This window comes from Neolamprologus multifasciatus, chromosome 20 (assembly GCF_963576455.1).
Source record: "Neolamprologus multifasciatus chromosome 20, fNeoMul1.2, whole genome shotgun sequence".
In the NCBI taxonomy this organism is placed as follows: Eukaryota; Metazoa; Chordata; class Actinopteri; order Cichliformes; family Cichlidae; genus Neolamprologus; species Neolamprologus multifasciatus.
The window spans coordinates 27,449,092-27,570,801 of NC_140458.1; the positions used below are offsets into that span (position 1 = coordinate 27,449,092).

General features: G+C 40.9%; 4 protein-coding genes and 1 non-coding gene across 11 annotated transcripts in view; 4 read left to right on the forward strand and 1 right to left on the reverse strand.

Annotated features, from left to right (window-relative positions):
• The window catches only part of LOC146495086 (helicase ARIP4-like), a 78,167-nt gene extending 52,561 nt beyond the window's left edge, over positions 1-25,606 (forward strand). For all 5 annotated transcript variants that reach the window (XM_085147257.1, XM_085147256.1, XM_085147258.1 and 2 more), the window contains 21 exons: positions 6,898-7,141; positions 9,955-10,088; positions 10,307-10,480; positions 13,535-13,752; positions 13,925-14,107; positions 14,640-14,773; positions 15,531-15,727; positions 15,887-16,090; positions 16,179-16,317; positions 16,400-16,577; positions 16,688-16,900; positions 17,122-17,240; positions 17,380-17,504; positions 18,156-18,255; positions 18,350-18,555; positions 19,164-19,339; positions 19,908-20,104; positions 20,280-20,479; positions 20,592-20,681; positions 20,910-21,005; positions 21,187-25,606. In XM_085147257.1, coding sequence (XP_085003383.1) covers positions 6,898-7,141; positions 9,955-10,088; positions 10,307-10,480; positions 13,535-13,752; positions 13,925-14,107; positions 14,640-14,773; positions 15,531-15,727; positions 15,887-16,090; positions 16,179-16,317; positions 16,400-16,577; positions 16,688-16,900; positions 17,122-17,240; positions 17,380-17,504; positions 18,156-18,255; positions 18,350-18,555; positions 19,164-19,339; positions 19,908-20,104; positions 20,280-20,479; positions 20,592-20,681; positions 20,910-21,005; positions 21,187-22,268 — 4,409 coding nt within the window. In that variant the 3' untranslated portion in view covers positions 22,269-25,606. The remainder of the gene's footprint in view (positions 1-6,897; positions 7,142-9,954; positions 10,089-10,306; positions 10,481-13,534; positions 13,753-13,924; positions 14,108-14,639; positions 14,774-15,530; positions 15,728-15,886; positions 16,091-16,178; positions 16,318-16,399; positions 16,578-16,687; positions 16,901-17,121; positions 17,241-17,379; positions 17,505-18,155; positions 18,256-18,349; positions 18,556-19,163; positions 19,340-19,907; positions 20,105-20,279; positions 20,480-20,591; positions 20,682-20,909; positions 21,006-21,186) is intronic.
• Positions 25,607-33,140: 7,534 nt separating this feature from the next.
• tmem115 (transmembrane protein 115) lies at positions 33,141-43,019 on the forward strand. Of its 2 annotated transcripts, none has more exons than XM_085147263.1 (4): positions 33,141-33,256; positions 34,010-34,698; positions 36,453-36,817; positions 38,672-43,019. In XM_085147263.1, the coding sequence occupies exons 2-4, from the start codon at positions 34,207-34,209 to the stop codon at positions 38,973-38,975; spliced, it is 1,161 nt and encodes a 386-aa protein (XP_085003389.1). In that variant the 5' UTR covers positions 33,141-33,256; positions 34,010-34,206; the 3' UTR covers positions 38,976-43,019. The 2 variants fall into 2 exon arrangements, with proteins under 2 accessions (XP_085003389.1, XP_085003390.1); XM_085147264.1 differs by lacking the exon at positions 33,141-33,256 and adding an exon at positions 33,266-33,556.
• A 1,270-nt stretch (positions 43,020-44,289) lies between these two features.
• rhoab (ras homolog gene family, member Ab) lies at positions 44,290-58,700 on the forward strand. Its single transcript, XM_085147265.1, has 5 exons — positions 44,290-44,423; positions 51,646-51,803; positions 53,243-53,363; positions 54,284-54,414; positions 54,631-58,700. The coding sequence occupies exons 2-5, from the start codon at positions 51,648-51,650 to the stop codon at positions 54,802-54,804; spliced, it is 582 nt and encodes a 193-aa protein (XP_085003391.1). The 5' UTR covers positions 44,290-44,423; positions 51,646-51,647; the 3' UTR covers positions 54,805-58,700.
• Positions 58,701-67,061: 8,361 nt separating this feature from the next.
• sema3h (sema domain, immunoglobulin domain (Ig), short basic domain, secreted, (semaphorin) 3H) lies at positions 67,062-119,270 on the forward strand. 2 transcript variants are annotated; one of them, XM_085147261.1, is made up of 18 exons: positions 67,062-67,553; positions 87,182-87,336; positions 91,540-91,602; positions 92,216-92,335; positions 94,140-94,233; positions 94,552-94,671; positions 95,169-95,314; positions 96,471-96,585; positions 107,519-107,588; positions 110,443-110,587; positions 110,822-110,911; positions 111,191-111,320; positions 111,426-111,514; positions 112,477-112,518; positions 113,061-113,218; positions 113,847-113,908; positions 114,089-114,231; positions 114,346-119,270. In XM_085147261.1, exons 1-18 carry the CDS (start codon positions 67,442-67,444, stop codon positions 114,796-114,798), a joined length of 2,307 nt encoding a protein of 768 aa, XP_085003387.1. In that variant the 5' UTR covers positions 67,062-67,441; the 3' UTR covers positions 114,799-119,270. The 2 variants fall into 2 exon arrangements, with proteins under 2 accessions (XP_085003387.1, XP_085003388.1); XM_085147262.1 differs by having other exon boundaries at positions 67,063-67,553; positions 113,064-113,218.
• On the reverse strand, positions 70,861-70,933 carry trnar-ccu (transfer RNA arginine (anticodon CCU)). Its single transcript has one exon. It is a non-coding gene; the product is annotated as a tRNA-Arg (tRNA).
• Positions 119,271-121,710: the final 2,440 nt, after the last annotated feature.

Sequence of the window (121,710 nt, forward strand, 5' to 3'; positions counted from 1 at the left end):
TCCACTTCAGCCTTTCTTTCTTTCTTTCTTTCTTTCTTTTTACGAGGCAAGAAAAAGATTGAAAGCTTTTGTTAATGTTTTAATCTTCAAAGGACATTAGACCCTAAAAACATCCTCAGGTCTCACCATTCCTTGGATGTCTGACTTGATGGAAGTTGGTATGTAGGTCAGAACCTCATATTTCCTGTGTGAGGCTGTGTTTGTCTGCATCTCTCTAAGCTCACCCTCAGATGTCTCAGGTCATGATTTATAGATGCAGGTGTCGGATCTCAAACTAAATTGGGGTCATCGTCAGTTCATTGTTAATAGAGAAGCTCGGGAAAATGGTACTCGACGACTTCGGAGAGTACCAATCTTTACTCCCAGTTTTAGTTCAAGGTTCAGACGTCTATCCATCTTTTTTTTTGCCAGAGAAGTTTTTTTTTTGAGAAGCAAAGACAGATTACAGAAGAATCTGCAGTCCGCCATCTGTTTTTCTCACTTATGGGCAAAACCTTGGCATCGCTAACTTGTCAGTTTTTTCAGGGCCAAGAAAACAGCCTGTACCACTAATGGCTCTAGAGAAAAACAAGACTTTATGAGGGGACTGATGCGTTATACTGCTGTTAGTACATATATGTAGGTAATTCTCTTTGGTTACTCTTTTTAACCCTGTAGTTTTAACCTTTCCTGTTCTTCTGCCTCCTCACTTTAAGAAATTGACACTTTAGGAGTTGCCACTTACTTCACATACACACACACACACATACACACACACACACAGAGTTCTTTGGCACACTTACGTTTGTATGTTCAGCAGCATAGTGCGAAGAGTTATATAAACACTTATATGCATTGATGTGGTTATATAAACTTGGTAAGCAGAAGATGTTTCTTCTCTGTAACCCCACTCAGACACGTATGAGTGTCTGAGTGGGGTCACACCAACCATGAATCTGTTGCCGGTGGCCTTGCATTCTGTCGAGGCTCGTATCTCTCAAGAACATGTTGTGTTGTCTTTTGTGAGGAGCGCTGGGTCTCGAGCCCACAGGGAGTGTACAACTGAACGAATTAATGGCTTAGAAAATGTGCTGCGGGTGCTGCTCACTCTGTGACGCTCGCTGATCCCAGTGAGTCAGCATTTCATCAAGACACTTAATTACTTTCTTTCCCCGCTCTGTCGTGACAGAGGTTGGGCTTTCACCACATTTCACACTTTGCTTTGACTAATTTTACCCACATATTGTCACAGTTGTTTTCTGCTCCTCGTGGCTTCGCAGCAAACTGATGGTTTAAATCAGTCACCTAGCAACAGTCAGCTCTCCAACTCTGATTCTCACCTTGAGATAACGCCTCAGCTGGCCTTCTGCACAAGGGAGGTTTTTTTTTAATTAGGTGGGCCGGTCTTGGACGCTGAATTTAGATCAGAACTGAAACTGTGTAGTTACTGCATTTGAAGTGTGTGTGTGTGTGGGGGGGTTGCTATAACTCATGTTGTGAAGTAAAAGAGTTTTCAGATTCTCATGAACCAAGCAATCATTTAATTAAAACATACTGATAATAGAAGCTGGTGTGACGCTTGGGGTTACGCTCTCAGTGTGTGACAAACTCTGTCGTTATTGCGTTAGATATGCAAGTCTACCACATCTCATGGACCTCCAAAACTCTTACAGCTATAACCACATGTTTATGCTCTTTTGAGTGAGCATATTTGGTCTGCTATGTGTATAGATATGCTGGTATGACTATATGTGTTCTCCAATATGTGCCGATTTTAAATCTTGCCAAAATAATGCAGAAAAGGGTTTGTTTGACATGGTGCGATCTCCTAGTTTGCCCATCTAAACCCTTCAAACCCCACTTTTTATAATTACAGTGCATGCCATGTAAACCTCTGTCTTCAAGTGAAGTCAATAGGTTGCGAAATAAACTGTACATCTAGAATATCATCCACTATTTAGATATCAATATGTTATATTTAATACCAATTGGCCTTTTTTCTACTCATGGCAATGCTAATCTTTAGTGTTGAGATTTATTTATGTTCATTTCATCAGAAATCATAAATAAAATCTTGAGTGTGCTGAAGTGGAAAGTAGCATGGAAATAATAAGCCACCAAATGGTAATATGCTACTCAAACTGGACTTCCTGCTTCCTTGTAACTGACAGGTTATTGGTTTTTAGACGTAATGGAGAATAGACCTGAGAAATTGGATCTGTGAGCAGTTTGGCAGGAGCTGCTGATACTGGAGGGAATCAGGTGATGAGGCACGAAGCAAAGGCCGTTTGATGCAATTGCGATCCATATTGCATTATGTAATATGTTTGTGTCTGACTTCCTGCAGCCGATGACATTTATCTTCGCCGGCTATTTTGACTGGAGTGCTTCCAAACTCGTCCTCACAGAGTTATGTGCACAGCACTCAAGACGCATGTGTACGTTAGCAAAGAATGATTCAGGAGAGGCTTTTGCTTTCTCGGGCCCTCGGCAGAGAGTATTGAACAGTTTATCTGTTATATAAGTTATTTTTGCACATTTATGCGAGCGTGTTGTATAACCTGTCGGGCCGTAATGCGGCGAGATTCTCCCCCCCATGTGTGCGTTCGCAAGTCTGTGTATGGGTTTGTACATCTTCCTGTATATGTGAGAGGCACTTCATCGTGACAGCTTCCAGATTGCTCTCTGCAACACGCTGTTACAGCTGCACCGTGCTCTGTTTTCTGTTCATGTTAAAGTCCCAGCTCGGCTTTCACCATGACATCTCTAATTTGTGAAAGTTGAGTTTAAACCCACAAAAAACAGTTAATATTCTAGTGACATGATGAGAGGATATAGAGAATGGATAAATATTCTGTAGATGTGCAATCTTTTTCCCTTCCCTTAGAAACGAGTGACATGGCTGAATAGCAGCTTGTGTTCAAAGCTGCTACTGTTAAAATTCCTTCAGTTATTACTTAATAAATCACAGTATCTCTGCAGTAAAGTTTATTTTTGTAATCTTTTAGACAAACGTACTTTATTCTTTGACACTGCACTAAAAAACAGTAAATGGGAGAATTTAATTTTTTTGCCATTTCGAACCCTCAAGATTATAAACACATTATCAGATGGCAAACAGCAAAGCACCATGAGCCGGATGCTGTTTGCGTCTCCTTTTGTCTTCCAGCTGCTCTCAAAGCCAACCGGAGGTCCTTTTCCCATAAAAACAAGATGACTTTCTCCAGTAAAACCATTAAAGGGCCGTTAAATGTTTGGACTCAGTAACTGTAGCCAATATGCTAATGGCCCTTTCCAGTGAATTCTCATCCTCCCTTTAAGTTTTACTGGAAATGGCAATTATGTACCACATTTTTATTCCTTAAGAGAAAACAGGTGTGCTATGCCAGAGTGTTGTTATTTTATTTATTTTATTTTTGGGGGTTTTATTTGCAATAATTTTATTAGTTTGTGCTGCATGATATGTACTAAAACACACACACACACTGGAAAACATTGGAACTGTTCATTTCATTTGACTTCACTTTGCTGTCACTGTACAGACAGAGCTAGTACAATGGATTTCACAGCATCAGTGAGGGCAGAACAAACACAGCAGTGCATATCAGTCCTTGGCCTTATATGCCCTCAGAGCTTTGTGCACGCTTGCTCATTCATTCACTGTTATGGAAAGCAAACTTTATACTTGAAATAGATCTCAGATAAACACAGTCACCTCAAGATCGGGTAGTGCGCAAATCGAGTGTGACGCCATGTGTGGAGGCGGGTGTGTCTATCAACTAATAAAATCATATTTGTCTTTGTGGCAAACGGTTACTGAACGTCCTGTCCTCTTGACCCTGAAGAAAAGAAAACAACCCTGCTTCCCAGAGTGTGTGTGTGTATGTGTGTGTGTGCGTGCGTGCGTGTGCGTGTGCACCAAACACCACCGTGTTTTGTTTTTTTAACATGTCCGTGATTGTCTTTCCCGTCTCGCACTGAAGTGCATCTCTCTTTCCCTTTCAGTCGTGACCTCACTTTCATCTCTGTCCCCCTTCCTATTTCCCTTGCTATTCCCACCCCCTCAGTGTGTGTGTTTGTGGTGATGTTGAGGCTCTGTGCGTTTCAGGATCTGTTATATAACTGTTGTGTAAGGTTGAAGGGAGGGAAATTCAGGGTAGACAGGGTAATCGAGTGAATTGAGGGGGAAAAAAAGCATGTGGTGAGCAATTAAAGCCAAACAATAGAATGATGTCGGTCACAAACGACTGAACAGACGTCATAGTGGGTGTCTGATTCCTTGGCTTTTGTATGGTGCCTGTAGAAAGAACGTAGTCAAAACTTTGGATTAAAAAGCCAAAAACTGACATGACTGGGTTGAAGACAACACAGATGTGATTGGTTTCATTTTCTACTGTAGCTCTTCAAGTCAAGAACTTTTCATTTAGTTCCTTTTATTATAGTGTGCTTTGTTATCTTCATTTAAGCCTTTCTCAAAGTTTACTGTCTGCGCTGTGCAGTCTGCAGGCTTTTGAATTAGGCTTTATAATGCCGAGATAATGATTAACATGCTTTGGGAACATAATGCTTTGGGAATGAGTTTACCAGTATTTGGTCATAAATTCAAGTATTGACTGACTTTGATTTGAAAAAATATATAAATAAAGTCCATTATGGAGCCGGTGGAGTGTTTATAGATAACTGTGTGTCAGCATATTTTAAAGATGTGATTGATGATTTCTATTGGATGAGGGCAGACTTTGACCTAGTGCCGACACACGAGAATTCACGGACATGTGAATTAATAGTTGTGTGGAAATTCCTCATGAAACCCTCATGACAATAGCGGGGGGGGGGGGGGGGGGGGGGATTTCTATTCATATTGGACCTGTATTGGGTTTTTTAAATCTGTAATCTGGCTGTAGCCTGTATCTTCAAATCTCAAAAAGGTTGTGAACCCTTGAAGGCTGTGATTGTATTGAGTTTTTTTCCACTCTTAACTTGATTTCACTGTTAGCGGTAACATGAGACACACAAGCGTCCGACACTCACACAGACACGCTAAGGGCTGAGATGAGCTGGTGTCATTAGCAGCCAGATCGAGAAGTTTGTTATCGCACTGATGGACTGAAGGGGCGTTTTATGTAAGTTGTTTTTCAATTCGCAGTGAGCTCATAGCAGCCTCCATTTTCCATTATGTTAAGGATGTGTGTCTGTCTGCCCGTGCGCATGCGTGTCCACGTTCTGATGCTGCCAGGTATCATGCACTGAACATGCTTTCTTTGTGCGTGTGTGTGTGTGTGTGTGTGTGTGTGTGTGTGTGTGTGTGTGTGTTGGCAGCATTTCCTTGTTTGTCCTGGCAGATTCTTAGCTGGAATGCCATCTACATTTCCATGTGTGCATTGGATATTTATGTATTGATTCATATTCTTATGTGAACAGTTGTCCTCTAAAATGTGTGTGTGTGTGTGTGTGTGTGTGTCCTGTCTTGTGTTTCATAAGCCATCCATATTTATGATCCAGCTCTTACATAAGCCCCAGATCTGGTTCAGTGTGTTTCTGGCAGAACAACTGAGAGGGAGAGGAGGAGGAGAGAAGAAGAAGAAAGGTGAAAGTGAAATCCAGACAGATTGAGAGAAGAAGAAACAGAAGTGGAACTTAAGACAAGTTTGCAAAAAACACTGATGAATTGAAATTGAGTAAGCGGAGCGCAGTTTGTGATTTTTTTTGGATTGAAAACTGTTTCGACTCTTGCGCTTTAAGAGGAACTTTGTTCGTTGTATTTGAAAACTTAAGTCCTGACAGGCTGCCATCCACCGGTCAAAGTTTCCATTTTAAACACAGCCATGATTGGAAAGAAGCTCAAAAGCAATAACTACAAAATCGAATAATTGCTAACAAAACTTGTGACCAACATTATATTTACCCATTTAAATAAAGTTTAATTATTTGTGGCAGCTAGGAGCTGCTAGCTGAGCAGAGAGACCAGGTCATCTGCTATTTGGAAGGTTAGTTCTTCAATTTCTGGTTGCTCCAGTCTGTTTTGTCTGTACATGGACAAATGTGTTTACCAGCACAAAAGAGAAAAGGTGAACAAAACAACCGAATGGGAGGATCAGCACGCTCAACTTGAGATTGCTGCAATCACCTAATAGTTTAACGATTTATGACACCAGCAGTTATAATTAATAGGTGTGCAGCTCAGTGTAGGCTCATTTCTGAGAACAGAGAGGAAGTGGCTCCACATGGCTAAAAGAAACCGCTTAATGATAATGAGTGCCGTGAATATGGAAGTTTCTAATGTATTAGGTTATTTTAGTTATTTGAGATACAAAGCTGTTTCACACCATTTCCCCGGAGTCATCAAAGTATTATAAAACACTCTGTTATACAAGCCTTTCAGCTGTTGTGACTTTGCAGACATTGGATTTTTCCAAAATCCTCTGCAGCTCTGACCTTCATTAGCGCTGCATGCTTCTCGTTTGTGAAAGTAGCGCCTGAAACAGTTTGATTTTTGATTTTGTGTTTTCCCCCATATATGACGAGGGAAGTAGCAGGTAGCCACAACATTAAAATCAATAACAGGTTAAGTAAATAACCCTTCAATCTTCTGACCTGCACAAAATTAAGATGGTGGCGTTATAGCTGTGGTTTGTCAGTCTCTTACGTGCAACAGTTTGACATCACCATTAAATTCAGACTGCAAAGCAGGTGAAGATCTGTGGGAACTCCATTCAGGATCTATTTTATATTATATGAGTTTTAAAACTTTTTTTTACTCATCGCACTGGATGCTACATCTTCATTTTCTTCTTGCATTGTTTATATAGCAAAAACATTTTCTTAGCAATCTTATTATGAAAGACTGATTTATAAACTGCTAATAATCCAGATTTTGTTGCTAAACCTGAATTGACAGTTCTTGTCCTCCCCTTGCAGACAAGTCCCACAGCGCCTCCTTCAGCTCCGAGAATGAGGCTCAGGGCGGCAACCCTGCTGTGTGGCAGTGCACCCCTCCCCCATCTACCTCACCTACGGCGGAGACGCCGGCTCACCCTCCCTCCTCTCAGCCCGGGTCAAGACCCCACTCCAGGCCGGCAAGCCAAAGCCCCACCCCTCCCTCGGCCCTGACAGGAACCAAGAAGAGGAGCTCCAAACCTGCGCACATGAGACGCAACATCAGGTACAGAAGACAGGGAGTTAACTCTGGTCTCAGTCACAGTTCAAACAGAGTCAACTAAAAGAAACCAATTTCTATCATGTCCTATTTAAGTTACGATCAGCTTTGTCACAAAAGGCAGAATCCATTTTGCAGCTTAGGTACTAATTGAATGTTGAATTGAAGATTAAGTGATGCAAACACACACATCAAAGAAACACACTTCAGTATCCATTTTCTACTGGTGATTCAGCGTGGATGGGTACATCCAGCCTCATGCAACATCCCACTGTTTTCAGCAGTATTTTCTTCTTCTTTTAAGAAGCAGCTATGAAAACAGATGTTCAGATATCAGACGGGTTCTGGGATTGCTTACTTTAGACTCATTTTAAACCAGATCTTTAAAAATGAGCCTTGAGTTATTGCTTGCCAAACAGTAACCAGTCAACCTTGAGATAAAAGCGATTGCTGCGCAATCCCTCGAGTAAGTTGCTGCTGAAGGGCAGAGCAAACCAACATTCACTCTGCTTATGCAACTCGTACTGTATTAGTTTTAACACCCACTGCTGGCTGGATAATAAGATTTGTCCTACTGTACATATATATCCTTTATTTTTCTCCCTCTACTCTTCCCTCATCTTAAATTTCATTTTGAAACTATGTTCCAGTTACTATTGAAATCTATCACTGATGATACATATGCTCAGTCTGCAGCTGTATTACTCCAGGCTGCAAATAAACATGGTATAGCTCAACCCCAAATATGCTGGTGCCTTTACATAACAGCCAGTTTAATATAATATCAAACATGTGTCATGGATAGAAGTTCTGGGTTTATTCCCTGCCTTTACATACATATGACATATTTAACTATTTGTGTAAGAGGTGTAGGACTTTTTGTTTTATTTGCCAGTTCAAAGTAGTACTTTTTTTTTCAACTATGATTTGTTTGTTCAATATTTCTTTTTTGAATAATTAAATTATTCAGCTTTACAATTTAGTTAGTGTAAACATAGTGTAAATAACTTTATAATGCTTATTATTAATAAAAAGCGTAGCATTATTGAGGCACTGCAAATTATTTAATCCCAACATTAGTTGGAGGCTATAGCAAAACTGAAACCCGTTTGTGTAAATGTGAACACTGCACTGAGTTCTCTAAATATCTTCAATTCTTTTGACATCTTAGAAAAGAATTAGCCCGCAGACACAATGTTCATTTCATCGTCCCATATTCCAGTAAGCTTTTTACCCACTGTGGAAATATAGGATCCAGAAACAACATCAGCAAACACTTAATGCATTTAGTGTGCTAGCAGTACAGCAGAAGTCGGGTATCTACCTAATAGCCTAATCAGTCAGAGTTGTGGTGAAAATTTTCTCTCTTCCAGAGAGAGGTTTTGTGGTCAGATCGGACAAAAAAGGACCGGTTTGGCCAAAATGACAAGAGTAAAAGTCAAACCTGAGAACTCTGTCCCAGCTGTCATGCATGGTGGCGGTACCATCATGCTCTGGAGCTGTTTTACTGCCAGTGGTACTGGCACGTTGCACATAGTGGAAGCAGATCAACAGCTAAATGGTTGAAACTTGGATACAATTGGGTTTTTACAACTTGACAATGATCCCAAACACAAATCAAGCCTGGTTTTGGTCTGTTTAATGACTGACTGTAATGTAATCAGTCATTACATTAGAATGGCATTCCCAAAATCCTGACCTCAACCCTATTGAAAATTTGTGGACCACACATAAAAGCTGGGTCTGTTCCAGGAAACCAATTTAAATTAACGCATTTTAAATCTACCAAGAGTGATCAAATATTCAGCCAGAAGTATGACAAGAATACTTGCTGAAAGCAACCAAAAGGGTCTGGTCGAGTACGGAAGCGTAGAGCTGCCACCCAGGCTAAAGAAAAATACAAGTGTATCACGTTATAACGTGAAAAGTTTATTATTCTAACAAGATACTTTTCCTGTTTGTACAATATACTATCATGTTTGTACAATATACTATCATGTTTGTACAATATACCTTTCACGTTTGAACAACATAATATCACGTTATTACAATATACATAATTATCACGTTCGTACAATATAATTATCACGTTCGTACAATATAATTATCACGTTCGTACAATATAAATATCACGTTCGTACAATATAAATATTATATTGTAATAACGTGATATTATGTTGTTCAAACGTGAAAAGTATATTGTACAAACATGATAGTATATTGTACAAACAGGAAAAGTATCTTGTTAGAACAATAAACTTTTCACGTTATAACGTGATACACTTGTATTTTTCTTTTGCCTGGGTGGCAGCTCTACGCTTCCGTAGGTCGAGGGACATTTAACTAATTTTTAAGTTATGTATGCTGTCCAATCATTCCATCCTAGAAAAAGAACAGACTGAAGAAATCAAGCTAACTTTCCCATGTTGTTCTAGCAGGTAGTGTAAATCGGGTTGTCCTTCAACATGAGGACACAAAACAAGTGGGGTTCTTCAAATGAGCCTAGCAGTAATGGCAGTAATTCTTCCTCCAAAGCAAATCAAAGCATTTAAAAAGTCTTTGATAATTCTTTGTGGCTTTTTCGCTGAGTCACATATTTCACAGTGCGCAGCTCTCTTGGTTCCAATTTATTATTAAACGCTGACTAATGTAGCTTTAAAGAAAGCAATGATGTGACTATCATAATTAAGCCCCTGCGAGTGTGAGAAGAATGATTCATCAGCAATTGAACACGTGCACAGTGCAAACTGTATGGTTACAGTTTGTGAAATTCTAAAACTAGAATAAAAGCAAACCGATTTGTTGCTGTGTTTGCGCAGGAAGTTACTGAAGGAGCATCAGTTGGAGGCAGTGACCAAAGCGGCCCAGCAGGAGGAGCTGGAGAGAAGGCGCCGTCTGGAGCAGCAAGGACAACAGGATTTCCCTGTACCGCTGCTGCCAGAATACACAACTGGTGAGAGTGTGTACACAAACATGCAAACTCATCAGACAGTAGCTGCCTAAACTGTACAACAAACCGCAATTTCAAGTTTGTATCCAGGTTCTGAAAAACCGACTCTCGATTTTGCTTTCTTTTTGTTCATCTCACAGCTGTTTTTTTCTATTTTCATCCCTCATTTGTCCCCAAATCTTCTTCCAATACTAACGTCACCTACGTAACCTTTTCTCCAGGCGATGTGACAACGCGTGCGTCGTCATCGGCAACGTCAGCAGCATCGCAGCAAGAAGTGAACTCGAGCAGACGGGAGGTGATCTGTGTGAACTCAGGCAGCACAGGCATCGGTGAAGACGACAGCAAGGCTAACATACCCGCCTCTGTTAGCCCACAACACACACACAAAACAGGTAAGAGACACAGACAGAGGAAGGAAAAAAAAAGTAATGCCAAGTGTTTTAGACCAACTTAAACCAGCAGCTCAGTTCAGTTTGAACAAAAGCTTTTATTCTTATTGTCAAAGGACATCACTTGAAATCAGATGTTTCTCAAAACAAACAGAAAAAAACTAACAGAAACAAGATGTTTGTCTGGGTCCAACGTCCCTTTTTTGTGCGTTTTATGACTGAAGAGTCGTTACTTAGCTGTGTTATTGCACGCTGTTGTTGTTTTACATTTCAAGTGAATACTTGAGGTTTCTTTCAGCCAGCATATTTCCTTTTCAGTCTTTAGAAGAAGTATTCAAAAATGCTTGTGTTAAAAAAAAATATGAGGTATATTTAAAAAAAAAAAAACACTAAAAAGGAAAAAAAACGTGGATTGGAAACCAAAACATTAAAGCTGACTAAACACAGTTTGCATTTTGTGGACAAAGACTTGGAGTACTGACCCTTTTCTTGTAATCCCAGGGTGTATTTTACATGTATCATGGAATAATCGTAGAGGGGACGGTCGCCTAACTGGACAAAACCTTTAAAAAGCAGAATCCTTATTGTTACAAAGCCCAAACACCACAGTGTGCAGCAACTTTTAGTTTTTCGGGACATTCAGGATTTTAGTGTATTTCTTTTCCCATTCATTCCTCATCACGTTTAACAGAGGTTTGAGGGCAGATTCAACTTGCAGAAACTTGGATTTTAAGTTTAAGCCATCTGGTTATAAGCTCAAAACCATGTTAGGTCTTTAAAACTTCCAGGATCAATCTCACTTTAAGGACTGGCAGCTTCTCCAGGCTCTCAGTTTCAGCTGTGGCAGGCTGCAGACTTCCTCTTTGGGTTATTTAATTGGTTTGCCTTATTAGTGCAGAATGAAGTATTGTCCGTTTATGCTATCAGGCGTTGCACAATTGCTGTCATGACTTATGTAAAAGTGACTCATCTGTTCTACTCAAACATGTAGCTGTTACATCACAGTGTCTGTCCTACTATTGGATTTCTTGGTACTGAAGGTACTGAAGGCTGCACTTCTCACACAACATAATGTTAAAGTTCAAGCTTGACCCTAAAGAGGGGTGTGTGTGTGTGTGGGGGGGGTGTCGGTGACATCAGTCTTTAAAACTTTTCGCACACTGACCCATCAAAGGGAAATATCTCGCAACTGTAGCAGTTTGACGTTGTCTGGTGGAAACCTCACATCTCATCAGCCTTTTAAAGATTAAGCAAACCAGCCTCAATAGCCTCATGACAGGCATGGGTTTATTAAATTACACACTCTGCTTCAAAATGCTTTCTGAGCCCAGGGGTCTGGAAAGCTGACGCAGTAAAAGACCCGACAGATTGAATTTCCAGAAGAAAAAAAAAAGGAAGATTTGAAAGACAGCCTGAACTTGAATATCGAATGAGGTTTTTACTCCAAAAACCGCAAGTCAGCACATATTTAGGTGTCCATTCATCTGCAGAGATGAACAGAAATTAGCATTTATGTTCAACATCACGTCTGTAAACTACAGGAAGTCGTACGGGTTCTGTTTTGTGACTGCAGCTCTAGTTTCGCTCTCGCAGCTGCCTCAGTAGAGCCGCTGGAAAGGAAGCGTCCCATTATTTCAAATGAAAACTTGCTGATTACTTTACTTGTGATTAAAAAGGAGAAAAAAGAAAAGAATCCTTCTAGGGAGGATTTTGTAAAAACATTTAAACTTAATTACTAAAAGTCTTACAGCACCAATTTAAACTGAGGTCAAAATACTCCCTGCTTCCTGTAAAGGTTGTGTGTCTGTGTGTGCGTGTGTGAGTTATAAATTGCAGGGTGTTTTCGTAGATTAGCTGCCATGTGCATCAGAATATTTAGAACCTTCAGAGAGTACATCATGTACTGTTCCCTTATTGCCCGAGTGCGCACTCTCTCACACCCTCACACAGTCACAAACATTCAGAAAGCCACTCAAGGATAAACACACACGCGCACAGTTTGGTATAAACACATATATTTCAGTGTTGGGGCCAGAAGATGAAGGCAAACCGCAGACACGCATACCTGCAACACAAACAAATGAGGATGAGAGGGCGAGAGAGATGGCCGTGATAAACAGAGACGGGTAATATGTAGATGTGAAAGCTGAGAAAGACAAAAGCAAAGGAAAGAGGAAAAAAGGCAAATGAAAGGGGGAGAGGGGAAAGGAGATGAAAGGGGAGAGTGTGGGTCTGTGTGTGTGTTGGGGGGGGGCAGATCAGAGTGGGTCTGTGGAGCAATAAAGCGGGCTAATCCTGGTTATGAGCCAGAACACACTCACATAACAAACACACACACACTTTCACCACAGTGGCACAGTGACATTTCTAGTTTGGGTTGCATAACCAGTCTCCCCCTCCACTCTAATCCTACTTGTATAACCAGCCATTCACTGCAGTTATATAAGCTCTCTCTCCCTCTCTCTCTCTCTCGCGCGCACGCGCACACACTAACATACTGACACACACCACCTCTTCCCGTTGTGCCCTCACAGGCTGCCAGCTTGTGTAACTTTAATCACTTGATACCGCTGACGTTGAATTCCTTTTTTTATCAGATATGGATTTCGGTCGTTCCACTTCCAAACGCGCACGCACGATAACCTTCACGTTTGAAGCAGCGTCGCACAAGATGCGACCAGTGACCCCTGTTACTTGACATGAATGTATGAAGGCCATCAAAAAGAAGGAGGGCTTGTTTTCATTGGAATAGCTGCTGCAAGATTTCTCAATCACTTGGCACTTGGGCCGCTGGGCCTGTTCATTCACAGTCTCTCATTCTGTGTGTCTCGAAAGCGAAACAGCCCTGCTCACCACGAAAACAGCATGAAATGCACCATTACTTAAAGTGTTTATCATTTAACCTAGTAGAATTACCAATTTTACATAATTAATAACTTCTCCAGTTTGCAATTTCTCCTCCACCTCCAAAAAATATATATTTATATCTAGTTTTTATTGTCTCTAGATTTAAATTTTTATATGCAAGTGTTTGTGTACTCTCTCCGGCCTGCGCAGACGTCATAGATCTGAGCTCTGGCGAGGACGACTCCATCGTCCACGTTAGCGAGTCTACAGCTGAGGAAGAAGAAAGCGAGCCGAGCGACGCCCACATCAACGATGCCCTCAACCAGCCGGACGCCCAGGGGAGGGTGCTGGTCAACCTGAACCATCCGACTACAGAGGAAGACATCTTCCTGTCGCCTCAGCTGGCCAGAGCAGTGAAACCTCATCAGGTACTAATGTAGCAGCACCTAGTGTAACTTTTTGAAAATGCCAAAAACAAAGAAGAATGTATTCATTGTGTTTAAAAAGTCCTTTGATGTCGATTTTGTAAAGCCCCATAAATCCTGACCCCGGAGTTTCACTCCCTCTGCTTTTCTTATGCTGCCTCTTCCTCCTTCTCAGATTGGGGGAATCCGTTTCCTGTACGATAACCTGGTGGAGTCGGTGGAGCGATTCAGCAGCAGCAGTGGATTCGGCTGTATCCTGGCCCACAGCATGGGCCTGGGCAAAACGCTGCAGGTCATCTCCTTCATCGACGTCCTCTTCAGACGCACCCAGGCTCACACCGTGCTCGCCATCGTACCTGTAAGAACCTGCAGGTTTGATCTTGGTGTAGTAGAACGGGGAAAAGGATTCAATAAATGCTCAGATATATGGAAGAAGAGAAAAATCTAAGTGGATTAAATCAAAAGATATAAGTGAATAGATGAATAATAGAATAAGTGCAGGGACACGCTTTGCCTGCGAGCTTTCGATCGATAGAAAGAAAGTGTGTGTTAAAGTTGATGTGAAGAGTAACTCAGAGAAAAGGGCGTGTTAATAAATAATGGTAAGATGTTCTGCAGCTCACGCTTGCATGAATTATTGATCGTATTTATCCTTGAGTTCTATTATCTTAAAATGATTTTGCATCAAAAGGGAAAATGAAACACAAAAAACAGAACACATTTGCTGGACTTGTGAAGCTGGAAGGCAACACGTTTGTTGCCTTTGTTTGGAGTGAGGTTTCTGAGCTGTCACTCTTATGACGGGAACAAAATTCTTATAGAAATTAGAGGATAAGCTATAAGAGGGTTTGGTGATTTTTTAAAAATGTATATATTTTTTGTTGTTCCAGGTGAACACGCTGCAGAACTGGCTGTCAGAGTTCAACACCTGGGTCCCGCCCCCTGAGGCTTTACCTCCAGATCCTGATCCTGCAGTGGTGACACCACGTACCTTTAAGGTTCACATTCTCAACGATGAACACAAGTGAGTAACAAACACTTTTTTTTTCTTTTTTTTTCTTTTTTTTTAACCTAATCCTTTTTAAGATTGGGCATTTAAAAACAACCACATCTTTGTTGTTTTGCTCTATCACACTAGACAGAATTCAAATTGATTAAATGTTATGTAATCATCAAAAACAAGAACCAAAGAAGAACCAAAAACAATAAAAATCCTGCAGGTTCTCTCCTCCTCACACAGACAGCAGGGTCAAAGCAGTCAGGAAGTGTTTCATTTATCTGTCTTTAAAAAAACCAAAAAGACTAAGCTGACCCTCTGGTCGGCCTCTGAGCTTAATCCCCGTCTGGCCCGTCCTTTCTCCCGTCTCTCTAGTATCTTCCCTCCCAACAGCTGCTGGATTTCTGCTGGAAAAGATTTTCCGATTCTCACGCGTTTGTGAATGTCTGAAAATATTTATTTAATATAAAATAATCTGATATTATTACAGGATTTCCTCCCTTCTTTGACTCATTTTCTTTGCCTTTAGTCATACATCTCACACTTTTTCATAGGTTTCACTTAAAGGTGCTTCGAATCACATTTAAGCTCATCACTCAAAGGAAAACATGCCTCCAGCTTTCTTTCCCTTTTTTTCCTTTTTTTTATTGAACTGTAATGAATGTTATCTTTTTAGGAAAACACTTTTACTTTGTGGATTGCTGCCAGGCAAAAATATATTTCATTGTCTTACCTTTAAGAAACACAAGCAGTAACCAACCTGATATCTTCTGGTGATATCCAGGAATACTACAGCCAGGGCCAAGGTGGTGGAGGACTGGGCTCGGGACGGGGGCGTGCTGCTGATGGGCTACGAGATGTATCGCCTTTTGTCACTGAAGAAGAGCTTCGTGGCTGGAAGGAAAAAGAAGAGCAAGAAAGCAGCGGGACCTGTCGTCATCGACTTGGATGAAGAGGACAGGCAGCAGGAGCTACTTAAAGGTTGGAGAGACTGGGGATGATGATAGAAGTTGCAGGACAGGAAGGACAGGACGTGAAGTAAAAATGGGAGAAATGCAAAGACTAGCAGTTTCAGATTACAGTGCAAGAACAGTCAGAATAGCAAATGAAATTAAAAATATCCTCACTTGTTCTCTGTAGGTATCGAGAAAGCTTTGGCTCGGCCCGGTCCAGACGTGGTAATCTGCGACGAAGGACATCGCATCAAGAACTGCCACGCCAGCACGTCGCAGGCTCTAAAGAACATCCGAACCAGACGCCGTGTGGTCCTCACCGGTTACCCGCTCCAGAACAACCTGGTTGAATACTGGTGCATGGTCGACTTTGTCCGGCCCGATTTTCTAGGTACGGAGCAACCTGTGCCCCGTTTCAGCAGACGAGCATTAGCAGTTAATGTCAACACTGCAGCTTTTACACCCTGTGCACATTTCAGGTACGCGGCAGGAGTTCAGCAACATGTTCGAGCGTCCCATTCTGAACGGCCAGTGTGTGGACAGCACGCCTCAGGACATCCAGCTGATGAGGTACAGGAGCCACGTCCTGCACAGCCTGCTGGAGGGCTTTGTACAGAGGTAAGGGTCACTGTCATTGTCCATAAAAGAAAAGCTCAGTGAGGTTTTTGCGAATATTGATTGTGATTTGTCTTTAATCCAGACGAGGCCACGATGTCCTGAAGGACCAGCTGCCTTCTAAGGAGGAGCATGTGATTCTGGTGCGTCTGTCTCCCCTGCAGAGGGCCCTCTACACAGAGTTCATGAACCGCTTCAGAGAGGCAGGAAACACGGGCTGGCTCAGCCTCAACCCGCTCAAAGCGTTTTGCGTCTGCTGCAAGGTGAGGAGTGCGAGCGTGTGTCTGGATCTCTTCAGAAACTTTGTTTCACTGGTGACGATAATGACATTTATATATAGTTTTTCTAAATATAAATTTGCGTTCTTCTTCAGATTTGGAACCATCCAGATGTCCTGTACGAGGCTCTGCAGAAGGAAAACCTGGCAAGCGACCAGGATTTGGACCTTGATGACATCACCTCTACAGGACGATGTCCAGCACCAACCAATCAAAAGCCCAAGAACCTGGACAACCCTAACCCCGTCGGTGGCCTGAGCCTTAACCAGCTGCAGGAGAAAGCCAATCAGGTCATCACATATGAATGGGTACGTTGGAAGACTATTAGAAAAGTGCGAGCCAATCAAAGTTAACAAATGTTTTTACTGAAATTTTAAATAGTCCGTGCTGTGTTCAGATGTGAGAAAACTGGCCCATAGTTCCCATCTGTAACCTCACTTTTTTAAAATCAGCGAAACTGCTTATATAGGAAAAACCTCTGAAGCTGATCTGCAAGCAGATTTTATAGTCTGTCTTCTCACACGGACAGGCAAAGGACATCATGACTGACTACAAGCCCGGCATCCTGGAGAACTCTGCAAAGATGGTTCTGCTGTTCCACCTGATAGAGGAGAGTGTCAGGAAGGGAGACAAACTCCTCGTCTTCAGGTAAAAGATGTAAAAAGTGCTAGGATGCAGAAAAGTAATAAAAATCTTTACTTTTCAACAACTTTGCATTCCATTACTTACACTCGTGCACCTCATGGGTCAGATTTCTTATCCCCCCCGTCTGTCTGCCTTCTTGCAGTCAGAGTTTGTCCACGCTGACCGTGATCGAGGATTTTTTGGCTAAGAGACCAGTGCCTCCATCACCCAATGTGCCCAGCAGAGACAGACCCAATCAAAACTGGGTCCGCAACCTCAACTACTATCGTAAGTAATCATGAGGTTTCGGAGGTGCGAAACAGCGCTCTCTGTAATATGCTAAACCGAGCCGCTAACTATGCTGAACTGATGAGTCTGTTCTCTTTGGGGGAACTGACTGCAGTGCTTTGGGTGCCGCCGCTCTCATTGACTTGCCATGAGTGCTGCCACCTGCTGGTGTTTTTATTTCTTTAAATAATACCTATATGTTGATTTATCATTTTTCTGCAAGCCAGTGTTTTCATTTACAGCTGTTCTATTTGTGGGGTTCATGCGTCGTAATTGATTTTTAAAAATATTATATTCATGCTATATTCTTTATGTTTTACTAGAAGCTTGAATTTTAAAGATCCACAGATATTTATAAAGATCTGTCACATTAAATTACAGTTAATGTTTTATTTTAACTGGTTAGTTGAGCTCTAATAATATGAATCCTCAGCTGTAACTTGTCTCTATATACATGGTACTTTATCTGTACAGTCCATATAATAGCATATGGGGATTCAAATATTGAAGGATAAAGTTTCACTGTACTGTGGAACAAGCAAGCAAGCGGTATAAATTCGGAGAAAAACAGGAAGAGAAGAGATACAAGAATATAAAACTTAAAGAACATGAGAACCTCTTAGATATGAGTTGCCATGTGATATTTTGAAGGACTGGATGGAAGCACAACTGCCTCAGAGAGAGAGCGACTGATAAACCAGTTCAATGACCCCTCCAACACCTCCGCATGGGTTTTTCTGCTGTCAACCAGGTAACACGCTCTCCACACTAATTATATCATTATTATAGGTCATAAATCTTAAAAGGAGTAATCAGCTTACTGCTGTCCCGTCTGTTCCTGTCAGGGCTGGTTGTCTAGGTGTGAACCTGATCGGGGCAAACCGCGTGGTGGTTTTTGACGCCTCCTGGAATCCGTGCCACGACGCCCAGGCCGTGTGCCGTGTCTACCGCTATGGGCAGAGGAAGCCGTGCCACATCTACAGGCTGGTGTGCGACTTTACGCTGGAGAAGAAGATCTACGACCGCCAGATCTCCAAACAGGGCATGTCTGGTGAGTCGGAAACATGTGAAAAAGCGCTGCAGAGAGTTCCAACTTAGCTGCAGTCAAAACCTCTCATAAAATATGTGCGTGGTAACGTTTTAGTTACTTAAAAATGCATTGCATACAGGAGCATTTGTCACAGACATTTTCCTGTATTTTTAACCAGAAATAACTCAAATTTTTTAAAAAAAAGGAGGAGGAAAGGGAAAAAATAAGGAAAAATGATAAGACATGGAGATTGTATTCAACCTCCATCATCCTCACTTCATGGAAATTTCACTCCCTTCAGATGACAGCTCTTTCAAACATCTGTCAGTGTTGAAATTCACTGAAAACCCCAAGTGTAGGTTCCTCTGTGTGAGCAGAACCCCTAAAACTAAATAATAAGCTCTTAGGTAAGGTCAGAGCTCTTCTGCCAAGAGGCTCTCATCTGACACTGAAGTGTCTCAAGTGTTTGCTGTAAGCTTTGTCTGGTGAGGCGAATACATCGAGGCCATTCGAATTTAGCCATTTCTGTCTACATTTTTTCCCCCACGTATCCTTAGATGAATCTTTTTCCAAACAATTTTACCTCAATATCTTAGTTCTTCTGCTTTTTTTCCCTTTCTGTCAATCAGACCGCGTTGTGGATGACCTGAACCCCGTGCTGACCTTCACCAGGAGAGAAGTTGAGTCTCTTCTTCATTTTGTGGAGGAGGAACCAGACTCATCTAGCATCCATCTGCAGCCCAACGACAGAACGGAGAGCATCCTCAGGAAGGCCCTGCACCTATATCCCCGCCTGATTACAAAGGTATGAGGAAACATATTGTCCCCATACGCCCTCTAGAGGCGATTACAAATAGAGCATAGATGCTCCTGCACTCCATTGTGTATTTTTTCCATTGTTAACTACGACTTGATGAAGATAAAAACTCATTTTCTACAGACAGAAGTCTCCTTAAGTACGCTTGTTTATGTTTTAGAGTTCTCTGCTAATTGAATAAGCCCCTAGCTGTCATTACAGCAGGATGACATGTCCAAGTGTGTCCATAGTTGCCAACTAAAATCCATTTTTGGAACTATGGGAAGTATGCCAAGGAGTTACAGTGAAGCTTTGTTTTACATTTGTAACACTATTTTAAACAGCTTGTGAGGTTCTGGAGATTAAGAGGTGATGAGTCATCACATAATTACACCCTTTTTTGTGGCTCGCTTTAAAAAGCAGAGAATCTTCCAGTTGGCGTTCTCGTGAATTTTATTCAATTGAATTGGTATAAGCTGGCAAAAATATAAATGTATAGGATGAGGTCATCATAAGTGAGGTAATCGTGCAAACTTGGAGCAAAACACTGATCAGCTTTCAACCTCCTCCTTTCTAGCAACCATTCCCCCACGAGTCCTTGCTGATAGACCGCAGGGAGCTGAAGCTGAGCAACGCAGAGAAGAAAGCAGCAAAGAAGGGCTACGAGGATGAAAAGAGGGCCTCGGTGCCATACACCCGCCCTTCCTACGCTCACTATTACCCTGCCAGTGATCAGAGCCTTACCAACATCCCTGCCTTTAGCCAGAGAAACTGGTTAGTAATCTACAATCCCAGTATGTATGCTAACAAGCTACCGTAAATCCAGTTCTTATCACTTGTCTCATAATCTTTTTAAAAGGTTGAGCATTTATCAAGTAAACCCTCCTTCAAAAAAATAAAGACAAGTCATAAATCAAGAGTAAAAAACAGAAAATCTCTGTCTATTCAGGCGTCCTCCCACTAGCACTGAAGAGAAACCAGTGGCCAGTGTCAGGCCAGTCCAGTCAACTCCAGTCTCTATGATGCCCCGCCAGGCATCTGCAAGCTCTGCCCCAGGCAATGACTCTTCTAAATGCAGCCTCGGAGGCTTCCCTGTCAACTGCCTGCAGAAAGCTGGCGTGTTTGTACAGAAAATTGTCACCACCACTGGTAAGCAGATTCTCCATGCACTCCATTTTATCTCTATTCTTTCTGTCAGTACTAAAGATTACTATTTCTTTATGGCCTTAAACTCTGATTGTCTTTCTTTATCTCTTTATAGACATAGTGATTCCAGGCACCAACAACTCCACAGATGTCCAGGCCAGGATCACCGCTGGAGAGAGTATCCATGTCATCAGGGGCACTAAAGGTACAATACCGCTTTGCTATACATGTCAGTTCTTTTGTGCGTTGGTCACAAAATGCAGGTAATTGTGTGAGCGTGTCCTTGTTCCAGCTGTTTTTTGTTATTATTGAAGAGATTATTTAAAAAAAAAAAACGTTTGGTATTTGTCGAGTTAGTCGGGTAAAAAGATGTAATAATGAAATGTTTTCATTTAATTCTAATAACGGTTTTGTTTACCTGTGGCTTTCATAGGGACTTACATCAGGACATCTGATGGCCGAATCTTTGCCATCAGAGCAGCTAATAAGGCCAAGTCGGTGGAGGAGAGTTCAACAGCACCACCCAAAGGTAGGATGATTCCCTTACAATAACTCCTCTGAAAGCATGTAACCCTAGTTACTGTATTTACGTACCATGTCAGAGATGTAGCACACTGATATTAATGACTTTATTGTATTCTTTCAGTAAACTGAGGCCGTGTTGATGCTTGAATTCTTGTAAAGCTTAAATCCAATTCTTTTCTCCTCAGATTTGCAAGCACCCCCTCCAGAGGTTCCCACCCATGTCAGTAACGGTTGCCTGTCACCCAAGACTGTGCCCCGCCCTCTTTCCCCCGACAGCCCGGAGATCATTAATGAGTTGCAGCGCTATACGGGCGGCGCAGGAGCTGGTGGGTCAGCAGGCTCTGCTGTTCATCCGCCAGAGAGCAGCGTGAGCAGCCTGCCCTCAACCAAACTGGTTCAGACCAATGGCAGCGGTGGGAGCGAGTTATTAAGTGGAAATCTGAGCCACCATGATGCCTCTGTGACTAATGTCATTCAGCCCAACATGGATGCCACTGCTGCCCAAGATCTGAGAACGGGCTCCAAGCGCAAAGCCTCCACCCCATCCTTGGATGAGCGGGCCAGTAAGCAGCCTTCTGCCGGCAAGCACTCCTCAGCCCCTGTGGCCTCGCAGGGCTTCCCCTTCACTGGGGGCTATGGGCTCCCCCCTATGGGTCTAAACTCTGCCATGCTGGGTGGTTCACTGGGGCATCCGCTCTTCATGGGGGCAGGCTCGCATTACTTCCAGCCCCCCCACGCTCAGCTGAGCGACGCCAGTTACATGTACCCAGATCGGCATGGGTGGAACATGGGTGGAGATGGCACTGTTCCCACTTCCTCTCCTTCCTCATCACTGACGACAACCACCGCTCCCACCGTCTCATCTTCCTCCTCAACATCATCATCCTCTCCATCAGTCAAAGCTGCCAGTTCACTTTCAGGAGCCTTGCCACCATTCATGCTGAGCTCCAACATGCCAGGCATGGCTGGGATGCTCCCACCAGGCTTCCCTCTGTCGTATAGTCCATCTCTGGCGAGCCTCTACACTAGCTCAATGCTCCCAGGAGGGGTGTCGGGCCCAGCTGCTACTCCCGGCCCAGCTGGAGCCAGTTTCTTGTCCCAATACCCTCCTACTGCTGCATCCAGCTCCTCCTCATCTTCCCCTTCTTCCTTCTCCCCCTCAGCTCGGTCCGAGGGCCAGCGAGGCCCGGTGCTGGTGAACAGCGGGAATGTCAGCAGCATCAGCAGCTCAGATGAAGATGATGTAATTGAGGTGAGGGGACAGTGACAAAAGAATGATGTCCTTTTGTGAGAATGCTTTCAGAAATTGTAATAGTCACCATAAAAGAATGGTAGCCCATTTGCCAGGATGCAGGTTTCCAAGAGGCCAAGATGAAATTAAATTAAATTAAATGAGGAAAAAATGACAGACATTTAAGGTGTTGAGATCTGAGGCCCTGCTGAAGTGTTTCTCCTGAACATCTCTACTTGCCTTGAAGAAATGGTCTGAATGGGGATTTAACAGTGACTGGACAGAGAGAGATAATCGTGATGCTGAATATCACAAGAGGAATCCTGATAAAGGCTTAAAAACCCTCCAAAGGGATGGAGAAAATAAAAGTTTGAGGATTTTGAGCTTCCAAAAAAAATGTTCTTTTTTTTTCTTCTTTTTTTTGTCCAATGCCGGCATTAAGATGCTTATCACTGGACTGAGTACTGCTGAGTATGGGCCTATAGTGACCACAAGCGGCCACTAGTTATACTGTTGACTTTTAGAGATACTAGTTCTGCAGCTTTGCTAAGTGTCAAGACTTTTGCTTTCAGCTAATTAAAAAGAGGAGCTGGAGTTGCTTGTGAAACAGGTTTTGCTATTACATTAGCTGGTAGCACAGTTTAATTCATAACTGAAATGGTATTGTCCATCACTTGTTGCTACTGAACCCTTCTTAAAACGGCAAACGCAACGGTTACAAGATCACACAGAAGTTTTAGAGAGCGTTTTTGACTGAACGTAATAATAACTCACTGCCAGGACAGGTGTATTGTAGGATTTTGTTCTTGAAAGAACACACAACAGATGTGGGATCATATTGAAATACTGAAGAAACAGTTGTGCTTTGAGGATGAGGTTAAAGATATTCACTGAAACTTTAAAAACTAATGAAAGAATGTACGCTTAATCAAATGCCTTTACACCGGGCCTTGAAAAGACTCCTTCTCTTTAGGCATCAGATGTGGGAAGATTTGTTTTTCTTCTTTTTGTGCGTGTTTTTTCTATTTATGTAATCTCTGATTGCCTAAAAAAAAAACGACAGTCAGGTGAAAATGAGGAAAAAAATAAACTGTGTCCCAGTGAGGTGTCCTCCTTGTAGCGGAGAAACAACCAACAGAAAATGCCTTTTTGCCTCCATCTTTCTGAATGTTAACTGTGAGAGAGGCGAGGTAAAGAGAGACAGACAGTCGCCGTGGCTCTCTGAATCTCACCCACAGTCTTACTGTAGCCTAGTGAAAAACGATGCAAAACACTCACTCAAGCCTATATATGTATTTGTACAACCCCAGAGGAACGCTCGTGTTATTACTGTGTTTGTAACTGCTTGTTGTGTTTTTAAGGGTTGCAAAAGGAATCATTAAAAAAGAAAAGAAAAAATTTAGATTCATGTTACTCGGTTTGGTAACGTGTTCTGAGAGAGATTTCACCTCTGCTCTGCTGTTTTTCCTTTTTCTTTCTCTGTTTCATCTCGTTTCGTGAACAGAGGTCAATGTGAAACCAAACCTTTTTTTTAGGGAGAGATGATGTAGCTTTGCCAAAAGGAAAAAGAAGGAAACAGCACATCTGAAACCTCCATCAAAGAGGATTGTGTCTTAAGAGACCAAATAATGCAGAGCAGATAAAAAATAAAAACAATCCATTGCAGAAACACACTCTCTCTACAGCGTCCTACATATCCATTTTTACACTGTAAAAAGATACAAATCTGTGTTTGACTGGGTGAAAGCTAGAAAATCTTCATAGTGTGACCAATTTCCCCTTTAAATTTGCTATAAATGGAGGCCGACCTATATATTGTGTATATCAGCCGATATAAATTTTTTGCCAATATTTCAGTTTTGGCATTTATAATGGATGATGAATGGAAAATTCAAATAAGAGATTTTGGGGTGGGGGTTGCATAGTTTGTCCACCAGAGGACAGTCTGCACTCACAGGTAACACGTGTTTGGAACTACTAGCAGATCAGATGATTGTTGGGTAGAGCAAAAAAGAGCAATCCTCTACTTGTGACAATAAAACAATATTATTTTTAAACTGCAGGGTTGGATGTTGGTCAAGACATAAATAGCTATAAATAAAAAATCTTAGGGAAATCTGTTCGTTTTCTGTGCGTGAAAGGAAAAAAATATCGGCTGATATATGAGATTTTTAAATCCTCAAATCCGATGTATCAGTAAACAATATCGGTACCAATATCGGCATCGGTCAGGTTCTAGATGTAAACCACCAATCTGCTGTTCCAGCTGACCCCCCTCGGCCTAAACCGCTGCAGGAAGAGCTTTAAAAACCACTAGCTCTTTTGTGATGAAACAACGTCAAGTTAAGACTCAGCATTACCTGTCTTTTTTTCCCTCTTCCATGTGTTTGTTCTCCATACTGAAACTGTAAGTTTACTTGTGTTTCATTTTTGCTCTCTACAATGTTTGAATTTACCAAATTAATTTATTTATGACGGTGTATATTTATTCATTTGTATTTTTATTTTTTTACAATGTCTTTTTGGTTTCATTTGTTTCATCACTATCTTGCTTGTAAGATTTTTACAGTCATATTAGTATTGTTACTACAGTTTTTGTTTTTTAAGAACTAATGATAAGCCAGTCTGACCCAACACATGTGAAACTGTGCAGAACTTTGATGTGGACCAACCAATGTGTTATTAAGCACATTAATATCCAGGATAGCATAGAGTTAAAATCATATCTAATAACTGATCAGCCGTTTAATATGGAAAAACCAAAAAACTGTCACCAGGGATATTCAACGACTGCACAGTGTTGAAATCATTTCCTATTTATGTGCGCTCAGATAATATAGATGCAAATTTTAGTATTGAATCTGAGCTAAATGAGCCATTTATGTGCATGCTAGCTCAATCACAAGTAAGGGGTCAGAAACCGAGGCAGCCCAACCCACTTATCATCTGGAAAAACAAAGCAAAACAACAACAATAAAAAAACAATATTATGTGCTTCTCCCCTTTTCTGTGTTGTATTACCATATCACCAGAATTGTCCAGGCGTGTCATCACCCCTGTGATGGCAAAACAGCAAGTTTTCCTCAGTGTTGAACTGTTTGGTTGTCAGCTCAGCATTTGCTGCGCAGACTGACTGCTCTTTAGTTTCACAGCTTTCTACTTGAATTTACATATTTATTTATACAAATCGAGGTGGTCGGGCAAGCAGAGCCGACTGTCTGAATTCCCTTTTAGCCGAGGTGAAGATTAAATCTGCTGTCTTTGAGGATTGGCTCCAGTCAAAGCTTGTTGTGTGGACAATGTGTATGACTTTGGATTACATCATTTTTTTGTTTTTTGAAATTTGTAAATAAAAAGAAACATGTTCTAAATCATACTCTTCCTACTTTGTTTATATCAGCGCTGGCCGATGCAGTGCTTGCCCTCTTTATTTGTTCTTCACACGCAGAGACTCACACATACACACAGGCAACTGAGGGCATCTAAATCTTACAACAGATTTGAAGAAGACACACTTGGAAGAGGTGCTGCAGTATATTTGTCTCGAAGTAACTCAGTTTTGCATGTTAATCTTCAATTTTATGCATGTGTAATCTAAAGTGAGACTTGAAGTTAGGGATAGAAGTATTCTAAGTGAGATTTAATTGCATTAAAATGCCTGAAGCACTTCAAATAGTAGATTTCTCTTAAGTTAGATAGACCCTTAAGTCATTTAGGTCTATTGTTCTTTAAAATTGAGATACATATTCACTCTAAATATAAAATAGTCAGGTTTTACTGTTGCCTCTGTCATGAAGAGTAAGTTACACTAATTTAACTGTAGATAATAATAATAATAATAATAATAATAATAATAATAATAATAATAATAATAATAATAATAATAATAATAATAATAATAATAATAATAACCAGGAGGTTCAAATAAATAAGCTCATAGTAGCAAAACAGAAAAAACGGTGCAGTTTAAGAAAGCAAAAAAGCTCAAGTGAATTTGATAGTTTTACTCTATTGATTTCTTTCACCTCATACATGCTAGTGACTAGTTTCTGATCTGATTATTCCGTTTTGGTGACACTGACTCGATGTAACACGGAGGGTCAAATCAGGCTTCAGTTTGTTTAGGTCAGCTTTGCATGTTCTACTTCATACTACTTGTGTGTGGGAGAAACTTTCAAAACAAGCAGACGTTTACCCCTCAGGTGTAAAAGGCAGTGTAGACGCCCAAGCGTCCAAGAGGTGAAGTTCTGAAAATTCTGTGAACAAGGTTACTCAAGAATGAAGCGACGTAGGAAAAGAAATCTAGGCCAGAAACAAGCTTCCACAAATATGATCGCTGAACTTTTCCACCGAAGCCGCAAGAGAGATGTAAACTTCAGCTTTGGGCTGGTTTTCTGTGTCATTTACTTTATTGCTGTCATCAAAAGAAGAAACAGTGGATAATGTAAAGAATACATCAAGCTTTATTTCTAGTGTTCTGTGGTGTCTAAGAAATGGTAGTTTATTGTTTCATTTCAGCAATATATACAGGTATACATGGATAACTGGCATAATTATTGCACTGCAGGAACAAATGGCCCCTCTGACAAAATGCAGTCACCCCCACCATCATTGCACTGTAGCTGTATTATTTCAAAGTTGTGCCACTGAATTAGAGTATTTGGAGTCAAAGCCCGAAATAAATTAACATGCGATTAGTGGTAAAAATCAAAGCTGTATGGATTTCCACTTCAAATCTGCAATGGAGTGAAATGGAAAATTGAGTAAGTGTGGTAGTACTTATTTTTTGGATGACCCTAAAACACAATAACTATCACTGCATATATCTCTGGTTGTTTTTATTTGTTATTCAGTCATAATTCAGGTATTTAACGCTCCTTCACAGCAAAAATGCCACTGTTGATTTTCCAGTGTTAGTTGAATTCAACAGAGTTCCGAGTTAGTTCAACACTTAATCGAGTTAAAATAACACATCGGGAGTCGATTTCTGAAAAGTGTTAGTGTGGAATTTAGTCGTTGCTGCATTTTAACACTCTGAGTGTTAAATTAGACCACACCCTCATTTACGGCATTTCAGAATCTTCGGTCGCCATCTTTACTTGCTGCTGCGGTAAGTTTATTCGGTTAAATATTACGTTTTAGACCGATATTAGTACAAGTAACATGATAACTATTAAAACAAGTGGCATTTGTATCAAAATATTTTGTTAAACTGGGCACTGCTAGCTAGAACTCTGCAAAGTAGCAGTTACTTTTGAAATATTAATTTAGCATAATCTGGCTTTTGGGAGAATATGATGAATATATGTCACAGTTTTTATTAAACGCCTTTTATTTGTTCTCGAATTAAACTGCCAAAGCCTTAGGTCAGGGGTCTCAAACTTGAGGCCCGGAGGCCATGTGCGGCCCACGTCACCCCTTCTTGAGGTGAAGAAATAAAATGCAATTTGGCCCTTTAAGTGACTTTTTTTTTTGTCATTAGCCAAAAATGATTTTAACCCGCTGGGTTTCTTCAAAATCACTACCCTTTCAGCTTGTTCATGGCCAAAAGTGTCCACCAACAGATTAGGTCTGTCATTTTTATCATTTTTATGGTTTTGTGCAATTTCTTCTGCATAAGACTTTTAACTAACACCAGTTCTTTCCATAAATATAAAATAGTCATTACTTTTTACATTTTTAACTCTTTAAACAACAGTTTGTTTGTACAAGACAAACTCAAATCTCACAATTTTATATATTTGCAGTGCTGCTGGATTTTTTTGTATTTTAAATAGTAGAGTCTGGGACGTAATTGATTCACATCAACACTGATGTAAAATATTTTCCTACTACTAAAATATTTTCTCTCCTACTAAATGCTTATTACCTTGTTGTGTTCTAAATAAGATAAAATCAATAATGTAAAGAAAACCACAAGATCAGTTTGAACCAGAAAAACATTTTAGAAAGATGAACGTGAACATTTATGTTGTTGGGGATGGGGAAAAGGCATGAGAGAGAGTATGTGTCTGGGGCTACGTCCACACGTACACGGGTATTTTTGAAAACGGAGATTTTTCGTTTTCGTTTTAAAAAATAATCCCGTCCACACGTAAACGGAGAAATGAAGGAAAACATTGCTAGGAACATGCCAAAGCAACAGGTGGCGATAGGAAATAGTAAACAAGGATGGGGCATAGAAGCAGAACCGAGTCGTATGTGTGGAGGGACAGTAACTGTGTGTGTATATGTAAGCATTTAAACAATGCAGAGAGTACAATTAACAGTAACAGTATTGTAGAAATTCATTTCACCGAAACAATAACGTGGCGCACAGTGTGACGTCAAAAAAGGCGCACACCTTTGACGCTGAGTTTTCTGCGTTTTCTCCGTTTTTCTTGTCTACACGTAAATGCAAAAACGGAGTTTTCAAAAATATCCACCCTGGCCGGAGTTTTTAAAAATCTCAGTTTTCAGTGACCGAAAACGCCGTTTACGTGTGGACGAAAGGTGCAAACGCATAGAAAAATCTGCGTTTTCAAAAATACCCGGGTACGTGTGGACGTAGCACTAGGTGTGAGAGTCCTGCTTAGGTGGAACAGAGGCTGCAAATGGACAGACTGTGGTCCTTGCATGTAAACTTCCTACATTTGCAGCAGATGCTGCCAATTCTTCTCTTTCTGTCTGTAAAAAGGAGGGGCCTGCAGCAGCACCCTGCACCATTTGTGTTCATCCTTCCTATAGTCATAAGGAAAAACAAATTCACACTTTATAGTCATCTTCACTCTCACTATCAGCCTCTCTTCATCTGATTCTCCACCCTTTGTTCAAAAGAATGACAGTTATAATATAAAAGAAAACAAACATATAAGATCACATACAGAAATGAAACAGCATTAGTTGTTCATCTGTAAAAGAAAACTTCAACCTTAGTACGACCGAAGTGTAAGTGTAAGTTAGATTACTCGTTACTGAAAAAAGTAACACTTACTAATAATAAGTGAATAACTTATTATTAGTAAGTGTGTAAATAATAAGTGAATAACGGCGTTACAAGTAACGGCGTTACTTGTAACGCCGTTATTCCCATCACTGGTCATAAGAGTAATAAGGCATCCAGCACTACAGACACAAGTGTGCCATGTGCAGTTTATTTCCCCAGATCACTAAAAGCACTACTGTTGCCATGATTTGCCCAAATCAAGGATCATCCCATGTGTTTAATCAAAACTGCTGTAACCAGTGACTGTTCTTAAGTAATGTCACTTACTTGGTTTAACACTACAAGCTCAATAGCTTGAGATAAATAGTGATATGATAATGTTTTGTAATCACTGCACATCCTGCTTTATTGTCACTCATGTCTGTCTGTGTGATGCCAAATCCTCCACAAAGACCCTTATTGAGAGGGAAAAAAAACATTAGCAGTGGAGCGTCCAGTAGGTCAGGCCTGGATCAACAGATTCCAGAGGTGCTGCTGTAAATCATGTAGTCAACAATCTGCTGCTGTGAACGCTGGTTTCAACACAGTATATTTTCTTCATTGTATACACATTTTCCCACTGTAATGTTTAAAAATTTCCAACAATACAGTGTGATAGCATAACCAACAAGCAGCCAGTACAACCATAGTTTCCTTCACACAAAAATCAGTAACACAGAAAAGTGGCAGCTAAAGGGTTAAGTCTGCAGGGCCCACACACACTTATGTGAACCTCCTCTGGTCTCTGTCATCCTCTTGCTCCTGCAAAAACAAGCAAACCAAAAAACCCCAAAACAAAACACATACACCCACAACTTTGTCACTGTTTGGGGTGGATTAGGCATTAGAAGTGACTAATCCTAAAATAGTTACAGTCATCTCAATTTCAAGTCAGTCACACTTAGTACACATCATCAGTCCATCACAGTCCAGTCACATGCATTCATACCAATCATTGCTGATAGTGGAAACCTGCGCACCAGCTTAAGTATCCACTGAAAGCAATATGACATCATTACAAAAAAATAAAAACAATTCTCTATGATTTTGGAATGGATTAAATCGCTGCAATCCTTCTAGACACAGGACTTACCATCTAAAATGGCCAGTGTCTCAGGTAGGTGAATTTCTCCTGAGCCCACTGTAATTTGTAGAAGCTCGCCTTGTATTTACTTTCAATGCTTTATGTGAGTAGTGTGGGCCCGTGGGCCTCAGCAGCAGTAAAGCTAGCTGTTGCTAGTGACAGGGTGAGCTTGTGGGACCCTGGAAGTGCATCCTCGTGGTGTGGGGTTTTTTGTTCGGTTGTTGTGTTTTTTATTGTTGCAACTTTTTTTCTTTTTCTAGTGCTACCGGAAAAACACCGGTGCCGGCTCTTTATGTTAAGGTTCTCTATAATAAAAACTATTTTATTTACTAAACACCTGTCTGTTTTCCTTTTCATTCTGTTTCCGGACTCATTTGTTACTGGTCCCCTCACTCACATGCCTAGACCCCTTCGGGGGGGGGGGGGGGGGGGGGGGGGGGGGCGTAACAATGAATATTTCACACTTTAAAGCTGCCTGTTTATTTAAGGGAGGTGAACAATACATTATAATTGTGCATAATAATATCACAGATGATAGATTAAATAAATAGATTTTAGGTGCATTCTTAAAGTCGTATATATGCTGTGTCATCTGTTCAAAGCCTCTCATGGTCAGTGCTGTTCTCCATGCCTGTCTTACTGTACATGATGTTATTTGTCATGGTCCTGGGTCATTAGACCCAGTGTTTTGAGTTTTCCTGTATTTTTGCACTTTTGTACTATGATTTATGTATAACGTTCACTTTGTTAGTCTTTAGTTTATTCTATATAGTCTAGTTATTCTGTTTTGAGTTTCTTGTATTCCCTGTTTAGTTCCCTGATTATTTAGTAGTTTCCCCCTGTGTAGCTGCCCTCTGTGTCTCCCTCTTGCTTTGCGATGTTGTTTTTTGTCCAACAGGAGATGAATATCTCTTATCTAGGTCTCTGATCTATCAGACATGCCGGTCCACATGTACAAGACTTCAGCAAAATCAAAGCAATGGTGTTTTCCGATGTTTGGCTACATCCTCCATCTTTGCATCTCAAATGCCTGGCTTGTTCACAAGAGGGACTGTGCCCTACTAAATGAGAAACCACTCTCTCTCAAAAGGTTTCAACGTGCAGTTGCCCACAGTTTGATGCAGGTAGGTCAACAAGCTTCCATCAAAGTTTGGCTGACCATCATCTTCTTCTCCACCTCAAATGTTGCCTCAGCAGAAACGTTACACCCCAAGATCTTCACATCCACAACCAGATGTGCGCTATGACAACTTGGGACACCTGCCACTTGACTCTGACAACCAAGGCCGGTGTAACCTCTGTTCAAAGGAAGTGTCAAGGTGGAAATACGTCCAACTTTGTGGTGCTCTGGGTCCCTTTGCTAGCTCTTCCTGTGACTATGTCAGTAACTTGGGTGTATTGCTGGATAGCTCACTCAAACTTAATAAGCAAGTGTCTGCTAGTGAGATCTAGCTTCCACCAACTGCGCCTTATCTCTAAGGCTAGGCATTATGTTCCGCATGAGGACCTGGAGAAGCTTATTCACGCTTTTGTGACCTCCAAGTTGGATTATTGTAATTCCCCGTACTATGGTCTTCCCTCTTCTCTTCTCCTTAGACTGCAAACAGTCCAAAATGGGGCGGCCCGCCTCTTGACTGGTACCAGGAAATTCTGCTCTATTACTCCTGTTCTAGCTGGCTTGCACTGACTGCCCATAAAGTGCCATATTCAATTTAAAATATTACTCCTTACATTCAAAACTATTAATAAATTAGCGCCAAGTTATCTTAGTGAACTTCTCAGGCCACATACTCCTGATAGGACACTTAGATCTGCTACTCAACTACTTCTGACGCAACCTAGATCTCAGCTGAAGTCTCAGGGTGACCGTGCATTTGCTCTGGCTGCCCCGGTACTGTGGAATAACCTCCTTCTTGCTATCCGCACCTCTGATTCTATTGTACTGTTTAAATTACAACTAAAGACCCACTTATTCAATCTTGCCTTTCCTTCTAGTTAACATTTCACTTATGATTTTACATTATGCACTTTTATGCTCATTTAATTCCTTGTTTGTTCTGTATCTGCTGCTTCTATGTATCAGTGACAGTTATCTGCTTGCATACCTAGTGCTTGCTTTGGTCCCATTTCTATTTCTATTATCTTCCTCTTATTCTGTATGTTACTTGTTAAGCACCTTGGTATACCCTTGGTTTTAAGTGTGCTTTATAAATAAAGTTTATTATTATTATTATTATTATTATTATTATTATTATTATTATTATTATTATTATTATTATTATTAAGTGCAAAGTACTTCTGTGCCTGAATGCCCACCAGCAGTGCTTTGTTGCATATCACCAGAAATAAAGGAAATCTAAGGCCTCTATATTGCAGTTGCAGTTGGTCCTGTAGCACTACAACTCTCTTGTATCTGTTCAGTTACTCTGCTGCTAAGTTACAGAAGTTTATAACTGTTTTGTTAAGCTTTTAAAAATATTTTTTGTATTCAGTTTTACCATGAATGAAAATCTCAATCGTTTGGTTGAGGCCCAAGTTTAAAAAACTATGGAGTTGTTTGAAAAAAAAAAAAAAACAACTAAACTTTGTTACTGTTGTTCTAAATGAATAAAAAATGCAAAAAAAATAATTTTTAATTGCAATTTTCTTGGTGTGAACCTCAAAGGGTTAAAGTAAAAGTACAATAAAGGCAAGATAAAAAAAAAGTGAAATATTTAACTTAAAATATAGTGCAAATTAAATAGCGTATATAAGGAAATGTAAACTAAATGAAATAGTTTTCGCCGTAGGCAAACGAAAGTCATCATTTACAGACTCGTTTTACGGAAATGATTGTGTAAATACTCAGTATCCCAGAGTGCTATGCTGTCCGGAAGTTACGCGACGGCGTTTTTTCACCGATTGTTGATGACGGTGGCAGACAGCGCAGGTCAGTTTGCTGTGTGGTGTTTTCTGGGAGGAGAAGTGCCTGGAAAGGTAACATAATTTTGTCTGGCAACCTGCTTTGTAAGGAGAGAAGAACATTAAAATAAACCAATGAAGCTAGGGTCGTATGAGAAAGACTATGAACTATATGAGAGCTGATGCTGGTCCGGGAACGTCTTTAATATTGTTTTGAGGGCCTGTTGCTAGCGACGGGAAACCCTCAGGCTAGCCCGGGCCGAGAGGACTAAGAACTGGGGCTCGGTGGGCTTTTTCATCGACCAGGTTTTACTGGCCCTAGCTGTTCTGTTTTACACTCACACGAAACCTCTTCTGATCTTCAGTGGACATAAAGTAAAGTACTTGGATACACTGTCAGTTTGACAGCTAGCTAGCCTCAGCTATCAGTGTTTACAAGCTAGCTCAGCCAGACTGCTCTTAAGAAATTACTACTTGGCTATTTTTGCTTCTCTTATTGTTGGCATATTTGGCTCCTAGCACCTGTCTGGTAACTGGTGGTGATTTGTAAGCTTGCCCTACTTTTGTCTACACCGACTGAAAGTCGCCAGATTGATTAAAATGCCCCAGCTATGGTTATCTACTGAAGCCCAAAGTTTGTTACTTTGTTAAACTGTAAGAATCAGCGTTTTTGCTTGTTTTCCACTGTACTGTTCCTTTTGAAGGGTAGATGAGCTGTAACGCTTCAAACTCCCTTAATGAGTTTTAATACAATTGCTAACAAACGTTTGCAGGAAGAGTAGAAGCTAACTGTGTTGATTACTAAAGCTGCCTATGCCCACTTCACAGACATTATCCGGATGAAGGCTCACAGAGAAGTGTGGATTTTGATGCTGTCAGGACCCACGGGTGTCTCCTGTTCTGCTTGGCATCATTGACCTCTCTCCGTTATTCAAGAACTGCTACAACAACAGGCAACTAGTTCTGCTTTTTTAACTCTTTTGGGCCGAGTTGCTCAAAGAGGACCTTCTTCATAACTGACCACAATGAATCGTTACCTGCCCGTGGCACGACAGCACTTCCTGGCTGCCCTTGCCAGCACCAGTGTAGTAGTAAAAGCTATAAGTGCTCTAGTAGTACTGCTGTACCTGCTTTCATGGGCTGTCAACACTCCATACGCATTGGGGGTGACCCCGGGCTACCTTTTTCCACCCAACTTTTGGGTGTGGACGCTGGTAACCCATGGAGTGGTGGAGCAGCACGTCTGGGGTGTGGCAGCCAATGTGGGGACAGTAATGGCCTGTGGGCGCCTGCTGGAGCCTTTGTGGGGTGCTCTGGAGCTCCTGATCTTTTTCGCAGTGGTTAACGTGTCTGCAGGCCTGTTAGCAGGCTTCTCCTACCTCCTCACCTATGTGGCTACCTTTGACCTGGACTTCCTGTTTGCTGTGCGTGTCCATGGAGCAGCCGGATTCCTGGGAGGTGTCCTGGTGGCGCTGAAGCAGACCATGGGGGATACTACAGTGCTCAGAGTGCCACAGGTGAGCCTAATTAATAAGAGAGGGTGGGGTAAAATGGCGTAAAGATGAACTGAGTATGTACCCTAACCACTGCACAAATAACAACGGAAAGCTAACCACTAGTCTCTAGAATATGTGCATAAACTCTGTTTTTTGGACATGACAGATCAATATAACACCAGTCAATGTCGAATTATTATTATTATTATTATTATTATTAATTATTAATTATTATCTGGATTAATACAAGTTTAGGAGTATTACCTGCAGACTGCTTCCTTTGCCATTAGATGTGCAGGAGTGATTAATTATTAGTAGATATGTAAGATTTAGTGTCTCAAAATCACTTTCTTAGACTGGATGAAAGTTGGAATTTCTGGTTTTGATAGGAGTGCATATATTGAAGAATAAAACCAAATGTATATGGTGGAGTACAGTGTAAAATTGCTGGCTTTGTATGATATGTGTTATCATTTGTGGTTTTATAATGCAAAATTCAGGTGTTTCTTTCTCTTACCTTTCACTTTGCCAAAAGACATGGAACAGGATGTACTGTTGGCTAAAAAGTACTCAGCAACTTTTCACATTCTTAACAAACACAGGATAAGTCTTGATGAGATTGTTTCTGTAATTGTGTTTAAAATAAACGACGAAACACACACACACACACACACACACACACACACACACCCCGCCGCTGCCCCGACACACTCACAAAACAATTATTTTTATCTACTGCGTTATTTTTGCATTATATGGGGATTTGGGGTTTTACCTTTTTTCCTGCATAGAGAAGTTTTGGCACCCCCTCCGCAGAGGTCTTTTACAGAGATCTGTTATTTGGACTTTATCCATTCATCCATCCACTTCAACTTTTCAAACTCAGGGTTGTGAGGTGACTGACCATAACAGGTCACCAGTCAGTCACAGGGCTGTGTTTGTATCAAGTGATAAATAAAAACAAAACAAAACATAGATTTCTGTCAGCTAGATATCACAGATTTATTGCCTTAACTATAACACTTGTAAGTCGTCTTCCCAAAGTCTGTAAAAGTGGTCTGTTTGTAGTTTATGCTGGAGGAGGGACATAACTTTTTTTAATTGTCATATTTCTACCATCTGTATATTAATTTAAAAATCATGTTGCAAACGTGAAACGTTTTCAGAGGTTTCATTCATCCAAGTGTCATTTTGTCACCAGTTTTTGCTCTTAATGGCATTATATGGTCATAAGTTATCACTGTGTAAGCACATGTAGTTTACAGACTGAGGTGTTGAGCGTTTTCTCCAGTTGGCCTGTGTTCGATTTTCTTCGACATTTGGACTACAGTGCAGTCTTTTAATTTACATTTTAGGGTTTAGTTTCCTGCTCGTCTGCAGAGCAGCTGTGTCCAGATAAGGTTTTAGTTTTTCTTGCTGAGACACACTTTAGCGGCATGTTCCCAATATGTTTCTGAAACATCTTGGCCATTCTGCCTTAGTTTGCCCTCATTTTTGCTTTTTGTGCTTGTTGCGAGTTTGAGTGAAACTGGGTCACTTCTCAAATCTCTCTTGGTCTCAATTGACCAGGTTAGGAACTTTGTTGAAACATTTGTTGAAACGCTTTGACTGTGACTTCTGCCTGTTACCCGGCATCTAACCAGTTGGTTTTCCCCATTCCTAAATCTAACTCACTTAAAGAGATTGTGAGAACTGCGAGCCAACAAGTTTTTATAAAATGGTAACTTCCTCAATGATTTTGGCCACCAGAACTGAAGTCATTCTGTTCCTTTCAGGTGAGGCTCAAAGCAGCACCAGCTTTGGTCCTCCTCTTCCTGGCTTTATTGCGCCTGTCTGGATTGCTTGACAGCTCCGCTCCCCTGGCTTCATACAGTTATGGTGCACTGTCTGGATGGGTCTACCTGCGCTTCTACCAGAGGCACAGCCGGGGCCGCGGCGACATGTCAGACCACTTTGCCTTCGCAAGTTTCTTCCCAGAGGCAGTGCAGCCAGCTGTGGGACTGCTGGCAGGGCTCGTCCACTCTGCCCTGGTGAAGATGAAGGTGTGCAGGAAGATGGTAAAGAGATACGACGTGGGAGCGCCCTCCTCCATCACCATCAGCTTACCAGGGACAGACCCACAGGATGCAGAAAGGAGGAGGTGAGTGAGCGCAAACAAGGAGGAGTTAAATATTTACATCTGTAAACATATGTCCTCATACACTAAACTGAAAGTGAAGCATTGAATACAACCAGCCTCAGTTTGTCTCAGTAAAGTGTTGTATAAAATGTTATTTTTGCCTTCATCTATTTATATTTCAAATTATGGTCTAAAATGCCCACGTTAAGGCCACACTCCAACAGTCCCTGCATCATTAAATAAATGGTGCGAATAGGTTCCTAATGGCATTCTAATGCCATTCTATTAAAAGAGAACGTTTGAGTTATGGCTCTTAAAATGTCAGACTCTCAATACACATTCATTAATAATACATTGTTAATGGGATAGCTACAAAATATACTTTATTGTGTGTGTTTGGTGTCATGTTTGGCAAATTTACAAAGTAAGGGAAGAGACCATAATCGTAACTGTAAAAAATGTACAAAATAAGAATTGCATATTAATTTAAACACTCGTGTATCATTAACATGATACAGTTATTTATTTAGTTTTTTTTACAATATTACAGTAGTCATTAGTAGCCATGTAGTTAACCAAAGAAAAGACTGGGTGTGGCATGTGAGTTTTGTCTAGAATAGCAAAGTCTGCCAGTGTGTTCAGTGACGTCTGTGTGTAAGCACAGATATCTTAAAACAAGTTACTGTTACCACTTTAGATTATATGTTTGTTGATGTGAAACAATTGTGAATTATACATTTGCAACTTTTTTGGCTACATGTTTGGAGAGAAATAAATGCCCCCACAGCAGCAATGACTTCTTTGACATTTTAATAAATTTAGAGTTGACTTTTGAGCAAAAGTTAAGTAAAACATTATTTAGGATTTTTTTTTTTCACTGCTAGATTTGGGTACTCCTACTTACAAAAGCAATCCTAAAAGACAACAGAAAATTTGGTGAGGTAGCTCTAGTAAGTATTGATTTGTCATAACTAGGAATGGATGGATTCAGTTTGACATGTCCGATCTTGACTCAAAAAGCTTGATTGGGTGTCACGACAGCGGCCAATCTACTCAATTCAGTGTGACTTTACTCTTTGTTTATTACGTCACACCTCGGCATAACTAGTATAAGAGGTAATGCACCATGGAGGAAACGAAGAGCAAAGAGTCAGCAGTAGTTTTGTACGTTTGCGGTAGTTTTTGACTTAACCACCAACTTTGGTAAAATGAGTTGACGCAAGTGAAAAGCTCTATTGGTGCTTTTCCTGTCAGATTCTGTGTTTCTCTTAATGTTCAGTGTCACAATTGTTGGGAGGCTTTAATTGCACAATGATGTAATCATCTTAATTTCTAATATTTCGTTTCCACTTACTCCCTGATGTGTTTGAGACAATAGGCGTACTTGTTGAGAGCAGGGAAAGGTGAGATTAGTGCAGTATGAAGTAGTCTAATCAGAATTACACCCAGTTAAAATGGGTGCAATTCTGATTAGACTAGTGCAAACATAATGTTTCTTTTCTTTTGGCACCATTCAAATAGTCACATTTTATTTTACAGTTAGAAAAGCAGTGTTTGGGTTGAGTCTGATGTTGCCTGACACAAAAACTTGTGTCAGATACTTGAAGCCAAGTTATTGGAACTCCCTCAGGGGACCACTTGGTAGATGTTGCTCATTTTTTATATGTATTTTTTATTTTGGTGAATTTAAATATGGTTCAACATTATCAGCTTTTTAGTCTTTACCATTAAAGACTCTTCAGTGTGTACGTATAAAATTCCTACAAGAATCCCATAGAGACACATTACTCACTTCTTTTTATTATGTCAGTAGTTTAGTGTTTTGAGGCCTGAAATCATTGAAGCAAAGCATTTCTCTTCGTCTCATCCTTGTAGACAACTGGCCCTGAAAGCTCTGAACGAGCGTCTAAAACGCGTAGAGGACCAGTCTGCTTGGCCCAGCATGGATGACGAGGAAGACGACGATGACGACGAGGTCAGAACCGACACACAGCCGCTCCTACCAGGCGGACGTGAGCCCTCCTCCACACCAAGAACAGCAGGGGGAGCCATTAGTGCCTCCCTCTCCTCCACCTCCTCATCACTGATGTCACAAAGTGGCGGAGCACCTTCCTCGGGTGGAGTGCAACACCCAGAGTCCAGCATCATCAGCTTTGAGGATGCACCTTCAAGATCATAGCAAACAGAACACAAGTGTACAGATATGCACGCTCTGTTTGAGGTCACTGGCAAGTATACTGGTGTGTTCAGAGTTCCTGACTAGTATACAGGTTTATTCAGTGACAGCTATTAGGCGTATACACACACACACACACACACACACACACACACACACACACACACCCCTTTGACCAGTGTATACAAACAGCTGTGCACACTCAAACTCTGTCAGCATCATTGTGAAGCCCAAAAGACTGTACAGTGCTTTCAGTTGAGACACGATGGTTGTAAATGCTCAGTGTAGTTGGGCAGACTGAACACTAAATTCTTGACTCGCTCCTGCATACAAACGAAAGAAAGTCACAAAAATTCTTTCTTTTCCAGACTTAATCCCAGCTTGCAGAAATCTGTTCACTGCTTCATGTGTCTTTTTCTTTTTTTCTTTTTTTTGCTTTCTAAATAAATAATGAAATGGGTGTATGATATTCTTTTTTTGTAAGTTTTACAGAGCAGCCATATTCATTCTTTTATTTTTCGCTGTGGGGAAAGCTGTCCGTGACAGAGGCTGGGTTTGAGTTCCTGATTCTCGATGAAAGACTGTAGCGCGTCAAATTGAGAAGCACTAAGTCAGATTAGCTTTGGGTTCACTGGTTCCAAATATAGAACCAGGTGTGGAACGGAGGAAGCATGAAAAGCATGTTACTCAGCACCAACTGCTGGACCACAGGAAAGAAGCTGCTGCGGGTCTGTCCTGCTGATGAACTGTGTTACCAAACATCAAGATTTGAAAAAGTGCCAGGTGAAAGAAAAATTCCAGACCAGGTTAACTTGCCACCTGATACCTCTCTGGAATCACAAGCAGAAGTACAAACCACATTAACCCCCACCCCCCCCTTTTATTTTGTTTCTTGTCAGTGGACAAAAATGTGGGACACCCCCCCCCCCCCCCCCAAATAGTCTATTCACTTATTTAATTCAACAAAAATCAAAATTTTTTGGACTAACAAGACATGTTGGTGGTGTTACGCTCACACAGATCTGTGGATGATTTTCTTGTTTTGCAAGCTGATTTTATTTCTTTCCTGATCCTAACTTGTTTACACTTCTGCATTCAAGATTCTGAAATTATGCTACAAATGTGTGAGCAAGTGCTGTTCTGTTATCTGGGTGCCTACAATGAAGGGAAGGTGGTCATTGTCTGTGCTTCTTTTATCCATTTGCACCATTAGAAATGTGGTATTTAAAGAAAACTCATTGATTTATGAGTTACCGATTTTAAGTTTTATAATTGTTGTAACTCTGGCACTGGTCCATGAGGACAAATGATTCCACAAACAGAGGACTGCTGTCCTGGTCAGTAGTCAACATCAGTCACATCCTTTGGACTTGTAGCATTACCATCTCTAAATTTATACTTCCAGACCTGGCTGGTGGTGAATTGTTTTCTAGGGTTGTTGATAGCAGCTAAATTATTTCATCTAAATAAACATGAACTTCATTTACACCTAAAGGTCATCAGTTCACTGATTGTGCTGCCAGTCATTGCTGTAGCTGTTGCATGCTATTGTGGAAACAATCAAATCATTGAATTTGCAATTTCCCTCCTGTCCTTTTTGATTAGAGTCATTTGAAGCAAATGAATTGTTTAGCAATGATGACAAACTGAAACCATACTTTGGAAAAATACTTTTGCACTCATAATCATAAGCTTGTAATTTCAGTGAGAAATTCCAACTAGCTGAGACTGTGAACCATTGTGGGTTTTTTAAAATCACTTTAGATTAGAAGTGCAAAAGTCCATGAGGTTATATTCACGCCCTCCTTCGGTCTCTATGATTCTTCCTGTGAAAACAGGCCAAACATTAAGACTAAACGCTGATTAGGGTAAACTGCTAAGAATTAAGAGTTACCGCTACTTTCCTAAAGATATTTAAGAAAATTACAGATGATTATTATTATATTATTAGGGAAACCAGGGAGCTACAAAAATAAGTATGATGTTACATGTGTAATTCCATTTAATAGTTTTCTTTTTGTATTCAAAATAAATATTAAAATAGGTTGTTTTTAATGTTGTTTTATCAACTTCCTGTGTCCCCACACCTTCAAAATAACAAAAAAACAAAAAACCCACATAAATGTAGCCAACCAAATTGAATTCCTCCTAAATGAAAATGTTTATCTGTGGCTCAGAAGGAGTGATTCTGAGCACGCCTTTGAAGCTACGAGAAAACGGTCAGCCTGGTGTCTGGACTCAAATTTTCACTTTTTAAAAAAAAAAAAAATTTAACACTGAAATATAGAATTGGGTTCTTTGCTTTTTAATAAATGGCAAAAAATAGCCTGTAGTCTGCAGACCTTTGCCCCATGTGATAAATTGAAACGGCTGATGGAATGAGATGTGATGTTGAAAGGGAAGTGATAAGCCATATTAGAGGGATGGAATTCTGTGTGCTGTCTTGTTTATTCTTGTTTTATCTCACTGTGTTCATATTTTGGCAAGCCTGTGCATACATGGGATGATTTGGGCCTCTACATTAATTTGAATGTTACTGTTTCTGTAAATGAATGGACACAGGAACTGATCTTCAGAGTGGAACAGGTGAAGCTGCAGTCAGACGTCTGATACCTCACACTGCACCCATCAAACACAGTAGCAACGGATAAAAACAGTCAAGGCAACTTTGTACATAATTGCATAGAATTACAGTGCAATTTACAGCTTTATGGTGTCATTTTCATACCCTTTACATGCAAGATAGTCCTCAAATAGCAGTTAAAAAGTGTGTGTTAAGCTTGACTGGCTGCCCAATTCAGCTTGCATCACAAAATCAGCATTGCAGCAAAACATGCTAATGCGGTTGCCTGCAGATAACTGTGAAGCTCAGTGATTTGGTGAAGTTGTACCATTTTATTTTTATTTATTTTTTTTTTTAGTGGTTTGAAGGCCGTGGAGCATTGTAGCTGGCAGTCTGAGGTTTCAGACTGAATCTCGTCAGTCTGACATTCAGCCAAACCTCACCTCCAGTCCTGTTTCCAATGTTTTGTTTTTTATTTATTTCCTTTTTTTCCCCCTTGAATTAAAATGTCATTAAAGCAAAGAAGGCAGATCCTGTCTGTGTGTCTTATCCCTTTGTACAGTTGGGTTAAACTATAAAAACTGCAGACGAGCATAATGAATGATGTCAGTGCTGTTCACTGTTAAATTACAGTGGCCTCTCTTTTAGCCTCTGCAGAAATGCTAGCATTGCAACTTGGCCGACATAAATTTGGTTCAAGTCTTTTTTTCCCCTTCCCCTGTTCACATGTATCATGTCTTCAGCTGGGCATGGTGACTTTTTTAAAGCTTGTTTCACTCCACCCTTACATTCATCCTTAAATGTATTCTCACAAATCATTTCCCAAGTGGATGTCCAGTTACATAATTTTATGTTAGATTTTTTCAGGTCTTAAACAAGCTCCTTGACTTGAGACACGTGAGAGATGGATGAAAATTGTATGCCCATGGTATAAAATTGGAAGACGAGTAACTGAAGGGCTTCATATGTTGTTACATCAGAATTTAAGACTTCTTTTAGAACTATTGCCTCTATTAATCTGATTGTTTTTCTTGTCTTAATTTTCCAGTATGAGTGTTTTTACAAATGTGGAGCTGAGAAAAGAGAGCTGTAACAATGACATTAAATATAATCACTGCTTGATATGGCTGGGTTATCACTTGTAAGGTACATTTGGGTGTTTGGGGGATGCTGTACACGTAAGGTTGTCAAGTCTTTAAGACACTTTGTGAGACAACATATTCCTAGGAAAAATGTCATTTTTTGGGGAAACATCAAAGTTCATGAGCTTTGGATAAAAAATGGTTAAGAAAGATGAGACTGTTGTGTTTTGGCAGAGTTGATCACCCACAAGGTTTATTTTTCTTGCTTTTCATTACTTCCATTTTCCTTCTCTGTCTCTACTTTTGCTCCAGTAGATCTCGTTCACACTAAGGACATCTTTCTTTCTCTGTACTGTGGCATTTGCACAGACTTCTGTTAATTTTCAAATATATTTGTTCATCTCAATATGAAATAAAAGGCGATTGTATGAAATGTTAGTGAATGGTTTATTACTCGTGTGGTAATTGGTACCCTGCTGTGGACCTACTATTGAATTTGTGGGCTCAGTAGTCATGTGAAAAAGTTTTTACATGTCACTATAAGTCACACATCAGACCTTTAGAATCCTAAATTTAGATTTTTGGGTTTTTTTTTTTTCAGCTTTCCTGAGCATTGCACAGTCCAACCTTGATGGGTGAATTTGCTGTGGCGTAGACGCCATTTGCTGTGGCGTCTACTCCTGGGAAGACTGTCAGTTGTTTTGAATGTTTTCCACTAGTGACTAATCCTTCTCACATATAATGATGAATTTATAACCCTTACCAGAATGAAGGGCAGAAACAGTTGCTTCTTTAAGATCATTGTTGATGCACTTCCTCCTTGGCATTGCATTAACACAAATACTACCAAAGCCTTTGCTTTTATAGAGGTGATCACACAGTAGTATTTATTAGCAGGACTTGTGGAACAGGTGAAGCTTTTCCAAAACTTAACCTCTTAATTCCTAGTAAAGTAAAAAAGTGTGATTAATTTGGCAGATATTATATATTGCCAGAGGTGAGGAAAACCTGTAGTGTAACATTTACTTTGTTTCTCATATGTACAGGAACATTTTTACACAATTTCGTCTCCCTGCCTCTGAATTGGCTTGTTTTTTCTTAAATTTACCGCCAGGTGGGGCAGTAAGCACATAGTTTTTCCTGTTAGGCTCTGGCTCTGTTTAGAATTGGACCTTAAAGCTATAACTTGGGTTCAATTAACTCGGTTCTTAAAATATTTTCGCCCGTAGGGGCATAACCCCATCATTTATTTTATACTGGTCCAGTACAGTAATGGCCACTGTCACTTGTTTAGCCCAAAGCTACAATTAGCTGGAACCTAAGGAAAACGATTTAGTGTTAAGGTGTAAGGAAATGTTGGAGTCAGTCGTTTTGGACACCGCGTAGTGGTTTAAGTAAGATTATTTTAGATTACCTGTAATTGGAAACCCTTGTAAAAGTCTTTTGGTTGGATAGAAACACTTACGCTGTTTTAAAACACATGTTAACCTGAGTGAAAGTCTTTTTTTTTTTTTTAAATTCCACCTGTGAAATAGACTGTGTTTATGGCTCACATAGTACCCTGAAATTACACATTTCCACAAGTGTTCACACCAAGTCGTGCCCGCGCAGGTGTGGCTCTCAGGCTCGTGCCCGCCACCCCTCCCCCTCTGCTAGAAACTACAAACCTTAGCGGCTCGCTCCCGTCAAGTAATTCATTGTATCAGATTTAGACGGGAGGAAGCAGCGAGCGAGTCGGCTGGTCGGAAAAACAACTTTGGTCCGAGAAACACTGAAAAACCTAACTGCTAGGCACATAAACTGAAGGTAAACAACTTTCTGCGATATCCGACTATGATGAAATGTTGTTTCTTTCGCACTGTTATTTTTAAAAGTGATGGAAATATTTTTTTAAAGTTGCCCGGAGCTGAGCGAGGCCGTGCTAGCGAAGCTAAAAGCTAGCGATGGTAGCTTACGGTAGCTAAGTTAGCCTTTCCCCGAGCCGACCTCTATTTTAGTGCCGCTTCCGCAGTTGCTGTTCAGTTGTGCTGAAGAAAAAACTAGTGTGTGCTTATCGTATAAAGTCTTTCGACCCCTGCCTCCCCCTAAAGAAAATTATCAGGCTCTACCGGGCACTGTTTACAAACTGTGCAAACTTAGCAAGGCTTATAAATGGAACCGCAAAGATTGGTCTAGATTGTCGACTCTTAACCAAACAATGAGGCGATTTCCCTGACTTGCCTCGGCTGATCAGGCGGTTCTCCAGCGTCTCTTTTTGACTGTCTGTTAGTATGGCTGTTAGGCGGGTTATAATTTTCCCGTGACGAGTTAAAGATAAGAAGGGCGGTGTGAACGAGCGTTGCAGTTTATTGAAAACCTAAAATTCATATTTCTCGTCCTTTTGTACGCTTTAGAAGGCGTCAATTGTACTTGGGCGCCCCATTTCTACTTATTAGGGCATTTTAAGAGTTGTTTTCTTTGAGACGCTTTGTGGCGAGAAGGTTTTACCTCTGGTAAATCGTACGTGTGTTATGTGTGGATCTCGCTTGGTGTGTAGTTTGGATGTTGGCCACCCACCCATTCTTCCACTGCGGACACACTAGCCATCTGTTGCCTCTGTGATGACGCCATCTTTCTGGTGACCCACCCAGTGGCTAGCTGGTTAAAAAAATGTTTGGTTTAACACTCCGAGCTCTCACAGGCGACACAACTTTTTCTGTACCTTGGCTATAGTGGACGACCATATATAGCTGAAGTCAGCTTTCTAACCCGCCACATGGGTGTTGCTTGGTGATATCAAAGTGATCCATCATCATATTTATGCGTTATGGTTATTGTTGATGTGACAGTATCATGGGTGTGACTTTGTGTTCTCTCACAGTTAAAATCAAAACTAAAGATCTAATGCATTCTTGGGGAAATGGTAGCAGTGTATGTAATTGTCAAGTTGACAGAAGTATTTCCTGTTCTTTTTTCTTTTCTTTGACTAATAATGAGAAACTGTTACATGTAATCTAGTGCTGGAGCCAGTGACCACAATCTCAAAGCATAGCTTTTTGTATAGCATATAAATTGGTTTTAAAGTACTGTACGTTAATAATCAGAGTAAATATTTCTTGACATTATTCTTTTCAATGTAGAATAGCCTCCAGGGTAACTCCTTTATAAGGTTCTATCACTCTGAATCTGCCTCCTAATACACGACCAAGGTTTTACTGCAGGACTTGCGCGTTGTTGCCCTTGAAGCTGTTAACTAAATTCATATCCTCTCCACTGTAATAGAGGAAGATGATGGCTTTTGAACAGTATCCAATTTAGATAAATGGTCAGCTTTGTCAAAATAATTTCATACCGATTAAGACTTCTTACCCATACCACATATATATCAGTACATGGGTGATGACAAAGACAAGCCCAAAGTGTAGGATGGTGATAAATGGGTGGCTGGAATTTGTGTGCTGGTTAGTGGTAATTGTTCTGCAGTCTTATTATCCATAATAGTGTCTCCAGAGGTTTGTACCAAAGAAACTGTATTTTTTTATTTTATTTTATTCTTTAAATTGCAGTTGGTACCATAATCACTTTTAAAATGGTGTATATTAAATGTTTAACAGTAATTTTATTGGCTGTGCTTATCTGTAGATCAACTGGTCTCATACACTTGATGGAATGCTTAACCTAAGCTAATAAAAGCTTCTGGTATTGATTATGGTAACTGGAGTCTCAGAACTGAAATGCATTTTGAAATTGTTGTTAACATGAATTGATTGAGCCTTTGAAATTTGACAGTAGTGCTTTTACTTATGGTTTTCTTTTTCATTTTAATTGATGATTGATGACTGTGCCTCCAGTTTGCAGAGTAATTTAGTAAGATGTAGTTATCAACGAACCGTTATCAGAATGTAGTATGTAATAGGAACCTACATTTCTACTACATGTATTATATTAATAAGGCCCATGATGTTGTTCCCTTTAATTTAATGTTGTGTAAAGTACACATTATAGTATGTGTGTTTCATTGTATGTTTATAACACTACAGGGCTAATCTGTTCAATGCTGTAAAAAACATTTCCTGTTTATAAAACTGGGCTTGAAAGGGCATCACATATGTGCGTACTTTAAAAGTAAATTTGAAAACCGAGACCAAAATCGCTCCCACAGTAACTTAGTGGTTTTATCTTCGTGTATTGTGATACCCAACTGGAGCTGCTAGTGCTGTTAAAACATTGAGTGTGGTAAAGTTCATTCAAGTATGAAATGCACTGAAAATTCAAAAGAAAAATTGATTTATTTTATTTTGTTTATGATCAAATGATCAAAAACTGTGGCATAAATAGTTATTTCCTCTAGATTCGTACCTGCCTGAAAAATGAGAGATGAACTGAACCGTGGGTTTAAAGAAATGCTACACCCTTAAAATAAATGAATTATCATCTGATCGCATACAGGGCAAAACCGAAACCGTGACGTACAGATTCATCTGCACTGTTTACACTGACAATGGTCTGATATTTACAGATGGCTGTCTAGCCACTTTTAGCAAACCAGCAGGGACAAACTGGAGTACACACAATGTTGAATCAAGTTCAGCAACATTGTACTTGGTAGGCTGAGATGGCATCAAGTCAAAAAACCATAGGTTTGACCAGTGTGAAGAAGCTCTTTTCAATTCAATCTTTCACACAGACAGAATCCCTAGATCACAGGGGACATGGCCAGACAGCTAACTCGATGAGCAAATACTGTAAGGTCATAATTTAAAGGGCTGTCTTGACCAAAGGTAGCTAGTATAACAAGCTCGTCTTTGTTACTTTGACATGTAATGACCTGAGTTCCAAAGTAAATTCATACACCGTGTATCTCTAGCCAAACTGCTTACAACAGGTGACTACTGCCTACATTAAAAGTGCAGGTTATGTTAGGGGAAAAATCGCTGAAATGCAAATATTTCTCTTCTTGAATATAGTCCTTGTGAGCAGCCTAGTCTGTAGTGCTTTAGCAAACTAATAGCGCATACATTACCAAGCAGTTTTAAAGGGGATATTTTTATACTGCATTTTTCCGTTATGTATGCGCTATACATATTGATAATAAATTGCATTTCTTTGGGCTGCAATTTATTATCAATATGTACAGCACATACATGTTAGGTCACAGAAAAAGTTTGTGAAAAGTATCTGTCAGAAATTGAAATATTTATCAGCCAGCAGTCAGTTAACCAGCCTTAAGTGGGGGTAATTTTCCACCCTGGAGTGGGGTTTTTCCTCGCCAAGCATACACACCTTATCGATGCCACCGTGGCACTTTCTAAAGGTTTCTTGTCTTTTGTTTTGTTTTTGTTTTTTTTCTTTCTAGCAGATAAAATAATGAATCATCAGGTGCACAGTAATGTTTAAGGCTGTGTCATACAAAGTGAAAATGCTGACAGGATAGCATTTCACTTCACACTTGAATGACATGTGAAAGCATTGTGGAAGTGTTTTGTGTTTGAAAGTGGTTGTGTATCTAAACAGGACTGCTTTTCATAAGTAACCAGAAATACCTACTTGATTTTTTTTAAATATAATATTTTAACAAACTAACAAAAAACTGCTGGCTAAGTGTATATTAACCAGTTGTCATTTGTTGCTCTCTGCTTCTCTGTGTACTCTTCACTGTAATTTGATCCTGTTGGTTGTCAACGTCTCTCTCATTTGAGTTAATCTAATAGACTCTTGCTGACTACCATGCTAATGGGGTGCACGTGTAGCCTAGTCCTTACTATCTACAAGATTATGAATGACAAGTGAAGTAACATGTTACCTTGGTTTGCTGCTCATCCAGCCTACAACACAGCTTGTATAACCAGCCATGTTTTGCTAAACGCGAACAATATACTATCTTTAGTGACGGTCAGCTTGCCCACTATCTGCGTTATCACCATGATGTTGATGTCTGAGAATGTGGTGTTTTTGTAAAGGACTTGTTACGTCACTCCTGTTAATTGACAAACATGTTTAAATTTAGAAGGGCCATGAAATCTGGGCTGCCTAAATTTTAACAGCCGCTGATGATGATGATGTGTGGAAATCTTCATTTCACATTCTGTTTGTTGCAAACAGGTAAACAATGCTCAAGTTTTATTTTTTCATTGAGTACATCTGTATTTTAGAAAAGGAATGATTAACTAGCAATTGTCCTGTCGTTTAAATGTACATCTAGAGACACTAAGGGCACTTAGTCATTATTCAATGATGCCCTCTTGAAAGGTGCACGTTTACTTGATGCATTGGTCCAGAGATTTTACATTACAATCTACACGTCCTAAAAAAATTGGCAGGTATGTGGAAACTTGCACAGAGCGTCACAGTCATTGTCTGATGACAACATTACGTCATAGATCCTAGCGTGCTCACAGCTCCAGAATCTGTAAACACGCTTTGTAGCTTTCAATCATGTGTGGGATGGGCAACATTGTTATGTAGTTTTTGTACTTTGGCCATCATTATTGCCATACTCTCACCCTAAGAACTAATAATCAACCTATATTAATCTTTTGACAGCACTTCTGTACTAGGTCATACTTACATTGTGATAATTGTATTTACTGAAATTAATGCCTAAAACCAGCTTTATATCATTTCTACTGCGGAGACCCCTGCTAGCTATTAAGCATGGTTGGTACGTTTAATGACTTGGTCATAGACGCATAACCAACATTCATCAAAAGGAGGTCACAGATACTCATTTTTACCTAGTGGGCAAATTGACTGTATACCCACCTCTAGGCTACAGCTGCCCCAATTCTTGTCTTTTCCTTTTATCCTAAAGTCATGGTGGGGGTGGTCTAATTTTTTTTTTTTTTTTTTTTTTGGGACACCAATGTCCTACTTAGACAATTCCTCTACCATTTATGAGATGCTTTCCATGCTTTTTAGAGTTGATAACTAGTGGGACTGAAATTGAAAAGAAAAATATGTAACATAATTATTAACTAATTTATGTTCACTTGCTTCATCCTCTGTTTCTTCATTTCTATGGGAAGGGGCTAACTGAGCAGAGCAGCGGGCATAAGATGAAGACAACGCAATTTGTTCCTGAGCGCAATACAAGCCAGTCCTGGCCAGAGCATTAACAGCTCTGTTACAGTTGCTCTGCTCGGCAAGCAAATTTTAAAAATGAGAGAGTGAAGCCCACAGGGAAGAGCAGCATAGCCAGCGAGTGACAGGAACTCTAGCATGTGTGAATTTAACTGTTGGTTGATGAATGTGTTCTGTGGAAAAAATCTTAGTGGTGGAAGTAAGCTCTTTGTCCAGATGTGCTGTGCTTTAGGAAAACGCTGCCTTTTCATCAGAAATTTACTGATTTTGTTGCCAGAAACTAAAGACTGTAGGCACATGTATTTGAGAATTTCAGTTGCATGCAAATTACTATATGGACACACACACAAATATAATGGTATGTTAACTAATTTTTATTTTCATGCAGCTGGGGTTTTATTAAACTATGGTACATCAATAAAACTCTGGTACCCTAGCAGATTAAAGGGGCCAGTTAAACAAAGATACATCTCCAGAACTGCAGCAGATTAACACCACATTTTAGCTGACGGATTGAAAGACAACAGGAGAGGTGTCAAGCAGTTTGCTCTCTACCACGCCTCCACCTGACTCACTATGATAGAGATAGCAGGGTAGAGAATGATGATTGGCACTCCGCACTGCTATACCTTCTCAAACCAAGGAGGAAATATCCATTCAGGGATGTGATTTATTAGCCCTGCTATGTGAGGTCCTGTTGTCCTTGTGCTGTTAGCAAGTACACAGTATATGTACTGTGTTGGTGTGAAAGTCTAAGCAGCAGGGCCACGATGACAAATGAGCTATGTTTGATGTGTGCTCAATGAATAAAGAGCGTTTCAGTGTGTCCAGCTGAACAACGCTAGCATTTAAAACACATTTCCTATTCAAATGAAGACAAGTCATCTTCTTTTGTCTTGTTTAGTGTCTCTATTTTTCTTTTTAAATGTGGCTGAGATTATAGTCATTTTCCATAGTTTAAACAGCAGTGCATATTAAATAATTGTAAAATATCTGTGGCGGTTCAGCAGAAAATCCAAAACACTGGCACTCATTTCGTGTCTTTAACATTCAGCTGAATGCAATTTCCCAACATGGACTGATCCTAGCTGCTGCAAAGAAGTGACACAAGACTGCATGTCGCTCATTTGCACTAACTTCCCTTAACTCTGTTGGGCAAGTTCATCTCACACCCACACTGGTGCGCTTGTTGGGTCATTTACAATAATGAATTACTGGAACCTTGACTCAGTACTTCCTAGTAGCTCGCATCTTTGTGCACCACGCAACACCTTTGTGATGTTGTGTATAGGTAGTGCAGAAAACGTGCAGTGCAGTTAGAAGAACAGGGGACAGTGTAAACACTACACGTATTGTTAAGTTACATGCACAAGACATTGGATTATTAATGAAAGTGGGTTACAGTTATTTACTCAATTTTACATCGAGAATGTGAACAACGTAATTAACCTTTTAGTTTTTAACAAACTATTTGTAGTAGCCTGCAGGAAGTTTAACTTTACCCCAATACAAAATGATTCCTGCTATTTTCTTTGCCATTTTTATCAAGTATACCCTGTTTTCAAATCAGTTTGAATAGTGATACCAATATATTTCTGATTATTTTCTGATTTCATTAATCATTTCACAACTCTGGGGGGCTTCTGAGACAGAGTTGCTTTTCAGCTATGTGGTTTAAAGGTGTTAAGTGTAGTGTTGCATAGTTCAGGTGCACCTTGCAACACTACCCTTCTATGTGGCACAAATGTGACTCAACTTTCATATTTTCCTCTGTTCTCATGCTCGAAATGGGCAGTCAAACAAGACCTGAGTAGCACAAATTTTATTTGTGAACAGGAGAGTAATTCTCCCAGTGGTTACAGTCAGTGCCTTTTTGATGCTCTGCTGTAATGCCATGCTATACATATACTTCATGCAACGCTTTTCCTGTGGTTCCCTGATTAAAATGTTCCTTTTTGTATTCCACCAGGGATGGCAGCCATCCGTAAGAAGCTGGTAATAGTGGGGGATGGAGCGTGCGGGAAGACTTGCCTTCTAATTGTCTTCAGCAAAGATCAGTTCCCTGAAGTCTATGTCCCCACTGTGTTTGAGAACTACGTTGCTGACATAGAGGTGGACAGCAAACAGGTGAGACAACTGCAGGGATTCGAACTACTACACTGCCTACTGATACTTAATGCCATGTAAGAGTGGTGCTTTGGGGTAGATGCTTTAGACCTGTTGACCCATCTGCATAAGTGACTGTTTTACTCTGTGAACAAATGCCATTTAAAGATTCTTACCTGAATTAAAAAAAAAATTATATATATAATTTTTTTTTTTTTTGTTGTTGAATATTTTACTAAAGTAGGTGACTCAGTCTTGAGTCTTCTAAATGTCACAGCACATCTTTTCCTTCCTTACTATCTGCACTGGTTTTTGTGCTGGGACTCATTTCCTGGGTGCTTAATCATGCTCAGTGCTTTAATTCTACCTTCAGGGCCAAGTGAGCAAGTGTTGAAAAAATGTACTGTTCCATTTTCACATCTTCCTTCACACAACAGCAGTCATCTGCTAATTCTGGTTTCTTTTCAAGCTTGGTCATCATGTTTTACCAAGTGTTTGTAGCTTGTGTGTTTGCACTAAGTGAGGATTATATAAAATATAGTAGGACACTCTGCTCTGGAGTTCAGTGGATTTGATTATTTAGCACTCCACACATATCCTGTGTGGGTGGAGTTAGTTCTTCCCAGATAACTGCGGCAGCCAGCCTCATCCGTCACAAACTCTTGAGTCCTGACCTCTTTGTGGGTTAATAGGATTCTGGGACGGGAAGTCTTTATTGGCTGTCTGATTTCTAACCTCCTGTGCTGCTGCAAAGGATTCATGCTTCTTGAAGTGTGACACTTTTCCAAATGCCTTCTTTTACCATTTAGATTTGCATTCTGTATAGAGAAGATGTTATGTCACTGTCATGTTTTATATTGTCTCTGAAATTAAATGGCACGTGCAGAATGAACAAGAGCACAATTTATGTGAGCACATTGTTGGTGTTTTTTCCCCTACCTCTTACAGATTTGGCACATGTATTACATGTACCAAGAAATATTAATTTAAACTAAAATTGCTCTTTGAATGTGATTGATTTTAGGCAGCTTGTGGATGTTCTCTTATGTCTGGGTAATAATGCTTTATATGGCTTTCAAACTGGGTATTCAAGAGGCTGTGGAGAGAATATTTGAACTATCGAATGGCAACAGCTGGGAAGAAAATTTATTTATCATTTTCATATCATAGATCATCACTCTTTCAGGTCTTTTTCAAATTATAATTCGTGATTATGTTAGTAATCCTTGCCAGTTTAAGGTTGCAAAAAAGCCTTTGTTGTCAGGACTGTCTGCTGCAGGTATTGCTCACCTTCTTTGCTGGCTTCAGTGTAAAAGTTATGCTGATCAAGATGAAAATTACACATTTTTCCATCCCCTTTTGATCCTTTTTTTTTTTTTTTTTTTTAATTTCCTTGTTCTCCTTTCATCAAATCTCACCTTTTGTCCTTCATTGCCTTCTCTTTTCTCAATGTTGGTCAGGTGGAGTTGGCTCTTTGGGACACAGCAGGTCAGGAGGACTATGACAGACTGAGACCTCTCTCCTATCCAGACACTGACGTCATCCTCATGTGTTTCTCCATAGACAGCCCTGACAGCTTGGGTGTGTACAAAGCAAACACATTCTCGCAGTTACATACATTCATGACATCAATAAAACTAATTGTCTCTCTTGTGTTTGCCACATTTCTGATTTCATTAGAAGATATTTCTGGACTGTTTTGATTGTGCACTTTGCAGAGGAACTACTTACATTTGTGTGCACGCAGAGTAACAACTCGTTTGTTATGTAGTGTCATCCACTCCTGCTGTTAAAGTCGTATCTTTTTTCCTCATGATGATTATTAACAGCACTTCCATGATCACATGGAAATGGCTGCACATTAAAGTGATAAAAGCAGCAGAAAATTAAACTGCCAGAGATTAATTAAATAAGATTCAATGAAAGGACATTATAGTTGTAATAAAACAAAGTCTTGCACGAAAGATCGTCATATATCTTCAAAGCAACATTTTTTGCTGACCAAGTAAGATAACATTTGATACTCAGTGGAGATAAAAGCAGAGCTCTTTCTTCTTTTCAGAAACATAATTTAATTATGTCTGCATAAGCTTAAATTTTAACGACTAATCAGAACGCTGACATCCTCCAATTTTACAATTTTGCTAACACATTTAAATGTAAATGCAGCTGCTGTGACATCAAACTGCTTTGTTTTTGCAAAGAATGCAATGATGGTTCGTGGTGCCCACTTTTCCTATGAAAAAATGGGATTAAATGGTAAATAGTACTTTGTTTCTCCTTTAAGTGAGACACAGAGGGCTACAAAAAGATAAACAAGTCCACTGGAACAGGGCAGGGATGGACACATCATCACTGGAGAATGTCTTAAAGCAAAAAAAAAAGGGTCACTTCAGGCATAAAGGGCTCTCAATTACATTTTAGTCTGACAGTTATAACACTTAAACAATTGAATTATTTGTTTGTTTATGCCTCCCGTCTCTGGTCTTTGTCCATTACAGAAAACATTCCAGAGAAGTGGACCCCGGAGGTCAAACACTTCTGTCCAAACGTTCCCATCATTCTGGTCGGAAACAAGAAAGATCTGCGTAATGACGAGCACACACGCAGAGAGCTGGCCAAGATGAAACAGGTGCCTGATTTTTTTTTTTTTTTTTTTCTTAGTTTGAATTAACATGTTTGTTCTGAACTAAATGAGAGTGAATCTTAAGTGTTCTTCTGATTTTTAGATCTTGAATTAGTGGTGCAGTGTTTCTGCCAGTCACTATAGCAAAAGCTGTTTGAGATTAAACACTTATCTAGAATATGTGTGTTCCTAATCTACCACTTTGTTTTTCTCGGCTAACAGGAGCCAGTGAAATCAGAAGAGGGCCGAGACATGGCCGGGCGGATTGCAGCATTTGGCTACATGGAGTGCTCTGCTAAGACCAAGGACGGCGTGCGGGAGGTGTTTGAGATGGCCACCAGGGCAGCACTGCAGGCCCGTCGTGGAAAAAAGAGCAATAAATGTGTGCTACTGTAAATTGGCCGTCATATTTGGACTGTTTTCACCCTGGGTTACTATACCTGGGGATAGGGCTTGGGAGGGACAGAGGGATTACAAGATGGGAGGGAGGGAGGGAGGGAGAGGGAGGAAGAAAAGAGTGCAGTAAATGACTACCGCTGTAACCTGGCTGTTTGTTGGACTGAATTTACCCTGGGACTTGGGTTTGAAAGGCTTTGATGGCAAAGTACAGGTGGGGAGACGAAGGGAAGGGAGATGGTAAACGACTACCGCTGTAAACCATTGGGCTCTTTACCTGTGGGTTTACCATCTGGGTGGGAAATTTACACCAGCGACCAGCCAAACGCTGGAACAGTTACTTTTCAACAAGCCACTTACACTGATAAAGATCCTTAAGATCGAGTCCTTTGTAAAATCTAGCTGACTGGTAACCCTGATAAAGTTGCTCATGAATTACAAGGAGTTGGGGACGATAACAAAATTTTTAAAGTTTCCTGAATGGATGACCAGACAGACGGAAGGGAGAAACGGACAGCACAGTAAATGAGTACCACTGTAAAAGGCCACCAGTGGACTTCATCCCCAGGTGCTCATGCCTGGAATTAGGGCTAAGATGGTGTGAAGTTTGGAAGATGGAGGGATGGGATGTATGAAGTTCTGAAGTGGCCACGATAAGACAGGGAAGCCACGGCATCACTTCCTAGTTTTGCACTTTTATCTTACTCGTTATATGCTGTAGGTCAGTTAAAACAGCCCTCAATAGGAGACAAATCGCCAGTTAAATAAATTGAGTGCTCCTCAGAATGGTGCTTGAAACAAATTTGAGGTGTATTAGCTAGCACTTCAATCCGATGGAAGAAAAACTGTCTTATTGATAGGATTAAACTAGTAGTCACATGCTGTCAGGTGGGTTGTGTTATTGGAGAGGCATGGAGCATGCTCACGTGCCATTTAGTTTCTCTTTGTAGTTAATCCTCTGTTTATAGACTCTGTGACAAACACATTTAGCCTCTACTCTTACTGGATAATCTGTTGCAGACATTGAGTGCTGTTGTTATTTGAGGCTAGCTGCTTGTTTTAAACGAGATCTGAAGTGTATCTTATCACAATCTGCTTGCTTCAGATGATCTTAGTGTTTTAGAAAACACAGCCAGGTTCAGTTATTTCCAGGTTAGCAGCAGTGTGCCTTTGGTGGCCAGGCAAGATGAGCATAAACATGCTGGAGTCTTAACTGCAGCTGGTTTGTCTACTTTAGTTCACATCTGAGGGTTTTTTAACATTTAAGTTCTTCAGACTGAATCAGTGGAAGTGGCGGGTGAATTGTGGTCCCATTGGAAGACAAAGGTAGCTTCCTGTGTTGCGTAGACCCACCTGAGCAAACTGCCATGGCTCTGCTCCCATCCCTTCCTGTTCCACAGCTGGCCGCTGGTGCTCATCCTCCTCTGGTTTTAGACCAGGACAAAGAACAAGGAGAGGAGAGTAATGTTTACATACACACCACTGATTTCCTTATTTGGGATGAATGACTATGAACATTACGTGTGTGTGCTTGTGTAGGCATGTAGAAGGGTCATGTGTACATTAAGCAGATCAGGTAAATTTTTGAGGGGGGGAGGGAATGGATGCCTGGGATTTACCATCCCTTTTACAGGTTGCCTGTTAGTAACTCCCATCTGCTTTAACGGTTAAAGAGAGACAAACAACAAAGTGACATGACCTTTTTATCCCAGAACAGTGCATAGAAATGCCAGAATTGTCAGGTTGGTCAGCCAGGTGGATTTCGTATAACATGCAGGTGAGCCACGTCAAAGAAATAACCACCTGCTGTTAATATAGTTTTGTTTTGTTTTTTAAATAAAGAAAAAAGAAAAGGTAGGCATGGCCAGTCTGAGGATTGGTTAGTCACCAGCCTTTCCTGACTTTAATGTGCATTTTGCTAACACATTCTGGCTCTCTTCTGTGAAAGTGTTGCACCCTCCTGTTCTTCTTCCTGGTCTACAGGGAGGAGCCTGTTCTAGAAACCAGTCTCGTGGTGTTTGTTTTTATACTTTATTTCCAACTTCTTTAAAAAAAATGTCATAAACACATGTTGTCTATCAGTATTTAAAAAAACAAATAAGAGGTGGAAGACTAGGGAATACTTATGTTGCTTTAGGTTTTTGTTTTTTCCTTCTCTCTGTGCTTTACCTGAATCTTTCTTATGATTTGCAGTTGGTTTTAATAACCAATCAATCATCCCGCCAAATGCTGTTGTTGGGCAGTCAGGAGAAAGGCTGGCCTCTCGGCTGCCTGTCTAGAGCATCGCTAGGACAATTAGTGCTGGCTTTTTTTTTTTTCTGTTTGTTTGTTTTTGAACACACTGTTAGCTGAAAAGACAGAAAAAAGGAAAGCAAACTTTATTCTCATGTACAAATCATTTTTATTTCTAGTTTTTATTGTATTTTTAAGTCCTTATTTTGGATGCTGAAGTAGTGATTTAAACAAAGGAGCAGGAAAAAACAAGCTGTATGCAAAGTCTGTAAATATATTAAAAAAAAAAAAAAAAGGAAAAAAGATGTGGGTTTGTTCATACTAGGCTATACACGCGCACATGACTGGAAACTATTTGTAAACTAGCTTTGGTTTGTGTAATAAATTACTTTCTATAACACACAACTCCTATTCATTATCCTCTCCAGGTTGGCGAAGAGCACTTTGGCTCAGTCAATAAACGTAATATAAATGGATTGATGGTTTAGTGTTTAATGTACTGGTGCCTTTATGTCTTAAGATTACAACACTATGTCTGAATACATGACTGTAAAACTAGCACGGGAAATCTAGAGAAAAATCCAGACAGCAGCTGAGGGGAAGTGAAACGACTTGAGATGCAATAGAGCATTTTAAAAGGAACCAATTCTTTCTTTCTTTTTTCCTTTTACTCGAGAGGTACATTTCAGAAAAAAAAGTAACATGAAGCAAAGACTCAACTCAAGGTGGCTGCAGCCAGAAACTAACTTAATGTTACGTGGGGGATGCACAATACAGCTCAGGTGATCAGGGTTTAGGATTTAGTCACAGGAAGCTTCAGTAATGCTCTTAATCTTAAAGTCATCCGCACTTAATTTGTGCTACAGAACGTGGTCATTATTTTATACTTTGTAGTCTGAAATCAGTTCAGACTGAGAAGTCTCAACTCAGGATGAAAATATGAAATTGCATTCCCACTGCACCTTTAAACGTCAGAATGAGCTTAGATGAAATAAAAAGCTGATTCTCGCTGAAGTTAGATTACGACCTTGATAAATAACCAGTCGTTAGGACGACTGCTGCCTGGGGAGCAGAAAGTAACACCATACCACTCAAAGATGTGCCTGCGCTGCAGAGAGTGTGTGGGATGCTGAGGTGAGGCAGTTTCAGCCTGCGTGGGACGGTGCTGGATGTTGTGGGGCAAGTAATCGAGAATCTGCGAGTGTGTGCGGAGTGTGGTGCCACTCGGTGTCCAGCAGTGCTTGTGTAATGCAGCGTGGAGGAGTGGAAATCCAGGAATAAAATGGATTAAACGTATGAGCAGGATGGTACTCGCATGGAGCTGAGCCTACATACGCCTTTGTGTAACTTAAAGAAAAAAATACCTCTGTGTAGCACATGTAAGCAGTCAAATGGCGTGGACTAAATACTGGTTTAAAAAAAATCTGCCTGTGTCAGTTCCTTTCTTGTGCTGCCAGACACTTTGATGTAAACACAGAAATCATGATTTGGAGAGTAATGATCGCCACGGGCATTAGAGTGCAAGAGGACACAGGAACAGAAATTAAGCATTCATTTAATATTCACAGAAGTACCATAATAATGCCAGGCCTGATGAAAAAGGCTGTGAAAAAATGACATTTCAAAAGGAGGGGATATCAGAAACTCCGGCTGCTTTATTATTTTTTTAAAAAACCCAATGCTGTGCAAAAATCTTGAGGCACCATCGTCTCTTTATTATTTTGTTTCCAAGCAGCATGACTTTCTTGTCATTTTCTAAAGTGGTCTCGACCTATAGTTCTGAGTTTTCTGAGTTATAGTTTTCTGAAGGTCTTCCAAAGATTTTCTTTAGACAGGTTTTCTTGCACAAACAATGAGCTATTAGCTAAAAACTTCGCTCAGTGGAAGGGTGGCTATCAGGAAACCATTCTTAATGAAGGAAAACGGAGAAAAGGCTGATGTATTACAAGTTACACATTAAGAACTTGACTGAAAATCAGCAGGAACAGGTCTAATAGAGTGATGAATCCAAAGTATACATTTGTGGTTCAAATTGTCATCAGTATATAAAGAGGAAGTCAGCAGAGAGGTACAACAGTGAGTGTCTACAGCCACCTGTAAAACACACTGGAGGCTCTTTAATGGTTTGGTGCTGCATTTTAGCCAGTAAGTTTGGGGTGCTTGTAGAAAACTGATGGGAGTAGACTTTGACCCACCATGAAAAACTATCTAGAATGCGTCTGATTGGCCACGTCTTCATTTTTCAGCACAAGAATAATCTCAAACATACTGCCAATGCAGTAAAACACCCAGTGGAACACAATCAGTCATGGATTGGCCTCCTCAGAGCCCAGATCTCAACATGATTGAAGCAGTGTGGGATCGTCTTGACAGAACAGAACAAAAGGCAGCCAACATCCAAAGAAGAGCTTTGAATGCCCTGCACTATTTAAAAGAAATAAAAGAAAGCTTGACTAAGAGTTCAAAAATAAAGGGGATTTTGATATTGGAGTTGGGCAAACTCTATTTTTGCCTTATATACTGTATTTACGTGTATTTACATGCACATTTCCATAAATCTCTGCACCCGTTTCCCATTTCCAAAACATAAGAAAATGAGAGGTACTTTAAGATTTTTGCTCAGTACCAAGCATATATGGGAGAATTGTGCGGTATGGTTGGAGGGCGACAAATTAAATGATATAGAAAATATGCCTCTAGTATACAGGTAGGAGGTCGTCTCCAACAGTAAACTACAAAAGCCACAGTGGGCGGATGTGAGAGGAACCACGTCAACTTAAGCCTGCCGGACTGCAAAGGACCGACCTCCGTGACTGCGGACCTTCTTGTAGGAGGGCCTCATCCAGAAACAATAAGCTGTGTTGTACTCTATTCTTATTTTACCGACTCTGCCCTCATGATCTCATCTGTTTCCTGTTTGTCACTAAACGGGCACAGCCTCAGTCTCAGTAAAGTTTGCAATAACAGTATTAAAATGCTGTTACACTTGCAAAGTGGCAAACACAACACAGACACACACACAAGAAGCAACATTGTTAGAACCACTGTAGTTTGTTGTAGTCACAGCTACACCAGCTATGACTATACAGACAGACACTTAAGACATATTAAGGGTATTCCCGACTTAATAAAAAGCACCTCCTCAACTGTGAGATCTCTGCTGGCTAGGCATGGAAATGGACTGGGGCTTTCTAGAGACGCATTCAGAGCGAAACCCACGAAGTCGAAGAGGAAGGAAGGAAGTTCGTCACTGCCTACTCCACCCAAAACTGGTGGCATGTAAGACATAAGACGCGCTGTCTCTAGCGCAACACTTGTAGAGGAATGAGCTGAAGGAGTGGGTGCCGATGCTGCTTTCTTTCTTTTGCTGTGTGGCTCCTTCCCCTCCCGTCTTTCTTTCTTTCTTTCAGTCAGTCAGTCAGTCAGTCAGTCAGTCTTTCCCTCTCTTCCCCTCCTTCCCTTCCCTTTCGCCTAACAGCCGGGGAAGACTAGCGAGCAACGCGGCTCAACTGCCGGCTTTATATACCGCTCTATTTTTAGCCACTCACGGGCCCGACTATTTTTAACCAATATGAGCTCATTGCCTGGTCCGCCTGTCCAATAAGATAAGAGGAAGATGAAGGGAGTCGTCCAATAGGTGCTAGGAAAAAAGAGAAGGGGGAGGGTTACACAAGAGCCTGTTATCTGCAGTGAAACGGTCGGTTTGTGAGGGAGGCAGCAAGAAAAAAGGAAAGACCTCTCACTTTGCTGCATTTCCAAAGGATCTTTCTGAAGTTCATCATTATTCAGACTCGCTGTTCTACAGCTCAAAGCGTATCTGCATGGAGGCAACGATTTTTTGTCTAATTATGCACCTAAAATTGTCTTTGATTTCTTAGAAGCTATAACGATACAATACATAGTTTTAAATTGTTTAAAAAATATTTTGTTGATCCCAATTATATAGAGGAGATTTTCGAAGAGAAGTGTGTGAAAATCCAATTAACCTGCCTAAACCTCTTGTACCTTCCTTGCAGAAGTTTTCACATTATGTTTTAAATTAGCATTAGCTAGCAATTGTTATTTTAAATATGTTAAAAAAAATAGTTAGTGATAATCTTTCAGTAAAAGCTAACCCCAAACCAAGCTATAGCCCCTGGCTTGAATTTGTAGGCCATAACATTTTGTTTGAGATCCATCCATCCTACAATAGACGGCCTTCCCAGGATAGGATGCCATCTATTGTAGGCTGAACACAGAGAACCATTCACACTGACACTTAAGGCAAATTTATATTCTCCAATTAACTAAACCCCATGAATGCCTTTAAATGTTGCACTGAAGCCGGAGTACCCTGAGATAACCTGCGTAGACAAAGGGAAACTCCACAGAGGATTCAAACCCAGGACCTCCTTGCTGTGAGTCAACAGTGCTGACCAGTGTACCCCCCTCTTCCATCCAGATCCACTGAACACGAACAGCCAAGGGTAATTTAAGATGATTCTCATTATAAAACTGAAAAAACAAACAAAACAAAAAAAACATCTCGTCAACTTCCTGACAGGAAAAGATCTCATTTCATGTGAGCATCACTGCAATTTAACTCTGGCCCAAGATACATGACTACAACAGTGTTGACGTCAAAAATGTCTGGCCCCTCAGTCTGGAACTATTTTTACTCACAACAGAAACATTTAATTTTCACAACAACGTTGTCTCGGCAATGAATAAACAACTATGGATTAAACTACTGCAGTACTATTAGTTTGCTCTGTATGCTACTGCCTTCATTTTATATTTGCCCTTATAATCTTCCAGTGTCGAGTGGCCCTCTCGAATCACATGTATTAGATCATATTACTAGATTATAATTTGCAGATTCATTATTATAATTACTATTTTGTTTATTAAACTTATTACTGTGATGTGAGCTAGTTTTAAGTAATTATATGATGCTAGGTAGCTTTATCTTTATCATAATAGATTTGACTTTTATCCATAGAATAATTAAAGGTTTTAAATAAATGGTGTTGACTATGTAATAACAATGTAAAAAATTTTCGTGGCTAGGGTTGTGGTTATATACAAAATCTTTAAGCGGGCTGCTGCCACCCATGCCCACCTCTGTTTAAAACAACTTAATTCTTAAAAGAACATTTACCCATTAATCAGCATTCATGAACAGTGTTGAGGTTTTCTAAAAAACCAATACTGGATGAAACTGACTGAGTGGTTTCACATATACATCATCCAAACAAGCCTGCAGTGAATCATAAAAGGACGAGACTCGGAGTTGTGTCGTAACAATACCTATTTCCTTATTCTTAATTAGCAGAGCCATCCATGCGGCAGCTGCTGCCCAGATTTGCCTGTCACACCCTTATACTTTCCTGATAGTCATCTTTCAATTAGACGATCTTCGGTGGTGGCTTTGGACTGGTAGGACTGGCTGCTTGGTCCTCAGTGTGTGTGTGTGTGTGTGTGGGAGAGAGAGAGACTGGTGTGTAGTTTTTGTTATGACTTTGGACGGAGGGTATGACAAGGATTTCCCCGTGATTGTGACTCATCGATACACCCACCTATTCTTCTTGTTTCCAAAAGTTTTATTTTTAAACGCTGGGTGTCCTGTCACCAGTGGGTCTCTGTTTCTCCGGTAGAACAAGAATTACGATTCACGACACAGTTAAAAAAATAAATAAATAAATAAAAAACAGAAGAAGAATAAAGCTGCCAGTTGGGTGTCTTAGCTGTTACTTCATAAAAATGCTAATGTTTTGGATCTACTTTTAATTCACTAACAGCTGCCGCTCATCCCCCAAGAAAGCGCGCTCACGACAGCCGCGCCCCCGCACAAAAGGTTCCAACACATCATGATGTGAGCGCGGAGGACGAGAACTGTCAAGTCCACTCCCTCCAAAACACTCTCCACCCTGCCATATACTCCATATCATCTGCTAAAGAATTTCATTCCCGACCTCACCGTGGGATTAAACCAGACTGGCTAATTTAAAAAATATATTTAGCCCAATTTAAAATAGCCCAAAACCAAATAACGGCCGTCGTAAATGAAAGTTGAACCATTCATGAGGATACAACCACAGTAATAACTTTTAGCTATGTAAGCGTTCTATGTTTTATTCTAACATCTGAATAGTATATTAAAAACATAACACAAGGTAAGTTTACTCCACTCTGAGATGACTATTATATTCTTACTATATTCTTACATATTCGCTGTAACAGTTCAGGCCACACAATGTCAGACTGACCTCTAGCGGTACAAAGTCGTCATTACAACTGTGTCGCTCGCTGTTCTGGTGAAACGCCAGAGATTACGGTTAGTCCAGAGTCTCGCGGGATTACGAGATGACATTCAGGTAAACAGTAAGAAGAAACGTAAGGTGGCAGCATAGTCCTACGCCTCTGATGTAAGTGCACTATAACCACTGTACTGAATAGGTGGCACAGATAAGGTTACACTTTAGCACCCTGACTAAATTATGGCCAACTTTTCTTTCTTTCCAGATGTTTATAGTTTCGATTCGGGCAGTTTATGCTAATATGAAAGTCACACGAGCATGCTAAATCTTTTCTTATAGGACAAATATGGCACATAACCTGTATATAAAGGAGTTAAATAAACACTGCTGTCATTGAAAGCAATAATTAAGCAAACAGTAATATAAGATTTGAAGTGACCTACCTTGGAATAATGGTTCAAGCTAATTATGACTTTATGACTCTAATTACTCCCAGCCCCATTATATCCCATAGTGCAGTAAATAAACATGGCTACAGTTTGTAACGTCTGACCTTTCAGAGCTTTCAGAGCTCTGGTGTTGATTCTCAGTCTGTGATTATTTGCATCAAAAGGCCACTTAAATGAAGCTGATGCTCGTTTGTTTTTACATCACTTACACTGGTTTGTGAACCATTACTGTCATTAACAATTACTGGCATCAGGGTTCGTGTCATGTCTGCCTTATAGGGGTCCATAAGCCAAACAGAAGAAAACGACGACAATGAGCTGCTCATTAACTGCTGCATTCTCACTCACTTCACGAAACACGGAGAATGTGCATGAGTCAATGGACGTGTCTGTGTGTGCCTGGTTTGCAGAGAATAGCTGCGGTGGGATCCAAGACCACTAACAATTGGTCTTAGCAGCCAGAGTTTGCATGCTAATTGACAAATGACGTAACGTGTCAAAGACAAATCGGAGGCTTTTTGTTCAGGCTGACTGTGAGGTCATTAGTTGCAATTAACAAGCAGACTGACTCTGGCAAGATTAGCAACGAGCTTCTAATTATCCTGACTTAATGACCTGAGGGTTTAAAAGGTTCCGGTAAGGAATGGATGCAACATTAATATTTTTTAAGCTTGTCATTTTACACATTTTCTCTTTAGGTATTAGAAATGTGAACATCAGAACCAGGAGAAGAACCTGCATCATCAGTAGCATGCTAAGTTGCTGGTGAGGATTTCTGTTTGGCCCATTACTGATAGGTGAAACTGTAGCTTTACCAGATTCTTGCGCAATTTCAACCAGCTGTTTACAAAATGCACATCGAAAGACAACAAATGCTGACTCAGTAGAGACTCATATGTGTAAATGATTACTCCAGCATCCCATTCTTCCTCATTTTCTGTCGCAGTAGCGTTATTCTAAAATGTCACGTCTGACTTGACGTTTAACACTTTACCAACAGAAGCTGTAGAAACAGCTTCAAGGTGCAATAGGACAGGAAATATTAAAAGTTGTAGCATGAAATTCCATTTCCCCAACACTTAATCAAAGTAATCCACGGTAAAAACACATAATATCTGTGGGGGTTTCCCCCAAAATTGGGCTGTATTTTTATTTACCTACAGTGTACAGTGAAAGTGAAAGAGGGAAACAATTCTGTTTTTTACCAGAAAGAAGAAACATGAAGTGATTTTAAGTAGTGAGTAACTTCCAGGTATTTCAAAGGAACTCTATTTCCCTTTTTAACCTGTAAATATGCTTTATTTTTAGGGGTATGGCCATATTATGGAACAGCTTATACTTCCCTTCTTACATCAGGTGTACATCTACGTTTTAGGGGTACAGATGACATAATGGAGAAGCTTAACCTCCCCATTTTACATTGCATGCACAACTGACTTTTTTAGGCATGTGGGCCGAAGTATGGAGTGGTTTTAACCTCCCCATCGTATATTGTATGCTTACATTACTTTTAGGGTCACTTATAACACTTAACCTTGCCTTTTGAGGATAAGGCTATAGCAACACTTGTAGTATTGAAAGAGTGTTTGTTTCTCCACTAAAATACGTAAAAGTTACTCACTTACCAAAGGTGCATAGAGTAAAAAGGTTTTTTGAATCCTTTCTAAAAAATTGTATTGTTACCTCCTTATTCTAGTGTAATATCTGCTAAGTTTTTTTTAAAGGTATGATTATAACCTAAATTCAAATAAAAGACCTTGTAATTTAATGCTAAATCTGGAGGGCAATATTATAAAGTGCTATGCAATTTTTTTTTAACTATCAAAACACAAGTGATACAACACGTCCAAACATAAAACATCTTCATATCTATTGCATAGGATCTCTCTGTCCTGCGTTACCTGTTTGTCTAAAACACAAAACTAGCCCGGGCGGTTAGTGTGGGACATGATGACTGTATAAATGCAACACTACTATATGCACTGTTTTACTTGCAGGTGATCTCAGCATGGGTGAAAAAAGGACTGGCACTGCTATAATGAGAGGTAAGCAGTAGTACTGCTGGCTGTACTGTAACTGCAGGAATAATCATGCATTGTTTCTAAGTGATACAAAACAGCACATGAATATATCTGAGGTTCAGTTATGCTTATTTTCCTTGGCCACACCCCGAAAGAATCACTTAATTACCAAGAGATGCATTTGCAATGACGTCTTGCCCAAGGTCACTTTAGTAGTGCATTGTGTCATCACAAGGGGAGTCTCTATGGATAGAGAGAGTTTTTCTCCTTCACTAATTGAATAACTTAATTAATGAGCGGGTTTGACCAGATTTGACCTCCTCGAACTCTAAGCTTTATGAGGTTGTGTAAACACCAAGACAGAGGACATCTAATCACATAATTAAACCGCTGGGTCATATTTAAAGAAAACCTGCACTAATTATGCAATAACAAACAAGCTCGGCGAATAAATCATTTACAAAGCAGAAATCCTCAGAGGGAGCATATACTTGTTCATTTGCACGTAACCTAAATTCATTATTTATCCAGGAGAATGAATAAATCGTCCCCGCTAGCCTGTGATTGAACTTGAGCTGGTGAAAAATTCAGCCCGGCGCAGCTGTACTCCAGTGAGTCGGTATCTAATGAAAATAACAGAGCAGGAGAGAAGGGACGGGCTCGGTAATGATTGCATTTGGGTTAGGAGTGGAAAAAGAGAAAATAATGAGGATGAGGAAAGAGACTGAGGGGTAGAGTTTGGTGTTTTGTGTGGGTTGTTTTGGAAGTGATTGGAAGATCTCACTCATTTACTTTTAGTGCACATCTTGGCTCGGTGCCTGATTGTGTTTCATGAGTTGGTCTCACCTGAACGCAGTCCTGAGGCTGGAACCTGCGGTTCATAGAAACGCCTCTCATAAAAAGTCGATTTATTCTTAATCGATTCTCAAAACCTATTTTCATTGAGTGGTTAACACAATAAACATGTGTCTATACCTGTTGCTTTAAAAAAAAAGTTTCCATAATGTTTTATCAGCCACTTCTTCTTATTTAATTTTTTTTTTTGCTAAGTATAAAGCCATCAGAAGAAATGAAAAAGGGTGAGCGAGAGAGTAAGCGCAATAAGGAGAGGTCGGTAGAGAGACTAAGAGAATGGTGAATAAAAGATGAAAGCTGATTTCCTCCGTCTCAGTTCCACTTTAACAAGGTTTTCCCGGAGCGGAGTGAATAGGCGAGCACGTCTGCATATGTGTGGCCACAAAGATCTTGGATTTTTCTTCTCCTTCCTGAGAGAGAGAGAGAGAGGGAGAGAGGGAGGGAGGGAGGGAGACAGCGAGCACATGTAGAGAGGAGCCGGGACGAGAGACAGAACAGTAGAGAGTTGTCAGGCTGCGAGGAGGCAGCAGAGAGACGACTCACTCATTTTTTTGGAGTACGTTTTGCCTCCATCTCTGACGCGTGCGTGCACAGATAGCATCGCAGACACAAAGATGGTAAAGTTTGAGCGTGAGTGCTACTTCTTACCTTCCTGTGAAAAACTGTGAATCATTTTAAGGATCTGGACTTAAGCCTGACACACTTGGACATCACTGTGACTGGGACTTCACAGTTTACTTTGGCAGGCAGGTTAGCCCTTTCTCTGAGTTCTACACTGAGTTAGTGTGTCAGTTGCCAGAATTCAGTAGATTTGAAGCCGGACTTGGACTCCCCGTGTGCGATGAGGAGAAGGATGTACTTGCTGGTGGTGGCGGTCCTGCTAGCCCACCTCGGTGCCACCTTGACAGGAGCGTGGAGAGCATCTCAACCCAGACTGCAGTTCACACACCCTGGTAAGAAGCAGCACGTCCATTTCTGAGCATTTCTCTTTATGTTTCCGTTAGTGTTTCAAGTCTTGGTTCCCCACATGTACTTGCAGGTGGCTGGAATCATGTACCGCTTCACGTTTTTTCCCCCACTTTTCTTTCTTTGTTCTTCTATTAATGCCCACACACTGTTATGCAATTCATGTATAAATACACAAAGCCTTTCTGTTCATGTACCTGTCTCCCTCAGCCTTTTTCTTTCCTGTATTATCCTCCAACTCTCTAACCATCTGTATTTAATCAATCATCCTCCAGTAGTCAGGTTCAGAGTGTGACAGCCGTATCTTTAGCCCAACCTTGCTTCCTCCTTTCACTGTGAGGTCTGACACTTTAAGTGAAAAGTAGCGCTTTTGTCCTTTTGTCACTTTTGAATAATAACAGCATATTCTTGAAAGTTAAGAGTCTTTGTAAAACCACATGTCAGACGTGGCAAATGACATAAAAAACAAAAGTCCGGGAAAGAAAAGAGAAAACGAAAGAACCGATTTAAATGCAGCACTCATAAGAGTATTTCAGATAAGCTCTTATTGCACAAGAAAATAGTGTGCAAGTGTAACTGTAGAAGGCACGGCAGGCAAAGATGAACCAGCCAATCAAGTGGAATAGTGTGGAGGATGTTTGCTGCTGGCAGTTTGGGTAATTATTTTAGTGTTTGTCTCTGATTTCTCTTGGCTAAACTGGGACTTTGCCAGACAAAAAGTCATGCTGCTTCTTCTTCCCGTTGTATATTGGTTTCTACTCGGAGTAATGAACAGCTTTATGAGAAAACCTGTACATGCTGCTTCTTTGGCAAAAATACCTAATTACAGTGTTATCCTTATCAATCGAGAAGATTTTCTAAAGCATAACGAAAGCATGGAGAATTCATGTGCAAAGCCTACTTTATCGGCTCGAGATTAATTTCCTGTCAAGCTCAAATCTTTTGCCAGCCCCTTTGAAGCACTTCGTTAATGAAGTTTCAAACTCGAAAGACCTTCTCCATGACAGCACCTCAAACCTCCCGTCACCCCACCTCGCCCCCTCCTCCAGGATTTGGAAATGTGTCCTTGTCTGTTAGTTTCAGTTATGGCTAACAAAGAAATAATTATCTCATGGCAGAAATCCCAGATTCAGATCATCAGTGAATTAATTATTTCTTGGCCCCGGGCCGATCTGTCCGCTGTAGTGAGGTCCACGCAGTGGTGGAAGGACACACATAACAGAACCTCCTTATAAAAAAAGGGAAAGGACAGCTGTAGCCACTTGAAGTTTCAGCTGTTTGTTGGTGGAGAACTGCGTTGTGCTTCTGTGTGCGTTACACATTTTCTCCTCTTTCTCCATGCACTTGTATCACTGTGCAGCATGTCGCATGAACTATGCAGTTACAGGCTGATGCGTTGGTGAACCGGAGTTGATTTTGACTACTACAAGGTGGTGCTGTTCTGCATCAGCTGCTCCAGTTTTACTGTTTACTTTACCCTCGTGGATGCAGCAGTTGGGTGGGGTCTGCCTCGCTGAAGAAACAAGGGGACTCTAGGACGATGTGTGCGTAACAAACACTGTAGCTATAGATGCTCTTGTCACCACTGAATAGGGCAGGACTAAATACTTTGACCCGTTTTGGGGTCACAAACGTGACGGTCAAAAGTTTTGTGAAAGCAAAATCCTGTAATTAAAACAGGATTTGGATTTCAGCGTTTGCCCTCGCGGCTCTGGCGAATCCCTTTCAAATGAAAAGGATTTTTGAGGCCTTTAGTTACAGCGAGGTAAACACAACTCCCTTTAATCATGTTTACCGGAGCCACCGTTAATTACAACACCAGCTGATTACACATCCTTGCATAAGCCGAAAGATGCTGTAGAGTCCGTACTTTAAATCTGGAGTCGACCAATTGTGACCTAGAAAGTAAAGAGAGAGGGAGAAGGGGAATCCTTTTGGATTCTCCCAGGGGGGACTTTGGCTCTAATGGAATCTGGAGTAGCTTTGATTGAGTGATTGTGCTACTATAGGTGCCTGCATGTCCTTGAATATATATCGCTGCATATTCTTGGACAGGAATATGGAGTGTGTGAGTGTTGCCGTGTTGGTGCATGTGTTTAAAGGCTTCTGCATATGTACCTAAATAGAGCAGCTTCATTTCCAGGATCTCTGCCCATTTTACTTTTTGTTGTGTATTATGTTGAGACGAATCCTCGCATCTTTGAACAGCAGCGGTGTAGGTGTGCGTGTGCGTATGTATATATGTGTCTGTATGTGTGTTTCCTATCTACAGCGGTCAATATGCTCGTCTCTGGAAAGAGAACAAAAAGAAACGTATGATGTGTTTACTGTGGTGCCCACCATCATGCTGTTGTACACATTTGTTTTTGTTTGTGTGTGCGCGTGCACGCTCTTTCTGCCTCTCTGTGGGAGCTCTATACTGTGGTCATTTCCCTTCTCATCACCACAGAGGTTTTCCTCAGACACAGGGATGAGATTTTTTTTTGTCATGGGATTGCTGTAATTACTCGAAATATTTTTTGGCCGCTTAGAGACACTGTACATTTAGCTTTTCCTTTTCCTTTGGGATGCACAGCAGATGATTAACTAAAAGAGAAAAAACAGTACAGTGAAGTATTTCACCCTATCACTGGAGAAAATTGGCTACTACAAAGAGCTTTGAAGCAGAAACCAAAAGCATCCCTCAGACTTAAGTGAGTGGTACAGCAGCAGTAAATTGATGATGAAGTAATAGAAGGAAAATAGACAACTGAGGGAAAAGGTACAGGAGACAAAAACAAAACAAAAACAAAAAAAATGTATCCACTGGGTTGGTGCCTCAGTAGCAGCACTGCTGATGAGACAGTTCAGAATGTGAAAGGGCGTACAACATTGGGACCATGGGACAAAAGCAGTGACGTAGTAAAACAACAATGCTAACGCTCACTAGCCTTATTGACCCCTGGATCATTGAACTAGCATGCTTACTCTGCTGTCAGTCATGCCTGCTGTTCACAATCCCGAGTCTGTGTCTAGAATAATGACTGAATAAGTTGATGGGTTTTTTCTTAGATTTCAAGAAAAAAACTGTATTGGTTCATTCAGCAAATGCCCCAAAAAGTCACTGTAATAATTTTACAGCAGCAAGAAAAGATGTTAGTTATTATAAAGTTGGCCAAGGCAGTGTAGGAGGAGATTGTGGTGGATAGAGCATGTGAGATAATTATTTCCAACTGACAGCGAATGTTACTTTGTTCTTTTTTTTTAACTACAACCACAAGCCTTGTCTGAGCTACTTTAAAAAAACACCACATTCACCCCAGATGGGACTCGAACCCACAATCCCTGGCTTAGGAGGCCAGTGCCTTATCCATTAGGCCACTGGGGCTCTGGCTGGGTGTCAGGTTGTGTGGAGACAGGTTGTGTTATCAATTTTGCTATCAACCACAACAGATGTGACTTGAATTCTCGGTCACTCGGTTTGGAGGCATGTAGTATCCTGTAGTATCTCTGAAAACTGAAGTGATATATATATATATATGACAAAGGTCCTTTTACCTTTTACTGAGAAATATAACTGACCAAACAGCTTTGTGTGTGTCTCAGAATTAAAAAAAACAAACAAAACAGCTTTAAATACTTAAATACACGCTTGATTACCTCCTAACCCCCACCTATCTCTTAATGGCTAAATGATCCCAGTTATTCACTCGCCAATACACACACAGACACACTTATGTATAATGAGTCCATTATCCCGGCCATTCAGTCAGTGATAGTGCGCATTTCTTGAGGGAAAATGGCAGTTATAGATACGATCTCTGTCCCCCGCACACATGCAGACGTACACATTTGCTTAGGAATGTGTTAGGTGAAACCTGTTTGGTGGATTGCTGTATGAAGACCCTATAAAATGATTACTCTGGATGCAGCATGTGAGACTTCACGCACACAGTAACGCTGTATACCCGAACGCAGCTACACAAATGTGTATGTGTACAAAAACACAATCATTACAAGTTCCTAAAGAAGAAATCAGTCCTTTACAGCTGCATCAGCACCAACCACCCTTCCAACTCTGAAACTAAAGGAAGCATCACGATGATGTGGCGAGGATGAGAATATCATCCTCGCCACATCACCACAGCAAAACTTCATAAAAGCCTCAGAGGAGCTGTGGCTGGCTTATCTAAGTGAATTTGAACCTATTAACTCACACAGAGGCTGAGTCATGTTTTATTCATGTGGCATTCACTTCATCAATTGGTTTGCCATAGACATTTAATAGCAGTCAGTCTCTGTAGTGAATTGGAATGAAGTCAGAGTTTGCTTGGTGTGAATGGAGACACTGGCTTTGATGGCTCACCTCTAAACCGCTGATTCCTTGTGATGGGGCGTAATCCGGGCATTTTACTCATCCTGCAGTTTCTCTCTGGACAAATGCCCACATTGTAATGTGAACGCAATGAGTCGTTTTAAATTGCATGCTATTAAAATGCAAATTGCGTGGTTATTATACACAGTAGATTAGTTCATCAACGTCCAGATGCATGTTTGCTCATGCGCTTGTCCGCGGGACTCAATCTGGGTTTTCTAAGAGAGAAAATGTTGCTACAGAAAAAGCTATAGTTAAGATAAATCCTTAAATAGTTTCTTTTTTATCTCTGTGATATTTAAGGACGGTTAAAGCCCTGGCATTGCCCATCCACGAGCTGACTGGTTTTGATAACGCAGAAGGACATTTATTATGCAGCTGTGTTGTCTGTGAGACACACAAACCAGCAGCTGTCAGCATATGTGGCCACTGTTTGCCTTAAATGAGTAGAGAGAGATTGTAGAAAGAAAATGCAGGCTGTTCCAAAAAGATAGGACGGTTTATTGGTTTTAAACTAGATGTTCTCACCTCACAGATCAGCATGGATTTTATTTGGATTCCCAGATTTTAGTGCTATTCAGGCTCATTAGCTTAATCTGTAGCTTAATGGATTACCATTAAGTATAAATATATCTTAGCGTGTTTTCCAGCCGAGAGAAGCAGATAAACAGTTAGCACTCGACCTCGGCTTACTTTTATTTCACTGCTGTGTTGAGATTCCAGGTTAGGAACAGTAATCTGTTTTGTTCCTTGTTCGCTTGACTGGCGTGCACAAGTTCGTCCCCTCTCTCCAGCCTCACCTTTCTCTTTTCCGCGTGTCCCAATAAAGCACAAAAGCCTTCAGAGGGATATTAAAATCAAGAAATATTTCATTATTCATTTATTCTTTCAGATCTGTTTCTATCTAGGCCAGTGCTTTCCAGGCTCTGGGCTGAGGATGTTGCTGAGACTTGGATTTCACTGGGATGGGTATCTGGCACAGAATCCGGATAGTCTCTGTTATTAATTTTAATGGTACCAGGCCCCAATGGTGGCGCAGTCATTGCCTGTCACTGCTGAAGTCAAACGGCAGCTGTTTGCTCATCCCACGCTTCATAAAAGACTCAACTAAGACTGCCTTTTCTCTGGAAGAAGACCTTAATTTACTAGCTGCTTGCAGACTAATTTGAAAAGTATAGCTGCTACCGAGGTTGAAAAGACTTCACCCTCCTCTGCTGTTTAAAATGATTCCTCCAGAATATTTGGAAGACCTACACTAAACTTTAAGTACTTGCTAAGACTTAAAAAAAAAACCCTGATTAAGGGACTCTGAGGTGGAGGGTTTTCTCCTGTTTCTGGACTGAGACGGTGAATAGAGTCTAATTACACCCTTGCTTTGGCAACAGCAACCCATGACAACAGTGGACATGCTGTAAATTTACCCTCCGGAGGTTTCTGGTGTTAATATGTGAGCGCTATCTTTAGCCAGTCATTAAGTAAAAATCCACAAGCTTCATATTTCTTCATTTTCCCTCAAGTATTAATTTGCTCCAATCTGACCTGCTGTCAATAAGCTAGAGCTGAGTTTCCAACCATTCCTCTGTGGTTCTTTCTGTGTGTCAGCAAGTCTTTTCAAGCGGTGTGAGACTGAATTTTTACTCCCATTATTCAGGTGTTGTTTAGGGAGTTTAACTTTGTTCTACTGTCTACTGAAAGCCAGACAGGGGGAAACTCAGTAAAGACGCAAACAACAAAAGAAGCTCAATATTTTTTAATGAGCTGACGCTTCAGAGTCATGAATGGAGGGGGGAAAGTTTTATTGGGCTGTTTTCTGTGATTTTGGTCTTCATCTTTGTCCAGATGTATATTTCTCACAGCTTTCCTTCACGTTAGCAGTATTTTTGTGGTATTGTGGGATTTTAATCCACAAAACACACTTGAGGTCTTCATCAGCTGCAAGCCAGAAGCAGATGGGATCAATAGTGCTAAGATCTACTCTGACCGTTAGTTTACCTCATTAGGTGTAGTTTAGGCCAAGCTGGAGATGGAGGATATGAGTGTAAATGTAGAGGATACAGAGGTATATTAACAGGAAGTGGCTGGAAATGTATATTTGTGTTTAAACTAAAGTTTTCTCTCTTAAAATCCATCTGTAATCGAGACTATAGTCTATGATTATGTCTGGATTTTACTTTCTGTTCTATGCCCATTTTCATTAACAGTCATTTTTAATTATTTTTCACCTTTTGAACGAAAGCATAGGACATCTACAATCAGTCGACCACGCTTCCTCAGTCAGTTGTTCTTAGACTGACTGTGAAGGACTTCTAAGGTCGAGGCTCACTGAGAGTATTTTAAAAATGTTTGTGACTACAGCTGATCTTTAACCTCTCATGTTACCGATCTGACGTTCCCATGTCTCTGCAAAAGAAGCAGAAACCACAAGAATAAGATTCTCTCTGTTTTAGCAGCAGTGGAAAGATCAGACATGCGCCACAAAAGGTTGGAAGTCAGACTTCCTTTTCCTGTTAAGAAGCAAGAGGATGCAGAGTAACAGATAATGCGTTTGATCATCTGGGCTGGCTTTAGAGTAGAGAGTCTTCACAAGTCGCTGTAGACATCACGGCTGTGCATAACCGTCAGGGGACAACTACTTGTCTTCATGGCTGCCCTTTTAAAAAAAATATCCACGAAGCACGCTACGCATCTAGTAGCCATTTTTCACATTAACAGGTCAGTGTGGATGACGATTGTGCTGTAGAGCAAGCTCATCAGCAGTGATGTATGGCTCACAGTCTATGAAACAACACAGTGGTGATTTTATTTAAGACTCTGTCACCAGTCCAGGCCACTAAGGGCAATTGTTTCCTCTTTGGATGAGCCCACTGCAGAGTCATGAACTTGAAGACTCAGAGTCAGCAGAATCACAGACAGATGTCACACTGACTCAACTGAATCTGAAGGAGGGAAAAAAAATTATCACATGCCTTTTGGATTTTTGTCCATTTGCTCCAAATAGCTTATAATCTATACGTTTTCAATATTAATGGATTACAAAACTGTTCTTTTTTACGAAACAGGAGCTAAGCATTAACTTCAGCAGTCCTAAATGTCTTTTAAGGTTCTTTGTGTTTCAGATTGTGAAGCTCAGGGTGGGAAAATAGACAAACTTCAGCTGTCCAATGCAAAACATTTGTTTTTGTCGCCATTAGCAAATGAGTTAACCCAGAACATTGGTCTGCACTGGGCAGCTCCCCACACTAGGCTGCGTATAACTGTGAGAATATGAAGCGAAAGACGAAAACAATGAGTTCTCAGTGATCCTTCATTTACATTAATTAGAATTGAAAAAAACTAATTAGAGTAAAAGTAAACAGCGGATGGACTCCAGTGTGTGCGTGTAGCGGCACAGCGACCTAAACGAACAGTCTGGTGATGATGATGATGAATAATCGTTCCCTCTAGGGTCAAAGGTCAAGCTGTCCACGTGGGTCTGGTCTCTTGGTGACACAGTCCAGATATAGTGTGTGTCTGTGTGTTTGGCTATGATTCCGCTCTGGTATGTATGCGTGTATGTGTGTGGGCACATATGTTTCGATGTGAGAGAAGAGTTGAGCCTGTGCGGAACAGTAAGAAAAATTAAAAAGGGAGTATTTTCCCCTCAAAGGACAGGATACTCTTATTAAAAAAAAGATTTAAAAAAAGACAAAGGTGTGATTATTGAATGTCAGACGAGTCTATGTGCAGTCTGGTTGAACAGTGCTCGGCATTCCAGATTCATGTTGTGTACTGCGTGTTATTTTGCAGACGAATAATTCGGCATCTGGGACGCCTCATGTCGGACATCAGAGTTTCATTCATCATTATTGCTCATTGTGGATTCTGACACTCAGCGGGAGCTTAAGGCGGCGCGATCACCCTCTGTAACACAGTCGGGCTTTGTGAGAGATGTAAAGTAGCAAGAACTTGGCATGAAAGGGAGAAAAAACAAGGAGACAATTAGACTTTATTGCGAGCTAGAAAAGATTTTGTGTGCGCACATACTGCTCGTGCGTGTCCCCACATCGAGTGCCCATCTGTGTGCCTATGGGCTTTGTTCCCAGGCTTCTGCAGGCCTCCCACTGTAATTGCACCAGTAATTGGTGAAGTGATAACCCCATTTCCACAGGAAATGTGCCCCGGTTTCCTCGCCCCCACCAAGACTACCCTCTCCCCGATGGCGCAGCTAACAAAGTCCTCCCCCTGGGAACGCCGCACCAGACAGCTAAAGTTCCCCAGGGCTCAGCGGGTAGACGAACAGACAGACAAAAGCAGTCGCACAAAACTACACACACACACTGAATGCAGCTTATAAATGGACAATGGTTTAGGCCATGAGCTAATAATTGGATAGATTAATGATAAGTGTCGCTAGTGTGTGCATGCAGCTATAAGTGGAGTGTCTGGATGTGGAAGAGATTGCAATAAGACACCAAGGAAAATAACAAAGCTGGACTCCCGGGAGTGAGATAACGATTGAAATAGCAACTTGATTCTTTCATCATCTTTTTCTTTCAATTTTCTCTTGTATGCCACTCACTTTTCAAACGTGTCAGTACCAACTTTTGAAAGAGTTACAGACCTCTTCTGTTCTTCTTGAAATAGCTTGCAAGTTCCTCACCCAGCAGGGAAAATTTCCGTTCTTGAAACCTCCTGCTCGCTAATGACATCAGCTCACCTGTCCAGCGGTGCGCATAGTCACGTACTCATGATGTGTTCCTCTGATGCTGGCATGGAAAAGCTGTGCTGGCATTCGCTGTACTGTGTGTCAAATTGATGCTTCTCAGTGTCATCCCTGCACCTTGGCTGCCAGCCTCACCTTGACAGTCCACCTGAGCTCAGAGCCATCCATCCATAAGTCACACCCATAAGAGGAAATCTCAAACATCAAACAAAATTAGTCATAAAGTTAGAACTGCAGAGAATATGTAAAAAAAAAAAAAAAAGAAAGAAAAAAATGGAAGTACAAAACATGATGTCACCCATCGGTTTGTGGGCCAGGCCCTTCTGAAGACTTGGTTTTAGCACTGCATCTTAGTCTCTTTGGAGGCAGCAGTGACCCATATTTAGATCAGAGAGCTAAGTTATCATCTGGCACCAGCAAATTTGGTTAGCAAGCTGCATCCATAAATAGCAGGAGTGTTACACACATAAGCGGTAATTAGTGTTAAGAGACTTTTGTACTTTCTAACACTCACACTCTGATGAATGAATTAGGAGCAACTCAAGGTTCAGTATCTTGCCCAAGGTTATTTGGCATGGAGACTGAAGCATCCAAGGATCAAACCACCAAACTTCAGAAGAAGCCATAAAATAGTTCAGAGGCGCACTTCACTGACTCACATTAGTGGAGGTGAGGCCTAGCAGACAGGAAATCCACCTGGAGTCAAAATGAGCTCTTAAAGTTGTCATGAATTGAAATATTGTCTATAGTATAGAGTATAGATGTTGTTGTTGTTTTTCTGTACCAGGCTGTAAATTCCAGCAATTTATTTCAGTTCTGAAGTTTGGCATTACAATGTGTGGGCATATGGGGAATTAGTTCAAGTTTGTTTTATTTATATAGCACATTTAATTACAACAGCAATGTTGACCAAAGTGCTGTACAGAAGTACAAAATAATTAGTACCAAATAACTCTCATACTGTAGAATACAAATGTCTTTTGTATTCCCTGGCATACAAATGACTTCCTTTTGGAGCCAGCCTTAAGTGACCATTTGAGGAACTGCATTTTCTTTTTTATCCATGTTTCACTTCTGTTCTTCCTCCTGCTTCTGATGTGACTGTTGGGGTGGAACGCCAAAGTGGATGGATAAACACACACAGAAATCTCTATGGGCCACTTATCTGTTCAGTTTTGAAGTTATGCCTTTTTTTCTTCTCATGTAACAAGCAGCGCTTCTGACCATCTACTAAATTTGTTATGAAAGGTACTTCCAGAAGACAGATGCCAAGACAAATACTCTCTGCACAAGGAAATTAGCTCCAAACAGAGCTCCTGACAGGCTGTAACTAGTACCAGTAACCATCCTCTGTAAGAGGAGGTGTCATGAAAACTTAAGTTTTACGCTTATCTGTTTCTTCAGTGATTTTTCATTCTTTGCTGTAAGCTGCACACGTACACAGCAGGTTACCTGTGCTGCAGAGTGCAGACCAGTCACTGCACTGTGTCTGAATCAATCCCTATAGTGTAGTCCTGACATCTATAGCCGAGTTATTTATAGAAAGTAAATTAGAACTCATTTCGAAGTCTCTATTTAGTGTCATATGAATGTCGTCTGTGAATTATGTAGCAAATGACATAATGCATACAGAGCCTATGATTAGCATAGTTTGCTGCGTCAGGGCTTGTAAAACAGAGAGATGACAAACACACTGAACATTAAACAAACACCATCGAGCTAAATTGGACTTGAAACCAGCTTGATCAGCAAAAAAATCATGTTCGTTTGATCATAATATGCAATGTTTTGTGTGCGCATATGATGTGCGCGTGCATGCGAGTCAGATATGTGCAATGCAGGAATGTTCTTAGCCGGATCACACGCCGCACATTTGCTCTAATCATATCAAGGTCCATCAGAGCTCCCATGACCAGCAGCCTTTAATCTAATGTTCACCATGGACAAAAATATCCAGCCACTCACACATAGAAACACACACACAGACCCTCAAAATGAATAGTATGTAAATAATAACACTTACAGAAGGCGAATAAGGACAGGCAGATTGTTGCACTAATATAAAAGAACCATTCATGCAGAGACAAAATCTGTGTGTGTGTCTGTGTATGTGCGTCTGGACTGACCTGTAGGCTTATGTCTTAGCGTGTCTGTTCTTTTACATCTTAACCTTTTCCGTCTTTGATTCCGAGTGACAGGAGTCAGAGGCCAATTGGCTTCGATCAGAGGTCACGACCCTCATTGACCTCCCTGTCAGTTTGATGCTGATAAGAGTGGTTGAACTCTGCAAGAGCTTGCACTGGCAAGTGTGCATTTGTGTGTGTTTGAGTGTGTGGCAAAAGAGCAGATTGTAGTGCTTTGATGGATCAGAAGTAGTTGGTTCCGTTTTAATATATTAGAGTTACACTTTTAATTTTCTCTGCTTTGTCTTGTCTCTTTAAGAGTCACGTCACTTCAGTGGGACAGCTTTTGATAACACTATACAGGTGTATGCAGGGTTGAGGAAGTAATGCAGTTTTTAGCACATCTGTCCCGCTATAGTGCCATAACTACTACAATCCATCAGATTTCTGTGATCAATGGTTTGCTTGGTAGACTGGTGAGAATAGTACAACATGGTCGAAGAGTAAGTAAGTCTTTTATTATGAAAGGTCACTACAAAGAAAGGTTAAAGAGAGGGAGAAAACAGTAATTACCTTCACTCTCTACTTTACGCCCTGCTATCCACATCTGATGTATTTCTCACCTTGCTCGTCTTTGTGTGCCACATGACAACTCCCTATCTTGGTATCAGATGGTTTTTCCGAGCTTTCAGTTTGATTTGAAGGGAGCAGAGAATCCGTTTAACAACAACAACAACAAAAGAAGAAAGAAATCAATTGTAATTCCGAGTTTCTGAAAAGACAGCTGTCTCAAAAAAGCGTATTCCATCTGGGTCGATAAACTCTTCACAAACTGCCACGGACAAAACTTTGGTCTTTCTCTTGCGCTCTGACTGCGACTTTTCAGATGCCTCCATTCTGGAGCTTTATGGGGGTGTGAGGTGAAATTGGTTGACTTTCCATCACCGCGCTTTGCTGATAATGGCCAGAGATTCTGGTGATGGTGGGTGTCTGTGTGTAAACATCCTGCTGAATGTTGTCAGGGGCAGACAAACAGGCAGACAGGGTCACAGATGATGCTTGCTGCATTGTGAAATATCTGTAGATGCATGTGGTCAGTGGTATGCATGAAAGCTTGTCTGTGTTTGTTTGCCCTCCCATTACCTAAATGGCTTGATGTCTTGGAACAACACTCCATCATTCCAGACTTCGCTGTGTGTTTTAGCCAAAGTGTTGATGAGAGGTGTGGACCAGATTATTCATCTGTGTGTGTGTGTGTGTATAAGAGACCTGGGAGGTAGGGGGGTGTAGAGTCCAAGAGACACCCCTCAACACAACACAGACCCAACCCCCCCAGCTTTGAAATTATGTCGGCATGGTTGCCGTTACCAAGGCAACTGTCCCATGAGTAAGGGTGGGGTGGGTGCAGCTGGTGCTTCATGACTGAGTCAAGGGTGTGCATGTGTGTGTGCATGTGTGTGTGTGTGTATGTGTGTGTGTGTGTGTATGTGTGTATGGTGGAGAAAGAATGTGTTTTTTTTCTCCATATTGAATAAGAGCCATTCATCGTGGTGAGGTCAAGATGGTCGATGTCTGAATGGTGCAAAGTTTTCCTGGGTGTGTGTTTGTATGCGTGTGTGTATGTGGGTGGGTGGATGTGCAGGGTAAAGACAGAGTTGTAACCAAACTGAGAGAATGGGTTAGTATGTGTTTGTGTGGATGCAAAGATCTAAATTTGTTTCAGCATTAAACATGTGCTGCTGACTCACCCACTGCACCCACTTTCCATTTTTTCACACACACAATCATATAAATATGTGTGTGTGTGTTCTGGTACATCCACTCTCAGTTCCCATCTTGGAGTGTCATCCTCCTTGTTATAATGCTGATTTAATGAACTCCAAGCTATGAGCTGTACTTTTCAGCCTGTCTTAACCAATAGGATCTTGTGACGCTGAATGGTGCCGGTATTCTTTACTGCAGAGGTGGTTTCATATTCAATTAGGCTGAGTTTTTTTTACCCCCCCTTCATATTGAATTAAGCAAGGTCATGATGCTCTTGTGGCGCACACGCTGTAATTCAAATGAAGTGCTGGATGCTTGAATAGGCCGAGCAAGGCATGAAATCCACCAGGCTTTGATTGCCTTGAAGAAGAAACACCATTCTGTTAAATATAAGCTGTGAAGTTGAGTACGCATGCTTCAAATTCAATATTCAACATAAATAGACCACTTTTAAAAAACAGTGAATGTCTTCTTATCATTATTATTTTGAAATTTGGTAGGGTTGGAGACACAAATCCCTTCGGGGTTGCATCAGGAAGTGCATCCGGCGTGAAAAATCTGCCAAATCAAACATGCAGCGCTACCCGCTGTGGCGACCCCTCGTGAATAAGGAAGCAGCCCAAAGTAGCTCTTTTAGGAATGTGTAAAGAAAAGAGACTATAAGCTGAAAATTAACGAGTGCCAATCCCAGAAAGTTGATGATTAACTGGCTTATTGAGCATGCATCAAGAAATGAGTGCCATCACGAATAGCACATTTAAATGTAAACACAGCCCCACTTGAAAGTGCCGCAAAGCTTCTCCAAGATGTGCATCTTTCCATTCTGGTGTTTTGATGAATGTTGCACGCTACTACTACTACTCAGTTCTAATGTCATTATCATTGTCAGTTGTGATAGAAGACAAATAGCAGTAGAAGAATTCAAGTCAATCAAAGCTGATGGCAGTGCACTACTCACCATTCATTTGCTGATTAAGGGGAAAACACTTCACTGTTTGCCCAGTGAATAAAAACAGAATGGCAGTGATGAATGGAGTGGTATAAAAAATAGGGGCATGTTTTCATTAGCACTGATTACAACAGATTTTCTTCTCTTTCTTTCTTTCTTTCTTTCTTTTTTTTTTTGCATAATTTGCACGAATCATTTCAATGTTTCACAGAACCTTCAGCTTTCAGGCCCTTCCACTGTGGAACCAGCTCCCAGTTTGGGTTCAGGAGACAGACACCCACTCTACTTTAAAATTATTCTTAAAACGTTCCTTTTTGATAAAGCATAGAGTAAGGATTGGATCAGGTGACCCTGAAATCCTCTGTTAGTTACGCTGTAACTGGGCTGGGCTGCTGATGGCTTCCCATGATGCACTTGGTGTTTTGTCTCCCTGAGCCTGGTTCTGCCGGAGGTTTCTTCCAGTTAAAAGTTTTTCCTTCTCGCACTTGCCAAGGGCTTGCTCATAGGGGTTTGTTTGATTTTAGTCAATTTTAGTTATGAAAACTATGAAGCACCATGAGGAGACTGTTGTTGTGAATTGGAACTTTATAGATAAAACTGAATTGAATTGAATTGAAATCTGTTGTTAAGATGGAGGTGGTGGGTTAGGTGGGAGTCAGCTATAACTATAACCTTGGTCAAGGCTTTGTAAGGACTTTCATCTGCATCTTTTGTCAGCAGCAACTACGTCAAACACTTTGAGCACACCAAAGTAAAAGTCCCGATTGTGTTGCACTCTTTGTGTTTCTGATGCTCCTTCTGGGATTAATGAAGCTCAGATCAGTGTGAAGCAAAACAATTTACCTCTCTGACCGTTTGCTGAATATTTACAAAGTACCCGGGGAGATTTCACACTGAGCTCAAGTATAAGTTTCTGCTATCTACCTTTAGTGTGCAAGGCCATTCCTCTCCTACTGCAGCTCGCTCTCTGCTTCGCATTATCTTCCCATTTCCATTGAGTCATGTCTTCTTCTCTTTTTCTACCCTAATTTCCTTTCTGCTCATCCATCTCTTGTGTTTTTTTGCCTGACTGTCAGCATGTTGTGCTTCCTCTCATTTCTGTCTTCAGCATTTTTCTTGCATTCCTTCTGTCACCTTCTCCGTCTCCTTCCATTTTTCCTCATCACCTGTTCTTTGCCTTTTTCTCTTGTCTGTATTTTTCATCCTTCTTGCCATTGTTTTCCTCTTTTCTCCCACAGTCACTGTCTTCCCTGCTCTTTCCCCCACCTGTCATCCATCCAATCACCATTTTTCATCTTGTCATCGTAGCAGTGTTGCCGTTTCCCATCTTGCCTTTTTGCCGTTCTCCCCTTCTATCTACTTATTTATCCATCATTTTTCACTTTTTTATTGCATAGTTTTCTGTCACGCTTACGGCTACTCTCTTCCCCCACCCAGTCCTGCTTTCTCCCCTGATTCCACGTCTTCCTCAATCCTTCCATACGTCCATCATTTGCCCCGCCACATCATTGCAGTATTATTTTTACAGGCACACTTTTTCAACTGCTCTCATCAACCGTCCTCGTCATCATTACCCATCAGTATTTGTTAATTTCTCAGACCAGGATTTCTGTTCCTGCCCTTTTGCCTCATACCGCCCCCTCCTTTTCTCAACTGTCTGTCATCGTGTTGTGTTTTGACATTTTTCTCATTTTCATCTCCGAACTGTCTCCACCCATCAGACCGTTTTCATCTTGCTGTCACTTTGCCGTGTCATTTTTCTCATCTTCCCTCCTCGCTGTCGCTCTTCTCCCGTCTCCCCTCCCTCTTCCTTTCTTCTGACTTCATTCACCTTTGCTGTTTTACCCTCTCACTTTTATTTCAGGGTTTCACTGCACTTTGAACGTCACAAGTCTCAGGTGGTAACACAGTGAACACAACATTACAACAAATACCTTTTTATGCAAAAACATTTTATTTCTTTGTCCAACAGCCAGATGCACTTATAGAAAATATATTTGGAAAGAACACCTCAAGGCCGTCTGTTTTTTAGTAATTTGTACAACAAATATATTAACAACTGGAGTATTCTGGAGGGTTCTCATGTGCGACTCTTTGGATTCAAAGGCTAGCATTTTCTGCTTACTTCTTGTGTGGCGTTTTGCATAACACTGATGTCAGAATTCCTTCAGCTGCAAGTAGGTTTTTCAATTTGATTTTAAATCCTCCCACAAAATGTCAGTATGATCCAAATCTGGGCTTTGAAGAGGCCATTCCATACACCATTAGGGTCGATCGGCTTCTGCTCCTATTCTGTTGAAAAGCCTGATTTTGATTGAGTTTAAACGTTTGGACAGATGACCTCACATTATTCTATCCTGTTATCACAGCTGAATTAATGACTGCAAGCTGCCAAGTCCCGGTGGCGGTGAAGCATCCCAAAAATATTTCCCCTCTAACACACTTTACAATTTGTGTGTGATGCTTGTTTAAAAAACGTCTCCTGATTCTGTGGCCTGATAATTTTGGATTCATCTATTCAGACCAAAATCTTCCAGTAGGGAAGTAGCTTGGACTTTTTCCTGGCACGATAGCAGTGAAGGTCAAATGTGTGCAATCCTTTGCTGATCAGCTCCGTTAATAGTCGCCGTTTCAAAAAGGGAACAAATATTTGCTTGCTTGAATATGTCAAGAAAGTCGACAGTTGACTGTACACGCCAACTGGGAACAAAAGTCACACGGGCTAACAGCAGGACACTTCTTAATTGGACACAGTTGTGGGAACCTGTCATTCCGCCGTGTTAGCCATTTTGATGAATTTGGACATGGCCCAAATAGATCTGATTCGAGTTTCTGTAAAATTACTTGAGCGTGATGGACTTGCACACTCTTTGTTGCCTGTTAGCAGTTAAAAACACATCAAGAAATGGTTGAACAGGAACTTCAGACTGCACATGTTTGCTTCTGAAGACTTTTCCAAAGCCTGCTTAACAGCAGTGAGAAAACCCACATCTATGGGAGCTGCAATGTTCAGTATAAGTAGCAGCTGTATTGCATGAATGTTAGCATTTAAGGCACCTTAACTGAGCCGCCCACTTACAGTCAGCCCTACAGAATGCTTCCTCTATGCAACACTGGGGCTCTCATTCTTAAGGAATTTCACCTTCTGTGCTTAACAGTTTGCTATCTGTTTTATTGCAAATGATTTGATTTATGCTGGTTTTAGGGTATTATACAGTTAATAGGTGTTTCCAAGTGTTTCTGTCAGTACTGGCATTGTGAACCCCAGTGGGTAGGTATAGGCTGGGCCAAATAGCATAGACATCACCCAGCCACATTGTTTGGCCCCTTCTGGGAAATGCACAGGCATTTCCAGATCAGGCTAAATATGTAATTTCCCTGGTTTGTGTACCAAAGGTTGATCTGAAAGCTGCTCAGAATACCTGTAGAGGACTCTTCCAGTTCAAAATCTAGCCTAAATGCAAAGTTTTCTTTGAAGCTGCACTTAAGAGCTGCTTAATGAAAGTGAAGTTGTTTGAATTACAGTGCAAACTGAGACTTTTGTTCAACTATTTGCATTTCTGCTGCTCGTCAATCTGAACAAAGAGGAAATAAACTTAAACGAAAACTTTTCAGCAGCTCACTGTGGCTAGTTAATATCACCAGATTTAAACACTCTTTTTGTTACCTGAACAAACAAGTGTTAACTTCAGCTGTGACAAATACCTTTGGCCCCAGTTTGCTGCTTATCACTTCTTTGTCTTTGAATGTTATGCAGTGTCCTTTATGCAGTATGACAGTTTCGGGGATTTTCGCCTTCTGTCACTTGCTTTTTCTGTCCTCCTTCTCATTTTCGAGCTCTACAAAACAGCATTTGCTTGCTTGCTCAAACTTGAGATTGGCACAAATTGGCAAAATGGACAAAAAGGTTAAACAGGTTTCAGCTTTATCAGATTACTCTGAAATCTGATCGAGACCGTGTCTGTACAAACAGAATAAAAATTCAGTTAGCTTCCTGTTACAACTCTGCATTTGCTTTGTACAAAGTTAGTTTACATTGGTAGCAAAACTATGAATACATATTCACACTCCTGCCACACTAGGAAACATTATATTAACCGTGCCTCCATCAGGTAATTTCCCACGGGGAACCAACTTTTTAGGAAGTTTTTTTCCCCCACTACAGCGACTATTATTTTGCTCACCCCAAACCCCTGCTTTGAGTGGAAATACAGCTGTTGTGTATAATGCATCTCAATGCACAATGTTAGGTCAGATTTAACTGCTTGAAGAAAGAAAAAATACTGTGGTTCACCAACTGCACCACATATACGCTTACAGCTCAAACAATCCAAAGTTATGCATGATGGTTTTAATAAAGTCGTGCTCTCTGCCAACGAGACAAATGCAAGTTGAATTGTTCTTTTTTCATATATACCAATCTGTCTTTGGGTTCGGTTTGAACATTTAGCTTGGAAATTTGCTTTTTTGCATCCCTTCTCAGTTCAGTTTAAAGCATTGCAGGAGAGCCTGGTTGATAAATAAGAGTATGCAGTTTGCTATTACTGTTTTTAAAGTTTGAACCACTTTTATAAGCTCTTTCTACTCCTCACTGCTATGTAGAGCTGCCAACGTGTGAAGCCATGTCTGGCGCTGCTGTAAAGCCTATATGTTTATGCTTTAGTTTTGCCAAATCCGATCTACAGAAGAAGACGTGGCAGATAAAATATGAAAGTTAGCACGAGACAGACAGACATGCAATTTCTGTCCTTGTTCTGAAATCAGTCGATCTCCCCGCACCATAGTTCTCATAGTTTACATGGTGCAATCATTAAAAAAAAAAAAAAGCAATCTGTGCTCTCATTATCTGAGGTTTCAGATCCGGTTGTTATCATCCAGTCTGTCTAGAGATGTGCAAGTATTGTTTGTCTACGTTTGTTTATTCACGAGAGATACATTTCAGTATTCTGTGTTTGAACATAGTGACCAACCTGGTAAGAAAAAATGAGGCAGCAAAACAAACAACTGCCAGTTCCGTTTGTGATTGGTGCTGCAGGCGTGGGACAGTCTGTGTCTTTGTGCAACACGTCACTTTATCTCAAAGATGATCCAAGTGATGATCTGTTAAGACAAAATTTGCGTCATAGTTAGGTTTATTAATTCTCACAGTCTGTTACTTTGAAAACCTGCATTTATTGTTGATTTTTACACAATTGCAACCAAACTGCGAATGGAAAAACCCGTGTATCAAAGTACTGGAAGGTATATTTTATTCGCCCCAGTCACACTGGCCTTTAGATTTGTCAGTGACCATCCAACAACCACCAGTTGGGAGGAAAAAGATGTATATTCCCCAAATGGTTGCAAGTGGTTTCTGGCAGTCGCTAGTGGGAAAATGGTTGCAGAGACATAAACAGTGCTGTATGAAATTCTCCTCAAGATTGCTAGCACATTGCTCAACAGCAGTTTACAGACATGTCTGCAAAAACTTAAAAGCTATTTGTCATGTATTAGTAAAACTGTAAAAAGCACGGAGGCTGTTGGACCTGTTCTATGGTGGAAAACACTTCTTCATATACAGTAATGCCTAATGAATAAGACAAAGATTAGATTTTTATTGCAAACAACAGATTTCTTTCAGTTTAATGCTATTTTTGTTCCAGATTCCCTTGAATATTTTTAAAAACTGATAAGAATGAAGACCTTTATTTTGTGTTTTTTCTCTTCTTTTTTCTTCTTCTCAGAGCTGATCCAGAATGGCCGGCTGCTCACGCTACCCCTGATGGCGGGAGACCTGCACTCCCTGCTGCCCGATGAAGACAGGAGACGTCTTTATGTGGCCATGAAAGATGGCCTTCTGTCTACCAGTATGGATGACATAACGCAAAACCCACGCAAGGTTAGAACCGCAGGACGCAAGCACACATTTGCTTACCATCTAAGGAAAGGTAGACTCAAGAGATGTAACACAAAATACACACATAAAACACACAGTCAGATGACAGCAGATGAGATAGCTGATGTGTCAGAGACTTAATAGGGCTAATTGCTGATGGTTTAAGAGGAAAGTCACACCCTTCTAATATCCCCTCTAATCTCTTATCTTTGTCAAATTCCTTACTTGCGTTGCACAAAAGCTCCACTTTTCTTCCTCTGACCCTGTTTTGTGGTTCTTAGCTGAACAAACAATTCACTTACCATTCATTTCGATTTAGCACGGAGACAGAAACAGTGTTGAAAAAGCAGAAAGAGGCTGTGCCACATTTCCACCTCTATTCAGCTTTCTCCTTGGCAGCCAAGCTGTCCATATTTGATAAAAATGTCTCCACCTTTTGAGCAGAAGGTGATTTTTTTTGGCCTGATCACTTAGTATTATTTAGTTTAGCAATTGGTAAATGGAAAAAGTACAGAAGTTGGGAATGTACACTTAAAGAAGGGGCTATGCGTTAAAAAAGAAGACACATACAGATAGGACTGTAATGGATTCCATTCAAGCCACAATTATGTTATGCACGTTTCTTACATCCTAACTTTCTCTGCTTTCCACATTTACTGCTCAAAAGCACGATTGCCTCTGTTGGCACCAATACGGAGGTATTATGCTTCAGACTGCACGAGGTCAGCTGCACAACATATTTTTGGTTTGCAAAGACTGCACAAGCGCATCTCTAGATTTTATACACTAGTGAGTGGGTCAATATTTGATTTGATTAGCTTTTTTACATATGAGTAAAGTGAAGCTTAGTCAAACGAAGATTCTGCCCAGCACATAAGCAATACACAGGAATGTGGAAGTGCCACAATAATATTCCGACCAACCCAAGATTTGCTGCGAGACGCGGCGCTCCTTCGTGGTGGCTGTTAGATGTGGAAGTTTTGTTACAGTATCTAGTTTCCTTCTGCAGCTTTAGCACGGTATCGAGACAGCCAGACAGCCACGTTAATGGCTCGCCAGTCAGGTAGAGTTCAGGGTCACAGCAAGGACACAGAACAGTGCTGGCTTTCTTAACCCTGGCCAGCCGGATCAAATCAATACCCTCATCAGTCAGACGTGCATGCAAGCTGTCAGAGAGCCAAACAGGTAGAAGAGCAGAAAAAAAAACAACTAGCGAAACCGACAGACAGCCATCAGTTGCGCTGGCCAGCCACCCACTCAGTCAGGCAGTCAGCCAGCATAAGGATAGATAGTCACAGTCAAATCATAACTCAGCTCTGTGCGGGTTGTTAAGTTACATATTTGTACATCCAGTATTTATAGGCTGTTTGTACCTTTCCAGCCTGTGTGCTGTCCCCCTGGTGTTACAATCACTCAGTGCCATGTTCTCAACATTTCTGTTTATTTTCTCAGAGCTTCTTATCTATGTTGCCTGAGACAATCTGGATCCTGTTTTTATTTATATTATCTCCTCCCGACTTTACCCACACTTATGCACAGTGGATGTGCGGTTTTTCTGTTATATAAAAATCAGTGTGTCTTAGAGAGACGATCTTATAATTTATTATAACATTTAAATCACATTTTTCTTTGATCGGGGGAAAAAAAATACTCAGGCCATTCTTTCTGTGTGAGTCAACAGCTTGCAGCTGCTGTAACACAAAGGGTCACCAGGGGTTTAAATGTTTGTTTGCGGTTTTTTGTTTGCTCTTCTCTCCTTTCATTTTCTGTTTTGAATCTTCTCTCGGCTCTGAAAACGACTCCAAAAGTACAGAAATTGTAATTTTTTTCTAGCTTTTTTCCCCCCTTGTTCCTTTTACTTTTTTAAAATATGTTCCCTTTTTACAAAAACCCACATTTACATCTTCTGTTTCGTATAAACTGACAACCAGCATGTTTTTCACAGAGGGGTAAAATCCCATTAACCGCAGTCTTTACCTGTTGAGACTTCCTTAGTGGTGGTCCGTGTTCCTGTCAGTGTGTGGTATTCGGAGATAAATGTGTGGTCTCTAATCTAATCTGATGGTCTCAGCCCCGCACCAGCCTCTGTGGGAATGACTGCATCGTGGAACAATTAGTGTACATCCAGAAATTGTTTCCTGAAACCACCGCCATTTGTCATTAATCACTTTCTACAAGCTCCTGTCACTTCTTCACATCTTCATTCACCCCAAATACAAAAAAGAGAGATAAAAACTGCAATCAGTGCACAGATGTGTTTTTTCAATTAATAATGTGCACTTGTTACAATTTATATATACATTTACTTCCTAATGCGGTGTGAAGTTGAGGTCTTGAATTTACTTCTGACACCTGAACAGCAATTTGTGTATCACGTACTTAGCGACAAGTGCAGACGTTCGCTTATCGTATCGATTGCATCTCGGTCTCACCGTTCTGCTCTCCAGGGGAATGACTGTCTCAGGGAAATATTTAGATTAGTCATGTAGAAGCCATTTGACACTAAGGCTCACCTCATTCTCGCTCTCGCAGTCTCTCCCTCACTGCACACCATCCCAGCCTCTGTGGTTTCCTCCCTTACTGGCTTTACATGAAAGCATTCTCCATTATAGAGTTTTTATTATACGCTGATTAAGTTTACACTGAAGCAAACAGTGTGGTTTAATGTGATTAAGCTAACAAGTGCAAGACAAACACTTCTCTGATTGCTTTAGTTTGTTAAACGGTGAAGTCATCCATTTTTCACGTTACAAATGTACCTTTTCATGTGTGATTATCTTACCTGAACCCAGGATGACCTCACACAACCAAACCTAAACAGACCCAAAGAAAAAAACTTAGCAACCTGAGGGGTTTATTACACCACACTGATTCTCACAGCTTAAACAACAGCAACGGGGAAAAAAAGAGACATCGACATGTGGATCTCGATTTTTCTCTGACTCTTCACAAAAGGCACAGATCTCTCTCATTTGTGCATTACACAGTATGGAAAGATTTTTTTGGAGCAATGTCATTTATTTTCTTCTTGAAGCCCTTTTCAAAGAGCTCACATACAAAGTGAAGTAAATACCATATATCTTCCTCTGAGCCAGGGTCTTCAAAATCCATCGTGTGGGCTTTATGGCAGCCCACACGATGCAGGAAAGGAATGCACGACTGTATTTCATTCATCTCCGGTTCATATCATGATATAACAGCAAAGGATGAGACTATGAGAGCTATTCTTCTTTTAGTCATCATAGCAGACTACAGGTCTGTGAGAAAAATATGAAGTGAAACTAAAGTGAATGAATATGACTTGTTTTGGGGGGGGTTTTAGGGAACTTCATAAAGGCTTTGCTGATGCTGCCGCACTGATAACGTTCATCTTTGTTTAAGTAAAATCCAACATGGAGTCTTTATGATTGTTATCAATAAAAAAATGTGGGGCATGGGTCATGAGTTTTTTCGATCTTCAGAAAAAGTCTGAGAACTGCTGCGCTGACACAGGTTAATGTGGCCTAAGTCATTAACTTCCTGAATTGGAACTCGGTCACCGAAAGTTTGATTCCGTCTTAGAGCCTGTCGTGTCCAATAAGAACTGCTGGTTAAAGAAGAAACTAACTGTGACCACAACAGAGAGGAAATTGTGGAGCCAGAACCCCGTTTGGTTCATCTTGGACCCTTCACAGTGGCTGCTTCAGTTGTTCTGTTGATGCAAGATAACATAATAACATCATGTTATAACTGCACAAATCAAATAATAGCACGATGTTTTGGGTTTAAAGTCAGAATAAATACTGTCAGCCATGTGTAATTGTAATCAGCAGTCATTTAGTCATTTAGATGAGTGATAATAGCTGCATTGCAGTGCACATTCACAGTGTGTAGGCATGGCCAGGATTGTATGTCAGTTAGTCATACTTGTAGTCATGTACTCTGCTCTGGCAGTTTGGCTCATTATCAGAAGTCAGCAATGCTGCCAGTTGGCTTTTTCTTTTCTCCTCCCTAAAGCTGATCTGTTTGGAGCTAAGAGGTAGTAAAATCATCTCCTTCTTTCTTCTAGATTAGTCATGTTCTGTTGACTATCCCTGCCACGCTCCCTCATAAAGCACCTGCCAATCCCCCGAAGCCCTTTATCAGAAATGTAGAGTGAGCAATAAAAACGTTTCTGAAATCTCTTTGTCCCTCTCTTTTTTCTCTCCCCCTCTCTTCTTTCTGTAGCTGTATTGGCCAGCCAGTCCGGACCGCGTCCAAGAATGTCTCATGGCTGGGAAGGATCCAGAGGTAATCAAATGCACACTCGCAGATGCACACGCAAACACGCTAAGATTGGGTAAGTAACCGCGTTACCCTGACTTAAGCAACGCAGGGAAAAGAATTACATTCGGACACATTTGCGTGCAGATATGAATCAGTGTCAAACCACATCAGCCATTTTCATCCTTTCTCTACTCCCTACTGCCATTTGATAATACCATACAAGAACTTTCTAGAGCTATGAAGCAATAAAGCAATACAGTAGGATGATAGATTACCATCAAGGGCAGAACTAAAGCTGAATGTATCTTATTCATTTGGGAACTGTAAACAAACAAGACAGTTTTCATGCAGGCAGGCATATCAAGATTCAGTTGATCCAAGTACTGGCAGACATCTGGTGGGGTGTGCTGAACAATCAGTCACATCTGAAGTTTTAGGACTACTTTTTTGCTTCTTGACTTCACAATAAGCTCAAGATGAAAGGTGTGAAAATTTGTCAGTTGTGCCAGAGTTTAATAAGTGCAAGTCATATTGTTTGATATTCAAACAAGTAATAGAAAACAGTTAAGCATCAGCGCAAAATAACATGTGTCATCCATTATTCCTCACTTTATGGTCCCTGTTTCTCTCTGTCCAGCTGGAGTGTGCGAACTTCCTGCGCGTTCTGCAGCCTTTTAACCAGACTCACCTGTATGTGTGCGGCACCGGGGCCTTCAACCCCCGCTGTGCTTTCATAGCCACCAGCGTCTTTCATCAGGTAATGCTACAGACACAATTACATACACTATACAGGTAAAGTATGCTGGTGCAAAATATGTATTTTTTTTTTCTTTTGCGACTTTGCTGGATAAAAAAATGGTATCTGTAGAGGTGTGAGCGCTACCAGACTTAAATCTGCTGCTCCTAAAATAATAAAGCTGAAGAATGGGTTGTGTTTAAAAGACTGCTAGCTTTCTGGTCTGGTAAAAATGAAGCAGACCATCAAAACCCGATATTCGCTGAAGCCCTGCTATCAAATCCCTCTCCTTGAAATCTGAAGAAGCTCCTCTTTTTGTTCCTCACATTTTTCCTTACCTATCACACTAATGCAGAACGATCATGGTCATCACGTGTGCAGTCAACTGTAATTTCCAAACTGTCTGCTGATGTAGTTCCCACATTTATGCCACTTTAGTCACTTATCCTTCTGAAACAGCAGCCACTCGAGCAATTTTTGTGGCTGAAGCCATCAGTCCCCCAACTACAGTTACCTCTTCTTTCAAAGTCACATAGATTACTCTTTTCATTTTGATCCAAAATCAGAATCAGTTGGGCCATTCTCTGCAATTTTATACAAGCAGCACTTTGATGTTAACTGCAGTGCTGCCCGTGGATGCATAGTGTTCAGTCTGCGATATGTCAAATTAACGTTCGTCACTGATGCTCTACTCATTTATCCAGGTTTTGAGGGCTGTCTGCATTAAAAAATAGAAATATATGTATTGGATGCCTTGATTTTCCTACCACCCACCAATATGTCTGTTTTCAGACTTCGAGTTCCAGCCCCCATACGCATGCCTACGAGCAGCTGAAATATCATGTGGTGTCTGCCCCTATGCCCACATATCCAAAAGGGTTCACCTTGTGATATGTCAAATTTCCTTTCGTCACTGATGCTGCACTGTGTGGGCTACCAGACACCTTAGATATGTTATTTGACATTTGTATGTCAAATGCAATGGATGGTGAATGTAACTGTAGAGGTCAAACCTGCCTGCTGTTGTCGGTGTGTAATTTCTCATCATAATGACACATGTGGGTTATCGTTTTTTCCCAGAAATAGGCTGCTGGTTCTGAAGTTTCTCACTCATCTCACTTAGTTTTGTGTGTGTGTGTGTGTGTGTGTGTGTGTGTGTGTCAGAGAACAGTTAATCCCATGAAAGACCATGTAAGATCAGAGCAGAGGTTCAGACATGGTTCTTAGAGGTGCCGATGGTGGTGACTGGTTTAACATTGAGCTTCACACATTTTAAAATCCCTCCACTTAGCCCGATTACCCTCAGTTAGGTGCTCACTGAGTGCATGTGTGGCAGGGTAGTTGGGCTCGCTGAAATGGTGCTATATGCACTGGTACTTTTTATGCACGTGTGTAGGTTTTTTTATGTTGCATTGTCTTTGTTTTAGTTCATAATAATAATTCATATTATATTTATTCATTTTGTTTGTTTTGTGTTTTATTCTGCTGTATTTATTATATTGATCTGTGGTTTTATCGTGTAAAGCACTTTGGTCTACTTTGTTGCTTACACGTGCTGTAGAAATAAAACTGACAGTGACATCAGGCGCAACTCGGGGTTCAGTATCCTGCCTGAGGATGCTCTGACACATGGACAGGTGGAGGTCGGGATTAATCCACCTTCTGATTGTTTGATGACTCGCTCTACCACCTGAACCGCCGCTATGATGCTTCTGGATGATTTGCTGCATCAGTGGATAAACTACTTGAGATTGCAATATAAATTAGGGCAGCTTTGTGATCTGTCTTCTTTCTGTGTGAGTGACGTCTGTGATTTCTTTGACAGTCAGAGCATCAGACTCTCTCCTACAGCCAGACAGAGTGCGGGAAAGGCAAATGTCCCTACGATCCATTCCAGAAAACGGCCTCTGCAGTCGTTGGTAAGTTAACTGTTTCTTTAAACCTCACCTTTAATAAACAGTACACGCACCATCATGCACTTTATTTTCTCTACAACAAAATTATAACCATTAGGTGGAAAGGAATCATCTAAATGTGCATAATTAGGTGTTTTATCAAAGAAAAACTAGATGGAAAATGGGTTTGTGTTTGTAGCAAAAGTGATGCTTTGCTGTTATAAAACTCATCAAACTGTGGAAGTTATATATAATTTCTAGAGGATGTCTAAAACAGGAGAGCCATGACTTGGATGTCTTTCAATGACTACTGATGAGAATACTGTTGTGTATTCTGTGTAGATGGAGAGCTGTATGCCGGCATCACCTCAGACTTCATGAGCCGGGACTCTGCCTTCTTCCGTAGTCTTGGCAACCGTCGTGTCATCCGCACTGAGCAGTACGATTCCACCTGGCTGCAGGGTAAGTGCAGAAAAGCACCACTTCCTTTTTGAAGTCTACCTTTGTGTTGAACAACTCAGAACTGCGTCTGACGTTAGAAGTTAGTTGAGAATGTTCTCCTTACGATAACACAATCACTAAAACACTAAATTTTGTCAAATTCTCCGCCAAGAAAACATCACAAGTCACGGTTAATGTGTGCAGCACATTCAGTGTGTGTACTTTGTGAACTGAATTTTCTGAAGTAAACTGAATATCTTTGAGCATCTCTAAAATCATATCCTGCACACCCGGTTGGTGTTTTATCAGGCTCCTGTGTATCGACGTCTGCTGCTGATAACAAGGCGATATATACTGACTCCCTGCTGTTTGGAAACTTGACTTCTCCCTAATCATCCCTTTGCTCTTTCTCTATTCCTTGCGCTGCAAATTACATTTGTATCAGTGTAGCCGGACTGTATTACATTTGATTTCCTATAATTTGCCTGTGTGTGTGTGTCTGTGGTACTTTCCTCCAGATGCCCAGTTTGTGCGGGTAGCGCCGTTGTCTGAAACTGATAATCCAGAAGATGATAAGGTTTACGTGTTCTTCACCGAGCGCGCTCAGGAGGCGGAAGGTGCTGCTGGGAAGGTGCTCTACTCCAGAGTGGCACGTGTGTGCAAGGTATGCGACATGTTTGTTTGGCATAGATAGGGTTTGTGCAGTTTGGACACTCTCATCAGAACACGTCTGCATGTAGCTTACATAAACACGTTTACCTCCATGGGAAGGTATGTACGTGCTGTTTGGTCAGTGTGTGTGTTAGAACAGGCAACTGTGTATCTGTGTATCACTGAAATGTATGAGGGACTGTTTATGTTTGTCACAATCACTGCGTCTTCCACTGTTGTGTGTGTTTTCTGTGTGGACACGTTTGCACATCCATGGCTTTGTTAGAATCAGAGAGACTTTATAAAGCCCAGAGGGAAATTGAGTTGTCATAGCAGCAAATATACAATAAACATCAAACACTCGTATAAAAAGAGTGTAGAAACAGAGATATTGACAGATAAATATTAAGATAAATAGATAAATATAGAGATATAGGTATAAATATCAAAGGACAAGCATGTGCTCAAATATATGTCATCATGTACAAAAGTGACAGAGGTGAGGTGAGGTGTGATTAATTCTGTTCCACATGTGTGATCTGACCCAAGTGGATGAATTAAAGAGCCCGATAGCAGCGGGAAGGAACGACCTCCTGTAGCATCCCTCAGACAGCGAGGTTAAAGGAACCTGTTGCTGAAACTGCTCTTCACATTGTGTGTTATGGAGGGGGTGGGAGTCATTGTCCATAATTGCAAGCAGTCTTGGCAGCGTGGCGAGCTTCATGCCAATGTTACTGTGTGTGCGTGAATTTTTTTGCCAGCTTAAATATGCAATGTTTGGGCGATCGTGGCTCAAGAGTTGGGAGTTTGTTTTGTAATCAGAAGGTTGCCGGTTCGAGCCCCGGCTCGGACAGTCTCGTTCGTTGTGTCCTTGGGCAAGACACTTCACCCGTTGCCTACTGGTGGTGGTCAGAGGGCCCGGTGGCGCCAGTGTTCGGCAGCCTCGCCTCTGTCAGTGCGCCCCAGGGTGGCTGTGGCTACAATGTAGCTTGCCATCACCAGTGTGTGAATGGGTGGATGAATGTAGTGTAAAGCGCTTTGGGGTCCTTAGGGACTAGTAAAGTGCTTTACAAATACAGGCCATTTTTTTACCATGTTCATATGTTTGTATGTTTGCTACTTCTGTAATCATAGTAGATCTAATTAAGTTCTTTGTAATGTTCATGTAGAACGACATCGGAGGCCAGAGGAGTTTAGTCAATAAGTGGAGCACTTTCCAGAAGGCTCGAATGGTCTGTTCAGTCCCAGGACCAGATGGCTTACAGACACATTTCGACCAGCTCCGTGAGTACACACATGAAAGCATCAAAAGGCAAAACACATCACATGAAAGCTAAAACAAAATCACATCCGACAGGTCTTAACCACTGGTCGCACAGCTGAAGGTCTGTCCCTGAATGTTTCATAAAAGAGGAATTGAGTTCAGACACTCAGCCAGTGTGTGTGTGTGTGTGTGTGTTTCATGTGAGTTCGCAGACACGTAAGGAAACTTAAAAACCACTGCCTCAGTAAATGCCTTCATAGCTCCACTGTTACCACGGTGACCAACAGCCCTGTCGGTCACCTTGGGTTTGTCTTCGTGCCTCGGCCTTGGTTACCACGGCAACATTCGTTGCAATGGGTTTATTCGTTATTGAGGATTTTCACATCAGAGTCCTCCGGTCAGCTCTGAGTGTGGGTGCGTGCAGCAGCAGGTCTGTGAGAGGTGCGAGATGCTGAATTTGTGAACTTGGACGCTGCCGGTGTGAATTTGTCGCTCACAGATGTGCAGATGCACAACTCTGAGTGTCTCTTAAAAAACGGTGGCATTAATGTTAATGGGCAATCAGCAAGCTTTAAAACATCAATAAAAGACACCACCACAGTAACTGGGTTGATTCATCAGAATCAGAATACTTTATTGATCCCTAAGGAAATTATGTTTAGCTGAATTCAGCGCTACAATATTAGCGATTTAAATATTTTACTACAGAAATCTTTATTTATTCATAGAAAACATCAACATTTCAACATCGATGTAACTGTGCCTCAGTAGAAAGCTTTAGTAAATAACTGCAGTTGATGATACAGCCTGTTAATTCATTGAAACTGCTAGCTCCCCGCACACTATTTAGGCAGTAGGTCCGAAGCTTCCACCAGGGTATCTCTATCTTTACCATTATAATTTGGTGGTGGAGAGTACAGAAACTATGTAGAGGATGCCTTTTACAAATGAAGCTCCCTATTTTATTTGAGTGGAAACTTAATATTCATGTACTCCTACTTCACCTTTAGTCCTCTGTGGCGGGCGGGTGGGATTATGTTCTTTAAAGGTGCCTCTGCCCATACAGCTCAGAATTAGTCATTTCATATTTTGATTGGAAGTTATGAAAAGGAAAGGGTGGATGGTAGAAAGAGGAAAGCATGGTGAGGTTTTTAAAAAAGGAAGGCGTAGGAGGATGAAGCAAATCGGTTTTGTTTTTACTGCACATTTAGCACACATAAACCTCGCAGTGTGCTGCATAAACAAAGTGAAATTAATTGTTGAATAAATAATATTTTTGAATTTCTGCTGCCAATGAATTACAGAGGCCATGGCTTCGGGTCTTCATTAAATGTCATCTAACACGGGTGTGTCTGCAATAACAGTCCAGATGAAGATCCTTGAGCCACGGACAGATGTTTGGATTCCTGAGGAAACTGAATGAGAGCTAGAACTTGCTTCCTTTATCTAATTTCCAGCATCATAAAAGAAGTGGGCTTGTATCGAGTGTGAAACACTCCTCTGCAGAAAACTGGCTCCTCCTTGGCCCTGACTTCAGCCCACAAACCTAATACTCTTGAGACTGCAAGGTTTTCGTGAAAAGTCTGCATTAAAAATTAGAGGCTTGGAGTTTGAAATTCATGGGTGTTCTTGGAAGGGAGGGTTTACCCAAAGAACACTAAACTGCTAATGTAGTTCCTCGAGTGTTTGAAATCTCTAATCAACTGTTAAGACAAACAGTTAACAAAGAAATGTTTTGATCCATGAGTTACGAGCCCGGCGTGCTTTCACTGCACCACCCTGTTTTCGAGCAGATCATCTGAGACTCTCTTACTTATGAAGCCACCGTGTTTCCTGCTAGGCCCTTAGGGGATTAGGTATTTGTTAGGAAAAGAAAAAAGGTGTAAATCTGAGACACGCAGTTTGACATATGGTAACAGTGGGACAGCGTGAGGTTAGGACTTGTCTCTGCTTAGGTTACTCGTCTCCGCTCTTTGTGTAAACAGAGCACACTTAGAGTAAACTAAGTAACTCACTCAGAGAGTTACCATTTTTGTGAATGTATACAGTACATTAACATATACAGTAAATTTTACACTCCTTCACATAGTCCAACCATTACACAAACACATGCTCAACAATAACAAACACCTGAAAGCACACACACTGTTTTTCAGCTGTTACCACACACACACAAAGACACTCAAGCTTTAGCCTGTCTGTGTATACAAAAGAGTTCAGACTTGTCAAGAGCATAAACATCTCTACCCAGCATGCCTCTGGCCATGTTTTACACATCTGATAAGGCTGCATACAAATTTGTTTGTGAATACACTTCAGCTGCACACACACATACAAAACCACGACCTGCATATACAGGCGATTAACCCATCGTGTTAAGAATGCCGCCAATGTTGTGTTTATGCCATGCTCTGCCACATAGAAACACTACCAAATCCCATAAACTCGCGACGCTCTGCTGGTCCCTCCAGAGCAGCGGGTGACACCAGGCTGCGTGTGGGTGCTTTTATTTGCATACATTTTTTTTTTTGTTGAACATTTTTTTCACTTTTGCTAATTCTGTAAGGCACACACACAGGCACTTTATATTGTAAGGTAAAGACAATACAATATAGTCAGGCCCATGTTGAGAAAGTGGGAAGGAAAAACTCTTTTAATAGGAGGAAACAGTGTTTCATCACTGACCCATGCAGTGTTGAAACAGATTAGACAAATGGCCAGAGATAGACTTATATACATCTTGATATATATGTATATATAGTTTAGATGGAATTTTTCATATTATTCATTGTGACCTGTTACCATGTTTCCACTGAGTTATGCAGAGTGTAGTTCTTAATTTACTTTATGCCCCATGTCTGTTACAGAGTGTCAAAATCACCACAGGGAGGAGGTTGGGGTGGATGGATTGGCGGCCACTCTTCATTTACCATTTCCAATGTAAAGTAAATGTTTGCATTTCTGACCACAATCCTTCTCTAACCTTGGCGCCTTTATTCTAAACACCATGATGAAGCTCTCCACACCTTTACTGAGAAGGATTTATTTGAACCTGAGCTCTGAACTTTTCCTGATACTACATTTTTGGATCTAAACTTAGCCCAGCTATAGAAAATCAATTGCCTTTTGTGTTCATAGCAGTTCTGTAATGCATGTGATGTCACTCAACAGGCAGGGGAATCAGATCAAAGCTGCACGCGTTGCTCTACAAGCTTGTCAAAGCACTTGTTGCAAATTGCTGATTCACCTCTTGTTCCTTTAGCATATTTTTGTCGGGACTGACTCACATGTTCTATGAGGGTTTTGAACACCCTCAGAGTTGGCTTTGTTTTGGGCAAAGCATTTGGGCTGTAATTGCCACGAGGACTGACTCACAGCACCGGACTGCTTTGAATTTATTGTTCAGTTGTTTTGTGTCTGGAGCTGTAGGGCCTTTTGTTCACTTGTGTAAGTGTTAATGCTGAGCTCTTGTTGTCAACCACGCTAGTGTGAGAAAAACAAAAATCAGACCCCACTTAACCACAATTATTCAAAGAGTCAAACAGTCGAGTGGAAGCCGAGTCCCTCACAGGAAAGGACTCTGTGCTGTGCAGTGCTGTTTTCCCCGTTGTTGTGGTTGTTGTTGTTGTTGTGGAGGAGAGTCATGCTATGAGGTTTTAGAGCTGGAGACAGGCAACCCTCTGTGGCCGGATTCTGTGTCCTGACACTGGAGCTACTTCGATTTTCTCAGCCATTTTCCTCGTCTATTTTTGTCTGCGTGCGTACGATTCGGTGCTTCAGACATAAGGCAGCACCCGTACGCTTCCCACAGACAGGAAAAGTGCAGGGGAGGAAGAGCGTCACCGGGAGAGTTTGTGGATGGTATAAAAGCATGACAGTGACGAGAGACAGAGAAACACATCAGCCAAGCAAGCCTCTTGTTCAAGCTCAAATGTAGATTTCATTATTTTTTAAATCCACATATAATTTAAAATGAGTTTGAGATGATGACGACGATGACCTTCTGAACAGTCAGCTGTTGTAAGCGATCCAAAAAAACATCAGTGATGTATGAGAGCCACAACCCAGAAACAGCAAGTTTGACATTTCTGGGAGATTGATGTTTTATATATTGGACATTTTTTAAATGACCTTAACCTTTCTTTGGGTCAGCCGTATCTTCTCCAGGTCTGTTTGACCTCATCAGACGGAGAAAAAGGTCAGAAGATAAACTAGAGGGAAAGATTTGTCTCCCTCTGTATATGAAGTGACGGTTAAGCAGTTGCACATATTGCCAAGCCTTCCCAATCCTTTCAGGTTAATCTGACAAATGTGTTTCCACTATTTAATGCTTAATTGCCTTGTCGACAAACACCATTTGTTCAAACTGGTTAGGAAAACATGTTTTGTGATGCTGAGGCAGATTTGACTCCCCCGTTGAACCTTACTAATCCATCATCGCTTGACTGCAAACACTTGAAAGGAAGCCCAGTTTATCAGAGGGAGAAAAAAAAGAGGAGATGGATAGAAAGTGAGTGAAAGTGAGGAGCTGGGCTGATGGCCAAAAGAAGGGTAGGAGGAGGGGGATCTAGTAGGACAGGCAGGATGAGGGCAGAGGTTGTAGCACGTGGTGTTGACCAGACATGAGAAGGACAAAGAAAGATGGGCTGAGGGAGATGAGGAGGGATGTGGAAGCTGTCATCAACGGGTTATTAGTGCAACACTGTGCAAGAGAAGGTGAAGGAGGGGGAGGGAGCAGGAGAGAGGAATATCTGATTTAAGAGAATATTGGAAATAAATTTGGCTTCTGGGCAGGGCATATGAAGAAAAAAGAGAGGGGATGAAGAAAGGAGTGGTAATCGCCGTTTTATTTTCTTCTTACAGCCAAACAAAAATGGGGAGAAATGAAAGGAATAGTTCCAATTTTAGCATTTCAAAAGGTTAAGACTTCCAAAGTGGAAATTGTAGAAGCATAGGTAGAAATTTACCCTCGCGCATTCAGCTTTTTATTGTTGCCATCACTTCTCTGATCCCTCTTCACATTTTCACTACATTAAGAATGACAGAATAGTTTATTAAAGCATGTGTTGAGTGTAAAGTCCCTGGGTTAGTGTAACAGCCATCGCTATCAAGTTGTCAGGAAGAAAGGAAAAATAAAGTTGATGTAAAGGACTGAGGGAAAGGATAATGGTCAGAGAGAGTTAGAATTGCTGCGGGCCATGCACAAATATATTTTCCCTCTAAGGACCAGGATTGGATGAGTGAGGTGAAGTGAATCTAAAAGGGTGTGAAGGTTGACTGAAGTGAGACAGAGAGAGACGGAAGCAGGGAAATGGGGTTAATGGGGAAGGCTGAAGCAGACTGAAGGTGGAGATGAAAGAGATTAGAGATTTGCACTATATTTGTCTTGTAGTAAACTCAGTGTAATTTACTGGATTTCAAATGTATATTTGTTGGTGTGCAATTCCATCCTGAAGCGAAAAAAAAAGAACAAAAACATCGTATGACACAGAGAGTGGTATCAAACGTCCTTTGTTACCACCGATGGAGAGCTGGCATCTTAGTCTGGCCATGGATGGCAAAACTGAGTTAACAGCTGTTGCTAGAGGGTAAAACATGTATCACAGTGAGAAATATGGAGTGTCAGAAGGAATAGGGTCAATAGCCGAGAGGGTTAAGGATTGGATAAAATGGAGGCAGGGCTATTATTGGCAAATTACTGTAAGATGGAGGGATGAGACAAGAGGAGTTGGCAGAAAGGTGACGAGCATAAAGGAGGCACGATCTAGGTGTTGGTATTCGGGGTGGCTGGATGAAAAGGGAGGGAAAGAAGAAACAGTGGAGAAATGAGGAGAATATGGGAGTTTGCCTGAGGGCGCACTGGCCAGACAATTAGGATGAGGGGTAGGAGGAGGAGGAAGAAGACAGGGGCTGGGGCTGCAGGTCTGCGGGCTAGACAAGACTATCTTCCCTCAGGGGGAAAACGGCCTTGTTTTGTTTAGAGAAGAAGACACAAGAACAATCCTCCAGAGAAAATAGGCCAGACAGACAGATGGACGGGGGGGACAGAGGGAAGAAGAGATAGCAGGAGGGAGGGATGGAGACTGGGAGGGACAGTGAAAGTGAGAAACAAAGAGAACGAGATACACCCAGAGGGCTCCCGGGAAGTCCAGCTGAATTTGAGCAGAAAGGAGCACGGGATGAGAAAACTAATAAAAAGATAAAGAGATGGAAAGAAAAAGGAGAGAAGATGATTCAGGTGGAGACAAAAAGAAAACATCTTGGAGTGTAAGATAGTGGTCGAGGCTGAAAGAGTAAAGAAGCTGTGCTTAAAAAAAAGATAAGAAGCCATGAATCTGTCGTCTTTAACTGTAACATGAGCAAAAAACCAAATAAACACTCTTTCTTGCTTCAGCGGTCAAACACTCTCACCTGGTCAGCCCGTCTTGCAGATAGAAGCAGAGTGACCTCATATTTTCTGCACTATATTTGTGATTAATGCATGTCTGAGTGTTGCGTTATCCCTCCTCTATTAAAGATTAATGACATTAGAAGCCACTCCAGTTTACTAAATCAAACATGCGAGGGATGTAGGTGGAACAGCACTGAATCAGTCGAGGTTTAAACTCGTCACGGAGCGATAAGAGTGAAGTTTTGCCAAGCTGAGCCGTAAATAACTAAGACGTCTTGTTCAAAGTGTGTAAGAAAGAAAAATGTTGCGCTGGCTGCGTCTTCTAAATTTGAACTGCATTTTTATGTGGAGCTGCATGTACACTGAGGTGCAAAGAAGAAAGGGAGACTAACTTTCGAGCAGAAGGCAAAGATTCAGAGTTTTTCCCCTGCAGGGTTTTACCAGAGTTTGTATTAAGTTTACTCAGAACAAAAAAATGCATGTATTTACTTTTAAGTGCTGTGTGGCCTCATTTTTACCTGTCTTAAAATACCACAAAGTAAATTGGGATTTTTTTTCCTCAATTGGAAACCTTTGTTCTTTCTTACATTCATAATAGTTGGAGCATTGTTTGGAGATGCAGCTCTGTGGATGCTAGCCAGACCTGCTGTTTTGATCATTTTTGATCCACACTGAAATATGTCAGGTTTTAATTATACAGAGCAGTAACAAATCCTAAATAAGCATATTTCATGGCAGTCAGTTTGTCCTGAAACAGCATGCATACACATGTGTTACTAATGACGTTAATAAAGTTTCTTGCCTGTTTAGGTGAACCGAATTTGTTTACATATTGTATTTCAAAATGGCTTCTGTGAAATCAGTCTATTGCCTTGAAATCTGGTGCAGCCATTCGTACCTTCCCTCTGAACAACTCTGATGAACCTCTAACTTCTTGTTATGCAATCAACAGGAATCAATCATGTTTCTTTTTCCAGCACTTTTTCACTCAATACCTTCAAAACTAGTTTAGGTATTGTGCTAACAAGTGGATGTTAGCATGTCAAATCTACCTAATCTCACTTGACCCCATGTTAGCATGCTGATGTTAGTAAGTCTTTTATACATTTACTGGTCTTGGCTTGGAAAACAATTCTTATTTGTCTTGAAACTGACTCTGAAATACTTCACTTTTTACACTTTTTACGCTCAGTTTGGGCATCGTCTGGCAACCACCGGTCGCTACAGAAAAATGTTGCGAGTGGTTGCTGGAGAAATCGGTTGCTAAAGCCCCAGTGCACAGGGCTGACTCCCTAGTAACTACGGTTGCTAGGGGAAAATGTATATTCCCGCACCAGTTGGCAAGTTGCTGTGGGATATTTGTTTGGTGTCGTTTATTAGTGGTTAGCAAAATACTTGCTAACTACTGACAGACAAGTCAGGGTACAAACTATAGGCGACTGAACTGTGGGCAATCTGCTAGCAACCAGGCCAATCACACAGAGGTTTTGAGTAGAGCACCGTCTACCTCTTTTGACCAATAGACCTGGGTGACTGAAGCCTAATGTAATTACATTAGATTACAACATTAAAAGTATTTTTCCTGCAGTAGTGCATTAGTCTTTAACAAAGCCAAGTATTGTTCTGTCCAAATGTGGTGTATCTAACTACAAGTCCAATACCAGCTTGGCTGCACTTCCAGATGAGTTTCATCTGTTCTTTGCTCTGTTTGACTGCAATCCCATCACCTGGTAAACTTGTTTCCACTAGGTTTTAAAGGGTCTTTCATCTGTACTCAGAAGGGTTCCACCAGGGTGGCTGTGTGACTATAAAATTGAGCTCTGTGGGTGTAGATGTGCATCTTACAATGCCCTTCTTTTTTAGTCTGACTCATCTCTTCTTTGAACAAAACTTCGAGGAGCTTCAGATGAAAGTGTACTCAGGATATACATCATCCAGAGTAATAATGCATGAAGGCCATAAAAGAAAAACAGGTAGACATAGAGACGCAAAGTAAACCAACAGATGATAAAGGTTTTGATTAATGAAAGGCATTCTTTGGAAGATGTGAGAGCAGAAGATAAGCTCAAACAAATGATGGGAAAGTGGAGAAGAGGCTGTTAAGAAAGATGGAGGGATGATATGAGTAGAATTTGGGAGTGATAGGAAACAGGAACAGAGGTAAAAGGAGTGATAACACAAATGGGGGCATCTACATTGTGATTTAAAGGCAGGAAGAGCTCAAAGAAGCAGTAAATAAAATGCAATAACAAAGAAGTGATATATTAAAGGGAAGAAGGAGTGAGCAATTGGTACGCTGGAGGCAGCAGACTACCCATACTCTTCTGTTCCCTATCCTGAGGGGCCTGTGTGGGTGTTTGTGTGTCTATCGGTACCATGCGAGTTTGAGTCAATGTTCCTTGCTCCCTGCAGTTTAACAATTTGGTATGTGTGGGTGCATGAATGTGGCTATACATGCCTTTATTTCTCTTTGCGTGCTCCTAAATCTGCCACTGTGTGTGGCAGCTGCAAGTGTGTGTAGCTGTGTCGAGATGAGATTAGACTTCCTGCAGGGCCGTAGTTCCACGGAGGCCACCTGAAGCAGCAGGAACAGCAGGAATGTGGGAACACTGATACGCTTCGTCGTCTCCAGCACCACAACAACATATCTGCCTCTGCATGGGAGAGGAGAAGAATAAAAGTAGAGACATACGGGGCACTCATTGAGTACTCCTTGGGTCGAACCTGTTTGTAGAGTTTCGGGAACTTTTAAAGCTATTTGCCACAAAAGTAGGAAGCAAAAAGAAAGGAGCCCTAGGAGTCATGTATTTATAGATTATCACAGCGTGTTGCACGGAAAACAAAGGGCTCCATTCTCCTCCATTTTGATGGGATGATAAAACATTCCCTGCTCTTATCTGAGGCAAAAGTGCAGAACAGAAAACCTTTGATTTATTCTGATTTAAATAAACTGTGAAAGCCAAGGTCTAGTGTGAGCTGCAAGTTGGAGGCAACTGAATAACACAGCGATGAACAAAAGTGGAAATATGGGAGGCAAAAAAGTCAAACTGTGCACAACTTTCAGGAACATTAATTATTTTTTTAATGTGTGTTTTTCTTTTAATGTTTTATCACAATTTGTCAGTATTGAACCACTGGTGCTTCATACGAGACACAATGTTTCCATTGTCAGTCTATATGTGTTCACAGTTGTGGGCCTTTTATTACCAGTCTGTTTTATTTGATTGTGAGTTCATGTCACATCAGTTCGTTCCTATTTTACTCCCCCATGAATCAGAGTTGTGAGCGTTGTGGTAAAGTGCTTCACAACTCAAGATGTATTGACCCATTTGCTTTTTATGCTATACATTCAGCACCTTTACTGTCACAAAGTGATGATACGGCAGTTTTTTACGGTTCAGCATATTTCCAAAGAAAACTTCCATACTCAGGCTGGAGGAGTTGGGAATCTGCCAGCCTTACACTCCTGAGCTGTACTCACAGAGTCGCTTTATTTCTTTATCATACACACAGTATCTTTTTGGACCTCCAAAAAGTATTTGTAACCTTTTTCATGGACTTACATTGAATCTGATGGGAACACAAGATACAAACAAAACAGTTAATCACTTTCTAACTATCACACACTCACTCACACTCCGATGAAAACATTAGAGGCAATTTGCAGTTCAGTCTTGCCCGAGGCCACTTTGACACAAGGACACCGGAGGAGCCTAGGGATCAAACCGCTGACCTTCCCATTAGTAGATGGGGCCACAGCTGCCCCACTTTTTCTTTTTCTTTTTTCCTTAACACTTCTGAGGATACTTTTAGCATCTGAACTTAAATCTACAAGTTCATTAAAAAAAAAGATCCCACAGTTTTACCTGCTGTATTCAAATGCGGTGTGATGGCCGCTGAGCTATCAGGTGTCGAAGGCAGACAGATGGAAAGAGCTAAAAAAACAAATCCGCACTACACCTGATTGCGCTGCATGAGCGGATCACTATCAGAGAGACGCCAAAGTGAGAAAAACATATCAAATGTGTGTGTGTGTGTGTGTGTGTGTGTGATCCGCTGTGTTTGAAATGACGAGTGGAGACCGAGGTGTGGTGTTAGTGTGTGTGACAGCAGGTGTTATGTTCCTATGGCGGACGGAGCGCTCGGCTCTCCCACTGCGGCTGGTTATTAATGGCTACAGATTCATTACAAGCAGCCAGTCAGCCATGCTGCCAGCATGCCCGACGCTATTAGTCACACAGTCAGACTGATAGATGCACACACTCAGATACGCACACGGGCATACACATAATGAATACAAAGTACCTAAAACTGAACACACACTCACACAAATAAAGAAAATAGACTGCTACACAGACTCATGAGCATTGCTCACATGAATACAGACACGTAGAGTTTATGCAGTCCTGTGTAACTCTCCCAAACTTCTCCGTAATTCAGACATCATTCTGATCTTTTCTGACTAGCATTTTTATGTCTTTGTCTCCTTCCATTTCCCTTCCTCGTCTTTCTCCTTATCCCTCCCTTCCTTTCATCATTATGTCTGGATGTTCTCCATTCAGAGGACATCTTCATCCTCCAGGGGAAAGACAAGAAGAATCCTCTCATCTACGGCCTGTTTACCACTTCAAGGTATGTGCCTCTGTAAAACAGAAATCATGGGAATTGAGTAACTTGAATGGGTGGTGTGTAAACTGCATACCCTTGTTTATGTGTGGAAAATGTCAGTATATAGTGGTAGATGGGAGGGAGTCCCTTCACTTTTACACTGGGCGGACTAGTTTTAGAAGGACTTTAGTCCTTAGCATTTAGTTCTGTATTGATCAAGCCATGCAAAAAAAAAAAGAAGAAAAGAATAGAAATGGAGTGCAAAAGAGTGGAAGAGAGGAGAAGAGTAACTGTGTACTCAACATGTACAGGATAAATGCAATTTCTTGAAAAGGATTAGATGATTTGTCAATAGTTTATTTTGAAATAGGATCCGTGGTATGCATAGTTATACTTTTTGGTGACAGTTTTATTATGAAGCATTGGGTTTCTTGGGGCCCCAGAGGCAGGAATTGCTGTAATTGTTTAAATAAAAGGTTTAAAAGCAGTTTAAAGCCAGCTGTAAATTGAATTGCCGATGACAGTGGAGGCTGATGAGGTTTTAGTGAGAATTTTAAACCACTAACCAGACACTGAATTAAAAACAGATGACAGAAGCATCAGATCTTTAACGATAAATACTTGTTGACCCACACAGTAACTCCTCAACATGTCATTTTTAACAAGTTAAAACAAGAAGCTTACACATGTGATATAAGAAGCTTCTTTTTTTAGTGGTAATCGTTTTAAAATATGGAGAAAATAAAAGTACAAAGTTTTTTTTTCTTCAAATACTGAATAAATGATCATCTGCACTGTCCTGTACTGTGATGACACACGATGACAGCCAGTCAAGAGAGCATCTGTGACAGGATATGAGTGCTCCATGTTTCACATCCACGTGTCAGATGTTGATGTCACACGCTGTGAGATACACACCACCCGCCGGGTCTCATGTCACAGTGACTCATGAATGAAATGCATCCATTCATGTGAACAACATGGAGGGTATATGAGCCTTCACACTTGTCATCATCAGTGCACAGTTTCTTTATCTGTGTCCAACTGTGTGTGTGTGTGTTTGTGTTACAGAAAGGTTACAACTTGACCTCTACTGTATTTTTTCACACACAAATAGACAAAAAGGCAATTTTGAGATACTGGAAGAAGTGCATGAGGACAAAATTGCAAAAAAATGAATTGTGACTTAAATAAGGAGTTGATGATTTTCAACAAGACTCTAAAGTAGCTTTGCATAACTCACAGTTAAAAAAAATGCTTTTGAGGACAAATGCTCTAGGGCCTTTCAACCAACTTTCTTCTGATTGGCTCCCAATTTATATGTTCCCGATGAGGTCACAAAGAGCCAGAAGTAAGGCTTGCAGGATCACTTGTACATATGCTGGCCTTAATTATTTGAAACTTTTGACCATGTTTAACTTACATGACTGAAAAGAGGAATAATAAATACCCTTTATAAAAAGGCTACTATGAAGCAGCCCACAGGAAATATGCTTTCTGTTGAAGTCTATGTTAAATTCTAGGAAATGTACAAATTGCATACATGTCAGACATAATAGAGAAGAAGCAAAAATATTCTTTCAGACCATCAAAGGCTGCTAGTTTAAAAAAGGCAGTTCTCCGAATAGACAGGCTTTCATAAAAGCTCACGCAGATGTCTGCTGAAAAAACACAGACATGAAAAAAGCAGGTTCTGTCTGAAAAACTAGTAAAAAATGATCCAGCGAGCAGCCTAATTAAAGTAAAGGAAGGAAGGCTGCGTTTTCTCATTTTCTCTACTCCACTGACCATGTTGCATATCCAGAGAATAACACAGTTTCTGAGCTGGACGCCAAAGCTCCACAGTAGCAGCAAAAGTATGACGGCATCTGGCATGGCGGAGCAGGGAGTTGGTCTGTTTTTTGGGGTTTTGGAAAGTGTGTGGAATCTCAGCAGGGAACAGAAATCCAAAGCATCACCAAGGGTGCGGTCACAAACACAGAAATGGAAAAGAGCAAAAAGGTCATTGCTTCTGAAAGGAGACTTGTCTCTCTGGTACAGTAACGATTGCACACATGCTGGTTTTTATGCCTGTGATGAAAGCAAGTGTGTTAACAGTTCTTTGCTTTTATTTTGCTCTCTGCTTTTATTTTTAATTGCTTGTGATTCATAATTCATAATCAACCACTCCATGAAACTAACAGCACTGCCAATAACTTGCAACACAACTAATAATTATTAAAGCACAACCGCAAAAAGCAACAGGGGACTGAGGTCTGCTCAGGTGGAGGAATGTTTGTGCAGGTGAGCTTCCAGAGGAGGCCACTTATAAACAAAACAGAATAGGAAAGAGGAGAATTTACAAGTGTAAAGGTGACATCCCCAACTTGTAAAAACACAATTTAGAGGCTGACATGAATGCTTTTTTCCAACGTCACGGTTCACTTTTGTACTCTGTATGATTTGGCATCTGAATACCAGACTGAGACCTCTGACCACTGAGGAGAGAAAAAAGCTTCCTCTCTAAGAGCCCCCTGATTCATCATAACATGGCCTTTTTATCTGTTCCGTTTCTGCTTTGCTGGAATCTCTAGCTCATGCGTACTTTGCCACAAATCCTCCAGAAATGTGTGATCTTAACTGCAGTGGATGGGATGTGTTACAGTGGGGACCGATATGCTGAAAGCAGGATATTCACCCAGGCTGGATTTTGGGTTGGAGCGCATTCATTTAATTGATGCGTTCAAGCTGGAAAGCCACAATGAGTCACAGCTCCTAATACAGTACTCCATTTACTGCTTAAAGACCTTTGCAGTATATCAAGTAAAGTAATCAAAGGTATGCTCTGCTTCAGACATATCTGATGTCTGAATCTGCTCTCCTTTTGTCTTCTCCTTAGTGATATCCTGAACGGTTCAGCGGTGTGTGTTTACCGAATGGAGGATGTGGTTCGAGCCTTTAAAGGGAACTTCCTGCATAAGGAGGGGCCTCAGTATAAATGGGCAGAATTTACAGGCAAGGTGCCCTATCCACGGCCAGGAACAGTAAGTTCATACTCAAAACTGGTAGATACCACCGCTATCTCTCCAGGTGACTTTTTGTATTTCTCTAAAAGCAAATGCGTGATTTACCAAGGTAATACATTGCAATAATATGCTGTCTTTGATGGAAGGTCATTTAATTCTGCAAAATTGTGCTTAATTTCCATATAAGAATGCTCAAAACAAAAGACTGGAAACATTATGATCTCAGTCTCTGTCTCTCTCTCTCCTTGTCAGTGTCCGAGCAGTACATATGGAAGCTATAGCTCGACCAGAGAGTATCCCGACGACGTCATTTTCTTCAGCAGAACTCATCCGCTGCTGCAGGTTTGGCTGATATTTCACTTTATTAAATTAAGCCAGTTTAGCTTAATTAGATTGCCGCATTTTACAGCAGGTCAAGCCATTTTTTCTATTTCTGTCTAAATTCTGAAGTGAACATAGGAAATTAAATTAGCAGTCCTTGCCAACAGGGCACTGCTTCATCACAGGGAATATGAAACCTTTGCTGTATTAATGATGAATAGCAAGACTGGCTGAACAAATTTATTAGTCAAAGATTTCACATTTAATGTGATGCATTCTTGCTTTTTTTTCTTTTTTTAGGAAAATGTCCTGCCGCTTGGAGAGCGACCCCTCCTGGTCAGGGTGGGTGTTCATTACAAGTTCACCAAACTGCTGGTGGACAGAGTGGAGGCTGTTGATGGCACCTACGACGTCCTGTTCATCGGTACAGGTAGGTCTTGTGACATTGAAGGTTGTGTTTCTGGCATTTTAAAGTGTTTTTTTCATAATTAAATATGGTGAAGGATTTTTTTATTTTTATTTTTTTTGTCTTTAGACTCAGGACTCGTTATGAAAGCAATCCATCTGCACAGGGAGCACGGCCAGAGTCAGGAGATCACTCTGGAGCAGATGCAGGTGTTTCAGGTATTGCAAGCTTTTTCTGTGAGGAAAACCAGACTGAAACCTTAAAAAACTCAGATTTGTTAAGAGCTAGTCTATTTTGTAGTAAAGCTCATTGTTTGCAGATTGAATTGATTCTGTTTTTTAAGCATTTTTTTTACATTTCTTCCCGGCGTCCATTCATTCCTCCTCCATTAAAAAAAATTCAATTACCTCTCAAAACTAGATCCAAATGTACATTATTGTCACAACATAATGCAGCACAGACTTTTCAAATTAGCCTGCGTGACAACAATGCATGCAGACACAGTGTGACTAATTCCACATCTGTCCATGCCATATGGAAATGAATGGAAATACAGGCATTCTCTCAACAGTAAGAAAACACATGCGTGCAAAGACACCATTCTGCTCTGGTTAATGCAAAGATAGTTATGCACATACTATACCACTAAAGTACTGCATATATTTACATGAAATGCAGTAAATACCTTTATTTAACCCCTTAATGTCTAGTGTATCATATTTGATGCATGAGTTTTTTAGACTTCTACATCTTAAATGAATTGCACAACAGATTTTTAAGCAATGATCTGAACAAAATTTTCAGATGGAACAAATATGATACAAATTAAAACTAGTTTATGTATATTAATATTAAAAAACATTTTTAAATCAGAAGGTTCAATAAATGCTCAACCAAGTTACTGCAGCTGGACATGGTTACCAAAAAAGAGAAGATCACAGTTCACAAAATCCACATTTTGGTCCAGAATGAACTCCGCTTTGGGTTCAAACAGCAAAATGAAGGAAAACAACTTTGGGTTCAACCTGAATGATGTGGCTGAGATATCTGTGGTCAGACCTGACTGTGTTTTTCCTGCTCTGTATTCTAAAGTATATGCTTTGTAAAACCCTATCTGTTATCTTTGTTTCAGTATAAACCTGGTGTGTTTCTCAGTTTTCCTTTCCTGTCTCCTTCACAGCACAAATCACCGGTGACAGCCATGGCACTCTCAAAGAAAAAGGTAACAGACGAGACTCGCTTTCAAAGTTCCAAACTGCCGCACTCACACACGGTAACATCGCACTTCTCACTCGTCTCTCCACCTTGCGTCTCCAAGGACGGCTTCATCACCAGTTGCCATGGTTACCTCACCTCAGTCAGAGCAGTAATGAAGAGATGCTCACACACAAATGCACCTTGCATTATTAAAACAGTTTGGCATGAGGGGGAAAAAAGAAAACGAAACCGCAGCTCGCACACACACGAAGATTATAAAAAGCAAGCGTCCTCACATTTCTCTGTTTTCCACCCCGCATGCAAACACATTCTCTCTGTGACCACTGACATTGATACAGCTTGAGTTGGATTTGTGACTCACAGAGTGGAGATGAATCTGCTTTTTTTTCCTGTTGACTGTCAAAGTATCCGTGTTGCAGGGGAGTGAACTTGATGCCCCTTTGTTTTTTTCTTCTGGCTCTCCCACATTGTCTCTGCTTTCCCCCCTCCATCGTTGTTTTCTCTTCAATCTCTATTTCAATTTTTCACCCACCCCCTCTTCTCTAGCAGTGGTTGTTTGTGGGCTCCAAGGAGGGTGTGTCTCAGCTGGCCCTTTACCAGTGTGAGCTGTACGGTCAGGCCTGCGCTGAGTGCTGCCTGGCCAGGGACCCCTACTGCACCTGGGACGGACATGCTTGCAGCCCCTATATGCCGACCGTGCGCAGGTAGGGAGGACATACCAGCTCTATGCAGATCCAGACAGCACTGATAACATTACAACAGATTGAGTTTCCCCTTACGGCTTGAACTTATTTTATTATGAAAAGAATCAATGTGGAATCAATCTTCCCAAATTTGATTTAAACCACATTTGTTGATAGTCAGAAACGTGGTTCAAGTTACACCTAAGCTTAGATTTTTGTGATTAGATTTTAGGCATTTTTTCCACATGATTAAGATTTTGTTTCTTTACTAAGTATCACAACTGGCCATAATTTCTATGATTAGGTTGTTTATGATGACATCCTGACTTTTGCCCCAGTGAGCAAATTGGTTCTGCCAAGGAAGTTATGGTTTTGCGTGTGTGTCGTTCTGTCTTTAAACACGATAGCTCAAAAAGTATAGAGTGAACTCATGTCAATAGATTGATCTGAAGGTCAAATTAACAATGCTGTGTAGAGCTATTTAAAACTATTTTCTTACTGGCATTGTTTGTGTTGACAACATATAGGCATGATACGTGTGACCCCAAAATGCGTGACCTTTCCCCTAGTGCTGCTCTCACTTTGTTAAAATCATCGCTTTGCTGTCCGTTCTGTCTAACATAAGCTTGTGGTTTCTGCTTGTCTGCAGGAGGAATGCTCGTCATTTGGGAGAGGATGAGGATCCACTGACCCAGTGTGTCAGACAGGGAGGTGAGCAGCTTCCATTGTTTCCATTCAGGGTCTTTGCTTTACCTGTTGAACTATGCTCAGGCCGCATTATGGAGCACTACCAGTGTAGTAAGGTTTCAGAGGGCTCAAGCCTGTCAAGCAGGCTTCTCGGACAGGTCACCATATCTTTAACCTGTTCCACCTTTTCTCTCTTTAATTTAGCCGGACTGCAGGTGGAGGCAGAACAGAGGGTGATGATGGTGGCAGAGGGTAACAGCACCTACCTGGAGTGTTTGCCTAGATCCAGACATGCTGCAGTGACCTGGTACAAACAGGCTGGAGAGAACAGCGCTGAACTAAACCAGGTGCAGTCACACGTTTTACACTTGTGCTTTCATTTATGTTCCAAATCCTTTTTACAGCCACTTTGTTCGAGATTATCCAGATTATGAATTTCCTCTCCAAAAATCTCTCGTCAGGTGGTAACTGGTGACCAGCTGGTGGTGATCGAGCGGGGCGTCCTGATTCGTCGAGCCGAGCTGTCTCACGGCGGGGTCTACCACTGCCAGGTGGAGGAGCACGGCTACCACTGGACTGCGGTCACCGTGCGCCTCGCTGTTTGGAGCCCCTCTGCCAATCGCCTCCTGGCTTCCTGGTCGGCCTCGTCCTATCAGAGCGCCGGAACCCAGCCGTGGTACGAGAACGTGATGGCACTGATTCACCCCGGAAACCTTGGCCAGCACTGCAAGGCTCTGGGATACCGCCCTCCGCGCAACCACCATCGCCATGGTGACACAAAGGCGGAGCCACACAAGGAGAAAGAGAGGCACAAGCATGGCGGGGGAAGAGGAGGAGGAGGAGGCGGCGGAGGACGAGCAGCGGGGAGGAAGAGCAGGAGCAAGCCGCAGCAGAGGGCGCCGAGGAGTGCTTGAACACGTGCACGAGCGGGAGGGCAGATTTTCAGTGACTTCAACAACTACACAAACACGCAAACACACACACACGCACACAAATGCACACATGTACACATACACAGTTAACTTATACACTGAGACACACACATACTGTATGTACAGAGACTACTTCATGCGCATGCACTTATCTACAAACAAACATGGCGTCCTTTCATTATAGAGACAAACAAGCTAAGCTACACACGAGTGACTGAAGTATGTACAGGATCTGGACAGCGAGGACTGTTTAACCGGGACAAATGACTGTATGAATGAAAAGGCTTAGGTTGCATCGCATGTTGAATGAAGGATAAAAGGCATGCCTAAATCCCTAAGTTTGACTGACTCTGAGTCATGACAAGGACATTTGATTGGATTCTTTAGATTTGGACGCTCTACAGAGAGAGAGAAAAAAAATGAAAACAAAAATCCGAGTCTCGTTCCAGAAGTCGATTTTAAGCATTTGGAAAAATCATCCAACCCGTCTGTCCCGAAAAGGACCATACTTGTGGTTTTGCATGTTTTTGCCCATTAATTAGGAATCACAGCTATCACTCAAAACAGAGCAGATGTTTTGTGGATTGATTTTCTACCTTCCAGGCAAAAAACTGCTTTACATTTATTTTGTGATGTGGAAAGAGAGACTTTTTTTTTCAAAGTCATGTTCTTGAAGTTGAAGAAGTGCTTTTTTCCCCAAGTACTTTGCAAAACAATTATTGCGCTTCAATTTCAAGGACACTCTTTCCTCTGGCATACAGGAATAAATTTTCAAACTGATTCTTTGTTGTTGGAAAGAGAACAGAAGTTGACAGAAGGGCAAATATGTATTTGCTGAAAGGCTGTCAAATACCATTCAAATGTCATTGGAACCCAATGAAACAGCACAAAAACGAAAGCTGTCAAACTGTTCTCTGTAGTGAAGAGTTTGTTCATCTTAAAACTAAGTATGTACAGCAGTGATACATAATGAAAAGGGCTAAAACATCCAAAACAAGCTGTTAGTGATCAAGGTAACAGTTTAACTCTGCATAAACTTTGATTATTTTTATTTTGAGCAGGACTGATGAGTTTTAATTTTCTTCACTTAATGGATATATAAATATAATCCTTCAGGCGGTTTCCCTACAGTAAGGGCTTTGTTGGTTTCTTGAGATAGGTGGGGTCTGACCACGAGATGACTGACTGCGACCATGGAGATGAAAGGCAGAGAAAAAGCATGGCGACGGCTTTGATGAGGTTACAGATCAGCTTTCCCAGGACATTAGTGCTCTGTGTTGCAGCCGTGCAGACCCGGTACAGGAGATGTTTCCATTATGTTCTCCTCAGTGTTTGCTTCTGCAACGCTGGCTCGGTTAAGACTCACGGGCATAAGCTGCCATTGGTTTTGTGCCACGACACAGAGAGCGGTTTGGTTTAGGTGTGGGAACAAAGTGAACAAAAGAAGGAAAAAAAATGCTCCGTGCTGTTTAAAGTGTTGGTTGAGTGTATCTGGAGTCCCACGTGTGGATGTTGTACAAATTTAGGAAAAAGGTGCAGACACGTCTGAACACCAACTCCAACAGAAACTTCGCTTTGACATTCAGAACTGAGTGTCGTCCGCTGGTCTGAAGTAGGGCGCTTTCAAGCTTTCTATATATTCAACATCTATTAGGTTATCGTTTAAGAAGTTGAGAGTGAATTTTAAAAGATTTTCATTACAACATGAACAAGAGGATCAAACTGTAAACCGAACTAGAAGAAAACTCTGTACAGAAATGCATGTTTCCCAACCTGTTGGTGAATTTCAGTGGATTAGACTAACACAGAAGAGTGGAGCACATTATCGCAGGTTCTGCAGCCCCAGCTGGTAATGACATCTGACTGTAAATTATGAAGCAGGCCCAGCGGATCATAAAGAAGCCTTTATTATACCAAGCTGGAACTGGAGAAAGTGCTAAACAGGACTGGCGTCAAATGGACTCTGGCCAGTGGGATTTGAGTGACTTTGTGAGGCAGTAAATTGTGATTTGTTCTTAAAATGTTAAACGAACACAGCTACTTCCATCTCTATTTAACTTCCTTCTTTGTGCTATTTATTATTTTAATCTGGTGTGAGACTACTTCTTTGAGGAGTTGTGATACTTTTTTGACATGAGTGTCTTTGTTGTTCTGTCTTTGTACGTATGTCTGACGTCCAAATGTTACCAGTCGATATAGCTTCCCACATTCACCAGTGGAAGTGTTTTTATTTTAGTTTTTTAAATCTTGTCTTTCGTATTGGCGTCGAAAGGAAGTGCTGCTTCAGTCTGAGGCAGCGGGAACTAAATGTGCATTTAAAATATGATATTTTTTCTGCTTGTCTTCTCGTTGTTGACGTTTTCCAGAACACTGGATGCAGACTAAAAGTTCCAACATCAAGCCTGAGCTCAACAGTACTGCTGTTGTGTGTGGCTCACATGGCATGAGTTCTAGTTAAATCATAGAGAGAGAAAGGTGTAGCTAAAGGACAGAGGGAAAACTTACTAAATTAAAACTTAATCGAATTTTATATGCTATACTGGAAGAACGAGCATTTACATGCATGGTTAAGCCCAATAATAACAGCCTCAAAGTTTTCCCTTATTTAATATCATCCAGCAGTGGTGATACTAAGCACACATTACTGACGGTAATATATACCATGATGCATCCTGCTGGATCCCAGTCTCTTTGCTGTATGCTTCGTCTCTCTATGTGGTTAAGGATCTGTGTCTTTTTGTGTGTTTGACATTAATGGGATCAGATTTAGAGTAGCTGACAGAAAGTTCAGGGGCTGTGTCAATAAATCTTCCAAACGTGGAATCTGCAATATATTCAAGATATTTTTTGATGCTATAAGAAGAATATAGCATCAACACAAAGCACAGAGAGCACACAGATAATTAATATGGATTTGGCTTCTTGGTGTCTTGGCTCTTTGCTTCTTGGCTCGGGCCACATGAAAGAAGTCACAGCACTGAACTAATTCTGAGTTTAGTTTATAAGGGAACGTGTGACACTGAGCAGCTGTCCAAGTGTCACGTAGCCAATTCTTAAAAATGAAAGTGTGTGTGAGAGTGTAACGCTGCAGCTGTAATCTAAAATGAAATCAGGATTTAGCCTGTTGTTAAGCTGCTGTTTAGAGTCGTTTAGAGTCAAATAGCTTACTGCTAAAGTATTTTGATTGGTCACACAGCTGGTTTTCCAGCAGATTTTCTGTGCTCATGAAAATTGGAAATATTTCCCTGAAATATGTCCAGAGCAAGTAAATAATCATCATAACATAACAGGACTAAAGCTTTGATTAATTCAATTTCAATTTAGTTTTAGCTAAAGTGCCAAATCAGCATAACAATCGCCTCAAGGCACTCTATATTCTAATGTAACGACTCAATAATAATAGAGAGAAAATCTCGACAGTGGGACAACCCTCTGTGATCAAGCACCTGGTGACAGTGGGAAGGAAAAACTCTTTTAATAGGAAGAAACCTCTGGCAGAACCAGGCTCAGGCAGCGGCGACCGGTTGGGGGAGCGAGGGAAGGAAGACAGCATAAAAGTCATGCTGTAGAAGAGGGCCAGAGATTGTAGCTTTCTCATCACATAATATTGTATCATTTATCAGTTATCATACTGCCACTTCTTCTAATTAGCCATTGTTGTGCACGCCCGTTGTTAAGAAAACATGCAGGATTTCTGCCCAAATGGCTATCCATTACTGCAAAAGAAACTACGATAGAATCACAAATCACAATGCATAACAGCATTTAATAGAGCTGAGCAATCGAACCATAATCAGGTCAACTGAAGCAATTGTCACTAGCTAGCTAGTTTAGCTTAGCATAAAGGTTAAAAAATAGTGGCAGTGCAGCTAGCCTCTCAAACTGCAGTGTGTTATATGGACATTTTACCCCAGAGACCCATGCAGATCGTAAATATAAGCTCGAATTCTACTCAATAAGAAAACACACCCTCAGTCTAACAAAGCAAAGCTGTCAACTCTATTTTTCTTGCTAATTTCTGACTGGTTATTTGAATTACTATTCAAGAGATCCAGAAACATTAAAAAGATAAACCTAACTATGCTTGTAATGACCCTGCCTTGTGGATATTGTGTGTATATATATATATGAATGTGTAACGTGTATATTTTATGTCGGATCCCATCTCTGCTGAAAGTTCTCTGCAGAACTCCAACGAGACATTTTTATGGAGGACCATCTTAAACATTTAATGCTTTTCCTGTAAGACGAGGTGCAGAGCTGCTCCTCGTTCATTACAATGGCCTCACTCTGTTATGCTGTATTTACATCTGAGTGCCAACATTCGTCTCTTGTGATTTTCCAGAACGACTTCTCTGCAGACAAAATGAAACTGTCATCACATGATCTCCTCTCATGTGCAGAGACTTTGTTTTTCTTTTTGTAAATATGTATAAAGGTCTGCTTTCAAATGAGCCTGTGTCTTGTGGTTTAGCGTGCCTATAAGAAAAATATCCATATTCTGAGCTACACACCGATCCACACATTTTAGTGCAGCATGAACAAAATTTACAGCAACACGGGCACCTTTGCACTTTCTTTTTCAGCATTTTTTTTAATCCTGAAAAAGAAAGAATGTGTTTTACAAAGTTTACAATATAAAGCTTTTACTTGTAAATTACATAGTTTGCAAGGGTCAATTATAAGTAATGGAAAATCATTTAAACCCTGTCCTAAACCCCAGGGGTTTTCAGCCTTCTTAGGACACGTGTCCTTTAGAAGCATATGGGCAGATTTGGACACTGAGCGGTGCATAATTGTATTACAGGCATTCATTACAGCTATGCTATTTTTCATGCATTCTGTCCATCACCGGTTTCACTCCAAAACAATAACATACCGTTCAATACCAAATCACCATCGGTCTCTGCCAAAGCGACCACATACACTACTTTCTCATCAGATGATAAACAACTGGTATGCTGAGTAATCTGATTGACGAGAGATGCGTTCCAGTCGTGCTCAACATCCTTGACTTTGCTTGTTTCTGCTGTTTGGAAAACCTGTGATAACAGAGAAGTCAAGAACTCTATCATAGAAATAGAGAACTGTGCATTTATATGAAGTTAGTCTATTGTAATCCTGTGTTTTGTTAAGAAATAAACACTCTCTTTCCAGTGTTTTTACAAACCTCTACTGGATGACAAAGTTGTGATTCCATAATTATATTTCATTTGGTTTCTTATTAGGCTATACATTAAAGGCAAAAGGTATCATCTGGCTCTCATCAGCAATTACAGTCTTTTCGAATACATCGTGTCAATTTACTCACGTCATGTTATAAAACAAAACAAAACAAAAAAAACCCTATGAAGGACTCTGTGAAGTGGAACTTTTAGAAAACACTTTTTGTTTTGGCATGCGAGCAGCTGAAACTCACTCTGATATGACTTCATCTTCTAACAAAACATTTAGACAAAAGTTTTCATGTTCTTGTGTGGCAGAATATCAGTTTGGCTCTTTTATGTTTCTGAACAACAAAAACCTTTTTTTGCCATCCATAAGTCAAAATTGTCTCAAGATTTTAACAGCTTGAGGTTGTTGTATATGAGTTATTTTTTCAGGTGTTTTAGTTAGCTACTTAAAATTTTTAGGATAATAATCCCTCAATTGTTTTGCAGTCTAGTCTTCGGACCTGCTGCAAGGTCTTTGTTGTTTTCCTGGATTACTCCAGCACTTTGATTCAAAGTTTCATACTTTGAGTTCCTTTTATACAGAGGGTTACCAGGAAAATGCTCATAATTTCACAATTTTTAACTTACCCAGTGAAATACATCCAGATCTAGAAGATAAAGTGTCATTCTTTTTGTTAAAGACAGAGGATGACCCAGAATGACCTCTGGTGTTCCTTTGTCATGGCAAAATTAGTCCTTTGTATACCACTTAAAAACGTAAACGTTCAGTGACAGTGGCTGAAAAGGTTAGCATGCTTATGCACAAACATAAGTTGCTGATGATGGAAAACACTGATCAATAACTGTCAGCATGTCTTATCAGTGTGAGCATATCAGCATGCCGTCAGTAGAATTTAGCTCAGAGTGCCATATTAGAGTTTCACATGGCTGATAAGGAATTTGTGAAGCTTTACTAAACACATGCAGAGTGTGCACAGTGCACCACAGTGAACAACCAGCAGAGGAAATGCATGATTCTCATGTACAGTTAATATAGAATCGCCAATTAGCCCAACTGTAGGAGGATCTCTTGCAGATGTGCAAACGACATCTAGAAAGACCCCAGACTGGATTTGAATGGGGGGCTTTCTTACCGTGAGGCGACAGTGCTAACCACCACACGCAAATTAGACTCCCTGTGTGACCGATATGGTGACAAGACATGAGACATGTAGTCATAAATGGCTTTGCGTTTATTGGTATTTGCTGTTTCCTTCAAGGGCTCAATAAAAGCAGCATGCTTGGGAAATGCACCAAAAACTAGTGCATGCTTTAAAAAAAATTCTCAGAAGGGGAAACTTTAGAAATTGCCACACAGAATGACTCATCTACTCGTCTGGCTTTCCCCCCAATTGGTTGGTGACCAGAAAGACGTCTTTTCACCATTTCGCTCATAAAAGAGTCTTTTAGGTGTAATAAGGGGGTTGTGCACTCCACCACAGTATCCCATTCAGTGAAGTTCTCATGCTGAATAAAATTGTCTGCTCAGGCTTCAGATTGAATTTTCCAGCTAACTGCCACTGATGGTTTTCTGGAGTGACTCCACTTGAGCTCTAAGGACTCCACGGTTGTTGGAAACGCAGGCATCACAGATGCCTCTGTTTGATTATGTCTTCTACTTTGTCTTGCACTTAGCTGATCTGCCAGACTTTCCAAAATGCTCTGAAGCTGCCTCCCCAAA

Excerpts from the sequence above, each read along its gene's own strand:
- tmem115 (XM_085147263.1), top strand. The coding sequence starts at position 34,207 with ATGAATCGTTACCTGCCCGTGGCACGACAGCACTTCCTGGCTGCCCTT. Across the intron at positions 34,699-36,452 it reads CAGTGCTCAGAGTGCCACAG|GTGAGGCTCAAAGCAGCACC; the intron begins GTGAGCCTAATT and ends TGTTCCTTTCAG. Across the intron at positions 36,818-38,671 it reads CAGGATGCAGAAAGGAGGAG|ACAACTGGCCCTGAAAGCTC; the intron begins GTGAGTGAGCGC and ends TCATCCTTGTAG.
- rhoab (XM_085147265.1), top strand. The coding sequence starts at position 51,648 with ATGGCAGCCATCCGTAAGAAGCTGGTAATAGTGGGGGATGGAGCGTGC. Across the intron at positions 51,804-53,242 it reads TAGAGGTGGACAGCAAACAG|GTGGAGTTGGCTCTTTGGGA; the intron begins GTGAGACAACTG and ends AATGTTGGTCAG. Across the intron at positions 53,364-54,283 it reads AGACAGCCCTGACAGCTTGG|AAAACATTCCAGAGAAGTGG; the intron begins GTGTGTACAAAG and ends TGTCCATTACAG.
- sema3h (XM_085147261.1), top strand. The coding sequence starts at position 67,442 with ATGAGGAGAAGGATGTACTTGCTGGTGGTGGCGGTCCTGCTAGCCCAC. Across the intron at positions 113,909-114,088 it reads CCAGTGTGTCAGACAGGGAG|CCGGACTGCAGGTGGAGGCA; the intron begins GTGAGCAGCTTC and ends TCTTTAATTTAG. Across the intron at positions 114,232-114,345 it reads ACAGCGCTGAACTAAACCAG|GTGGTAACTGGTGACCAGCT; the intron begins GTGCAGTCACAC and ends ATCTCTCGTCAG.